Source organism: Prinia subflava, chromosome 2 (assembly GCF_021018805.1).
Source record: "Prinia subflava isolate CZ2003 ecotype Zambia chromosome 2, Cam_Psub_1.2, whole genome shotgun sequence".
In the NCBI taxonomy this organism is placed as follows: Eukaryota; Metazoa; Chordata; class Aves; order Passeriformes; family Cisticolidae; genus Prinia; species Prinia subflava.
The window spans coordinates 40,478,572-40,622,750 of NC_086248.1; the positions used below are offsets into that span (position 1 = coordinate 40,478,572).

General features: G+C 41.6%; 2 protein-coding genes across 2 annotated transcripts; one reads left to right on the top strand and one right to left on the bottom strand.

Annotated features, from left to right (window-relative positions):
- The first annotated feature begins 14,985 nt into the window (after positions 1–14,985).
- Positions 14,986–16,437, top strand: POU3F2 (POU class 3 homeobox 2). Its single transcript, XM_063389693.1, has one exon. The coding sequence runs from the start codon at positions 15,122–15,124 to the stop codon at positions 16,427–16,429; it is 1,308 nt and encodes a 435-aa protein (XP_063245763.1). The 5' UTR covers positions 14,986–15,121; the 3' UTR covers positions 16,430–16,437.
- Positions 16,438–31,617: 15,180 nt separating this feature from the next.
- On the bottom strand, positions 31,618–95,526 carry FBXL4 (F-box and leucine rich repeat protein 4). Its single transcript, XM_063389694.1, has 9 exons — positions 95,428–95,526; positions 89,070–89,233; positions 87,896–88,485; positions 78,632–78,977; positions 71,761–72,005; positions 63,161–63,374; positions 50,594–50,665; positions 49,550–49,862; positions 31,618–41,654 (listed from the first exon to the last, which is right to left on the bottom strand). The coding sequence occupies exons 3-9, from the start codon at positions 88,402–88,404 to the stop codon at positions 41,491–41,493; spliced, it is 1,863 nt and encodes a 620-aa protein (XP_063245764.1). The 5' UTR covers positions 88,405–88,485; positions 89,070–89,233; positions 95,428–95,526; the 3' UTR covers positions 31,618–41,490.
- Between the last annotated feature and the right edge of the window lie 48,653 nt (positions 95,527–144,179).

Consider the following 144,179-nt stretch of genomic DNA (forward strand, 5'->3'; position numbering starts at 1 on the left):
CCCAGGCTACAGTGGCAAGAAGAAACACACCCCTGTCTACTGCGCTGACAAGAAAGGATGCTGAAGAGCTTGCTGAAAAAGCTGCTTCCAGAGATGCCACATTTGGCTGCCCTGGGAAGCAGATTGAAACTCTGTAAGGAGGGACTCTGTAGAAGAGGAAAGAAGGGATGTCTCCTTGGTATGCCCCTCTACAGTCTCACCCCCATCACACTGGCTGCTGATCCTTTTCCCAGAAAGTGAACCTTTGCATAGCACTATATGTGCTGACTTGATACCCTGGGGATTTGTTGAGTGAAAAAACAGATATGAAAAGGGCAAGTAAGTGGATGCTTGTTCCTGTACTTCTATATTTCTGTAGCTTCCAGAACAGTTTCCACAACATGTACCTAACCCCTTTTTAATGGCACACTGCCTTTGGCCACTGTAATGCAACGATGATGCTAACATATCCAGAACTTCCTGGGACATATTTGTGTGGAAATGATAGCACTGTTAGCAAGATCTAAGACAACAGTCTGATATTAAACTGGGGTCTGTGGGCATAGAGACGGAAAAAAAAAGATGCAAAATGTAGAAGGCAAGAATCCCAAACCTTATTTTTAAAAATGGGAACATTTCAAAGTGAGTATCAGGCACCTGTTGTTATGTGCTAATAGGGAAATCTTTCCACCAGATCCACAGGGCAGGTCTGAGATAAGCAGCTGGAGAATGATAAGTTATCTCTGTTGCGATTCAGGAAATATAGATGCTTCAGATGCTAATGGTGTGTCAGCAGGGAACCAGACACACAGTGGACTGGGGTTAAGTAAGCCTAGGAAGGTGTTTATTCATGTATAACATTTGCAGAGAAGGTGACTCCCTGCCTCTCTCCTGGCTGCCCAGAGGAACTGCTTATAACCAGAAATATGCTCAGAGAAGTCAAGCAGAAAGGTCAGGCAGGGCGAGAGGTGAATCCCAGCCATGACAGCCCTCCGATGAGCACTGGCACTCCCCAGCTCCCCACACTTCCTGGGAAGGACGGGGTCTGTCCATCTGCACCTGCCAACCATGGCACCTCGGCACAGCCCAGCCGGGCTCTGGTGCCGGCAGAGCCCCACTGCCAGCACGGAGGGACTGCAAAGTGCTGCAGCTTGGAAGAATGAGAGGTCACTTGTGCATCCCTGGCACTGGGCTGGATCGACTGTAGCTAAACCATTCCTAGCAGACATTTGTCCAATCTATTTTCAAAATCCTCCCACTGTCACTCTAGGCAATCTATTCTTGTGCTTTCCAACTGAAAGTTGGAAAGCTGTTCTTAATGTCTAATCTAAATCATAAGTCAACTTTAAAAATGACAAGTATGGTTAAAAGTTTCAGGATTTTTCCTAATAATAAATGTGGTTTTCATTGTATTTCTCTGTTGGTTGCTGCACATTCAGGGTACTTTCAAATCACTTTTTAAAACATCCCTCTAGAATCATGATGTATAGAAACCCTATTTATTATTTTTCACAAGATCTGAGATTGTCATTTAATTACATAAATCCAAGAGTAGGAGATTTAAGGAGGAAAAAAAATTCAATAAAGTCCTGAGAGAGATGCCCGCACTTAATTTAGCTGTAGAAAGTTTTGGGGGGTTTTTTATCTGTATGCCTCACAGACCCATTGCCCAAAAATATTCTGACGTGACAGCAATGTCAAGTAGAAAAGACATCTCACCCATAACTAATAGAGAAAAATATCTCGGGTATGGGAAACATATATTCTTGTGTATATGCATACATATTCCTTCATTTACCACTCATCAAAATCCCTTCTAACTATCCCAATCATGTGAACACTGTCTTTCAGTAGATACTTTGCAAGATCCCATTCAAACCAGTTAATAGCAAGAGAAGTAGTTTCCTCCTGCCTCACCGAAGATGAACCTTTAGAAAACTGCCACTTTGCTCTGGTGCTTGAATTCAAAAACATCACTCACAAAATCCTGGACTCACTTTCTGATTCAAGCTTTTTGAAAGTGTAGCCTAAGGTTGTTACCAACCCTGACTCAAATGCAGAAACACAATAAAAACACAGATAGGAGCTGTGATCTTTTACATCATCAGCACCAGATATGAAGGAAAACGACACTGGCTCAACTTTCTAGATACACATGGCTGGGCACTGATTCATCCCTGGAGACAAACATGCTCAAAATTTACATCCTCAAAGCTTGTTATTTATCACTGGAAATGCCTAGCTTTTTAACTAGGTGTCATAGTAATTTTGCTTAACTTTAGCATCCATGGCACAGTCAGCTGTATCTGAGTGAGTTACCCCAGGCACTGCACTTCCTCCCAGAGCAGACACAGAAGCACAGCAGAGGAGCTGTGCCTCCCCTTGGCTGCCCATGGCCCCTGCACTGCAGATGTCTGAAGTTAGGCAATATTATCCTCCTTGCTGCCTGCATCCTTCTCTCCAGAAGTACCCGGGGAAGAGAAGAGAGTAGCTCCTGGTAAGACACAAGTGACTGTCCCTGCTTACCATTTCCTATCAGCAAGCTCAGGCCAGCCAGCATGCCCTTTTCAAGGTGCCTGCTTATCAGGATTGTAACAGTGATAACCTGGAGTGTACTTCCAGCTGAGAATTCCCTGGGAAAGCCAGGTATCTAAAAATTAGGTGTTGCAACCCTGAGTTTCAGTCTCCCTCTAGGTATCTAGCCTGAAGGGCATTGCCAGTCTCTTTCCTGCACCTTCAGCAAACACAAGGGAGGGAAGAGGGCTTGTGGGTGTCCTAAGCTGTTTAACTTTTGCTTTTATCACAGCACACCAGATCTATATGTAGGATATGCCTTTTTCTTTATGGATATAATACATTATCTACAAATTACTTTCAAATCAAAAAGCAGTGTCTATGGTCTTGTCTTTTGAAGACCAGCCTAAGACGATAAATACAGCCCAATGAAAGGTCCAGGACTGTACACTCCTAGAAAAGAGGAACCATTCATCCTCATTGTGTCAACTATGCACTTACTATGTGAAGGCATGTCATTTCCAAATGGGCCAAATTTCCACCTTCAGCATGCCTAGAGGACATATGGCATCAAGCTGGGTGGTCTCAGCCATGTCTGGAAGAGCTAGCTCTGTTATGCTATGTACTTCATCTAAGCCAGTCCCTTTCAATCTGTTCCCCACTCCCTAGACTTTCTTTGCCCCACTGTAGATTAAAATCTACAAGATGAAAATGTTTGTCCTCATTCCCGAATTGTTCTGTGACAATAAAAAATCTGGGCCTTGTTGATGCAATCTAGCAACATTATAACCAAAAAGTTTTAACTGTAAGAATCACACAACTGTAACAAGGGGCAGCTCTCCCATTCCCACCTGTAATGACCAGGATGTGTTCAGATAGGAGGCAAAGAAAAGAGTGAGGTCTTCATCTCCTACCCTTAAAACCAAAGCAGGCAGATTTTTTAATGAATGCATTTATTTTTTGTCAGCAGCCATGAATAGGGACCTCTTTCAAAATAATGTATGAGCACTGGATGTTGACCAAGCTTTTTTGGATAGTTACTGGATAAATACATTGGTATAGTATAAAAATGAGTATAAGAGAAATGAAGAAAGGAAATAATGGAGGAGGAGTACAAGAAGCCCTTCAAGAAATTTGTGAGAGCTGGTAGAAGCCACTACACCACCAAATTGCCCTTGAGTAATCCAGCCTAATCATGTTTCATCATCCCAAAAGGTTTGAACCAGCAATGCCAAAACTTTGGAGCAAAAGGACTAAATCAGAGACCCTTTTGGCTGCATGAAGATCTTTTATTTTGAGCAGAGAGCAAGTTGTTGTGAAGCCATGGCAGAGAAAACACACTGACACAGGGTCCCCCAGGATTACTGGTGCCAAACACAGAAGCTACTGTCAGCTCACAAAATGCTTTACTGACATGCCAAAGACAAAAATTCTGTATTGCCAACCATCCTTACCACACATCCCAAAATGTGCCATATGGCCGAACGTACGACAATGGATTTTGCCATTCCTTGGGTTTGGGTGTGAATTGACAATGAGTCTAACGTATAAATTACATCATCTTTTAACTTTTTGTGATATATAACATCAGACAGCTTTGTCTGGGACAATCCATCATGAACTAGTCTTGTTGACATTCTGGATTCTCTCTTCTGACCTTGTCCTTTCAGCACAGGCATAATTGTGCTTATGATAATTTTATTCCCAGTTAGGCGGTGATTTTGCACACCTTTGAGTTACAGAATAACTAAGAAGCCAGTTCTCTGTATGACTGCTGAAACAAGGCACCTTGAACCAATTTATGCTGAAGCGCAGTCCGGTAGTGTAGCAGTAAATAAAAGTGGATAAATTCACCTCTCTCAGTGTGCAGAAGTAGGTTAACTCTTTAGTCCTGTTTACTGTTGACTGTACTACAGGTGTGCTCTCAGCTGGGGACTCCCCACTGAGGAAACACCAACCATATGTTTGCACAGCAGAAAGTGGAGTGGGGGAAGAGGTACGACCCAGCCTTCACGGTATGAAGGGTCTAGCAGGCAAAGGGAAGGGATCCAGGATCATTTCTGCCTGAGAGACTCCCGTTTCAGCCATTGAGCTCTAGGCTCAGTTATCATCACTAATTTTTATGTACTTGCATATCGTCATGGAGGTTTAGGGGTTTTTTTTAGAAATGTAACACTTTAGCAATCATCTAGGGTGATGGGCAAATCTTTTTTGTTGAAGGATTGGCTGTTCAGTGTCACTTTAGTGGGAATATACAATTATTATGGCACATGAATTATTTGAGCTGTTCCCTGTGAAGAGTGATTGCCTTTCATGGGCTGTGTGTGGGAGCAGCAGAGAACTCCCTGCTGTTCCAAGTGGTGTCGGCACCCCCAGACAGTCAAGCATAGCTGCAGAAGTGCAACTGTCACGTCACCTGTAGCAGTGCCTGAGTCATGGTCCCTGCCCACCCTGCACTCAAAGCAAGGGAGTGATTTAGCTTGTTTCTAACCACTGCATTTACACAAATGGGAGAAAATAAGTTGGACTGCGAATACTTGAAATTAAACTTTGAGCTGTCATTTACAGCATTTCACAACAGAGTGAAAGGGGCACCCCACCACATCCATGTCTGCATTTTCAGGGGAGAAAAAGTTATGTCAGCTGTAGCCTCCTCTCAATATGAAACTTGTAGACCCATTATTAGATTGTTGTAACAAATAGGCTATTGCACTCCCACTGTGATAACTTGGTAACCAGAGGAGTGCCAGTGTGTTTTATTTGAAGGCCACTACCACCCTATCACTTCAGCCCTCTTCAACACTTTTTTCAGCTCTGCCACTGAAGCTGACAGGAGGATATGGAGGAACACACATCAGCTTGACCAGAGGCAGAAAGTTCCTACAGAATCAGTTGTTCTAAAGCTGGAAAGAGTGGTAAACAGTGGGAACTCTGCAAGCTGCTACTTTTTTAGCTGTTTGCCACAATATTCTTTTGTGTGGTTTCAGGATCTGCTTCTATGTGTTTTTCAACTGTTTCTGGTAGAGGTTCTTTTTACTGCAGTGTGGATATGTTGCTGAAGATGCTGTTCAAGTTTGCAGACTGCTTGTGTGCTACCAGATAACTTTTACCGTCCTCAGTGCCTCTGGTCCCCTCTATCCAACTTTACTTGCCATCAGATTTCAAATAAAAGGTATTTGTAATTTATTGGAAGATAAATTAACTCCCTGGGGAATAATTACGTGTTTTTAGCCTTGGTCTCACTGCATGGCCCAGGCTTCAGACCTGAAGGAGAGGTGCTTCTGGAGATCAGGGCTGAAGAACAAGACAATTTACTCTTATCTACTCCACAGCCTCCTCATCTACTCCATTTCTCGAAGTTGTTAGTTAATATAGCATTAAACATAAATGGTTATCAATCCAGTCCAAAAAGTGAGCAAGAGACATTAATAGACAAGAAATGGAAGTTTTTGACAAATGCTAAAGCTCAGGGAGGAGCAGTAACACTGCAATAAGAGAAACTGAGTTTCAATTGAGTTGAAAAAGCAATTATCTGGTACTATACAGTGAAGTGAGAACAAGGAAACGTTTTATGATGTTGCGATTTCTCTTCCTCACAGTTTTTCGAGGTGGGTAGGGTGTTGCTATGACTTTTGCATTTAGCCATGAGGGTACCAAAGGCCACCTCAGCTCTGCTGCACAGTTGGTCTCCCAAAACAGCCTCTGGGTAGTAACATTTGCCTTAGTCTGACTTTTCAGATTTTCTTCAGGAGCTTTCCTGGAGGTTCAGCACAAAAGCAGACACAGCGAAGAGCCATGGAGGCACAACCAGCATCTCACCACCAGGCCAGAGATGCTGCAGGGAGGGCGGAGCTGACAGGGTCGCCTGCCTTCGGCATCCTCCGCTCCACAAGTGAGTACCCATGCATCCCCGCCGCCACATGCTTCCGCCTCTTCTTCCTAATTTTTTTTTCCAATTTATTTTTCCCCTGCAGAAGTCGGGGTTAGGACCCTGAAACCCGAAGCCCTGAAACCGAGCTGCTTGGCCCCGCCGGTGGCACGGCCCCGCCACACACGGCCGTGTCTGCTGCTGGCCCGGGCGCCGCCGGGGTGGGCAGGGGAGGGGCTGCAGCCTGGGGTCACCGCCACCAGCGGGTGACAGCGGGGCTGGGGGTGAGGGAGCAGGGGAGAGCGGATTTCTCACGGGCAGGAAAAGGCAGGATCCCGCGTGCCTGCTTGGGGAAGGGAGGGAGAACCGCTGAGGTTTTTTTCTCGAGAGAAGCAATTAAACTCAAATTAGTTGCACTCACGAGGTGGGAAGATAGCCCCGTCTCTCTGTCCTTACTCCTTGGGGCGGCCCACGGGGGCAGTCCCTGTGGCAGCGTGGCTGCCCGGGCCGCTCCCCAGAGCATCCCCGGGCGGCGGGAGAGGCGCTCCCGCATCTCCCTCCGCACCCGCCCCGCCCGGCCGCGCCTCGCCACCACATCCGGGGCGGTGGGTGAGGGAAATTCAAGCTAAAGAAGGGCTGAGCCCAGGCTGCTCGCCGGCCCCGGGCCCGGCCCGCGGTGAGCCCCCGCGGTTCGGGAGGAGCGGGACGGGCCGGAGCTCTCTGTGAGGCCGCCGGGTGCCGGCGTCGGAACAAGTCCGGTCTCCCCAGCCTGCATTTTAATCCTGAAATCTGGAAATGGAAATTGTTTGATGTATGAGGAGACGTTATCTAATTAGGGCGTAAGAAATTTAATCTTTCCAGCAGGCAGGTCATATAATTAATGTTAATTTAACGCTCAAATTCTCAGTCATTAATTTTTATTCTCTTAAATGTAGTTTGGCAGGGCCCCCTGATCCATGGCAATGGATTTTACTGAATGTAAGAGCACACTTGGTCTTTGGAGTGAATTACTGCAGCCCTTCCTATCCCAATAACAAGATCACATCATGTATGCATTATTAAGCCATGTAATTGAATGGTCCATAGTTTGCATATCAGACTATTAAAGTAATGTGTTTTGCTTTTCTTCCAACACGTAATGTTAAAGCCTTTGCGAATATTTGGTGATTCTGATAATTATCACCAAATTACTACAAATGTTCTCTTCATTAGCGTGATTTCTCTCAAGCATTTTTAAAAAAATGTCAATAATGCATTAAGTGGTGGCTTGTAAAGTGTTTTTTTTTTTAAATAAAACTTGTCAACCACAATTGGAAAAGAAAAGAAAAGAAAAGAAAAGAAAAGAAAAGAAAAGAAAAGAAAAGAAAAGAAAAGAAAAGAAAAGAAAAGAAAAGAAAAGAAAAGAAAAGAAAAGAAAAGAAAAGAAAAGAAAAGAAAAGAAAAGAAAAGAAAAGAAAAGAAAAGAAAAGAAAAGAAAAGAAAAGAAAAGAAAAGAAAAGAAAAGAAAAGAAAAGAAAAGAAAAGAAAAGAAAAGAAAAGAAAAGAAAAGAAAAGAAAAGAAAAGAAAAGAAAAGAAAAGAAAAGAAAGAAAGAAAGAAAGAAAGAAAGAAAGAAAGAAAGAAAGAAAGAAAGAAAGAAAGAAAGAAAGAAAGAAAGAAAGAAAGAAAGAAAGAAAGAAAGAAAGAAAGAAAGAAAGAAAGAAAGAAAGAAAGAAAGAAAGAAAGAAAGAAAGAAAGAAAGAAAGAAAGAAAGAAAGAAAGAAAGAAAGAAAAAGGAGAGAGAATTAAAAGTTGCACGGAAAGGGAACAGTTGTCTTCTAAGATTGGAAAAGACGACTTCCCTTTTTCCCTATTTCAGATAAGTGGCTATACACCTTAAAAGTTTCACTTCATCGGGAGCAAAAGTGCATGCAATCTAAAGAACTGTCGATTGCAGATGATACAGAACAGATGGAGGAACAAAGTTGGAGCTTTTCCCTTTACAGGGAATAGATGGGGACATAGGCAGACAGATAGAGAGATTGATTTGAAAAGATACTGACCTCTCTCCTTCAGCTGCAATTTAACTTGTCCTGGGAGGAGAGGGAAAAAAAAAAGAAAGGGAAAAAAAAAAGAAAGGGGAAAAAACAAAAAACAAAAAAAACCACCAAAACAAAAAACCCTCTCAAGTGAGACCTGCCTCCTCCCCTGTCGGCCTCCTGCCTCCGCCCGCCCCAAGTTCGCACTGTCATCTGAACAAACTGCTGCGCCGATCTCAGAAGGTGAATAATTCTCAATTAACTAAGTAACTAACTTTCTTTGTGCAATCTTGAGTCACTCACTTAACTAAATCTTAAGCCTTCGAGACCCTTCATTATTGCCTTCCCCCTCCACACTATTTTCAAAGTTCAATAGCAAGGCAACAAAAAACACTGCTGCAAAATAAGAGTCTCTTTTAAAATTAAAGAGCTGCTCATTTGCATCGAAGAAGTTATTTTTTCCCCCTGTTTTCAATTATTTAGGCACAAAAAAAATAAAATAAAGGACACCCCACAAAGTCTCCCGCAGCCCGTGTCAGGATCAGTGTCACGGATGCTCTGCAGGGTGCGAAGCCAGTGTGACCAAGCGGGCCGGCTGGATCAGGTGCGCTGCCGGGCTGTGCGGCTCGGGGCATCCCGCCGCGCTGCGGGGCTGCTGCTCCGCGGCCGGCAGCGCTCGGAGCCCGCCGGGCCGGGCCGCGGGGGATGCGCGGCGCCGGCCGCGGGGCGCGGAGGGGCTGCCGCCCGAGGGGCCGGGGTCGGGGAGGCTCCTGGCCCCACCGGGAGCCCGGATCGGCCCGCGGCCCGCTCTTATTTTGGTTGGGAGCGGGAAGCGCTGCCGGCTGGAGCCGGGTGAGCGAAGGGAGGCGAACTGTGTTCCTCTGTTTGGTTTAGGGTCGCGTATTTTTTTCTTTCCCTCTCTCTCCTCTCTCTCTCCCCTTCCCTCCTCACTATAGCAACCAACGCCAGCCTGACAAAAATGCACCCTCTGTGGACAATGGCCCAGCCTTCCTGCTCGCCTCGCTCCTCTTCTTCCTCGCCAAGCGAAAGAAAGTTTCCAGCCCCCCCGGCCCGTTCTCGCCTCTCCTCCCGAGGCAGGCTCGCTGCAAATCCCGCTCGGCCCCGCCGGGATCGAGCCGACCCCCACGTGGAAGGCTGAGAGCGGGGGGGACACAGCAGTCGCCCCCCAGGAGGGGCCCCGTTCCCTAACCCGCCCTGACAGCGGGCTGGCAGAACGCCCCTGGGCCACCGCCAGCCCCGCGCTCGTGTGCGCGCCCCGGCCGGGCGGTGCTGCCCGCTGCCCGGCGGGACCCGGCTCCGGGCTTTCCTGGCGAAAAACACCATCCCCGCACCGGGGGACGGAGCGGGGCAGTGGCGACCGAGAGCCCTCTAAGAAGGCCCTTCCCAGAGTGAGGGCCGGGAGCCGTGCCCAAAAGTGCCCCGAAAGCTGTAAAGAGGAGAGGGAGGATAACGCCGCCCGGCGAAGCAGGGACATCATTTATCTGAGTTCTTCCCGGGGATGTCTGCTTGTCTCCGTCAGGCGCGAGCATTGACAAAACAAACAAAAAAGCAACCGTTAGATTTGCCAGAGAACGCTGGGCACTTTCTTTTTTTTTTTCCTTTTTTTTTTTTTTTTTTTTTATTAATCTAAAATCTGTTGCTGTGTTTCGTCCTGCACAACTCTCCGGACAGAGCAGGCTTTGGAAAGACCTTTTTGAGACCGCTTCCCCGAGCCAGAGAGGCAGAATTGCCTCCTCTCTCCTTCCAATTCACCTGCTTTTCACGCCAAGAGAAACGCCCTTCCAGCTCCAGCACGGGGCGGTCATTTCCCAGCCAGGCTTTTGAACACTAAATTGCAAACTCCTTTGCACCAATCGCATCTGGGTCTGTCTTCGAGAATTCAATAAACAAGCTGTGATAACTCCAACCAGAATTTATCTCGTAGACTGATGGAATTCGTCTTTTTTTTCCCTTTGCTTCTTCTGCTTCTTTTTCCCCCAAGGCCTCATATTCACCACTCAAAATTTAGCAGCCTGCCTTTGATAAATTACTCAAAGTAATCCCTGCAACAGCTAAGTCTGACTGGTTGACGTTGCGTTAGAAGTCTTCATAGCAGTATCTGTCTATAAAATATTCACTTGCGGACTACAAAGGGTGGATCATTTTTAATGACAAGATTCAGAACTGGAGGATGAAGGGAAAAGATTAATATCCGTGAATTCAAATAATTTAATTTCAAATACTGAACTTAGAACATTATATCCAACCAGTTTAAACACTGATGCAGATAAAATAGCAGATTCTCAGATGAATGGAGCGGCCGGAAGAATAGAGTTGTGGGAAATGTTGGAAATGAACATTAATACAAACTTTACAGGAACTTTTTTTTTTTTTTTTTTTTTTTTTTTTTTTTTTTTTTTTTTATTCCACACCTTTCTACGCTCTGTCTTCTGAGATAATCAGTATTCTAGCAGGGCAAAAATGTACGTGATATTACACGTACACATGTATATATCTATATATGCAGGGAGAGAGATACATTTTTTTTTCTCTAGAGATAGGTGGAGAAATCTATTTAGATGGCGTATTTTAATTTCAATGGGTAATGTCAGCTTGTGCAATCAAAGTTATCAATTTCTGTCCTTTTTGTTTAGATTCCTTAGTTAAATGTGTTTGTTATATCTACCCCGAGGAGAAGCAACTTGAAAGTGTAGCTTTTGAGTCATCTTATAAATACATCCCTGAGGCTGCGGTTCTTGCCGCTTTAAGCAGTTTTCATTAAAGCTGCCAGCTGCCTCTTTGTGTAGATTGGATTTTTTTAAAGCAATCACTTGTGAAGCCCCGGCCTTAGTTTTGTCTCTCCGCAGGCCCTTAAAGTTGAAGTTTCATTCATGTCTTGGGTCTCTCCGCCGAATCAGACTCCTCGGAGCAACACTGGAAAGAGCCACACGAAAGCACAGGCTTGAATACCTCATAGAGAAAGGTTAAAAAGGAAGCAGAGATCAAAACAATCCCATCTCACAAAAGGTGCATTAAATGCGCCCCAGCAATAAGCACAAATCTTCCAAGTTGGCCTTTAAAGCGAGCACCAGGAGTCTCACGTTTATTGCACCCAGCAATTCTCTGAGCGCCTCTCCGCGTCTTTGCACTCCTGGCGCATTTCCTCCTAAAACAACATCTAATGGGTAGATAATAGAGACGCGGAAAGGAGGCGCGGGGATTTCTCCCCCTCCTCCTTTCCTTTTAGCTGCGTGAGTCTATCTCAAGGTTTGGAGAGCAGAGTTAAAAAAAAAAAAGAAAGAAAGAAAAAGAAAGCTTTTCACCTCTAAACACAACAGGCATATGCAAATACACGTTCCCCACCCCACGGCCGCACGCCTCCAAACGCGCACAGGAGCGCGCGTTTGGGGAGCGCTCCCCCAGCCCCCCGAGCCGGGGAGGCTGACGAGCGGCGGCTGGAAGCCGAGGCTCGCTAGGAACGAGCCGTGCTCTTGTTTTGCTGCTGGAAATGCAGCTTTCTCTCCGGCACGCACGGAGTTGAAACACCAGGGAGCCCAACATCTCGTCAGCCGGAGCCCGCCGCGGCAGCTGGGGGCGGGTGGCGGGCAGGGGACCCCCAGGTGGGGAGCTGGGGGGGCCGGCGGGGGGCGGCCGGAGGACTCCCGCAGCCCACCCGCGTCCTTCTGGGTGCACCTGATGTGTATGCAGCACCTCGCCTCCCAGGCAGGACTCAGCTCCAGTTAAGTGGCGCTCTATGTATTTTATAGCGAATATTCTCGAGTAGCTGCACTGCAATGAAGGAGATATCAAGGAGGCCTGTCAGTTCAAAGCTTTTGGGGTTGTTTGAAAATCTTCTTCACGTCAAAGTAAGCAGCCCCAGTATTTGAACAGCTGCTTTGAACAGTGAAAAGGGCTGAGCTGAATCAAAACACTGCAGTGTCTGCCCAAGACACCGCATCACCTTCAACCTGCTTTTATGCGAGCAGAGAAAAGGAAAGAAAGGCTGGTGAGACCTCTAATCCCGCGGGGTCAGCTCCGCCAGAAAGGGGCCACATGACTGTCTCTTTTACATCCCGAGCGGCCCGGACCCGAGCGCCGACCGGAGCCGGAGCCCGCGGCGGGCAGCGGCGAGGCGACAAGACCGGCGGTCGGGCGCTCGCTCCCCGCTCCCCGGCGCTCCGCTCCACGGGGGGAGACGGGAGCGGAGGATGCTTAAGGAGCGGTATTAATGACACGGCTAACAATGATGGGGAGGACGAGGAGGTGGAGTCTGCGGCGGCTCTGAATGCACCGGCCGCGCTCCTCGCTGCTCCCAGCTGCGCCTCCATAGGCGTGCGCTCCGCCGGGGAGGGGGCAGGAGGGACGGCGGGGGGCTCTGCCGGAGAGACGGGGTTTTGTCCGCCTCCTAAGGCCGCGGTGCTACTTCGATAACTGTGATTACCGTCAGCCCGTGAGCTCTGCCGCTCTCAGGGGGGCGGTGGGGCTGAGAGGCACGCACGACGGTGACCGTAGCAGGCAGCACCTGCCAGAGGCCGGCCGGGACAGAGAGGGCCGGGGAGGGGGGACAGGAAATGCACGAGTGGGGCAGGCCCGGAAAGGTTTTTCCCCCCCAGAAAAGTGTCGGTTGAATGTCGCTGACCCCGTGTCCCGTGTCCCGGTCGCGGCGAGCCGCGGGGAGCGCGGTGCCGACGGCACTCCGCGGGGACCAGCCGTGCGTGGGGAGTGCCCTCGCCGTGGGGCCGGGGCACAAGGGAGGCCCCACGGACGACCACCGGGGTAGGTCTGTGCTCGGCGAGCACCGCACGCTGGAGGAGCCCGCGTGAGAACCTCGCTCTGAAAATGACGCGTGGCGTGGCCGCTCGTGTCTCGTCCACGCACGAACTTTTGGCAGCGGACCTGGAGGCGCGCTGGCGGGAAAGCCGCCCCCGGCAGAGCTTCGGCGGCCCCAGAGCGGGGCGGGAGGGCTGGCCCGGGCGCGGAGAGCAGGGCGGCTCTCCCAGGACGGTCCCCGCGATGCCTTGGCAGAAGCCTGCTGCGGACTTGCCCTGTTGTTTTGTTTCAACTCACTGGTCTACACCTAATTGGGAAGAGAGAGACGAGAAAATGAGCATCAAATTATAAAATTCCTGGGTGCCCAGTTGTTTACACACGGAAAACAAAAGGCACAGCTTCACTTCAGAGACACTGACTTCCCTCTCCGCAACCCTCGCAGAACAGGCAGCATTGTTCTTCGCCTGCACCTCCAAGAAAGGGAAAAAAAAAAAAAAACAAACCAAACCAAAAAACCCCACCAAACCTTAGGAAGAATCTCCACTCTTTCGTGGACAAAGTTTGCACCCCCCTCCTCCTCTCGTTCTCTTCCTCCCTCCCTCCCCTCCCCACCCTCCGGCAGAAGGAGCTCTTGATACGCCGCTAAACTAACGAAACGAGGTAACTCCTGCTGCGCCCCTTGTCTCAGGGCACTGGATATCCTGTTTATGCTGCTGCTGTGTATATGTTTATGTGCAGGAGCCCATCCCCCCTCTCCCCCATGCAGAGGAATATTTCCAGGCAAGGAGCCTTTCCAGCGCTCACGTTAAATACGATGATTTATAAACAACCCACAGAAGAAAGCTGTTTCTTGTTAGTAGTAATAAATTCCCCGGTCCGCCCTATTGTGTTATTTCGATGAAGATAGCGGGAGCCTGCGACGCGCACCTACCCCCGTGAGCAGTTTATTTTCGAGACAAAGCTATGGCTTTCGGCTCAAAAATGGGCAGCCAACTCTTTTCGCGTCGGCCAGCCTGGCGCTGCTTATTCCTAGGAAATCCGAATCCAGTTCCAGGGTCTCCTTCCTTCCTTCCTGTCCGGGCCGCAACTTCTTTTCTTTTCCCTATCCCCCTCTTTTTTCCGCTATTTTTTTTTCCACCACCCTCTCATGCCCATCTTCCGCATCCAAGCAGAGTCGCCAGCGCCGCTGAGGCGGTCCCGCAGGCATCCCGTCCCCACGGGACGGCACAAGCAGAACAAAACCACCTCCGCGGTGCCGAGGTGCGAAGCCCCGACGTCCCCGGAGGAGCGGTGCGCTCCGGCGACCACCGGGTGCCGGGAGCAGGGCAGAGCCGGCGGACGGGAAGGGGCCCGCCCGCTCCCCGCCCCCGGGGGCGCGGCGCTCCCCCGGCCGCTCCGGCGGGGCTGGGGAAGTTGAGGGCGGGCAGAGGGGCACCCCCGGGCCGCAGCACCCACTGCGGGGCGGCGCGGCCGCGCTGCGCGCAGAGACGCGCGTCGGGGCGCGAGCAACAGGAGCCGGCGGGCGGACCGGCGGACCGCCGGCAGCATCCCCCCGCCGGCAGCATCCCCCCGCCGGCGGTGCAGGGCGGACCGGGGCGGGGCCCGCGGCGGCGGCGGCGCGCCCCTGCCCTCCGCTCCCCCCGCCCCGCGGCCGCCGCTCCCCCGCGCCCCGTTCCCCCTCGGAGTTGGGTTCCAGCGGGGGCGGGCCGGGGCGGGCCCGGGGCGGGGCGCGGCGGGCGCGGAGCGCCAATGGCGGGCGGCGGCGGCGGCGGTCGCCGGGAGCGGCGGCGTCCGTCAGGGCGCGGGGAGCCAATGGCGCGCGGCGGCGGGGCGGGGCGGCCGCGCGTGCCTTCGCAGTGGGCCCCGCCGTGCGGGCCGGGGGGGCGCGGGCGCCGCGCGGCGCCCGAGGCGAAAAAGTAGCTGTCAAATGCGCGGCGCCTTTAACCGGCGCGATCAGTGCGGCTCGGCGAGTCATGGCGACCGCAGCCTCCAACCACTACAGCCTGCTCGCCTCCGGCTCCCCCATGGTGCACGCCGAGCCGCCCGGCGGCATGCAGCCCGGCGGCGGCTACCGCGACGCCGGCGCCCTGGTGCAGGCGGACTACGCGCTGCAGAGCAACGGGCACCCGCTGAGCCACGCTCACCAGTGGATCGCGGCGCTGTCCCACGGCGGCCCCGGCGGTGGCGGCGGCGGCGGCGGCGGCGGGGGCGGCGGCGGCGGCGGCGGCGGCGAGGCGCCCTGGTCGGCGGGCGCGCTGGGCCAGCCCGATATCAAGCCGGCGGTGGTGCAGGCGGGCGGGCGCGGCGACGAGCTGCCGCCGCCGCCGCAGCACCCGCCGCCGGGGCGGGCGCCGCACCTGGTGCACCACGGCGGCGGCGGCGGAGGGCACCACGCGGCGGCGGCGGCGGCGGCGGCGGCGGCGGCGTGGCGGGCGGGCGGCGCGGCGCACCTGCCGCCCGGCATGGCCGCGGCCAACGGCGCGCAGGCGGGGCTGCTCTACTCGCAGCCGCCCGGCTTCACCGTCAACGGGATGCTGGGCGCCGGACAGCCGGGGCTGCACCACCACGGCCTGCGCGACGCCCACGAGGAGCCGCCGCCGGGGCCGCCGCACCACGGCCCCGAGCACCCGCCGCCGCCCCATGGCCCCCACCCCGGGGCGGCCGGGCCGGCACCGTCCGCCGCCGCCGCCGCGCCCCCCGGGCCGCCGCCGCACCACGACCCGCACTCCGACGAGGACACGCCGACCTCGGACGACCTGGAGCAGTTCGCCAAGCAGTTCAAGCAGCGGCGCATCAAACTGGGATTTACCCAAGCGGACGTGGGGCTGGCGCTGGGCACCCTCTACGGCAACGTCTTCTCGCAGACCACCATCTGCCGCTTCGAGGCCCTGCAGCTCAGCTTCAAGAACATGTGCAAGCTGAAGCCTTTGTTGAACAAGTGGTTGGAGGAGGCGGACTCCTCCTCGGGCAGCCCCACCAGCATAGACAAGATCGCGGCGCAGGGCCGCAAGCGGAAAAAGCGCACCTCCATCGAGGTGAGCGTCAAGGGCGCGCTGGAGAGCCACTTCCTCAAGTGCCCCAAGCCCTCCGCCCAGGAGATCACCTCGCTCGCGGACAGCCTACAGCTGGAGAAGGAGGTGGTGAGAGTGTGGTTTTGTAACAGGAGACAGAAAGAGAAGCGCATGACTCCCCCGGGAGGGACGCTGCCGGGCGCCGAGGACGTGTACGGGGCCAGCAGGGACACGCCGCCGCACCACGGGGTGCAGACCCCCGTGCAGTGAACTCGCGGCGGGGGCGCCCGGCCCCTCCTCCTCCTCCTCTTCTCCTCCTCCTCCTCCTCCTCTCCTTCCCCCAACTTTTGATTGTCCTTTTTTTTTCTTTTTTTCTTTTTTTTTAAATTTTATTTTCTCCTATCTTAAAAAAAAAAGACAAAAAATCAAAAAAAGAAACAAACGCGGAAAAAAAAGAACACAAAACAAAAAGGGAGCGAGCGAGAGGGCGAGCGCGAATCACAGCGGACAGACAGATAGACAAAGCACCTGCACCACACTGTCCCTTAGACGGTAGGAGGTGTGATGCTGTATTTTGACCTTTCCAGGCGAGTGCCGGTGCACGGGAGTGGAGTGGGTACCGCGCACGGGCAGGCAGGCGGGCACCGGCAGGGCAGCGGCGGGCACCGGCAGGGCAGCGGCGGGCACCGGCAGGGCAGCGGCGGGCACCGACAGGGCAGGCGCAGGGCGAAGCGGTTCGCACAAAACTCCCTCCTCACTCGCTGGCCAAAACATACGGCGCTGCCCTGCCGGGGAGGGGGCGGAGGAGAAGGGGGGACACAGCCACCTCGAGTCCCCTCCGCAGCCCCCTCCCGCCACACAAAGGCAGATCGCATTGTGGAATGTCGCTCGGTGTTGGCACATGCTGCTGTGTTTATTTTCTGTGGATCCCCTGTATGAATATATGAAAAAAAAAAAAAAAAAAGAAAAGGAAGAGAACTGAAAAGCTATCCCTTTTGATGTAGACAGTATTTAAACGTACCAATTTGCACTGCAAGAAAATCGAAGTTTACATAAACAAAATGTTTATTTTTTTCTTTTTTTACCCCCTTCCTTTCCGACCTTAATTTTGCAAATGACTTGCATTTTCCACAGTGAGCGTTAGTCAACCAGTGACCGGTCCACAATATGTTACTGTGTTTTAGCCTTTGCTTTATGTGTATATGTGAACTTTTGTTATAAACAAGTATTCTTAAATACGTGTAACGCTTGTTTTCTCCTTTTACCATAGCAAAAAGATTTAGTATATGTGTGTGTATGTATTCATATGCATGCATGCATAGACATACATACATGCACATATATATAATCTCTATATATACACATATATATGCACCTCCAGCTTCCATTCTCCAGAGATGTGACTCTCATAATTGTCTAATATATGCCTTCAATGGCAAGAGTCGAGTTTGGAGAGGGGAGATAATGCAAATCAAGAAAGTAAACTTCATTTTCAGGCAGTGTGTCAGGGGGTCGAGGCGTAACCAAAGGGGGAGGCAAAAAAATATGTGCAACCCTTCCAGACTGTGTCAGTGTGGGCAAGCAAGGCCTGGTGTAGGGAAGGCGGAGAGGGAACAACACGTTTCCAGAGTTTTCCCAGAGAAAGCGGCATTTCCTTGAGAGGGAAAGGGGATTATTTAGCTCCCCCACCACCGCCCCCTCAGCGCCCTTTCCTTCCCCTCCTCCCCCCGCGGCTCCCCTGCGTGCCTTTGGCATCCCCGGTCTCGCCGCCCAGGCCGATATCAGCCTCCAAACTTTCTTTTATTGAGCAGTTTTACATCAAGGCAGAGCCAGGGAGAGCCTGAGGAGCTGCTGGGCCTGAGGTGGGGGTCGGGTGCTTACACCTGCCTGTAAACACACGCTGCCCCCTCCTCTCCACAGAGACCGTGTGCATTTCTTTTTCACTTTATTTTCCGTATTTATTTTATTTTCTATTTGTATCCAGCCCCTCTCCCTCCCCACCCTCCCCTTGTCCTTTGGTCAGATTGTGGTATAATTTATTGAAGGAAAGGACCAGTTTTAACTTGGGCAGCCTGTGTCTTTCACTGGGGAATGAAATGAAATGGGAAAAAATTGCCATTTTTCAATCTGTGTTCCCCCCCCCTTCGCTAATAGTTTTAAAGTGCATTTCGTGACATTATCTTGAAGAGAAATGGTTAACTTTCCAAAATAAAAAAAGAGAAAAACCCGTGGAGACAAAAAGGGAAAAAAAAAGAAAAAAAAAAAAGGAAAATAAAAAGCTCTGAAGGGAAGCAGAGGAGCGGGACCTCGGAGCAGCGCATGTATGTGCGTGTGTCTGCGTGCGTGTTTGTGTACTTATGCACACACACAGCTATGCATATACATTAGAGGAATTTTATGATAGTTATAAATTCATAAAGGGATCATTTAGTCAGCACAAACGGGTGCTATAGAGACAAAGCATTTTTATAATCTAAAAGTTTACTTAGTTGAGTGTTGGACAATTATGGAGAAAAAACAGTGAAGCATTCTCTTGCAGAACTCTCCTATAAATATTGCATTCAGTAGCTAAGGCTTTAGAATATGTTTCTCATTGTCTTTTAAAATGCCTGTGACACTGGGTTTTCTTTCCTTCTTTCTTTCTCCCTTTCTTTCTTTCTTTCTTTCTTTCTTTCTTTCTTTCTTTCTTTCTTTCTTTCTTTCTTTCTTTCTTTCTTTCTTTCTTTCTTCTTGGTAAGACGGATGATGATTTCTAAGAGGCACATGCAGTAGCCTTTTTTCTGGTTTTCCAACAATTGTTAAAAAGATACGGGCACCAAGCTTTTCTCTTTTTTTTTTTTCTTTTTTCTTTTTTTTTTTTTTTTTTTTTTTTTTGGGTTTTTGTTTGTTTGTTTGTTTATGTGTTGAGCTGCTTGTTATTTAAAGTGTTGAGGACTAGCGCCTAGCGAAGTGAATCAGATCAGGGCAGATCCGGTGGTAAAGGGAGGAAATGAACTTTCAGACACTTATTAATATGTGCGTAAGGTCAGACAACGGAGTCGAGAGGTTGTTTGAGAAAGCCTCAAACTCCAAATAGGTTTACTAAAAAAAAAAGTTACCACGCAAACCTTACCACTATGTATATATGTTTAATATTTGTCCTTTGAAATGCAGAAATAGTTTCAATGTTTTCTTTGTCTATTTTTCTTTTTTTTTTTTTTTTTTAAATGCTACCCAGGGAAATATTTTCATATCATTTTTAAGTGGCCTGCCTCAATGTATATTTATTTCTTTTAAAGCAAACAGGTTCTGGAAACTGTTTTTCTGTAGCTTTAAATGAGTAGGTGAACAAAATCTATATGGGATGTAATTTTTTTTTGTTCAGTCTCTTTAAAAATACTTTGTTTTGGTACATTTGGATGTGCTTGTGGGGAAAAATAAAAACGCAGAGATCCTTATATATTTATGTTAAAGTAATATTTTATTATCTACATAAAACAGAAATGCACAATACCTTCATAGTTTCTTCTAATTATTGAAATATCGTTATTTTATTTTTAAAGATAGCGCAGATTTGCATAGTTCTTAAAATCTGGAGGGAGAAGAGCCCAGTACTTATACTGAGCTGAGTTCTGTGTAAAAGCTCCGCCATTCCTTTCTATTTCGTGGAATTTTTGGAATAAATTTGATGCCTATACCGAGAGGTTCCACGCTTATAACTTTCAGGGTCTTGAAGGAGAGCCTCGGGAGCTGTGTTCATTCTGTCTCTGCGCAGATGAACCACAGCTGTGTGTTTTGGAGCATTGATTTCTGTGCGGGTAGGGCTATCCTGCCTTTGATGCTGCTGGGGAGATCTGCTCCTCAAGTTTGTTGCATGTTCTGGCGGAAGGTGTGGGGGAGAAGAGATTCGACTGTTCTCGGTCCCTTTTTATAATTTAACATCTGACTCCTTAAAAAAAAAAAAAAAAAAAAAAAAAAAAGAGAGAGAGAGAGAGAAGAGAGAGAAAGAAAAAAGCAAAACAAAAAGGCGGGGCTTAATGATGGGAGTACCGTTTGCAGGAGGAAGGAAGAGCGCGGCTGCCCAGCGGGGCTGGCACCCCGGGCCGGGCCGGGCCGGGCCCCGCGGCGGTGGCCCCGCTTTCGCGTTAGTGTCTGCGGCTCCGAGCGGTGACGAGCGGGTCGGTTTTCCCCAGGGGTCCCGGCTGGGGACCCGCGGGGCTGGCGCGTTGACAGGCGACGTCCAACCGCGCAGTGTTCGCTGGTGCGGCGGTGTGCTCAGGTCCGTCTTGGCTGGCTCGGTTTCCTGAGTGCGATATCCTGCTCTTCTCCCCACCCCCTCGCTCCACGATAGTTTCTAGGCTTATTAGATTTAATCATCTTTTCTAACTTCTAGTCAATATTACACTTATCCCGAACAGATTCAGCTAAATGATCTTATCAATAGTTTCGAAGAGAAGTGACAGAAAGAAGAAGTGTTTTGTGACCGCAGACGTGCTGACGGGTAAAATGTTGAAGCTGGGTATGGATTTAAAAGTCCTTGGTCAATAGCCCGCGGAACGGGCTGCGGAAAGCGAGCAGCCTCTGCCCTCTGCAGGACACTCGGGTGGGCGCCCAGGGAATATTCCCTCTTTGACGACAGGGCCCCGCTATTGGGGAGCGCTCCCGTGTCGGGGGCACAGAAGGTGGCTCGGACGGACGGTGCCTCGCTCGGCGGGGCAGGCCGGGCGCCGCGGGACGGCCGGCTCAGCCCGTGCCGCGGGTCGGGGCCCGGCCGTCCCTAGCGGAGGTCCCGGGGCCGCTCCTCCGGGACTCTTTGCCCAGCGAGAGGCTGACCCTACGGAAGAGACTTCGCTCGTCCTTCCGGACTGATTGTGGGGAGGTCGGCTGGTTCGGGGGTCGCTCTTTTTATCTCCTTCGATCTCTCGTTTAAGATAAAGGAGAGGGGGAAATGGATCAGCTATAGGATGCTGCTTCTGCAGGTGGATGTCAGGGTGCGCGGCAGCTCCTCGGGCTCCCTCGCTCTTATTTCCAGCAGGGACACTCTGTTGTAGGTCAGATGTCAACAACAAAAGCCCTGTTTCCTCGGTTCGCTCTCTCTCTGGTGGAGGCCAAAACTGGAAGGTGAGAGGAGACGCGATATCCTCAAGTCTGTCAGTCTTGTCATCCCCAGTGTCTCCAGCCCCGCAGGGGCCAGAGGCAGTAGTCGGTGCTGCCCGACCTCGGGAGCTCCCGCCGCCGCCCAGCTGCGCCGTCTCTCCTGAGAATGGGCAGTGGGGGGCCGGGGTTTGCAAAGAGAGAAGCAGAAGAAGGGGAAATAATCCTACAAATTCCCCAGGCTGCGGGGCAGGCCGGGATGGTGTGTGGCCAGGTGCTACTCTCGGGCTGGGCAGCTTGTGAGAGCCCCGGCGGGACAGAGGCCGCGGCTGGCCCGGCTCCGCCCCGCCGTGTCCCCTCTCCGTCGGGCTTTGTTGGCGGCAGGTCGGGGTTCCCCCGTGTCCCCTTCTCCAGTGCCCCGGTTTCCGAGCTCGCTTCTGGCCGTCGCCGGGCCGCGGGGGTAGGGCAGGACGGTCCCGGCCGCCTGCGCCTTCCCGGTCTCCTGCCCGCGGCCTGGGACCTGGCCCCAGCCTGCTCCCTGCCCTGCGGCTGATCCGATGGGAAAACCCTCTCCCCTGGCTGCCCATCCCTGTCTGCCGGGCGGCCCCAGGCCTCGGGGTTGTCCCAAGACGCGTTGTGGGAGATTTGGTGGCTCTTTGTTGCTGTGCCGTCGGTGAGAGGGATAGAGGGCGGGTGACACGGCCAGGGAAGGGAGGCGGCGGCCTCCGGTGGGAGATGAGTAGTGGGGGAGAGCGGGCGGGAGAGCTGGGCTTAGTCCGGCTTAGACCTCGGGCCTGAGACACAGCACTGGGGGAGGTGGCGGGCATGGGGGGCCCCCCAGCCCGAGCCTGGGCCGCGCCTTGTGGAGCAGGGAGGGGGTGTGAGGAAAGAAGGAAACTGCCCGCGGCTTTTTGGCGGTGGATGGGGCAGCGGAGACCTTCTGCTGCCTTAAGAACGGAGCCTGGGCGTTGGGCTCTGTCTTGGGAATCGTGGCTCTCCCGCCTCCCCTGCTCCTGCGGGCGGGTGTCTATTTATTGTGAGTTTCGGAAGGGACGCGGCCTGGGCTGCCTCCCTGGCTTGAAATCTCCCTGCCTTTAAATATCTGGAAAAAAAATTTAAAACCCAGATTTTCAGAGTTGCAGATGCTAAATTGGCACTCTGCTCGGAGAATGGCCGGGCTGCCATCGGGGATGTGGGAAGATGTTCCGCGGAAGAGAGTTCGCCCCCGGCTCGGACGGGGGATGCTGGGGGAGCGGGCACTTCTCCGGGGAAAATTAGAGCAAAGCCAAAGCGTGCTTTAGCAGAAATGGTAAAACCAAAAGCCAAGACTCGTCTGCAGACCCGAGTTCCCATCAAACTACAGACCGAACAAGTGGGCTTTCCGGCTGGCGAGTCCCAGCTGCAGCGCGTGGATTCTCACGCCGCAGTCGGCCTCAGCCCGTGGCCCGGCCCACGCTGTAGGTTTCTTCCTTCGAAGCGTTTATCTCTCCCAGCAAACTCCCTGTAAATACCTCCGAAACTCGGCCAAGCGTCCCGAGTATGCCAGGGTTTCCCGCAGAGCCCCCGGGGCCGGGAAAGCCGCCTGTGCCGGCGCTGTCCCCTTCCCCCGCAGCCAGCGCCGCCGGAGCCGGGCACTCCTGCGGGCCGCGGCCGTGGGATCCTGCCCGACCGCCGGCGGGCAAGGACAGAGAGGGACGAGGCAACGGAGCGGCCGAAACTGTGCCAGCGTTGCCGGGAGGAGCAGCGGGTCGGCGGGGGGAGCTGCTCCCCGGCGGGGGCCCGTGCGGCTGGGGAGGGGCGCCGGGACCCCTTCGCCCCAAGGAGACGGCGATTCGGGCCGGGGTTCGTGCCCCTGCCGGGCAGAGCCGCTGCTGGCCCGGAGCAGGAGCTGTGCTTCCCTCCGCGAGTGGGGGTGCAGGGCATGGGGGTCTCCCGGGGAGCCCCAAGGCTTCTGCGGCAGGGCCGGGGCCGTGACAGCGCTGGGCCCCAGCTCCCGCCCGGCTGCAGCTCTCCCGGCCGGCCGGGCTGGGCTGTACCGCTCCGTGTGTCCATGGGCCTGTCCGCACTGATGCCATTTTTAAGGATTAAAAACAGAGCAGGCCGGCAGGAAGTTGGCTGCTGCTGTTTCTCCCCCTCCTCCTCGGCGGTAAATCCTGGCAGGCAGAGGCAGCTTATAAAAGTGATGACGAGACCGCTCTCCCCCTCCTCTTCCCCGTCCCGTCTCCTCCCGTCCCGGGAGTTGTAAGAGGCGCTCGTCTAAAAGTTAGGACTTGTTTTTAGCCAGCCTGACTCATTCATTAATTCTCTTTCCCTCCTTGATTCATTCATGTCTACAGTCATTCATTGCCAAGTCCATGGAGGCATCAGCTCCTTGGTCAGTAGGGGAGACGTACAAACAAGGATGGTGCTATTTATTTCCCTCTGCCTGTGGATTTCTAAGACGTTCAAGCAGGCACAATCATTAAACTAATTTGTATTTGATTGTTTGGGCGGACGGGGGTGAATTTTATTGCACTAAGCATTCAAGCACGCACGCATCGCTGATTACCAGTATACATTAAATAAAGTTGTTTGTACACATTGTCTTACCACATATAGGCAGTCTTATTATTCTAATTACTCTAATTAGTGCATTGAAATGTTTTCTACTTGATTTGAGGAGACAGTGATTAGTTCTATTACTTCTTTTAACTCTTATTTCATGGAAAACTGTTGGTGCATGTTCCAATTACCTTGTTTTTCTCTTTAATATAGCTTGGGCCAAAATTATTATGAAATTATGTCGTTGGCGGGTAGAAACATCCATCTATTTTCCCTTCCTAAAAGAACTTCCATTTTTTTTGAACCCACCACCACCAGACAGAACACCCCCAAAGCGTTCCCAAGTAATGATTTCTAGCCAAAGCGGCACGTTTTTTCTTTACAATTTCTTCTCCTAGTGCTTTAGTACTTTGTGGTTGTAGTTTTAACCTTTATAATTTTTTTTTCTAAAAAGAAAAAAAAGAGTTTGACATATACTTCAGGCGAAGCTATTTCGTAAGTTTTATATTAAGGTTACTATTAATTGATAGGATCAGTTCATCAAACATGTTACTTCGATAGGGAATTGTAATTAAAACCTTAATCCCGTTTGAGACTTAGTTTTATCTTAAACACTTTCTTGCGGGATTTTCCCCCCTTTTCCTTGGCGGTTGCTGATGGAAGCACGGTGAGGGTGGAACAGAGTGGAACCCGGACAGCAGCAGAGCAGGGAGGTTATTTCGTTATCAAAATACCCATCTTCACTATTGAGCCAATTGAGGTTTTGTGTCGAGTTTTGGGATGTGTGTGTGCGTTGGCCTTTTGTGTCGAGGTGGCGGCCACTTAAACCCAGACGGTGACAAAGCGGGCGGCGGGGATGGAATCTCGCCTTCCTTTCACGTTACAGACAGGGAGACTGGATATTTTTCGGTCATAAAAATATTGCCTTTTTTGTTGGAGTTTCCCCCCTCCTTTTCGGGTTAGTTTGTTAAATAAATACGAAGGGATGGGGGGAAAATAAAGAAGGGATGGGAGAGGAAAAACAAACAAAAAAAAAAAAAAGGAAGAAACTCAAACCATCCCTTAAATTCTTAGAAGTCCAGGTCTGGAGGGAAATCTATGGAGTTACATAGGTAAATATTGGGCCTAGGCTGCTTATACTTTTAATATTTAAACTGGGATTATAGGGGATCTAAAGACGCCTTCCTAACCTTTGCCAATTGCCTGCGCGGGGAGAAATCCCGCAAGATGTACAAAGGGGCGAGACGGCTTCCCACTGCCTCTGACAGACAGCTCCGCCGCCGCTGGGGCTGGGCCCGGCTTCCCCCAGCGCCCAGGCTGGCGGGGGCCAGGCAGCGCCAGGGCTTGGAGGGTGTTTGAAGGGGGGGTCCTGTTCCTGCTTCCCACCGAGCAGCGTCTCTCCCCGCTCCGTGGGCCAGGCTCAGCGCCGGCAGCGCTACGGCCTGGGAAGGCGCCACGGGGCGGGCCGGGACTGGGGCCGGGATTGGGGCCGGGATTGGGGTCGGGATTGGAGCCGGGATTGGAGTCGGGATTGGGGCCGGGATTGGAGTCGGGACTGGGGCCGGGAGCGGAGCCGGGAACGGGGCCGAGAATGGGATCGGGATTGAAGTCGGGACTGGGGCCCGGAGCGGAGCCGGGATTGGGGCCGGGACTGGGGCCGGGATTGGGGCCGGGATTGGAGTCGGGATTGGGGCCGGGATTGGGGCCGGGATTGGAGTCGGGATTGGGGCCGGGAGCGGGGCCGGGAGCGGGGCCGGGCTGCGCGTGGAGCGCGGGCGCCCCCCAGCGGCGGCGGCGGCGGCGGGGATCCCCGGGAAGCGCAGGGGAGCATCCCCGCATCCCTCCCCGCATCCCTCCCCGCTCCTGAGCCCGCTCTCCCTGCGCGCAAGGACGGCGGGGCTGGCCTCGGGACACCCGTCGGAGAGGCCGCTGGAGCCCGTGGTGTCTCTGGGAGGGAGATGACAAAGTCGTGAGTACGCTTGTTGTCTTCCTTTTTTAAAATTTTTTTTGGTGGTTTGGTTTTGGTTTGTTTGCTTTGTTGGCTTTTTTGGTTGGGGTAGGGGGGGTTGATTTTTGTTTGTTTGTTTTTGTTGTTGTTGTTTTAAATATACACACAGAAACATCTAAATCCCATGTTAAGAGTGTTGCTTGTTCTACCGTCTGGATGGGATTAAAAAACAACAAAAAAACCCCCACCACCCAGCAAATTCATGGTTTATTTGCAAGCCCCTGAAAAGTGGGAGAGATGTTATTTGCCTCTCCTCCTCCTCCTGCTGGGGAGTTGTGCAGTCCCTCACACCGGCAATCTCTCTTCCAGCTCAGGCATGTCGGATAGCAGGACAAAACTCTGTCACTTCTCCATGGTGCAGAAGCAGACCCGCGTGGTCCATGGAGGGAGACACCCGTGGGGCTTGGCTGTTCTGAGCACGCTGCGGTGTGGCTCCTGCTCCTGCCCCCAAGCTTGCAGAGAGCTGTGAGCCCAGCGCCAGGCACCCCGCAGCCTCCCGGAGCTGTTCCCTGCCCGCCGCACATCCCCCGGCAAGCAAGGGCGCAGCCGGGGCGGCGGGAGTGGGACAGGTCCTGGGGCCCTGCAGGGCACACCTCTGCCAGGGCCTCCCCACAGGGCTCCCGTCCTCTGGGAAGGCAGGGGGCTCAAATCCCCCCATTTCACCAAATGGCTTCTGTTCCTGCTGAAGGCAGACCACCCCGTGTGCCACCCCGGTGTCACCAAATGCCTCCAAAAAACCCTCAACAACCCCAAAACTCTCCTCCATTGGATGAACCCCCATTTCCCAGAAACAGAGATCTGAGGACAGCCCTGGTCTCCTGCAGGGCCTTTATTGTGCTGGCTGGGTGCTCTCTTTTTATGCCCAGGCCCACGAGAGCCTCCCCAGGCTGTTTGAGAGGTGCCAGGGGTTCGGCTCTGTTGGGGCCCAGACCCCGCAGCAGCGCGGGCTGGTACGACCACACAGGTTTACATCTTGTGTTTATTTCAGTGCTGCCGGTTTGTAACTACCACTTGCCACGCTGTGTATGTAGGTGCAGAAAATGTTAAAATATTGTGAATATCAAGAACCCAAGACATTCAGACATTCTGCTACAGCAGACTTCATTGCACTGAAAACTGATAAGTGACATATCACGATCTCAGAGTCTTTTGCTAACTCAACAAGCAAATTGAGCTGAAACAAAACAAAACAAAACACCCAAGACAGATTAAGTTTTAGAAAGAAATAAGCATTCTGCACAGAGCTAATCACACTACAGGCAGCCAATACTGTAGCACTGAGCAGACATGGGAGAAAATAAACCTGTTTTCCAGCTGAACATCAATGCTGGACTTGTTCAGATAACAGAAATGAGATGCTGTGGGTACAGGAGGAATTGGAAAGGTAAGCCATGGCTACATTTTCAACTACAGACCAAGCCTGTGTCCATCCTACCTATGGAGATAGCTCTGTTCACAGTAGGCAAAAAAACGTAACAAAGGTTCAGCCTCTAAAGGGAAAAACTGGCTTTGTTCCAGGCACCCTTCCTAAACCAGCTGATAACTAAGGATTGATTTATTTGCTAATAGGTCTGAGGAGCTGTAGAACATTGGCCTTTTGCATACTAATTTTGCTTACATGCTCAGTATGTATATCATGTCCCAAACCAGAGGTTTTTAATTTTGGGTGGAATTGAGGCCTTTAGCTTAAAGCAGTCCCTCATTTAATTATGCATGTCTGGCTCTTCGAATGGGGCAAGAAAGAGGACAGACAACCCATCCTGCCCACATGTCTTGTGTAGCCAGGCAAGAGAGGTGAGTGTTTCAGAGGAGCTGCAGAGAAGCCTTCAGTCCACTGGGCTTTGGTCCTGCCTCCTCTCCAGCTGACCATTCAGAAACACAGGCCCAGTCACAGTAGGGGCCAGGCCACTTGAGGTTTGGTATCTGTAGGTTCAGTGTCACTCCACTCCACTTCCCACAGGCTCTACCCACAAGACTGAAATCAATCTCCCTCTCCTCTGTCTGGCCCAGCACCATGACTCTTGCCTTCCTGCCTCTACTTTTCAGTGAAAAGGCAGAAGGGGGCTCACCCTGAGAACACACACATAACCCAGCAGCTAAGCCTCAGCTGCACCTTCAGTTAATTCCCCTTGGCCTGAATCCAAGGCTTCCCACATTCCAGCGGTGCTCTGCTGCCAGACTTGGACCTAACCCTCACCAGAGGAAATAAGGCTCGCTGCAGTAGGCTCCCACTAGTCCAAAACATGCAGTCTGCATGGCCACAGGCTGTTAGAGGCAGGGGAAAGCCCCATCATTAACATGTGCTGAAAGACTCCTAGTTAAGGTAAAATTCAGCAGTGAGCAGAGAGTCTGGGGTAAGAAGGACACACTGTGGAGTTTGCAGGAGTCCTTGGAGGCAGCAGCTGCAGCAGCTGTGAGTGTTGTAAAACACGAATAACAGCCTCATTGAAATGTTACAATTCCAACCTGTTACCCAATACAGAAGAGCATCCCAAGGGAATATGGACCATTTTCTCATATCTGTTTTGAGACAAGATATAGCATTGCTATTTCTCGGCCAGAGGGAACAGCCTCTGCCTTCCCTGGATAGATCCTGCTGTTGTGTGTGAACAGAGCCACAACAGATATGAATCACTCAGCAGCAGACTGAAAGATGCAAGAAGCTGGAATTCCCTCAATCTTCCAAATTTAAGCTCATTATTTTAGGAGACTTCTGGGGAAAAGTGTTTTTTATAAGGAGACAGTGCTGTTCTGAGGAAAAAGATATGCTAAGGAGCAAGGCAGCACATGTACTTCCCTGCAAAGAGAGAGGAGACTGTGTGTGTTCACTTAATCCCTTACAATATTTAAGAGAACTGAAAGATGTAAAAACTGCGTAAGGATTGCGTATTTAGGAAAAGGCAAAAAGAGGGGTTTTAACCCCACCCCCTCACAACCTATCAAGTGACAGACAGCAGTCCATCATTAGCTGGAGATCCTTAATGCGTGCCTCCTTTATGAAGATCTGCCACTTTGAGCAAAAGACACACAGATGTCAAAGCCTCTATACCTTTTGGAGAGCAGCAGAACTCCCATCAATCAATATTTTAACTTGAAAGCTGCCATAATTCTCGGAAAAGACTGAATTATTTAAAAGTATAGATATTTAAAAAATCAGAGAAGTATTGTAGATCTCTTAGTTTGATCAGTGGCCACAATATTTTGATCTTACACAGCCTTTCTCTTAGCCAATTCAAAGATAGTGATTTACTCCTGAATAACATTTTTCTCCATAAGTCTCATTAGTAACAGATACAGTAAATACTACCCGGTGACACAAATGGAAGATGAATCAGAACTGTTTCAAAACTCCTCCCCAGGTCAAGCAACAGCCACAGCACTGATAAAAACACAATCCAGAGCACCTGAAGGCTATGTCCCACCATATTTTTTCCCTTCCATAATCACTTCCAAAAAAACCCAGGAGGATCTTATACTCAGCACTAAGTAGGGGTTCTAGAAAAGATATCTGCTGGGGGAATGAAAGTTACTGCAAGGCATCATATCAAGTCTATCAATGAATATTATGAAGAAAAAAAATAGACATATGTTGAAAATAGTATGTCATCACCTTCAATGAATACTCCCTGTGACAGCTGGATAATTTTGCAGACAAACCCTTTGCAATTACTAAGCAGAAGCAATAGCAAAACCATAATGAAGACTTCTCTAAACAGAGATACCACACAGTAAGTTCTCTGAAGTTTATCCCAAACACAGTAATTTTCTTCCATATTCTTCTATGATAGGCCTTCTGTGCCACAGTAATGTTAACACTTATTATTAGATACTAGAAAAGATAATCTAAGTAGACTGCCAGTCACATCTTTCTGTCACATTCAGTGCAGTTTTTAAATACAGACAATTTAATGCCTATTATCTGGGGGGTTGTTTTGTTTTGGTTTTTTTTAGCATCTTGCCTGTGGTGCACTTCGAGCCTTGAGCTTGTAGCCAGTTAAAAGGGCTGAATCTAAGCATGATTCATCCTTTTCACAAAGAAACGATGGAGCCTGCATCACTGGGCTGCAACTGCTTTTAGAGATCTATTGGCCTGAAGTTTGAACTGAAATAGTTTGTTCATTTGCATCCAGAAGGGTGGACATGAAAATGCTGCTGCATTTATTTTAACTTCTGAAGATACTTGTCAGTTCTAAACTGCCTGGTCACAGCATCAGGGCATTTTTACTCCTAGCTCTAAAAAACTGTGAGGGAAAGTATTATGTTAAAATCTGTTTGTAATAATAAATGCCTACGTTGTATATAATGACATTTGATTTTACCAGTGAATAAACAATTGCAGCATGCACAGTATCAGATCTACAGCATTCTGTTTAAATTTCAGTCAAGACTGCCAATTGCATTGAAAAGTAACAGACCTAAGTTTGCATTTTTTAATGTTCTCACAGAACACTAAGCTTTTTACCCTCCATCTGGACAAAGAGCAGGTGAAAGTATGGGCATGCAGAATACACAACTCCTTAAATTGCCCAAATAATAATGCACATCTGCCAAATAATAATGTAAATAAGTGTGTTACTGGCTCTCAGGCATTAAAGTCTGCAAGCTCTGAAATATTTTGAAATCTGGCTTTATCTGTGTAGGTTTTAAAACTGTTTGCATTACCAGAAGTGTCACACAGAGGAAAGACAGACACTGACACATTTCAGATTTTTGTGTGAATTTTCAGTACTGTCAAACAGGTATCATGAGAAACAGGGCCATCAGAAACGCTGCCTGAAACTGTACTTAAGCAGGTGAGGAAAGCCAGCTGTGTTTTGTCTGAAGGCACAGAACCCAGGTCCAGTCTTGTTCTTACACTTCTGGATAATCGTAAGCACCAGCAGCTCTAAGTTGATGCTAGAAGCCAGTTTTAGCACATTTGAAATTACACTGGCCTGAGGCAAAGCTGTGATACAAAAGCGGAACCCTTCAGGAGGTGCTGCAGATTAGAAGTCTTATTAGGAGTTTCTTTAGAGATGTTAGAAAACTCAAAGCTCTGTATCTGTTTAAGTTAATTGCCTTGAACAATTAACACTATCAGGAGAACCTAGCACTCAAAAAATTTGTCAAGAAGAAAATGGGCACTGATTAAATCAACATCAACTTTGGAACCCATAAAAGCACTTTAGATAACTCACCAAAAGGAGGGCAGATTCTTAGCAAATCAGTTCCTCGTTTTCAATTCAACATTTGGGTTGTTCTTGACAAGTAGAATCCAGCTGATCACATGTCCCCTTTGGTGCCCGTTTTCAAAACTTCAGAACTCTAAACATTTTTGCTAAATTCAGAGTTTATCATGTTACTCAAGTTCCACATTTAAAAGCCACTGTAGCAGTACATACATAATTAAAGGGATTAAGAAATACCTTATGGTAACATAATTCGCACTAGACTAGGAAATTATTCTTGAAAGAAATTCAACAATTATCTTTTTCTTGGAGGTCTCTCTTGGTACATTGTAATCTCCATATTCTGCTTTATATCCCATCTGTCTACATACATCTGTTGTCTCTTGCTATGTACCACAAACTGTTTCAGGCAGTGAAGCATCTATTTTGTGTAACACACCTAGTTCCATGTGCTTTCACAGGACTAGAGGAAGCTAACCATTAAGTAATAATACACTTTTATAATAATAATAATAATAATTTTTTTAAAAAGCTAGGTTACAAATTCATATTTAAAAGTGTCTTATTTCAAAATGAACAGTGATAAAAATATAACCAAACTGTTCCTCGGAATATATCATATTGTGTTGTATTTCATTGTTTTTTAAAAGGAATGCACAAAAGGTCAATGAATGTAGACAAATAATTTATTTTTTATTTATTCATTATTTTATGTACACTTGGCATTTTGCAACACAGTCAAAGGGAAACAAATTAAGTGCAAAGCAAGATAAAATATATTCCACCTGTAATATTTAACACATTTCTGTCATCTCTGAATTAGCAGACACTGACAACTCAGGGAGAACATTAATTTCTATTTCTTTATATTGGCAGTAATAGAGTAAACTGCACAACACAGTACTACGACATTTTAAATGATCCAACACAGAAGAAGAAAGCAGAAGAAAACAGGCTTAATTTCCTAAATAGAAACCATTGGTTAATTTTTAAAGATAAGATTTTATCTTTGAATTAGCAATATAAGGCATTAGATGATTTCTCAATAGGAAATGAAATCCCCCATGAATACAGGGCTAACATCTCTGTTTTGTGTGTATGTGTGTGTTCAAGTCAATCCATACTTCATACCCCAAAAGCATGAGTCAAAAGAGGAGGAGGCAGGTATCCATGTCCCAGCTGTGTCTGCAAATGCAAATGTAAACCTTTGGGTTTACACACAGAAAGAAGATACAACAGCCAAATCTGCAAAGAAGGAATACACCAGTAACATTATCTTCCACTTACTCTCGGTCAAGCAGAACACAGACCAGAGGAAAAATCTTGTTGTGAAATGTAATCTAGTACTTGCTGAAGTATAAAAGAAAAGCATGAGTGTCAGAGAGGAATATTAAAAACAAATATAGATGTTAAGATAAATATTGCTAGTATACTAAGAGGAGCACAAAACTAACAGTGGGGCTAATAGGAGCACAGAAAAGATTTGGGATCCAAGACTGCACACAGAGAAAGAGCTCTTGGAATACTGACTATATTTAGGATTGCAAAGGAGTGGATGTTAGTTTCACGGGCCAATGCAGCTTAAGATCAGGAAGACAGTCCTGAAAACCACATCTGAGAACTGCTGCCCCTCCCTCTGGCTTAGTTTTGCTAACCACTGCCTTCACCATACTTGAAATATGTTTATTAAAGAAACTCCTTTGTTTCTTTATTAGCCTTTCTAATCTAAAGCTTCCAACATTTGTTTGGAAGGAAGGACCTTTTTTGGGAAACTTATTGAAGCCCGCTAGGACCTGAATGTTCTCATATGTTCACAGTAGCATTTTATACTTTAGGGCTTGAGCCATCATCATGAGATGCAAATAAACAACCTCACTTTGGAAAGTTTTGTGGCACAGTACTGAGATGAACTATGTAAAAATTAAGCAGATCACAATCAAGAGTGACTATCCTCATTTAGGCTAATTTGAATTAAAACATTTGCACAACCAACATGCTCCCACCTGCTGCTTGTTATTCTTTTAACTGAAGCTAAATGCCCCCTTCCTTCTGCTGGCTTTAATAGCCAAATTGGGAAGGTAAAAAATCCCCAAACAACCAAAAGGACAACTACTAGAAAACAAGCTGTTTTCTAGTTTTAACCAAGATATTTTGTAGGGAGCAATCAGATCCAGTTCAACTAACAGAGCAAAGCGCAAGTGGTGGCCTTTGGTGGAAGCAAGTCAAGCTAGAGGACTAATACAGAGCACCAAGAGGTAAGCAACCTCTCACTCTGAATCCACTCGTGCTGGCTTCCAACAGAAATTTGATTTGGTCTACACAGACTTCTGCTTTTCCAAAGGTCAATTCAAGACCTCAATTGAAGACTAATCCGATCTGAATTACCCTATCGAAGAAGCAATCTACTCAGCGACAGGACCCTAGGAGAATAGTGTCCTAACTTTAGTATCTACTCTAGATATTTAAAACTCAATGATATAAATATCCTCCAGCTACAGAAAATGTGCTTAGAGGCAATTATCCCTTTTGTCCTTCTCAACTTGTTATTACAAAAAGGCATAACTTGCTTCTGGTGCTTACAGGCATAGCAGCACAAGTACTTAGAGATAGTGTCTGGAACTCTTCCCTCTATTGCTGCTCTTCCACCTTTACAGAAATTACTTTCTTTAAAAGGTAATGCAATAGGAGTTTCTTGTTACATTACTCAAACTCCTATCATGGCAGAAAATGGAGTGTACTATTAAATCATAAATACAGTGCAAGTATTTTGTTGCTGGTTATGTGATGGGGGCAGGGAGAGACCTATTATGTTTAAATGAATCCAGGAGCAAGGTTTAGGAATTTAAATGTGAAAGTCTGGAGATGCCTTTCCTTCTCATCTGCACACATGAGTAAATTTGAGTAGGAAATTTCCCCAGGCAATTCACACACCTCACTTCCAGAGATCAGGCCAATCTCCACAACTCCGCCATCTGCCTGGCAAGGACATAAATGCAAAATGCCACAAGATGCTGAAGAGCTGCAGTGCCTTTATGTTCACTAACAAAATCCAGAAAGATCACCATCACACAGATTTCACTATGACAGCCGAAGGGCACCTGTAACAGTCTGTATGCCAAAGTGAAATCAGAAAGCGCAAGGTCTCCCTGTGAACACATCAATTCCTGGTTATTTTGATTTACTTTTAGCAGCTATTCTGAAAAAATTTCAAGCACAGACTAGCCATTACTTTCCAAATCCTAACCAAGCCAGCTCCTTTCTCTATTAATTTCAGAACAGTGAGTGTGTGCAAAAATCTGTAGCACTGCCCTAAAGAAAAATCTAGAGACACCAAGGTCTGATAAAAGGGAACCCATTTTAATGGTAGAATAGTAAATATACAAAAGATAGGAACTCACAATTATACATGGTACCTCCCTAAAGCACTCAGACATCTCAGTGTTTTGTAAACTTGGTCCTCTTTTTCACCTGAATTCAAACATTCGTGTTTGACACTACAAACAGGTAACTGCTATACTCAGTTTCCAACAGAGTAAGCAGGGAGAACTGTCACCTGCACCATGGCAATCCCAATTCAGTGTAAGGTCTATGTAAACAAATATTAAAGATATACGAACTGAACTACTCCTAGTGTATTATAGACAACTCAGTTTCTAACTAGAAACTATTGCCAGTGCCCAAGAATAGGATTATTTTTCTTAGTCCTTGGTGTAATGTTCAGGCTTTGAAGTGACAATCATACTCCCATAGAACAGTTGTGTGTTCTCTATGTTACAGATCTGCAAGTTGAAAACATTACCAAAATTTTATTCCATTTAGATTTTCCTGCTAATTTAAACTGAGAGATACATTACTTCTCCTAAAAAAAAAAAAAAGTACAAGATTCTTGTGTCTGTTCTCGACATAACAAGTTTCTTATGACAGATAGTCTTTCTTTTCCCCTCTCCCTACCTTCTTCAGCAATTGTTGGAACTCTAATTTTCCAAATAACAGTATGGGACTGCCAGGAGATGTTCCTCAAGCTTTATTGCGACATCAGCCTCAGTACAGGGTGAGACAAGATGGCAACAGCTCACCTCTTGCCAACCGCAGCCAGAATTCTCTATGTTACAAGGCCTTTTAAAAGTTTTCTAACTAATCACAAATCGTTAAAAGCTTACAGGCATCTGCACAGACCAATCATTAAAATGACACGTATACCTTGTATCCAACAACTGGTGCTTGTTTCACATTTTTTTGCTATTCAGGAACTTTTTATACTCTCCTACAAACAAAGCAGAGTGCCCCATTATTAAACCTTCCTAGTATCTTGCTTAACATATTTTTCTACTTGCTAAGGCCTAACTCTACACAGCACAAAAACATAGTCTTATTGTTCTATGTCCTCATTCTTGTACCTTTTTAACTTTAGGCCTACATCTGCACTGCTGTGAAAGCTTTCTGCTTTTTCTATTCTCCATGAGCAATCAGTGCCACGAAGCAAAGCAACCAACCACAGGTGTATCTCAGATCATAGAACAAAGAACAGATGAGGCTGGAAAGGGACCACTGGAGCTCATCTAGTCCAGCCTCCACCAGCTCAAGTAGGGCCACCCAGCCAGTTGCCCAGGACTATGAGTATCTCCAAGGATGGAGAATCCACAAGCTCCCCAGGCAACCTGTGCCATAAAATATATCATCTTGAGTGCTTCAGTTTGTGCCCAATGCCTCTTGTTCTGTTCATGGGCATCTCTGGGAAGAATCTGGCTCCCTCTTCTTCCTTCTTCCCCTCCATCAGGTATTCCCTATACATTGATCAGATTTCCCTTGAACCTTCTCCAGAGACTTTACCATTTTTACCCCCATACTGCAGTTTGTCCTCAGAAAAGGACCAGTTGCAAAAAACCTGAGCAATTAAGTCTTACATACACCTGTGTGTACATGCATGAAATAGTTTCATCAAATAACAAAAAACATGATTTCACAATGAACATTTTTTGAAGCAAAGAAAAAAATTTTATGTAGTTGATAAAAATGACACAAAGAGACATCGTGACTTACTGCACAAACATGTACATGAAAGGCCAATATTAAGAGCATCTAAATGGTAAATCTTGATTTAGAAGTATGAGCATGTGGTACTATGTGGAAAGCTATGTTTCTGGGAAAGGTAGCAGCTGATCTAGAGCAAGGGACTGACTTTCCTCACATCTATAAATAGCTCTGGCTACCATTCCATGAGTTTCCAGATAAATCTAGATGTCTCCTTTTTTTTTTGTTTTCTCAACCTTCTTGACATTTGCATTTCTTCAAAATCTACAGAAAATGAGTTTTCAAATAGTTGAGGGTATTTTTATTCTTTTATTTTCATAAAAGGTGAAAAACACATGCAACAGAAAAACTTCATTCCTCACAATGGATGCCCTTCAGTTTAGGACGTCTGTCCTAACTGTGCCATTTACCATCCTCAAATGACAAGACAAAGTGAAACCAGAGCTATATAACTCAAACAAAAGTAACAGTATTTAGTCCATCAGCTGAAAAGGAAAATCTCACTACTGCCTTCTATTACAGAAGCTGAATCTTCTTAAAGACTCCTCCTGCTGATGCCCTTCTCTGAAGCTCATGAGGATCTGTAACATCCAACACTCATTTCTCAGCCCTTCCAAATGTCAATTACCAAAACTTGTCCTGTGCCTAGTAACATTTATTAAAGAGCACCTTCTTGCATTTCATTATCACGTCAGAAATCTAAAAATCACAGAAATCATCATCTCAGTGAAGAACTAATGCCTTCATTTGGGAAAAAACACTGAGTCTCACACAGCAGGTGCAGATGCTTTAAACCAGGGATTTCTAGTCCAGTAATTTGAAAAGCTACAGCTTACAGAATCATTGTCAAGGACCAATAATGAACATTGAAATCATATATATGAAGTCGCTCCCATAGTCCTTATAATAAAATGCTACATTTTATCTCAATTTTGTAAATTTAGTCCTGCCAATGTGACATGGGAAATATATCCCGTAAGATTCAATAAGTACACACAGTAAGAACCAGCATTCAGCACAAAATTTTTGCAAATGCACAGTGGGTGACATTTCTGATGACAGCAGAGCAGTTAAACTACTCAGTCTTAATTATAGCAATATGAAAGATTATCAAAATAGTGGCAATACATTAATTACGTTTGTCTGTTCACTTCATGCATTTACAGAACTATGCATACAGCCAGTTAGGTACATGAGATTTTGGAACAGGGAAAGGGGATGCATTTCCAAAAGAAACCCAAACCCAAAAGCCAAACAAACAAAATAAAACAAATTATATACCACAGGCACTGACAAGGGGAGAAGCAGATCCTGGCATTAAGAGGAGTCCTCAAGGTTGTCAGAATTTCTTTTTTTTTTTGCTTCTCTCTGGATGGAATTTGGAGGGTTTGAAGGTTTAAGGATGGATGTTGTTTCAGTCTTATTTTGCAAGACAGGTAGTACAGCACTGGATGGAATTAATCTCAGTTTAGTATCTAACCTGAGCTAAATCACAGCTTCCACAGTCTCCAGAGAGGCTCTCTAGAACATGATTCATTCTACTTTCCTTAAATGTCTGCCTTAGGAGATTAATAACTCTCTAGAGGTGCCCAGATTCCTCCCTTGAAGTAGATATCTAACTTTCAGAGAACTAACATTCAGTGAGATGAATTCTACTCACTGTGTACCATGATTACTGGACAACTTGTATCTGGAAAACTTAGCATAAGAGCTCTAAGGAAATACAAAGTTTTTGGTAGGTTTTGTTGTTTGTTTGTAGCTTTTTGTCTGAAACTTAGACCTCCAAGTACATGGGGGATTATAAGGTCAAAATTCCCACGCAAAACTGTTCTATATAAGTCATGCTCTCTAATGGACTTAATCAGATGTATAATTTAAAGAACAGAGACCCTATCCATTTCATAGAGTAATGTAGCCAGACAGCTCAAAATTATGAATATAAATAAGTACACTACTGACTTAAAGCCTTGAAGAGTTAAGAAGATGCTTTAAATGGTGAAGTTATCATACTAGTTTTTAAAATTATCCAAGGAATGACATCTTTTCCTATAGGCCATCCCACATTGACTTCATAGAGAGGATAGGGAAGTCTGCCTTTAGTTTAAAAACAGGAGAATTTCAGAGCAAACCCCCTTTTTTGGACGTTAGCCTTGTTTTTTTAACATTTGTTGCCAAAGCACATCTTTTACAAAGCTTCAGAAAGACTGATAATCAAACAAGAGGATTAAAAAAAGGAATATCCTTAACAGCAGAATTTAGATGACATGACTGATGGACAGTCTAGTGATTGAGATGACAACCCAACTCAAGAGTAATTAAATTCCTCCAATGGAGGAACTGACATCATTCATTTTGGACTAAATGAAACTAGAATAGAAGTTTCCCTCCACACGACTGCTTCACAAGGAGACAGTCCACAGTAGTTATCAGACTTTGCACTCACTCCTCACACCCTGTAACACCTCTCACGAGCAGACAAACCAAAAGGCACTTTGGCAAAGCAACACTGGAAATCCAGCACATCTGTCCACGCTTTTCCTGCTGCATGGGTGGAGATGAACTCAGTCTCCAGGTAGAGTAAAGCAACAGCTGAAAGCAGAACTGCTATGAAACATCTTTTGCTATTACACTCACTTTACAGAAGTAACTCCTACATGAAAAACTTTGAGACTCGTACATATATGTATATGTATGTACACACATCCAAAAAAAAATCATATATACACACGAACATATGTGTGTGTATATATATAATTTATGCATACATATGTATAAATAAATAGACAAACGTAAGTATAAGATAGCAGACGAAAGAGACAGCAACCTATTCTTGCTTTTTTGTGGCATATGAGGAAAGTCTAAAAGAAAGTTGTTGTCTTTATCCTACAAGTACAACAAATGCCATCTCTGGTCTAACTTTGTTTTGCTGGAAGACTTCTTGGACTTATAAGGCCATAGCTAAAAGAGCTTCTTACTCTCTAGCTGAAGGTTGAAGTCTACAACTATAGATGGAAGTCATTCCCAAAAGTTTCTCTGCTTTTTGAATTCATTAATTATATGTTGGCAATAGCTAAGTTTTAAACAATCCAAATAAATAGTCAACTTCAATTTATCTTCCAAGTGACAATACAGAACTCCCAAAAAAACCAATTTCAAACAAGACGCAACATAAGAAAGAAAAAATCCTTCAGTATGAACAAAATTTCAATTTAAACCTTTACCTAAAAAGCAACAGAGAATAAAAATCTTTACACGTACATGATTACAAAAACACATATTTGATTCACTGGTGAGAAGTTAAACTGTATTATCTACCAAGTTTACCAGTTTGAAGGCACAATGGCTATCACTTCATCCACATCTCATTCTATTTACAGTGAAAAACAAACAAAACAGATTTCTACAGAAGAAAAAGGAGTTAAACACCGAACAACCCCTGAGAAGTGAAATTTTACAACAAAAAAAATTTGTTTTGAAACTCTGTTCTTTGTAAACTCCCATTATCTGTACCTGTGTTCTCCTGCAACTAGAATAATAAAGTTTAATACTGAATTACAATGAAAAATATAGATTACAAAAGTTAGAAGTTCACAGAAAAACAAATGAACCCAAACATGACTGAGAGAAATAAGGTCTCACAGAGAATCATACCAAAGCTGACATCTTTCAGTGTGGAAAAGAAGTAAATCAATCTAAAGTTCTCTGACAATGCCCAGATTTCTAAAGAAGAAAAAAAATGGAATGGCATAAACTAGTTGGAAATCCCATAGTGCCATCTGTGTGGAGGAAAAAAATCAAAAAGCCAACTGTGCATGCCCTTCTTTGGATCTGGAATTCCCCAGAGATTCAGCAAAATTTAAAAATCTGAAGAACTAGGTCTTTCGATAAAATCAGATAAATGTTCGGTAGCTGTTTCATGACGCGGTTTATAAAGTATTGGCACCAGCACAAAGAGTTCAGAGCAGTCATTCAGAAGTCACAGGGATTGTCAGATTTTTAATGATTTGCAGCAGTCCTCTCGTAGCAGTTGGTTATTTACTGCATGAACTGAAGTGTTCCTTGTCACTGATCTTCAGTACAATACTGTACTTCTCTCAGACAAAGTATTTTTCTTCTTATTCCAGTAGGTAGTAAGTGCCATCAATACAAGAATGACAGAACCAGTATCTAACGACAGCCTACATTTTATGGTCCATAAGCATCAACAATGGCTAAAAAGGTAAAATTCTAAACCAAAGCTGTACATAGCAACATACTCTAGCAGAGGTATTCAAGGAAAAAAAAGGAGAAAAGCTTCATCCAAGAAAGTGCAAAAGGAAGAAACTCCCAGAAATCGTCCATCAACAGAGTTTTCCTTCTTCAGAGGTTAAGCAGTCTTAAAGAGAGAGTGCAATAGTACTTTGAGCTACTCTCCTCTTGGGAAAACAAAACAAAACAAAACCCAAACAAAACCCAAACAAAACAAATCCAGTACTAAGGTTTGATGATCATAAAATCATCAAATCATATTGCCCTTGTTTCATACCCATTATATGTTCATTGCTGTTTTACTGAACAAAGATGCTTGTTTTTACACCTGACAGTAGATTGGATGCCAGTGAAAGGACAGTTGTTCATGTATTATCCTAAATTCTACTTTTCATGGTACTCTGCACGATAACCAGATGTATCACAAATCAAGACTTGACCATGACAGAAACTTGAAAAAGAAAACTACTCTGGAGTTTTCTACATGTTACCAGTTACAACATTAAGTACCTGGCTTAAAATTTGTATCTCAATACCAAGAAGCAGCTGTCAATTTTATTTTTCATTTCTTCCCTATGTTCAGGCAGTCCAGGTTCTCATATTTATCTGTTGTGTTGCTTAGGCTGGACTGTAAAACATCACTACATCTATTTCAGGTGAAGGAAGGGAGAAAACTGTATCAGGTACAGTTCATTGCCAAAACTCAAAGAAGACAAAGTGCCTTTTCTATCTGTTCTTATACACACTTAAACTGGTTTTCAAATAACTAATTCTAGGCCAGATCATAAAATCTTATGCTGCAGGCCAAACTAGAATGCTACAATATCTGTGTATGTATATACAAATACAAATATATACCTTTATACATACACACACAAACACATGAAAAGGAAGCACCCATATTTTCCTTACTGATAAATATTGAACTTCTGCTTTCACCTGGATATTAACATAGTGTATTGTGTATAACACCCTGTGAAGGGATATTTAAGAAGACATTCATTTGCTTCTCATTAAAGCCAGACATATGGCTCGTATTTAAAAACATGCAGTGCCACCAAATAACAGAGTAAAATAATTCTTAGGTACAATATCAACTTTAAGAAACATAATATGTTTAAATGTATTTAGCCATTTGTGTAGATAATTAATAGATTCCACTATTTTACAGCAGATTTATATTCTCCTTAAAAAATAAATCAGCACAAATTTACAGGAAAACAATTCTGTCAAGCAAGTTCCACAGCAGCATATATAGGAAGTCACTGGGTGAAACTCTTTTTTATGAACACATTAGGAAAGTTGGCATTCAGTTCTAGCACAACTCTATTATCAATCTGTGAACAGAAGGACACATCGAGTAAAGAAAGATCTTTACAAGACTCCAGCAATTTTCTTAAAGATGCAGGGCTCACCATCCTCGTTCCTGTTCAAAAATAAAACAAAACAGAATTGTAAAGTTACCAAGAATAGTGAAGTTTTAAGTAGTTAATACAGTGTCATGAAAAATGCTACCACAACGCAATTTTTATTTAAATTATTTAAATTAGTTTTCAAATTAAAAAGTTCTCAGAAAGCATGTAGAACTTTTACCTTTAAAAAGCCTAGTGTATTTTCTTAACTGCTTAAGTTAAGAAAATCATTTCCTATTGGGGGCAACTTTACAACTTCAAGGGGAATCTTTCTACAGAAGCCAGGTACCCAGAGCCACAAAACCTCCCAGGGACCAGATGCTGGGCTTATGCAGCAGCCTGGAATGCTGCAGTCATGCTCTCATGACTCTCCTGTTGAGCACAGACCATCAGCACAGCTACTCCAATTCCAAAGGCATCTCCAAGGCTCCCGGGGCTCTAGAGCAAGTGTGGTACTACACACACACAGGGGCAGTTGTTCAAGAGACTGCTGATCATACACACATGTATGTATAAAACACACTAGTTAAACCCTGCTAAAAACAAGACCACAGTGGCTGAACTCCCAAGTGTCACACAGGATCAGATCAAAGATAGTATTCAGTCAGAAACCAAATAAATTGGTTTATAAGCACAAATCCTACACCCGTTAAAGCTGATGGACATCCAGACAGTCCAGTCCATGGTGCTTAGCACCTGATTCATCTGTCTGGGTGCTGGGGTGTGAGGCAGCTGTCTGAAGTACTCAGTGCCCCTTGGGAACACCCACACACAGCTGGCAGACAGGACACTGGCCCCAGAGGAGGAATTTCATGCCTTACAGCAAAGGCTGGAAGTCTGGCAGGTTACTCTAGGCAAGTGAACTGAGCCTGGGTGGCTGCAGTGGGCTAAACCGCTCATCAAGCTTTCCCTCTAGAGAGTTTAGATATCCAACACTACTGCGGAAAACTGCTGGCACACACTTCAACTCACTAGCACCCCAAAAAACCATCTAGTTCAGGATTTTGTCTAGGGCTAAGGCCAATTATGTTCCCTACACTCCTTGCCTCCCCTGCAAAAAAAGAAGCAGATTTTTTAAAGTAGCTTTTCACTGGTGAACCTTCTCAATTGCCAAAAATTGTAATTTTAGGGTTTCTAAAGCTATCTTTCATGAATTCTGCTACTTTTCTGAATTTCTTCATAATTACAGCCCCTTCACAAATTCTACAGTATAACTACATGTCAAAAAGCAAACAAACAAAAAAAAACACACCCAAAAAACCAAAACCCACCCAACAAAAATCTCCAGCCTATTAATTGCAATAATTAAGGTGCAATGAAAGAATCAGTGAGGTCATTCCAAGTTCACTATCTCTAAATCATTCATACACTCATGCACATCTCTTCTGTTCCCTCAAGGCCATCTGTTTTCCAGACTCCCTTGCATCTCAAAATGACCCCTGTTGTGTCGTTTCTGCAACTAACAGAAAACAACAACAACAACTTGTGTTGTTTCTGCACTAATTTAGTACTTTTGAAACAGGACGACCAGAACAATACAGTGCACTGAGCACACAGTCAGTAATTTTATAGTAAGTCTAATGGTGTTTTCTCCATTTCTTGTCTAAGAAACCCTAATCTTCTCTACTCCCATTAGAATGATGCTGGGCAATGAGCTGATGTTTTCCAAAAATTGTCCAGAGGATCCTTTTCCTACAAAAGAGTAGCTAATATAAATCCAGTCCCCTATATATTTAGTTGATGTTATTTTGCCTCATGCTATTACTTTGCACTTGATTCAATGTTTTCCTCCTGCTTTATCACCTGTTTAGTAAGTATCACAAAATCATTCTGCCATTTTTCAAAGTTCTTCAGTTTAAGGTTGTTCTACCCTGAATACCTGTGTGTTACTCTCTGGCACTATTCCCCCCTCTGCCTGGATTACTTATAAGCAGATGAGAACAGACCCTTGTGACCACAGTAGCGACATAACTTCACTGTGAAAAGCCATGATACATTCTTGTCCTCTGTTGCCTCTGAAACACTCACAATCCAGAAGAAGACTGCTAAGTTACATAAGCAGCACAATCTTGGCTAAAGCTTTTGAAAATCCAATCTTCTATGGACTGGAGTAGTGCTCACATTAACCAAGAACTCCAAGGAATTCAAAAGGACCAGAGAGGCAAAGTTAATACTACCCTTGCTGGGATGCAGCTCTTCTTCAAAATATGGTAATGTCCTCTGTATGTCCCACTGACTTCCTCCTGGCTGCCACTGGTTTACACAGAGGAAAAGATGATCCTCCTCTTTTGTAGCTCCGAACCCAAACCCTCTAGGGAAGGCTGTGCCATGTCTGAAACCCTGCATTACTCTAGCACCGAGGCTGATTTAAGAGACAGATCACACACCAGAAATAAGATTTCCAGAGCCCTGTATTTGAGCTCATTTAGAACCACTGCATAAATACCATTTAGTCCTAAAAATTTATTATTGTTCAGGGTATTGATTTGTTCAAAAGCTTTCTGTATTGGCATTCCAATTTAAAGCAGCTTTCCAGGCTAATGTCCTGGAAAGAATGGCTCTGATCTAGCAGCCTGCTTGATCCCCTCTGCCATGAACACAAATGGACACACAACAGTTCTCCTGCAACAGCCTTGTATTGGGGTGAGCCTTCACATCTGGACTGTCTACCGAGCTCAGTCACTCCTGTAAACTTCTAACACAGCTGAAATACAGTATCATTCACCTCTAGCCAGTGGTTCCTTCATACTTCAGAACATACTGCCTTATGTGATTTTGTTTCACTTTCCTAGAGTTCATCTTCCTATTTTCATTCTCTGAATGGGATTTATTTTCTGAAAGACTCCAGATGGTTTCAGTAGTCTCCAGTACTCTTCTGCATAAGCAAGGGGGTATCTAAATGTATCAATTATCCTATGTCAGGCTCTCAGATTAGTTGCCTTGAGACATTATTGAACAGCACCCAAGGACAGTCTTGGCCATCATGCCTCCAGATTTTATCTCCTCTAAAGAGACAAAGCCTGTCATTATCACTGTGATTTTTAACTCCCTTAACATTATATAATCACCATCATCAGAACTGTCTGGTGGTTCATGCAACAGTCCTCAAGGCTTTACACAGAAATTCTGTAACATGCTTTATTTATTCACTTCCTTTGACCATGAACTTTGCCACAGTATCACTGTTCTACCATAAGGACCCGCTCTACCATTCCAAATGCAACTCTAGGAACAACACATTATGTTACTTATCTTTTTCTTCACCAAGCCTTAAAATTGCTACTACATCAGCACCTTCATCTAAACCCAGCCTCATTTATGCATCACAGTTTTTATGCTTCAAGATCAGAACGTGTGTTTCTACAAAAATTCTAGATTTAGATGCCTAGTCACAGATTTTTTTTGTGTAGGATGTTCTTCATTCCTTCGTACCTGAACTTTGATACTTCTCCTACCACTTCATCCAAGACTTTTAATAGATTTGCAACTAAGCAGGTCATCTGAAATTGCATGTTTTATTGCACCTGGTTTTTTTCCTCCTCAGACTTAAAATTTTATGTTAGGAAATACCTTTTTCTAAAAGCAATCCAGTTGGGGTTTGGTTATGCACACCACAGGATAAGGGAACATCATCTGTAGTCTTACTTTTATTTATACAATGTACAGTTAGTGATGTATGTATCTTAAAAGCCCATTCAAGCATCCTAGAATATTAACACAACACATTTTCCTTTGCTTTTGAAAGACTGACAATGTAGCCTGCTAGTTTATTACTTATATAGTGCATTTTTCTTCTAGAGTTTGGAGGCTTTCGGATCTTTATTATTTACTGCGGGTTCTCCTCCATGGACTAATCAGCCATTTCTCAGAATACATACATAACCAAAACATTAAAATCTGCTATTTAATTTTGTTGTACAGTTAATTCTCTGGTATAACCCTTGTAAAAGGCACCTCTTTTTGCTAGAACAATTATGCTTATTAGCTGTAAATAATTTAATTTATATCCATCATATATCCAAGTCTTCAAATTCTACAGCTGTTAAGGAGACCTGCGCAGGACAGCTACAAAAACTGCAGAATTCAAATTTCTAGAGCAAGGGACACTACTACACACCAAATAATATTTCAGAGTACCAATTGTCAAAGTAACTAGCACTATTCCTTCTTACCTTATTCTTACTTTTCTTTCCCTTCTTCCCCTAGACCAGCCAAACTAGCCTTTTATTCTTTACATTTTATTCAATCTATTGCACACAACTCAAATTCAAAATTTAAATGTGCTACACATTTTCATGTTTGAATTGACTAACTACGTGTTGATGTTCTCAAGATAAAGCTGAAAACTTTGACAGCTGGCAAGGGGGCAGTTGGGTTTTCTGTTGCTCAGGAAGGTGTGGGAGGTGTTGGAATGTAGATAGGAATACATGAATTTTGTGGTAACGAGGGTGTCTACTTTCCATTACTCTTTTTGTGCGGGACAGAGGCTGTTGGAACTTTTGGGGAGCAAGGTTAATACGATTTACTCTTCACCCTTGACAGCAGCTGAGAACCCCACAGCAAGAGAACTAAGCAGCTGATGTGATGTGCAAGAAAAGCTTTTGGCACTGTCAATTCAGGTTGCCACCTGACTTGTCACATTGCTCAATGCTGATCACAGTTTGAAGACTAGTTTTTTAACTACTGGTCTAGAGGTGTCCACTTAACTTTTGATAGCACTGGCTGATGTACTGCGTCACTACAGAACTGTCAGATGATCATAGCTGGATCATTCTGACAGAGAGTGGAAACATGCCATGTCAGTCAGTGGAAAAGACGTGGGCTGAGAAGGAAATGATACTTGTAAGCAGGCAGTTCAGGATGTAGTGGGTAAAAGAAAGCTCAGAACTAAAAGTTTTAGAGAAGCACATCCTCGTGCATTCAGTGACACACACCACGCTTCCTCTTCCAAACTTATGATACAGCAGATATGGACCAGCCCATGATTTTTTTTGAACAGAAATTTACTTTCTATGCTTTACCCAGCACAAGCACAGCCTGACATTCAACAATGCTTTACATGGGCTACTAAGTATACAGAGTCCTTGAAAACCAGCAATTTTTATCCTCTACAGAGTCCTCTGACTCTCTAACAAGGAAATTGCCAAACAATTATGGTAAAGGACAGAGGGGTAGCAAGCTTCAGGACCTATCACCTTAAAACAGCATCCAGGCTATATATAATGTGCATTTTGAAACCCCTACAGTTTAACAAGACTTCTCTCAGAGGCTTAGACTCCTCCACTCCTGAAGCTACTATGATGATAAATAACCCATAACTGAAACAAGAAGTTTTCTCTGAAAAGTTTATAAGTTCTAACTGCAGAGAGACATCAGGATAATATCTTCAACACTGGTGACTACACTGAAGGGAAACATTCTGACCCTTACTTAGATAAATGCTTGTATACAGCAAACCCCCTTGCTTTTACACAGCTTTGTTGAAGCAAAAGCAGTTCCCTTACAGCACACAGTGCTAACCTAGCAGCAACACCTCTACACCCTTCACAATGCATACACAAGCCAGACATTTCTTTACTTGGGAGATGACAAAGGATATAATGAGAGCACCTCTCATTTATTCACATCACAGAGAAGACCTGCTGTTCAAGGTTACTCCTGCAAAGCTGAGCTCTGACCTCTTACAGCTTCAGACCTGTTGTCACACCTCTACTGAAGGACAAAAACATACCACGCATTTATGCAGCTTAAAGTAACAGGATGGCCCTGTATCACATACAGGATGCCCAAAGTAAGAGCACATTCAGAGATTTATGACTTCTTGGTACTCCTGCACAGTGAGAGACTCACTCCTTAGTTCAGACAACAGAGACTTCTGCACTTACATGGGAACACCTGGCAACTCTACCTCCGGATGACACGATGTGCTTCTACTTTACAGCTCCTCCTTGTAACTACAGACTGTAGTGGTTACTATATTCACAGAAAAAAATTAACACAGCTTCCTCACTGTTGCCAAAAAAGCAGGGTAGAGTCCTTCACCTAGACAGTATTACCTTGTGCTGACTTGTTTACAGCAGAGGATGACCTTTTCTTTCACCCTACCATGTATTTCTCTGAAGGAAGAAAGAAATAATTTTTTGCAGATTAAGGATTTTTCAGGTAATTCAACTGGATTTCCCCTAGAGGAGATTTATCTGAAACCAACATGCAGTCTCACTGGAAAAGTTTGACTACAAATCCACCTGACTCAGGAATATTGGTAAGCACGCAGGGAACAGAACAAACTCCTTTTCCACTTTCACGTTATTTAAAAAATCATTAAGATGTCAAACTGAACTGAAAATCTGAATTCAAACACTGAAGAAATGTGGCAGCAAGTCTTCACTGCTGTCAGAGAGGCAACAGAAGTAACAGACTATCCATAGGTTTAGCACAGCCAAATTCTTCTTTGGGGAGCCTCTGGTGCAGTAATGAGGTCTGACCATTTTGTGGGCAGACACAAGGCCATTGTAACAGAAACACGTGGAAGTGGGTGGTCAGGGGCACATAAGTGTTTCTGAAAGACTTAATTCCCTACACCATTTAAAAACTTTTTATGTCTGAACAGGAAAGTGCGACCCTCATAATTTTGCTGTAAAGCAGATTCTCTTAAAGATACACAAAACACAATACCCCAGGGAGGGACAAACATAACACATCTACAACTTGTACTAGGTGGAGTTAAGGTCTTTTCTATTCCTATGTCTTTCCCATGTTGGTCAGAAGGCAACTCTCTCAGTCAGAAGTGAGTAAAACTCTTTGTCATTACAGAAGGGTGTACTGGATGCCGATCTGAAGCCACATGGTAAATACTTTGAAACGACAAATGCTGGTAAGAATAAATGCTTAAACTTGCTTGGAACATTATCCATGTTGTTGGCTCTCAGTTCTTTGCAGTATCCCTTCTCAACCTAAACGTAGTATTTTCATTACAATTATTAAATGTTAGAAGTACACAGAGCAACTATTTATTCCCTTTCATTTAAATCTTCCTTTTTCAGCTAACCTGAGAAACTAAGTTAGTAAAATCATGAAGAATTTTCTCCCACACTGATGTCACAAACATCCCTGCTGTCCTACATTATTATAAAAAGAAAACCTCATATGCCACCATAAAAGAATAAATTCAGCATCACACAAAACTACACTTCTCAAAGACCTTACTCAAGAGTTCAAAGTATATTTACTTTAGATCTCTAAAAATATTTTCAACTATGGAAGCTGCAGAGGAATAAAAATTTCAGATTTGCTATGCTTTTTGACCCTCATCACTTCCTTCCTACCTTACTAGAAAGTCTATTTAGGTTTTGCTGTTAGTTACCCTTTCACCTTTAATAACTCAACTTCACATACTGATAAAAGTGATGAAGAAATTCAGTATTGCATAGTATATAATATATATAATAGGTAACAAATATTTATTGGACAAAAGCAAAATCTGTTTATTGATCACAGACTCATGCTATAAATATACTTTGTCACACTTCACAGACATAAAAACACAAACAAAGGCAGAAAGAATGATAAGAAACTGTATCTTCTAATAATCAAAACAGAAAGACTTCAGTTAAAAAAACCTGATGGTCATGAAAATAAAAGTGGAAAAAATCTTGCACTTAAATTTTAGTTTAAGCAATTCATACTCAGCAGTCAAATTACACAGCTGGTATAAATCCACTGGATTCTTAGTTAGAATTCATGAAGTGAGTAAAACGTCCCTCTTTTTTTCATGTGCTAAACCATAATTTTAAGAAATAATTATTTAAAAAATCTGTTTAGAAGACAATTTTGTCTTAAGGACTCCTTTTTAACTGAAAGGCATTTGAGACACCATAAACTGAGCACCAACATTCCCACCTTCTCTTACCCAGTATGTCCAGCTGCCGTAAGTGCGTGCAGTTGGCAGCGAGCTCCTCGATGTCTGTGTCACACACAGACCTGTTGGCCGTAAGAAAGAGCTTCTGCAGATTGGGGAGCTTGCGTGCAAGGTTTGTGAAGCAGCCTGTACTGCTCTGGAGCGTAGGACACCAACCAAGATCGAGTTCTTCCAACAGCTGGCAGCCTGAAGCCAACTCCGCGATCCCACTTTCAGTTATGTTTTTACATCTCCACAAATCCAGACTGCGAAGCTTTTTGCATTTTGCTCCCATCATGCTTGCTATAAGGTCATAATCTTCAATCTGCAAGGAAAGCAGATGCTCAGTCATATGCAGCATCGTTCCAGACATATACAGAGGTGTTTCAAGGTTTGCATCCTAACACACATAACACATCTGTCTCAAGCACTTGTCATTTCTAAAGAGCTCCGAAAATTCTTCATTGCATGGTACAGTGAGATCTACTTTTGTAAAAGACAAAATAAAAGAAATTTCCTATAAACCCCAGACACAGCTGTTTTTAAATTCACTTAATACTGAGGATCAAACTGCAGCAAAAGTTGTTTCTTTGAAGAAATTTTTCTTTTGCACAGTTGTTTTCCCCGTAAAAGATGATTACAACAGCTTTTACGACCACAGGAAGTGTAACTACTGAAGAATGTTTGAAGACTGTACTTATTTCCATTTAAAGTTGATCAGTTGCTGCATCTCCTTATGAAAGGCTTATTAATTACTTATTAAATGATTATGCATATAGAGAATGCCCAAAAACTCAGAAAAAGCCTGAAGAACTCTAAGAAAACCTACAAGACGTTTTAGGCCTACTAAACTAGTACATAACCCTTAAATATACAACCAAGCTGCATTCATCTTGGACTTTCCAAAGAGTAGAGTCTGGTATCAACCTCACATTTAACACACCTTTGTGAAACAAACTCAGGCTGGTTCCAAAGCGAGTGCGCGTGCACACACACACACACACACACACACACACACACACTAATCCCCACACCCTGGATGGTCCAAGCACTCACCATGACGCAGCTGCCCAGGCTGAGGTGCTGCAGCTCCGAGCAGAAGTTCAAAATACTGAGCAGGGCTGTTTGCTGCCACAGGGGAACACATCAGAAGGAAATAGGGAAAGTGAAACAAAGAGAAGAGGTCAATTAGACATTAAAGGCTGTCATCACATTTCTGAAATACAGCTCAAAACTCTTTCACAGGTGCCTTAAATGCCACCTAATGAGTCTCTGGGTACCTTACCCATTGATTGGCTTAAAGAAATGGTAATCGTTACAAACCTTTATGCAAGTCACTTTGGATGGGGCTCTGTGCTGCCCCGAAGACACCCGCACACCCCTGACCTATCCGCTCGTGTCCCCAGGAGAGCTGATGAATCAGTGCTGCGAGATCAAACCCAGGCAGCGCCAGCCTGCAAACACGGAGGGCTGGAGACACACCGGGAGAAGAGGGCAGGCTCTGACATTCGCCCATCAGCTGCAGCCTGATGGAACTGCCAATAGAGCTGCACAGCCTCGGGGCTGGGCTGGGGACTTCAATGTCAAAGGCGGCTCTGCTGACAAGGACGCTGACAGCCATTGAGCGCTTGTCACTGCTATCAAGCAGACTGAAACAGATACAATGTGTATTTTACACTCCCGCTCCTGCCATTTAACGCTGCCATTCTTTGCAGGGAGCACTGCACGCTGCTCAGTCTGAAATTAGACTGCGACATCAGATGCACCTTACAGAAGGGCACAGCTGGTCTGTCTCACAACAAAGGAAACTTTACAGATTTTTACCTGTGTTTCTAAGAGACAGGAAAGATCCTTCTGCATTGTCTGTAGACATATTTTATTTTGTAGTTGGAAACACACACAGTGTGAAATCAAGAATATAATATGGGATTCACATCACAAATACCTGTGCATCATACTTAAAACATCACTTTATTAGGACTTCGTGATCTATATGAACTTTAAAACAGGACTAGGCTTCACAACATATTAACAACAAAAATATGTGGATTTCTACAGGATATAAGTTTCTAAGAGAAAAAAACAAGCAATATACAAGTGACAAAGTAATCTACTGCTATTAAGTGTAATTACAACAAGAACGCTAGTCAACAATGTTTGTATGCAGGAATATACATATATTTTATGTAAAGTATAATTTCTAGTTTCTTTTGACATAAATGTACTTGTTTTCAGAAAGTTTATAGTTAAATGCTTTACTTAGTTTCCTCAGTTTGTTACATTCCAATGGAACTTGGCAGAAATATGATTCTTTGCCATATCTCCAAGAAGAAACATCTGATTCTTGGAAAGACTGGCAGACACAGAACAGGAATATAGCACAGAGCATTCACAGATATCATTTCAGACTTTTAATTTAGGTGTCTCCAAGGAGCAATTATAAACACCCAACACTTAACATGTAAGGAAGCTTGACTCCAGCTTGGCCTTCCAAGATTTGATTTCCCAAAGGCAGCCTAAAAGTAGATGTTAAGAGTAGAGCCTTCCTCACATGTATCTCGGTAGATGTCCTACAAAATTACTGTGCCTTGCTTGCTTGACTTTCATTCACTTTTTAATGGAAAAGGTAGGTAGGGAATGAAATGCAAGCATTAAAAAGTCGTAATTCCAGAGGTTATTAAGAATATTTTAAGGTTGGTAAATGTATAAATATCCAATTCAGTTTACACTGCACACTTAATAAGCAAATGGTTCATCTGGATCAATAAAGAGGAATAAATAAATAACTCAAAGAGAATGACACAGTCTTTCCTATTCAACTCAGTGAAAGCTATGAGCTTCAGAACCTACTCAGATGCATAAATTAAAAGCAAAATCCCTAACCCCATTTGCAAACCTTAAATATTGGAGTTAAACAAATCAGTCTCTGACTGCACACAGAACTCCAAACAAGGTTTCTGCAGGTTTTCAGATGTCTCCACAGGAAAGCTGAATATATTGAATATATTCTACCAAGTCTTTTAGTAATGGTTTCCAGACTGGAATTTAAACACTGGCCTGAGAGGATGGGGAACAGTTATCTCTTTCCATAACTGACACAAACAGTACAAAAGTGAACAGTCACTCTGAACAGCTTGTAGGATGTGAGATCAATTCCATACTTCTTCAGAGAGAGGTGAACTAGAGAGGAAGACTAGCATTCATAGCTATCTTGATAGGTAGTTTTGCTCCATGGGTCAACTTCAACAGAAATGTCATGGATCCTTGGAGTACCTTTTTAGTCCCTCTCTTTTTCAAGACAGTTCTTTCTGTACTGCCATGCATTGAGTCTACATTTTCAACGGCCTTTTCACAATCTATTGCTTTAAACCATTATCTAAAAAACCAAAACAACTTTAGAAAAACAATAGAAATCTGAGTAATAGAAGGGAGCTTGGTAGAACACCATGTCATACCATCACATATTGTGCCAAGTCAAGCCCAAGAGTAAACAACTACATACTCAACATTTATTTTACTGGCTATATTAATTCCTCTTCTGGGGTGCACATATGCCCACACACAGCAAACCAGATTTCCTTCAGACACAGTGTCTGTTCTTCTGTAACTGAGGTGGGCTTTGCATATGTCACGTAAGAAGAAAAAAACCCTTTGTGCATGCCTAGCTGTGTCTCAGTCAGTTGAGAATCCAGGTGGTAAAAGACATGAAAATAGCAGGAGAATGGCAGCTCACAGAATCCATATGCACTACATATAGAAGGACTATCATTGTAATAACCTGTCTGTGTCAAGCCATCTGTCAGTACAACAACATGAGCGACAACACTCCTACTTAAGCAAAGGAGAACAGCAAGGCAATCACCCGATCCTGGAGCTGTAACACAGGCCAACTTTCAAATGTTACAGTGCTCTGCAAGAAGAGCTAAGAGGCCACCTAAACTCTGGATAAGATAGCTTTATCCTGGAGTCTAACTGCACTTTCTTGGCCAAGCACAGACAGTCAAATCAAAGACTATCCATCTAACAATATTCTACAGCCTAGTAGCCAAGACGTGTATAGTTTGGAGATTTTTGAGTTTCCCCTGAACCAAAGGCAAAGTTTAGCTACATACCTGTAGCTAAATCCTTTTTAAAACCCATTTAAAGGGATTGAGAGAAGAGTGGATGATTATAAAAACCCCAAAATACACTAAAACAAAAAACCACTCTGGAAACTTACGTAAAGATTTACTTTTGCTTAGTGGAATCATGGCTTCAGTGGTCTGAATTTCTTTTGCCATCCAAGCAAAAACAAAATCTACCTAAATAATACATTTTTATAAGATGTCACATAAGTTCAAAGTGGGCAAATAAAATGGTCTGCCCTGTCCTCCATTCCCAGGAAAGATGTTTTTAGATGAGGAAAATATACAGTGAAGAGGTTGTTTTCAGAGAGAAGACTTCAACGTCAAACTGATCAGAGGAATATGAGAGTGTTGCTAAACACAACCTCACAGAGAAGATTTCAGAAATATTTTAAGGCATAGTAGTTAGTCATAAACCTCAGAAACAGGGAATGGGGCCTGAATCTTCTCTGAAATCTTTATATACGGGTACAACAAATGTCTGTCAGAAAGGACATCAACAGAGCTGATCCTGGCTTGAACAAGAGAAGACGTTACCACTTGAAATCCTACTTTACTCCACACAAGACAGGTCCCAGGTCTGTCCAAACATCCAAGTCCTCCACTCTGTAATACACACCTGGATACATACAATAATACTTACTGGAAGACAGTTATGTGCTGTGTATACTTCAGATAAACAGGTGGTACTGGACTAAATTGTATCCTACCTGTCTTGGTAAAGGCCTTGGCCATCACACAAGTTTTGACTTCAGTGTTGTAGAAGTACTGCTTTGAACAGACAACCCACCAGCAGAGGAAGCAAACACTGGTGCCAGAGCAATACACTTGGCAAGACTGAATCTTGCCTGAGTTTTTCCAGGACTTTTACATTCATGATCCAGCAGAAATCACAAATCATTTCTGATGTTAGTATGATAAAGAAAGCATCCAACAGATAGCCTGAGCTCAATGTTCAAACAGAAAACCCCTCTGTGTCAGATATGTGTCAGACTCACCTGTTAAAGATGCACTTAGAATATTTAACTATTTACTCATTGCAGTTTCATTGTAAAGTAGTCAGACACCAAAAACACATAAAAAGGGTTTTAAAAAATACAAATGATGCACTATAATACAGCTATCACATAACAGCTGCACTACCATACAAGGCATGAAAATAAATGCACCACAGTGTGACTCTGAAAGATTAAAGGAAGAGCTTAAGGAAAACAAAGTTTTGCTTTCGGGTTGGGTTAGGGAAGAAATAGTGCAGTTTTTAATTAGTTTTCTATAGATAAATCTTTAAAGATACTTTTAAATTTGTTACTTTTTTACTGGAGACAAAAACAAGTTGTTTTTTTTCCCCTTCTCAGAAGAACTGTCTCTGACATAAATTGGGAATTCTTCCAGCCCCTCAGTAAAACAAAAGCCTAAGTCTTTTAAAGGACTTTTATTTTTCTGCAATTGTTTCTTCAAATTTTTCAGTGAAGTTAATGCTAAGACAAAGGAATCTGAAAATTACCTTAAGATACTTAGAGACTGCTTCCTCCCTTTCCTTACTCACTATGTTTCTAATCAGGGTTACTAATTGTCCAGTTAACCTTTTTGTTGAAAAAAACCCTGAATTATGCAGGATTTAATTTTGTGTTTTAACATGAAATCCAAGTTACTAGTAGAAAATATTTCCTTCAATACGCATCCCCACAACCCTGCCTCAGAGAGGAGGGATAAATGTGGTAAAGAGGAGGCAACTCTGCAGGGTGCTCTAAGTATTCTGTCTTCCTAAAAACTATCAAAGCCAATGACTTTTGAATGAATTCTTTAAAATTCTTGGAACCTGAGATACTGAAAGAAAGAAGAACTGCAGAACTGCGGACGAAGGCCAGGCCAAAGAAATCTGTGTCTCTCAAGCCCACCAATCACATCCATTATTCTCAGAAGCTGATTCTTTAGCAGAAAAATCAACTGCACAGAAAGGCTCCTCTGCTCATGATCCGGGCAGAAGCTCCCCTTTTGTTCCCAAAAGGTTTAAATTTACAGCAAGGGATGTCAGAACTGGTTGACTCACCCAGAGAAACTCACCACTGTGAGAACAGATTAGCCCAAAACATCTCTAACTTCAGCAGCTGTGACTGCTATTTATTGTTGTTAAATTAGAATGTATTTTCAAGTAGTTAATCTATCAATCTATCTTACGCTAGTGAAATCGTATTTCATAAGTACCACACCAAAAAAAGTTTTGGCATACTAGAATTACCAGTAGTAAAAAATCCAGCCAACCAAACAAGGAAATCCTCAGAAGAAACCAATTCTATTTAAATCTGAGCACCACTATTGCTATAAATATTTGTAATTACAAGCACCCCATACAAATGTAAAAGATGAACTTGTTAAGACTGTCAAAAGTAATTAAAAATCTACAAAAATTCACAGTACTTATCTTTTGGCATTACACAGCACTAGAAGAAAGCCAAAAATCAACTGTTTGGGTGAGGGGATTTTCTTGGCACAGTTTGTAAAAGAACAAAGTTAGAAATTACTTGGCATCTGCTATTCTACCACAACGATTAAAAACCTCATTGGACTCAAAGCCAGAATTCTGTAAACTTCTATTGAATCATGCCTTTTGGAAGGTACAACAGGGCAAACCAATATTGCCTGTAAGTAAAAAAAAAGGTGTACTTCATGAATTTCAAGGGATCATACCTCCCCATTTAAAAACCTACAATCATGCTGCAGTAGTCCCCAAAAGCGATATATTTTTTTTAACAGAAAGGAGAATGTAATACGTTAATAATGCAGAAACCCAAATGGAGGGTAATGGTGAAATACAATTTTTGTTTAAATCTGCTCCAATAAATTGCAAAATATGATTCCAGGATTATTTTCCCTCCTATTCCCCCCTACACCCACAGTATTTCAAGGAATAACGATAATTTCAGTTACGGACTTCTTGGTCTATGATACTTCAAAACAATTATATTAAAGATACGAGGTACTGTGAGAGGTTTACACAGATGAGATGCATCTAATAAACATGTGAGTGTCAGTGGTTTAACCAGATAAAAAACCCACAAAATTAATTTTAGATACTTATGAAGTACTAGCCTTAGTTTTCAGAAAAAGTTTTCATACCTGCTGGTTGCCCAGAAAGCACTCATTTTTAGACTGCTTCTAAGATTTTGAGTTCTGAAGATAAATACCTATTCTCAGGGTTTTTTTAATTCTTTTTACAGAAAAAACCCACATCTGGGGATAGTACACAAATACTCAGTAACACACAAAATACATATACATTATTTCTTGAAACTATACTTGAGTGTAGAGGTCTACAGAGCTATTCAAGTTATTCACGTTCTTTTGGTTTATTTTTCACTACATGTTAATTTTCAGCTAAATAAAACATTACAGAAAATGTCTATTATAGAAACTGGCAGGGAATCATATGTCAAATTAGAACTAAATGGTGGCCAAATCTGTTTAACACTTAAGTCCTTCAGTTCCCCGAGCTATTTCATGAGGAAACAAATAGAAGACATCACCTCACCCTTTACAATGTAGTTTTTGTGTCCTTTTGGAAGAACAAGATGGCCATGCAGTCCCAGAGAGAGATATCCCCTGCAAGTCTTTGTGACCAGAAATGGTTATACCTCTTAAACAAGCTTGAACAATCTTTTTCTCAAATTTCCCAGACAAAAAAAGGTTGACCTGTGTAGCAAACTGAACTTCATGCAACTTAGAAAAGCGTGTAATGTTATTTACAGTATTTCAAGTCCTTACACACACCCCTATGAAGAGTATCCTATATCGAATTATATTTGTCAGAAAATCTCAGTCTTCTTTATATCTATTCTCATACCAGAGCTACAAAAAGTTGCTATTACACAAATTTTATTGATGGAAGAAGTGTAGGATACAGAAACCATGCACCTTGTAACTGGCCACGGTCAGAGATCAGGAAAACAAAGCTCCGAGGGTAAGTCCTCAATTAGTGGTAGCAGCACTAAGAGAATCACAGAAGAGCTAAGCATAGGAAGGAACTTCTGGAAACTGTTTAGCCCAGACCACCTGGCATCTCCAAACCAACTGAAAAATGCTGTCAAGAGATGTAGGACCCAGTCCTTTTCCAGGATGAGGCCCCCACCCTGTCCTTACATACCACAATCACAAGCACATTTGAATGATGCCTTCTGGCATTAATGCAGACAATTTTCATTTATAGATTCAAAATAAACATGGCAGCAAATCATTTTCCTCCACACTAGAAGCTGGCATTAGAACAGGAATTCTGTTCTCCCCCCCAGTATCCATCAACTATCACCCTGGAAGATACAATATGGAAAGAAACATGATGAAAAGGGAGACAATTAAAATGTATTCATTAAAAATGAGCTCCCCCATCTCCCCTAATGCACATGAACTACAGAACCATCTTTGAGATACCGTTTTAGAGACAGTGATAAAACATTTGTCTCCAAAACTTTACGACACACTTAAACACACTGATGCAAAATGAATACTCGTAAGCATGAGGTGAGAGAAGAACGAGGTGGAATGAGCCTTATTAACGAGTGCAGGTGTAGCCCTTCCAAAGTCAGAACAACTTGGCTCTTCAGAAACAGGCCCAGTATGATTTGCAAGCTGGGATTCACAATATACAGGGGCACCTTTTTGTTCTCTACAGCTATTTGGCAGTGCCAGGGGCACAGCAGGGACTGGGACACAGCAACACAGCAATTACTGAATTAATTCAATGAAAGTAATAGTCTCTGCAGTTAATTAAATTACTGTATTTTGATTTTGCTTTATTTGGTCAAATTATGTCCTCCCTTATGTCTGCAAATCTGTTTTACACCTTCATTCTTCCCCCTCACTTCACATTACAGGCTCAAACAACCAAATTCCATGCTGTGAGTCTGCCATGAAATCTAAAAGCACTGTCAAGGCCCACTACTGCACGATTAATTGTCATGGACTCAGCTTGATTCCAAGAATCCACATTCCAGCTAGAGACTTACGGTTTGGCTTTTTTTCCCCTATTTGCTTGCAACTCTTCATCCTAAAGATTCATACCCAAGCCAATGGAACTTTGCCCAAACTGAAAACCCTATAAACAGTAGCTCTCAGAAGTATGATGTGACCCACAACAGGTTATTCCTGAACACCCTGTAGAACATTTTAATGGCAGCATTAACTGTTATATTGTTTATGGCATAAGAATATAAGAATTTTTACATTTACTGCTACAATTCTTCTGCTTCTTTTTGCTAATTAAGATTTCCAGTGTCCTCTCTTGCAGCTGTCGAAGTTCCAAATTTGCTTTTGGTCAAAATTATCAGAGATAAAATCTATAAATACAACAGTTGCTATTAAATGTGTGAAAACCAAAATCTTTTGTTGATAGTAATTAGATTTGAATTTAGTTCATTCTTTATCTCAAATATAATTGCAAAACTTTAAAATCTTTTCTTTACACATGAGAAAGATTTCTGATTCTCATGCAACATGAAATATATAATTTTACATTAAAATTTATACCCATCCATAAGAAGGCAGACAAGTTGTCCTACTGTAATTGTGGCTTTGGTTTCTTTAAAATATCATTTTGGCTGCATTATTTATATGGACTAAATACTTCACAATACCCATAAATTAAGGTAATATTCATGCTCAAGTATAAAGATGTGCATTGCCAATTACTCTATACAATAATACTTCCACTGCTCATTGTATTCTTCAAATGTATCAATGCCAACAAGTGCTTAAGTTATGCTGCAAATAATCCCTCAATGAATAAACATTAAGGATTCGCGTATCAGTAAATACCAAAACCACCAGCACAAAAATCCCATAAGTATAATGGTGGCGTTGAGCACGAAGAAATTACGTTTATAAAAAGTTGAGATTAGTTTCTCAAAGCAAGATACAAATTATTCAAGCATATACATAATCAAACAACCTTTGACAACCTTTATTAATGAATTTATAAGCACTGGAAAAATGAGCCACATTTGATGGGGAGGAGGATAGCCATGCAGGATGCTTTTTTAGTAACTGGAAAATTACTGAAAGTCACTGGACTTTCCTTCTTCTAATAGAAAGGTTGAAATAATTCAAAGGCATTGGAAGTTTCAGTTCAGAGGTTAGAAAACAACCTTATACACAGAACCTCACACTCAATATGTCAAGGAAATAACATGATATATGGCCTTAAGAATCAGCAGGGTTAAGACCAAAGACTACAACATTCCCCAGATGGTTCCCCAATCTTTCAAGGCAGCAATGCGCTAAGTAGCAAAACACCAGCACTGCACATTTCACTAAAAACATACACTTAAATACTGGAGCTTTGAGTACAGAAACAATGGCAACATTTTTAAATGTAAAACCTATTCAAAGAAAATAGCTAAAATAAGAAACTGCAATTACAATTGCTCAGACAACATAACGTTATCAATTTTATTAAGTTTCCATTGTCCTCAAAATTTATGCACCTAAAAAAAAAAATCATTAATAGTGTCAATTTTTCAGCAGAGTGTTTCCTTAGAATTTATCTATTAGTGTCACAGTAATCACATACATAGAAAAAGTACAACAGATATTTTAAATTTAGATGTTGAGAGAACTGTTTTGCTCTTTTTTAGTATTAAAAGGCAAAAATGTAAGGGGAAAAGCTACAAGACTTAGGACTGCACTTTTTAAAGAAAATCCTGTATCTGAGCAGCTACTTGGGAGTATATATGGGAGAAATACCATTTCTTTTATTAAAATGTTAATTCTGTATTCTGTAAGCAAATGCAAAACCAGAAACAACATTATCACATACTGACAAATAGGATGGAGAATCTTCATTTCTTCCTATGCTATTTAATCACACGTCCAAACCCACAAGCAAAAGAAAAAATTGTACTATTTACCCAGATGTACATGTGAAAATTTTGTGGTTTATTTTGCTCATTGCTTGGTTTAAGAAAAAAAAGCAAGCCCCCAAATTATTTAGAAAAACAGGCTAAATTAAATTAACAGATTTTTTTTGTTGTTTCTTCTTCTTGGGTTTTGAGACAGAACTTTAACAGAACACCATATCAGCTCTGTTCTTCTTGCCTTCTTAGTTTCTCATAATAAACACATACTTGTAATTAGTTTGCATTTTTTTCTTAGCAGATTCACAGCCTCGGGTTCTTTTCACTGAGCAGATCCAGTTGGCAACAATACAATGTCAAGTTCTCGATTAATCATTAGCATTGTTCCTCTGCTCCTCAGAAGCTCCAACGATGAAGACAGCAGTAGAAATTTCACCAAAATCAAGAACACTAACAGCTCCCTGACAAGTTCTAGAGAAGTCTCAATCACTTCACAGCAAGCTCAATCAATCTACCCCTTTTTGCATGTAGCCAGCACTTAGTAACAAGCATTTCTGTAGCAGCTGAAAAGTAGAGAAGGAATCGCAGCCTATTTTGTACAGATAACCAAAGATTTGCACTAAGAGAAACTCATGTTGAGAAAGATAATGTTATTATGTAGTTCTAATGCTCTAATTCAAATCCTATGCCACATCTTCATTCTTTCCCCTTTTATTTTTCGACCTGTGATGCACAATGTATATTGTTAAGTGGATTTGTATTAACAAGTAACACCCAAGCATTGTCTCCAATTTATCTATTTAATTTTCCAGAATTTCTCTTACACTGTTTGTTAGGAGCAGTGCCTTTTCTTCATACTTAGGTATAAAATGGAAGCAGAATCTTAAATAAACTTGACTATAAATGAATGTTCTTGTCCGCTACAAGCAGAGGCATGCCCATTACATATGAAAGGCAGAAGTGAATCTTCACAATGTAAGGGCTTAAAAGTCAGGAAATATTTACCACCTACATTCAATCTAATTCCAAGCTCTGCTCAGCAAAGCGACAGCAGAGGAATGACAGTTACCAGTCACCTCAGAGTACATTTCATCTGCTCCACTATTACAAGCATGAAGTCTCAAACTTCAGAAGTTACCTGAGCAGAATCAAGAAGAATTCAAGAAGAATCAATCAACAGTAAAAAAAAAAAAAAAAATTATACAATCACTACCTCTGATACAATAATCTTTCCTGGATCCGAAAAACCTTTGTGAATTAGAGCCAATAGTCAAAATGAAATAAAGAGATTTACGCAAGATTAACAGAAAGACTAGTATGTAGAAATAGAACAGATAATCCAAGGCACCAATACAGCTGTATTCAACAAGAGGTGAGCAGGGCTCACAATTTGCTTTTTGACTTGAAAATAATAATTGCTTCAATACAGAGAGCAGCTACCACAAAGTAACCAAGTTAGTGAGGGGCACTGGCATCACGGTGACTGCACACTCCACAGCAAAGCCCACGGTAAGCACCACTCACACCAGGCAGATTACCCTTTAATCTATCTACCTTGTGTTACCCACTCACCATTACAGACACCTACTGGAACCTGGGCACAAACAAACTTAGGACTCACCAAATAAAGGACAAGAAGACCCAACTAACTCTAATGTGTGTTGAACTGCATACGAATGCAATATAGTACTCTCAATTCAGATGTCTCTTGCACATCTAGTTGACAGAACCTACTGTTCCAGCTTCATTCCCTTCATTACACTGCAGATTAAGAGCCCACACAAGCCAGTGGACAGTCTGACTTCTGTGTACCACAAGCACAAGTAACACACACACAACCAAGCTCTTCTTAAAATGCTTAAGCTAGGATAACAAGCTAGAAAAAACCTGCAGAGACGTGGGGTTTGCCTCTATTTTGATACACTTTTTGCAACAACAGAAGTAGGGCAGCTTCCAGGTAAACCAGAGTAGTAAGGTTGTAACACATGAGAAATGTAGTTACTGAGACAGAATGGCATTCTTCTGATTCAAACTGCTGAATTTATAAGGATACAACAATTTGTAAAATGTAGCAAACTACATCAGACATCTCAGCTGTAGCACACAAACCCATTCCACCTTCGAGAGGAAATGTGTTGCAGCAAGCAGAAACAACTCTGATTGGGCAATCAAGTAACTGTATAAAGAAGTAATTTTTACACTGTAAATGAGAAGTTTTATAAAAACTTGTGTTCTGGGTCTCAAATACTGCTAATATACAAACACTGTAGGAATCTACTAATTAGCAAGTCATTTTAAAGGAGAAAATGTTGAGAATTAAAGTTACTAAACATGATAATTTTACAATTATATTTGCCAATATAGTTTGTCTAGAATACACTTCAAAATTTGTAATTTTACCACATTGCTTAAAACTGCTGGTGGAAAATCACCAACTTACCATGGAAGTTAAAACATGCAGGCCACAAGCTATTTTGAAAATAAAAAACCATCCTAACGTTTTTGAAACTACCTTTGCATTTTCTGAATTTATCTCTTAATTTACATTCAAAATTCTAATTTACTTCTTTATTACTGAAAAAAACCCAAATCCCAAACCAACTTTATCAGGATTGAAAATTCTTATTGCGAAGATTAAAAAAAGCAGGTCCTACCTCCACTTTTGTCCTGTAGAGAATGAGACGCTTTAGGCTGCCCACTTTGGCTATGTGGTTGAAAGCCTGAGGTGGTATTTTATCACATGATGACAGATTTAATTCCTGAAGATTTGGACACATTTCAGTGATGACCTCCAAGCAAGTTTCATTGAGGAAATGGCCACAAGACAACTCAAGACGTACTAGCTCAGAGCCACAGACTTTCAGGAACCTGTAAAAGAACCCCACGTTTTAAGTGAATAATTAACATACTTTCAGGTGAGAGTCTGAATAGTGTTGAAACCCTAACCACATAAACCAGGAAATAACTGCTTCCAACAAAGAAAAGACACTAGTGTTGAAAATTCTGTTTTGGTTATGAACTTAGAACATGCTTTGTTCTTAATACTATCTCAGACAATGGAGCAAAGTAAAACACTGATCATGTCTGAAAAGCTTTTAAACAGTCAAAAGCCAATTTTGACAATGGCCTGCAAGTTTACACCAATAATTCCATATTTATCTCAGAAAAATCTGCAAATGTAAAAATTAGGTTAAACAAATACTTTTAAATGGATGATATATTTAGAAGTGTTTTAAGACTTTCAGGAAAAAAAAATTTGTTCTTTTCATTAACAAGTCAGAATCAACACTAGCTAGCTTTCTAGAACACAAATTCCTGAGAAATATTTGACTTTCACTGGAATTATAAAAAATTAATATATCATACGACAAAAGATGCAAAATTTAGAAACTTTGATGGTCTCTATATTTTGCTTTCCTGTCAGAGATCTCGTGTCAGAAACTCAAGCTCTTTTATCTCTAATCCAAGCTTTAACCAAAACACTTAAACTTAGTCCCTTTTCATTTCAAAGATAACCTTCAAACCATAAATTAACCACTAGGCTTGTAAGATAGCTTGATATTTAGTAAGATAAAAAAACCCACACATTTGCCATGCTTATATTATATTTTGATAGTTAGTTCCTCAAGTAGAAAAACTAGTTTCTTAAACTGCAGGTTGTAATGAGTTTCCCATGTTACTTCCTACAATAATGGAGCTACTTGTGAAAGAACGTGAACTAGTTTCTCTTAATAAATATTCTAATCTTCTCTCTTATCAGTTCTACCCTACAAAAACATTCATGAAGGCAAAGCTGTTTCAAGTTCTGACACTTCCACCATGAAGTCAGTGTTACTTCTTGGGTTTAACTGATGTAATAGAAATGCCAGACAGACACAAGCCTCCTGCTTGCCCAAAACCCCCTATTTCTACAATGAAAGAGCTATTAGCCTTCCCAAGCATTTGTTCCTGCTGAAGCTTAGGATGAAATTGCTGCTGGTCTTAGACGAAGATACATTCAGGGAGGTACTCCTCAAATGACACCAACAGTAGGCCAAGACTTGAAACCCATCTTTCAAGATCCAAGTTTTCAAGCTGCCTCCTTTCCTTATTTTTTCATTACTCACTCAAGTCATACTTGCCATTCATTATCCCATATCCTTATACCTTTCATTATTCCTTTCACCTTGCATATTACATGGCCTTAGTATGATTGTGCAGATCCTCTGTAATACAGAGGGAAAAGGAGATTCCAGGGTGGCACCTCCATCCCTGGATGTTTCCAAGAGTCACCTGAAACCTTGACTGACCTGATCTAGCGTTGGGGACACTGGCACTTCAAGTGGGAGCCTGGAGTAGACGACCTTCAGAGGTCCCTAACATCCAACATTTCTATGAGCCTAAGCAAACAGAAACAAAGAGAGGGTCTGAGACACAAAAGGGGAGACATAAGCCCCAGAGCCACAGGCGTTCTGCCATGTATGGTCTTCAAGTCTACTCCTCCACTGATTTTTTCTAACTCTGCAGTCTCTATTTAGAATCTATTTTAGCCTCTAAAGACAGAGTTTAATCAAGCACCAAGCAGTTTCCATACTGAATACGGTGAATTCACAGACTGGTAAGCCTTCCTATGGGAATATCAGAGCCAAAATGACACGACAATTCACAACAATTAACATCGGGTATTTAAACATTTAAGTGCTATTTTAGACTAGCAATAGAGTTCAACACTGTTATGGAGCAAGGCAGGATAGAAATCCCTTGGAAATCAGAGTAGAGATATATGGATACATTGCTGATTACCAATTAGCCAATTCCTCTACTTAATGAGTGCTTTAACAATACATTCATACAGCTTCTTTCATCAACAAATTATCAGGTTTGTTTGAATGATGGTATTTTCTATAAAACTTTGTCAGTCACCACTTATTATACCTCTAGCTTTTAATTTGTTAACAAATAAATATTTTATGAATTACTCCATTACAATAATGGATGTTAGTTTAACTGCCATATAATTTAACAGGGCTTGGCTGTTATAAATGTTAGCAGAGATCAATGCTTTTCTCTTTCTAGGACTATTAAAAGTTAACATTACCAGGTCAGCGAAACCCTCAGTTAACCCCCTAGACTTGGAGAGGAACTCCAGGCTCACCAGCTTGAGGAGTTATTATCCTCATAACGTTTTATTTAAACTCATTTCACTTCAAACACACAGGTAGAGACCAAACACAGAGACAGCAACAAGCATGGCCCTTCAAGGTTTTGCTGCCTTGTTGGAAAAGGCTAGTTAGGAGACATGAAACAGGGACAAAAGGGGGATAAGGTACATGCAGCAGCAGGGTGCAAGAAGGAGCAGACGTAGGAAAGAGAGGGAGGGAAACAGAAGGAGGAATCTGAGGAAGTCACCAACCAGCACAAGGCAGAGGACATTGGGCAGAAGTGCACAGTCCTGTGAATGATGGGGACATCCCGACCTTTGTTTGCATTGAACAGACTGCTCAGGATAGAGGTTTTTGCTGCTTTCTACATGAACCTCCATGTAGAGCCATGGCAAGGTAGAATATGAGTTCTTATGCTTTCAAAACAAACATGGCATGGTCTTCATACTTCTGAGAGTTAACAGCCTCTGAATGACTGGCTCAATTTAGCTCAACTGAAAACAAACAACACCCAAAAAAGCACCTTCTACTCAAATCAAAATTTCTTCACATTTCTTCACATACCTCTCCTTTCATCACTAAGGATTGACTGGTTCCTGTTCTCAGTCTCTCCTCTGTTCTGCCGTCATCCATCCCCTTAGTTTTGTTTTTATTATCAATATTTTATACATTTCTGAAGTGACTTCCCTTCATCCCACCATGTTTGCTATAAAATGACTGAACAACCTAGGATAATGTGAACATGTACATTTCTTTTGCCAGACATTGGATTAGGCCTTTCCCTTGAAGTTTATCCCCACTCTAGACAACAGTATTTCAGGATTTTTAGTTGCTCAGTTTTGGTTTTTTCTGGTTTTTGGTTTGGTTTTTGGAGGGGGCCCTGTTTTGTTTCTTTTTTTCCAGGGGTGAGGGGATTGTTTTTTATAAAAAAGGGAATCTCACTTTCTACCACCTTCTGCCTACTGCTGCTTACTTTCAACCCCTTCAGCTGTTGGGAAGTAAGTCCTAATAAAGTTATTTCGAAACATCAGATATTTCTATTAGCAGGCAAGATGACATTTGCTCATGGTGATGTTAAACCCATCATGATCACAGGGTCACTTAGCCCACTAACAATTTCCAATTTTGTAATTCATATATACAACATGAGCATATCTCATGATCCAAAATCAAATTCCAAGGTACAAGAGAGAGTACTCTTCATGTCAGAATGTAAGACCTCCCAAACAAAATTCTCAAAATATCTTTAGACATGTGCTTATACAGGCACTGAACACATCACATATGCTCCAATGGTTTCTGGTGGAACTGCATGGGCTACAGAATCTACACTTAGCTTAACAATCTTCACTTACTTTATATTCACCAGTTCAAAATCACTAAAGACCCTACAACAAGCAGGAATCACAGTTCTGTTCTCTTTCATCTACTCATCCTCCCTAAACCAAATTAACTACAGAGTTTTATATTCCTTTAATGCAATTAACACAACAGCTTTCTATTATGCTGATTTTACCAAATTAATTTTTTCAATTATAATCTTCAGTACTGATTTTATACTCATTGACATATATTTGAATTTGGTATCCAAAAAAGAGGGTGGAAAAGGGAAGCAATTTCCATTTGTGAACAACACAGGGTTGGACAGATTTTTTTTTTGCACCTTCCCTTGTGGTGTTACCTTACGTTAGCATCCACATTAGACATCAGCTCTGTTACTTGACAGATATAATATTGCCCCATTCTCCAGGCCTTCCTTACTAAAAGCTCCTAGAATCAGTATTTCATAGAAACAACCATTTCTGTCTGCTTCAAGCCAACTACACGCTCCCTGCAGCTACTCGGGTCTCCTGTTTCCAGAGCCTGCCACCAGACAAATAAAATGATAAAATCCACCTGGATTTTATTCTTCTTCATTTCACTTCCAAGATCTCGAGGTCCCCTCTTACTTACTTAGTTCTATCTATATGATTACTTGCATGAACTCACAGAGGACTTTCTGCCTTACAATTACAATCTGGCATTTAATAAAATGGTTTGTGGAATTCCATTTTAATATCCTTCTTAAAGACATGTTCATATATATTTAAATTCACAGTGATGCTTTTCCTTTCAAGACTGCCATGTTACACGACAGCAGCAGCATTTAGCACAGGTAATTTTAACATAAGTGTTAAGGTTTTGAGACTGGAGAACAACTGGGTACACAGAGGTGTAGAAGCACAAGAAAGAACAAATGGCACCACAGGGGCTGGAACAGAGATGTGTGTTGGTGGAAATCAGATTAGCAGGTCACTGACATCCTTGAACATTCATCCATGCAGTTTCTCAGAGTACACAGATTAGGAGATAAAGGACAGGAACAGCACAGGATGGTGAGACCACATGCCAGACAAATTGATTTGGACACACATCTTGGTTCTCTTGGCACATGCAAGTATTCATGCTTGAGAGTGAGACTTCATAAGGTAATTTGGTTTTAAAATTAAGTCAATTTCCCTTCTTCCAGCTATTCTAATTGGTACAATGTTATTTTCTACTCTAGCATGTATTACACCTCCTTTTTGGTAAGCACATCCTAAAACATGGCATGTAAGTAAGTAGAATATTAAGTACCTGATCTTGTGCTTTTCTCAACACAGATTAAACTATTTCAAGAAAAACACACAAAACAAACATTATAACTTACTTTCAGTTACAGCCAACCCTAGGTTTACTAAAAACCTCTGGAAATTAAAGCAAGAGACAGACCTGATTGTTAAATTGAGAATCCCTGTGAAGTCACATATTACTCCTCTTTTCTGTGACTATTTGGTGCATATTTCAATAATTTCTCAGCTCCTGCTAGCTTGACTTCTAGCAAAGCCTCACCAAATTAAATATTGTCAAAACACATTTCTAAAGGCAATGAAAGCTTTCAAACATGAGCAACAAAAAAAAAAAACCAGTTAAAGAAATATTCCTAGATGTGCCTGCCATGCAAATACTGCACCACTAACCTGAAAATAAAACACTATTAATTCATTTTCACAGTGTAAAATGTCAGATGTAAATAAAAATCCTAATTCCTCAGATATTTTAAAGCAAAAGAGTTTAAACAAGTTAATGACATTATCAGTGATCCAAGGAAATCTGCATGCAGAACTCCATTTTTAAACTGTCATTGTCCTTGAGCTGTTTAAACCTCAGAGCATTTATTCAGCATTTCAATATTTAGTACTGCTCCAATCAACTCCCCTCACTCTCCCTACATAGGTCCTCCCCTCCCACACTGATATTTCCCCCTGGCATGAAGAGATTCACCAGACCTCTAAAACCAAGAGAAAGGCAGGGCTGCTTATGTAATGCTTGCTGTGAAACCTTTGCTTATTCCCTGTCATTTTGCATTTCAGACTCCTGAGACTGCTCAGATACTCCTTCCACTTTTTTGTACACTTTTAGCTCAATCTAATATAAAGTTTAGTTAATTTATATTATATGCTGAAATGAAAAATTTATGATAGTAATTTTTAGCCCTAAGGAGTAGATGTTATCAATAAGTTAAAATACCTTCAGCTTTGCCTCAGGATGTTCATACGCCTGAAGCATTCTGTCTTCTCATGATAATACAGTATTTGCTCCAGTCACATTTCCTAAAATATCTTTTAACTTCTTTTCACTTTGATACATTTTGAAGAAAATATGTATTTCCAATAATTTCCTAGTATTTTCAATTGCATATACAAACATTTTAAAATCACAAATTTATACAAGCTACTACTTTTAAGACTGTCATAGGAAACAACAGATAAAAACATTTTTGAAAGGTATTTTCTAAAATAAAATTTAAGCAAGAGCAGCATTTAAACATACCCTGACTTGCAGAAATCATAACTTAAACTGTACAACAGTAAGAATGAAACCAATTCTACCGAAACCAACACTGGCAACTGCAACTCCAAATGCTGAGGAAAATGCAAAAATATTTGTGTTCTGGTTTTGGGCAAAAGGAAAAATTGTGTGAGTTCTTCATTTTGTGTGGTGGATGCTGTAATATTCCCCGGGTGGAGGTATTTTAATGACAACCAGCGCAACAAATCCAAAAAATCTGACAGATTTATCGGTCAAGGAACAGCATCACTTACCAGGAAGCTCCTTTTTCAACTAGAGCTAGATAATTCTTTTGAAAAGCAAATCTTGTTCTAATGAGTCTCCTATATTAGTAGATATTTTCATAGCAAATAAGCAGCAAATTTTCCTCTGCTGGAGGCCAGCAAATTTGACAAACATGCTGATGAAGACTGTTGAAATTAAAACTTGTGTTGGGGACTTTACTAGAAAAGACTTTTACAGGACAAGGGGTTGCAAAATTATTTCTGTAATAGAAAAAAGTTTAGAACCAGACCTAGTTACAGTGGAGATTATTTGTTTCAGAAGGGAAAATGATAAGCACAGTTTAGACATGCAGATTATTTAGTTTATAATTTTGCTTCTAAAATTTAAGATTGAACTGCATCTCCCATTCCCAGACTGCATCCATCTCTTCCAAGAAACACTTTTTCCTAAAATTAAGACAATTTCAGAATTGCAACAATGTCAAAAAAAATTCCCATTTGTTACAAATAAATATAATCCCTTATAAGAGATGCAAACTGAAAATGTTTACTCACAGATTATTAATAGACAAATAATGAATAGTTATTATTTAAAAACACTCTATACACATAAATGTCACTAATAGTTCAGCACTGAAGAAAAAAAAAAATTCGTAATAATAAAGTCTTTTTCAACTAAGTGGAAGTCAGAAATGCCAGAACTGTAAAGTTTATAATTGCCTCTGAATGTGGCAATAATTTCTTCCAAGCTTACAAAGACTTTTAGCAGTACTGGATGCTAAAAAATAAAGAGAATCATGGAAATGAAAAAAAGTTGCCAAAGATTCACATATGTTAAGTTTTCAAAAGACAGACAATAGCTAAGCATCACAAAGCATTCACTTCATGATTTCAGAATTGAATTCTCAATTAAAGCTTGCATATTTATCCTCTGTATAAAGTATCTAACATGAAATTCAAATTTAGGAGAATTTTTTGGACCCAATTCAACAACTAGCCGATGTCTGTTTTCTTTTCCTACCAATAAGCACAAAAAAAAGGCATAGAATTCTTGCATTATACTGGATAGTCTGGAAAAACAGAAGCAACATTCCCATCTTGACAAAGCATTTCTTCAAAATATTTTACTTCCTCAGGTAAGGAACTTAGGCACGAAAGGAAAGAAAATGTCTGCATACTTGAGTTAACCTTTTCATTCAAAAAACAAATGCGAGTTAAGACAACTTTCTCAGATATATTAAACATTTCTGGTTCTTATCAGTCAATTTCTGCTTTCACCTGCCATCGCTGATTATCCCTTAGTTCAAGCAACAACTTTTGCTTAAATGAAATGCATTGATAGAAGCTGTTTAAGTAATGCAAATAAGCAAAGAAGCAAGAAATAATATCTTAAAAAAGCAGAGAACATGGCTGTTATACAGAGAAGAATCCCTGCAAATTTGCTATTTTAATGACCTACACCACAGTCATATTTTCAGCTCATTGGAATATGCACATGCAACCCCCCTATTTTCCAACAGGGCTAATGTTTTAAATCATTTTTATGAAAATATTTGCATTTACATTGGACTCCAGTGATTACTTGGCTCATACCATGTGAGCAGGCAATCAGTTTATTACTGCAGCCATTCTAATACAGTTCTACTGATGACTCATCTGTACAAAGAACAACCACAAACATTTTCCTTGCGAGATGGATTTTTGATAGCTCCGTTCTAGCAGAGTGTTTTAGAAGCCCAGAAGAAAGCAAAACACTGCTCCCCCTGGAAGAAGCCTTTCAGTCACAAGCAGCTTGGAACATGCAGATTCTACTGACTGCTATGGACTTCTGCTGCTATATTTGGTATATCCTACTGCTTTAGCTGTTCCCTTTTTCTATGCCGTAACAATTACACCCTTTAGAGTAAATCTAAGACTTTTTTTGCCTTTTAATAAAGTTTCAAGTACTTAGTGAAACTACCGTACAGTAGCTCTGCAAAGCAGAGCTTGTCAAAACATTTCTGTACCTTTAACACTGACCTGCTAAATCCAGAAACAGAGATGGCTCCCCTGTTTCCTGTCCAAGATAAATTCAGCCACTGGACGAGAGTGCAGCGAGACTGTAGGTACTCCAGGGATGTGTCATTAATCCTCGCCCAGTAAGGTTGTAAACTGAGATGAATGTACTGTAGAGGATCACAGCAATGTTGATACAGTAGCTTACAAGTTTGTGCTAGTCTACACAGGTCTGGTACTGTGAGGTGACTCAAAATCAACTGGATGAGCTATATTAAAAACAGGAAAAAAAAAAGTCACAGATGGTCATATAGCACTTAAAACGCTAAGGGAAAACTGCAAAGGAATAAGAAATGTTCTAATTTCAAAGAAAGTAAAACCTTTTACTTAAAAGTAGCTTCTCAAATAAATCGATTAACTATTAAATAGAACTGCATCGCCTTCTCAATTTGACAATAGGCTAAACAAGAAAGGAAAAAAACAGATCAGCATATGAAGGTGACAGGAAGCTTTCAAATCAGAAGTTTCTTTACCCATGCTAATTTAAACAGTGATATATATGTAAACACTATGTTTATATATTTCCTTTCACCAAGTCTGCTCTTCCATTGAACAGAACACAGAACTGGCATCCTCCTTCTTGTCTGTATTTGGTTTTCAAGATGGGAGATATTTGCAAAGTACACGGAAAAACCATACCATGTTCCAGTTTCCCCACACCCTGAACCAATTTCAGATTTATTCATCTCCCTATTTTAAAAATCAGCGTTGTGTCTTCTATCTTATATCCTCTCCTCTGGAATATGCAAACAGTTAAAGAAATTCAACATAATCAGATCTCCTTTTACAATCTCTTCCTTGCCGTAATACTTTGAGAGCATTTTTGTTCTATACCAGAGCCAAGTCTGAAAGGCAGATTCCCTTTTTAACTGTATCAGTTGAATCATCTCAGCTTCAGAATAATCACCAGCCTTTCTGACTAGCATTACTGTAACAGTTTTTGTAATAAGTTATGTCACACTCAGAAACTAAGAAATATCCCTCCTCTCCTACCACACTCTGTCTTCCTTTCCAAGGAAAAATCAACATGCACACAGACATAAATGCTCGCTTTAGGAAATAACAAAAACGCCCCAAAAAATAAATAAATCTCCTTTAGCTTAGCAACTGAGAGCAAATGTACTTGAAAAATGAAATCTAAAAATTAATGTTTACCTTACCAGAGCTGTCTCTAGCTCATATAAGTACCTGCACTCAAGTTATATAACTTAAATTGACTGTTTTCAAGCAAAGTGGGAAAGTCACTTGAAATGAATCAGTGTAAATTAAAAAAAAACACAACTCACAAATCAATTTGAACAGAAGAGAATCCTGTGGTCCTTTCAAAATACCAACATATTTCATTTTAATGTCTTAGAAAGATTCATAAGGCAAATCCACCAAAAATCAGAATAAAATCTGTGACGTAAAATGAAAATGGAGCTTTCTGTGAGATTCAAACAGATTGTACTTCCAATGCATCACTTTATTATGCAGCTACTTTCCACCTCCCCTCCTCCCCCCTTCATTTTTGGAACAACAAAACAATTCAACTTCCTGCAAAATGGAAAATGTTACTTCCTACTCAGCTCTAGATTTAGTATTTAGATTTCCAACAAGATCTATGTATCTTAAAAAATTTTAGTTCAACTCCAATGCAAAAATAGTCTTTGATATACCCTGGTTTCCTTCATGCTTGGTTTCAAGCCTTTCATCTTCTCCTTGCTTGTCCTTTGCCCTAAAAACAGCCCAGGCTTTTCTTTCTGCAGGTGTCTGGAACTCAGATTGATGCAGAGGACCAGCACAGACATTTCAGTGTAACAGCATATATATATATGTATATATATATGTGTGTGTGTGTGCATATATAACATATTTATGCACATATAGTAACTGCAGTTATATAATAATCAGCAACGTTTGTACCCAACTGACATTTAGGAGCCTGTTGACATTTTGAAACCTAAAGGATCCAAAATAACTATGAGCTAACAAAGACATAATCCCAAGTTAATATCTTGATTTCTGCAAACTTTCAGCTAAACCACACTATGTAAGTCAGCTAAATATCTATTTTATTAATGCCTTTTCCCTCAGATTTATCTCTCATGGTTACTTACTACATTTTCTAGAGCTGAAAACTCAGCAGAGGCTGCACAATTAGCAGAATTTATGTCTACAATTAATGTGACATAGTGACTGATAAAAGCAAAGTAATACAAATTTCATTCAATGAGAATAAAGTTATTTTGTAACTTCTGAGCAACACAGACAATGGTGAATGAAACTATAACTGATTGAACAATGTCCAATCACACTAACTGATGACTTCAATGAGTATTTTGTAACATGCAGGATGTCTTTCCACACCTGAGATGAAATCTCCCATGACTCAATCAAAAAAGTCTGTCTTTACTTTTTACTGAAATTATGCTACTTCATGATATATAGAATGAAAACATACAATGAAATGTCACTCTCATGTTATTATGTTATAAAGTGCTTTTTTCCTGGCTTTTGATTAAATAAAGATAACAGGTTCAAAACGTACAGGCTCATAACCATTAATCACCATTAGCTTGGAGTCTGGTAACTGTCAGGAACACTTTTTTTGTGTCTGTGTACCCTAGCATAAAGTACAAATTGATATCATAATGAGTATGTGACATGATGTGCTGTACTGTGCTATGTTCGTGGTGATTCCAAGAATGCTACAGAACTGAGTATCTGCTTTGAAAGCTAATTTCATAATGCAGTTTCTCAGTCACAACCAACAGGTTTTTTCTGTGATTTTATGAAAAATTATGAAAATCATTATTATTTCACTTTCTTATAAATCAATCAGTAAAAACAGAGTTTATTGGAAAAAACAATAGAAAGAGGAAAAAATATAATGTATACAACACTGATTGCCTTTTTAGGCTATGATGAAATAAAAGTACTTCCCTTCCCATTTACAGGGTAAATATGGCATATGCCAGCTCTACACACGTGGTGAGATCAGATTGCAGCATTTCACATATAGGCATATTTTTTGAACCACCAAATAAAAATATAACACCTTAAAAAAAGAAAAAGAAGTTTTAAAAGACCGCTTCTCACCCACTGCAAAGTTTGCTTATAAGCCCAGACAGAATTTCCACTCCTCAGTACAGGGGGAAAAATTTACCAATGGTGCAGTTTCTAATACTTATTGAACCAAAAGCTTCTTTAGCTTTTTAGGCTTTTTTTTTCTGAAAAACAGCAAGCAACAACCATTTGTACCTAATAAAATACTTTCTGTGGTTAGACCCACCATAATGTACAACTTGGTTTCATCAGGAAAGAATGCCTAGATGTTGGTCAAACCTACAATATCCATACTTTCCACAAATTTCCTTTGTCAGTTCTTCCACATGACGATGAAATGGTTTTCCAATAAAAAAAAATACACCGGCCTATGCAAACCACTCAATCAGAAACAGACAAATGAACAGCTTGCAATTTTTTGACTCTTGCAGCTAGAGCTGCTACAGCTTAGAATCCATTTAATTAGAACTGACATTAAAACATGCTCAGGTAAAGGACAAAGAGGCAAAGAGAGGAGGCAAGAAGAAGGTGGTATTCTAGGGCTTTTCCTCAGCGTATTTTAAGAAAACATACATCCCTGGTTCCACAACAGTACAACCTGCACCAGCAAATGCACACACATTTAATAGTGCATGTGAACACCAGCAGACATGAACATAAAGCTTGTAAGCAGTTTTTGGAAAAATCAGCTTCAAGGAATGACAAAGATGTAATTTTTATCTTTCTACACCAAAATTTTTAGAAAAAAATATATTTTGGACCGGAGCACATAGAGTCTTCTGACTCTCCTCTCTGGAGAAAAATAAGCTAGGTTTTCAGTAGCCAGCACATCTTGGTGAGTCTCAAACTGCACAACATGTATGCTGTGGCAGGTATTCCTCAGCTTTCCCAAAAGCTTTGAATTCGCTCAGGCCTTCAGGCCTCAAGTATTCCTGCAAAGCCAACTAAGACTAAGGGCTTACTCCTTCCACTTTACAAGCAGCACAAGCTACTTAATGAACTGGGAAGGAAGACAAGGACATGAAGTCTCTTCTCTAAAATGCTTCCTCAATTTTAAAGTAGTCCTGGAGAAGAGATCATAGATACTACAAGTACTTCACAGCTAATAAGTGCTGGTTAACAGCATCCAAGATTAGGGAAGGAAAATTCTCTCACTAAGTAATAAACAAATTTACAGTTTCTTCTACAGAAGTCTGTGTCCCAGGAAGCTGAACATTTTTCTCCTTTTTAGACAGGTGCAATCTTTAAATTTCTTTAGAGTTCACACTGCAGCAAACCATTCCTAATGCCATTCTGAGAAACAACATACTCTATGAAAGAATAGTCTGTGGAAGTTTCAGAAATACAACAAAGGCAAAAAAAAAAAAAAAAAAAAAAAAAAAAAAGGCTGGAGGAACTGCTGCCTACTTAGCAAAACCCACTCAGCTTGTATATTTTGTGAATTACAGAGGGTAGTATGAAAAAGCTTAAAACAGCTCAAATAAGGAACAGGCATGTTCATAAAAACTTAGGACAATTACGCATTGACTATCAAAATACACCTACAATTTTTCATGTAATGCATCAATCAAAACTGGAAGGAGTCAGCAATTGCCCTACTTTATCCATAGTCTGAACACTTCCCATAAAAATCTGACAGTTGTCAGTCCTAAATACAGCATGCAGAGTACTGCTTCCATATCCAATGTCATAAAAAACGTCACACTACCAAGTAAACACTTTTGTTGTTTTGATGCCCAACCCCTCCAGCTGGACTAGAAAGTAGGAAACTGGGATTTCTGCTGTCACAAAACCAGTACAGAAATAGTCTTCTATGGTTTTCTGATGAATATTCCACTCATATTTTCAGTTTCTTTAAATCAAAGCAGAAGAAAAAAAATGTTCTTGGTATTGATAGACCATCTAAATTTATTCATGAAACCAAACACGTTAAAAATGGATAAAAAAGGAAGCTGGTAGACAAACAGGAGTGAAGAAAAACACAATAAAGTACATGGAGATAGAAGTTCATAGGAGTAACAAAGCTACACAAATACTTCCTAAATTAAAATTTTAGTATGTGTAATCAACCATTTACAGTTTGATTCAATGATTTTGGAGGTCTTCTCCAACCTTCATGATTCTATGATCATGTGGAACAGAAAAGAGATTAATCAATCTCTCTAATATTCTAGTATACTACAAATGAATTTATCTAGCCTTTTCAAACAAGAAAAAATCCTACATTTAAATGAAGTTTTATCTACAATTAATTTCCTTGAATTACTGAAACCAACATGTTTTCAAACTTTCAAACAATTATGCAAAGTATTTTCTTTACTTCGGTACTGCTATGTAAGTATCAACAGTAAAATATTTTAAACACCCTGTGTATTAAGGGGAGAAAACAAACAAACAAGCAAACACCACTAGAGCTAACTCATTATGAAGTTAGTATCCTCATTTATTATTCCACTGTATGAACAACAAAAAAAAAACCCCAAACCAAACTCAAGAGGTTTGGTTTCAAGAGAAGACAGCGAGAGGTATTACATTCTCTTCCTTTTTCTTTCCTCTTTACAAGCACAGCAAACTTTTGCAGGCTACTAGGACACATGGTCACCCAACCATGGCCTTCATGTGTTAAATTGGGGTACTTAGAGTCAAAAGATGTGGTAAGACCAAAATCCTATTTGATTAGATCAGGTATTTCCGCAAGCACCCTTCAATTCGTGGCAGCGCCTCACCACACTCCCCTTTGAAAAGCGAGTCTGGTTCAAGCCACAAGCACTCTGAACATTAGCTGAGTTATCACAGTGAATGAACTCCGCCTCTGCCAGACTGCAGCACACTGAAAAGCAGGAATAATCTTGTCTCTGCCCAAGTCTGAAGGTCTGACCACCAAGTAAAGGCTCCTTTCCATGATGTGCCAACAGTTTATTTCAGGAGAGGAAGATAATTGTTTCTTTTCTCAATTCTTACTCCAGTCAGGGTACCAGCCTTCATAAGCAGCTGCACACCACTGAGAACTGCCTGGCCTGCACATGGTATTCAGCAATGACACTCCATAATTTCATTACACTGGAAATTAGAAGAAAGAAAATACTCATCTACAGACTCTGAGCACACTTGCAACCATCATGTTGCCAGGGGATCTGAAAGGAGTTTATTCACAACTGTTTCTGTGCTAATGAAAGAATAAAAAGTAGCAAGCATAAGAAGAAGACAGTGTGCAGAAGTCCAGCTATAATATATTTTACCTGCACCACAATTCAAAACTTAGATGGATGGAAAAGGCTCATTTAATAATAATATAAAAATATTATGGCACTTTCAAGAACAAAGCTCTCTAAGTCTTGTAAGAGAGAAAACATGAAAACAAACTTTTAGCCTATTGCAAACTCTTTCCACTTCCAGATGTGGCCTGAATATTTTCGTATCTGCTCTGTATCTTTTCTTTGTCAAGCATAAGAACTAAAAACCGACTGGAAAACTGCTAAAAGCTTCTAAGTTCAAGAGCTGGAAATGCAAGGCTAGAATAACTGGTATAAAAACTGTGTGTGAATGCATAGATTCTTTAAAAGTACCTATGCAATCTACTGCAATAACCATGCAAATATCTAACATCCACCCATAGAAGCAGACAGACTTACAAAATTCAGGCACACCTCTACAGTAAATGCAGGACATTCACAAAGAATGCAAGGAGCTAACAGAAAAAACAACAATCCCAACCATTACCCTGTAAAGGACCTTTGCACTCTTAATGATCAAGACAATGATTGAGCATAAAAAATGCTTTCCTTACCTCATAAGGCAGTTTATCAAAATATCCATTAGTTGGCCATTCCCTGAGGGTAACAATGCTGAACTGTTTATTAAGGGTGTCCATTCCACAGGCAAATTTCTCTTCATCCTCATCTTCATCTATATCATTCATATCAATCATTGAAGTCTTAAGTGAAAGCACAGGCCTCTCTTTCACACCATGTAGTACTACTGCATCCAATTCAGTGTAATAGTCCAGAAGAGAGCTGTTCACTTCCAGTCGGATTAAGTTTGTGGGAAAGTTTATCTGCTTGATACAAGGTGTGAACTGCCGAGCCTGAGGACCATTCACCTTGGTAGGTGCCTCTGACCAAAGTATTTCCCATCTGTGAAAAAAAAAAAGACACACATACAGGAATTAAAATCAAAGTTACTAAAGCAACTCCTGAGCACAGTAAGAGAGCAACATAGAAATATTTAACAAGCAAGAAAAATGGCTGAAAAAATGATTTATGAAACTTACATTTTCCCTAGGTTTGATAAACATCCTATGGATGAATTTAACAGGACACTCTAACTCATGAGCTTTATATTTTCTCTGCATCACTGAATAACAAAACAAGCTGTAGACTCACTAACACTAACTGTGTTAGTGTTATCTGGGCCCAAGTTTTCTAACATCTCACAGGTAAGGCAATCAAAACAAGTGGAGTGCTGATGTCTTCACAGTGATGGCATTTTAGTGTAAGTAAACAAGGAAAAGTCTTGCCATGTAACCCAAAGAGTATCATCTGACCTCTCATTTCCTCCAAAACAAATGAAAAAATCCCACCACTCAGACTCTTTAATATCAAGCCTGTCCAAATTACAGTACTACAAATTACTAAAAAAAAAAAATAAAAAAAAATTACTTCGTTTATCTGCCTAGGCAAGCAAAATGTTCCTTTTAGAAGTAATTCACAGACAAATTAGCAAAGAATGTAGAAACTTCAAGTCATTTTTGAAAGGGTCCTTCGCAAAAGACATCAGAATTTCCAAACTGCTGAACTGAAAAGCCTTTCTCTTCTTTGATCCAGTGACAGACAGAAGTCCAGAGCATGCAGAGAACCATACATATACCCTTACTTTCACACACAGACCCAAAATCTCCTCCAGTAAGTGACAGGGAAACCTGCTGCCAATTGAATAATCTGGAGGAACCAAGTCTTATATTCCTTAGATCTTCAGCACTCCCAAACTTGCCTAAAGGCCTGAAAACTGAAACATGCTCTTTTTTATCTGCATAGGTCCTCACTCAGTGAATGGAGAACCCTTCAGTTACTTATGTCCATGTCTTTCCTCCCTCAAGTCTCATTAATTCCTGAAGAAGAAAGCCTCCAGCAGTTACTACTGCCATTCCCTTTGACAATATGCTTACCTTACTAATCAGACACTTCCACATGTATGCCATCTATTGCTGATCAGCCTATCCCCAGCTTCAGACTTCTTGTCCTGTCACATGAATCTCAGAAGCTCTCTGTCTGCTCCCCAGTACCTCAGCATCCTGGCTTTCCCTACCAGACCCCACTTCTTGGAACTTGCAAGTATTGCTTAACACTGGTACTTACCACAGGACACTTGTGGGGATAAGAGGAGAAATATTAATTAGAAAATAAAACCAATCATGTTTTACTTTCAGAACCAAATGCTTAAATTCTTTCCACCATAACAGAAAGCAAAACAAACGTAGAGATTTTCATTAAAACATTGCATGCAGCAAAAGGTTTAGAAGTTCGATATTTACTAGTAGGAAAATGAAGAAAATTAATCCATACTGGCTGAAACTTCCATTTCACAATGGACATTTTCAGGTATGCACAGATATATTTTCCAATCCTACATCATGCTGCTCTCCAAGTACCTTATAGTAGAATGGGAGACTTGCAGAACTCTCATACCCAAAGGAAAAAAAAACAGCAAAAACATCATGAACTAAAAACAAACATACAAGAGTAGAGAGCATATGGCACATCGAAGTACATACACAGGAGAGTGGACGGCTCTACCCTAAAACTAACAGTTTTCATAAGAGAGACATAGTATTAAGAAAAGATTTCATTAATTTACAAAATGAATGTCAACTCATGGCAAAGTAACAGCTGTAGTCCCACTGTCACATCCTCTCACAGAGGTCGATTCTCTAAGCAAATACTTAAGTGCTGGCAAGGCACATGACCTTCCCTGAACACATCCAGATCAACATCTGACATTTTGCTTAGACACTTCCATGTACCCACTCCAAGTACCCTTAGGGAAACTCAAGGCTATTTTTTCACTAATCTGACACACATTGGACCATCAACTTCTAGCAGAATGTGTCTGTTATTGACTTCTCCTTTTGGACCCTGGAGAGAGGATTATCTAGCAGCAGCAGAGCTCTGGAAAAAAATAATGCATCTGGAGATCTGGGCTCATCAAACTGCAGTGCAATAAGCAGCTCCAGCAAGCAGTAGCCTGTTCCCAGTCTTTGTAATAAACTAGAGAAAATGGAAGACATGTAGCATGACCTCACAATCTCATGAAGCTCCACACTGCATACCAAATGCTGATGAACAACAAAACCAGTGACAATTTTCCACTGTCCTTGTCATACTGTTTACTTTTCATCAACAGCCCACCAATCTAACTTCAAAGGAGTTAGCTCTTGGTTTATCTGGAAAACCTCAAGTCTATCAGGTTGATCTGATGACGTCCTCTGCCTTGGTGGCACCATACACAAGAGCAGGCAATAGCAGCCTCTGAGTTAGGGCTGGCAAATCCTTCCCATGCATAGGCACAGTAAATCCTTCCCAAGCTCTTAACCCACTACTAAAAGTGGAAGTGATCCCTTCCTCTAGGATCACCACTGTAATATTTAAACAGGCTGCATGTAATCAGAATGGGAGTGAAGAATTCACATCAGGATCAAAAAAAGTCTAAATTTCCAAGAGGCTTCAGCAAGAATTTAATTCTTCTATTCTGGAACATTCTTTTGTTATGAGAATCCATTTAAAAATCTTTCACAAGAAAGGCATTTTTAGAGTCAATCCTGATTTGAGGATATGTATCAAAATCAGTTTCCCTAAGACGGTTGCCTGCATCTGTTTCAAGCTTACAATGCTCAATAAACTATTTAACTCAAAACAAAGAGAAACTGAATCCCAATAAATACCCTTAAAGAAGTCAAAGGATTTCTGCCTGCCCCACACCCTGAGTTAATTAGGTAGCTCTCAAAAAAACAAGTAGAATCAAATGAATTCCAGTAGTACATTATTTGTCGTCCAGTCTTGCAGATATATAGTAACAGCTGATCAAAGATGTCACAAGGAAAATGTCTTGATGAGAAGGTTTCATCAGCAATGTGCTAGAAAGCCTCAGTCTTTCCAGCAAAGAGTACCAGGCAAAGCCTAAATAAGAGTCAGCAACATCTGTATTATTTTCTCTAGTGATTGAAATAAAGGAGGACACTAAGTGAGTTTCTCCATTCAGCCATTCAGTCATGGACTCAGTTTTCCCATTAAATTTCTCTCTGTCTCATGAAGACAGACAGCAACTCAATTTTCTCTGATACTAAAGACTCTATATACCTATGTGGTAAAAAATAATTTTTAAAAAATTCCCATACCTCTTTCTTCACCATGAAGGAAAACACAGTCTGGTGATTTCTAGGCTGAGAATGATACTTGTAAGGTCCGTGTCAAATGATAGCACATATTTAAAGCTTGACTAATATTTTGTTGCCCTAATGCTGTTGGAAAGGTTTTTAATGGTTAAGATGATGCCTGAGCAGACCTGGTTACTTCTGAAGAAATATATGTAATAAGAGAGAGTCTTTGGAAAAGGGGTTTCTAGGAAAAGTAATCAGATTTCTCTCCAGCAATACAAGATTAAACTTTGCTTGCAATTGCTGAGGTTTCTTGTATTGTCAAATTGAGATAGGTGTAGAAAGTAAAAAAAGCACTACAAGCAATCCAAATAAATGCCTTGCCTCAAGAAACTAATAGCTGAGTAACAAGCCAAGAGAAGGGAAGGTTCCAGATAGACCAACAAGGAGAACATAAGCAATCTCAGAGAATATAACCACACCTTTGATGAAAATGCAACTTCTGCAACAATTATAATCACATGATGCTCTTAGCCAAGCAACTGCACAGCATAAATCTGTAGATTACCTACAAAAAAAATCTCCTGCCTGCAAACATGCCAGGGATGCTTCAGCAGACTAGTTCAAATCAACCTGAAAACTGTACCCCTGACCTAAGCAGTGAGCTCATAAACACAAAAGGCAGGGAAGACTGGGACAATCATTAGCACAATTTAAGAATCATTCAGATGAAGATGATAAGCAGAGTTCACAGCAGTTAAATTATTATGGGAAAATTTGAAGCAAATTTTCATTTCTACCAAGAGTTCAATTCTGAAATACCAGAGACAGCAGACAGGACTCCAAGAATGCTCAGGACATGTAAAATAGCAAAAGGTAATTCAAGTAACTGCTCATCTACATGAGCTTTTTAGGAGTTTCTCAAAATTACTCTATTCCACGAACCCAGAGTTCATTTCTCTATGACAGGCATCTGAACAAGAAAAAGCTGTTTGCCTGAAGATGTCAAAACAAGTTTTAAGTAAGGATGCAAATGTCTAGAACTTGTGTGTTACACATAGGTGAGATACAGGCCCGAAGGTTCCTTATCACACTCTAATGTGTTGATGGTATCAGCAGTGTTTTGGGTGTTTTCATCTGAAATTCTCAGGGAATAAAAGGAAGAGTGAAAGAACCATCTGAATGCCACTCTTTACAAGTAAGAACTCATGATATTTTACATTCAGTACACTGCCTTTCTGGTTTCACTCCCGTTTTTTAAAAGGAAGGGGGAGGAGGGGAAGTGGAGGTTCCATCGAATATTTTGATCCCTGTCCAGGCTGCTTAAATACAATAAATTTCCCACTGGAAGAAGAGGGGGGGTTTTATATTGTTCATCTTCATTAGCCCGCTCCTCTAGTTTGTAGCAGCTTCTATCTCTACAGGCTTTAAGACTTTCAGAAACAGGATGAAAATTTGCATACAGCAAACACAATTAAGCTTGGAAATACTGAGCCATGCTCGATTTTCTAGCAAAATTCTAAACAACATGAAATTAAACAAATTAAATTGAAATAAACAACAGGAATACACAAGGCAGAATGGAAGTGGTCCCAGACAAATGATCACAGTATCTCACCTGTGCAAAAAAAAATCTAGTATGTGTCAGACCTTATCAGAAAACAAGAAAAAAATTAATCACAAGATAATTTCTAATTATTGAAGAAGTAATCACTGCATAGCAGGAAGGACATATGCCATGAAATATCACCCCAAGTACAGCCACAGATTCCAGACTTCCAGCTTTTATAAAAGCACATGAATATATAGTATCAGTATAATATATATGATATAAAAACAACAGTCAAATTAAATTTAAAAAGACCACAACAGGAAAATAGGGGCCTATTTTTTGTTTGATATTCCAAACTTAAAAACCAAAGTTATTTTTATAAAAGGAAAAGTTGAAAAACTTCTGAAAAAAAAAATTTTGCATTTTTGGCTTGATAACTCCCATTTAAACAAAAACTAACAACATCAAACTATTAAGAATATGCAAATGTATCAAAAGGGCTGACACTGAAGAAGCCATTAGGAAATCATCCAGAATAAGCCTTCTGGGTAAAAAAGGAGGAAAAAGTACAGGAAAAGAACCATTTTTCTCATCACAGAAGCTAGCTGTATCTTACCCATCCATCTAATACACCATGAAAAAGAAAGAAAACTCTCTTGGTTGGGTTCAGCTCATGCTGCATTTGTCCCCATCACATGTCCATAGAGCTCTGCCTCTTTCACTGGCTGAAGCTTGGTGGCAATTCAGCATTGTCACCAAACCTTACTAACACAGAACACGCAGTACGGTACAAAGTCCCAGGGCCACACTAGTATAAGAATCATAACACAACACAATCAAAAATAGGGATTGATTTCTTCACCACAGAAAAACTGAGACCTTATGTTACATTTCCCTAATCTCAGAGTAATTTTTTTCTTGGGTTTTCTGCACTCAGGTAGTTCATGTAACAAATCTGAACATGGAATGTTGGTATAGTTTAAGGAATTATCTACACCTCTCACCAGTCAAGTTATGAGACACACAAATGAAAAGCACAATAGGTTTCCACGTGTTAGAACAGCAGTTTCTCTGACATTTATGATTTTTAAAATTATTTTATGTGGAGAAAAGTGATGTAACGCCTTCTGTGTTTAAAGCAGCAAAAGACGTGAGAGGACAGAGAATCCTCCTGTTGCTGGATGCCAGTTAAACCATAATGAAAAAACTTCAAACTAGCTGTCATGTTCGAAGCATGAGGATTACTTAGAAACAACCACACACCCTCTGAGAAGTAAATGCTTATTCCCATTCCATGAGGATCTGACCCCACGTCTAAAGACACTGAATAAAGCTCACCTGAGACAGCAGCATACAAAGCCACAATAGGAGTACTCAGTGCACCAGCAACAAAGGAACATGACCAAAAACCATTTTCTGAACACCTGCATGAGCTGTTCTTTCATGCAACTGAAGCATAAAGTGAGTAATACACTGACCAAGTATGAGGGTGCTAGCCATTGTTTAACAAAAATATAGTGTATCACAGTGATAGACTAGCTCCTCATAAAGACCTTTGTAGCCTAGAAGTTTTTGTATACAGAAAAGTTTTGAATGCGCTGATGTTTTAAATACTAACCAAAAAGAAAAACTATTACCTAGTTGGAGCAGTATAATCCACTAAACATAACATTTAAGCAAGTCTGAACAGATAGTTTGGCCTTCTTTGTATATCAAAAGTAGGAACTGGTGAAAAAGAACTTTCCTAATGACCTGCCCTTTCTACACTGGTTCAGAAACAGATGCAGCATCAGCTGATAAAACAAAGCAGCATTGAAAGGTTTCATTGGTAATAAACCAAGTATCAAAAAAAACAAGTATCAAAATAGTCAGAAGAGGAAAACAAGGTTCTAAGCACCTTTTGAGTAAGTAGGTCATGGCCTTTTTTAACAGAAGAAAATGGTATGGCAGTGCTTCAAGACCAAAACATCAGTTAAAGAAGGAACCACCTGAGATTACAGCAGCATTCCATCTTCAAAAAAAGACTTCTTAGCTGATATGTCAGAGAATTTTTGAAAGTAAAAACAAGAGACCAAAAACAGAAGCAGAAAAGAGACGGTGCTCTTGCAACACTTCAGATTCCCCTCATAAAGGTGAGCAAATGAACAGAGAAAAAACCATTGCGTCCCTCATGCAGAGAAAGGGTTTCTTCATCTTCCCTTCAAGACACCATACCTAAGTCATTTGCCTCCTTTAGAAGAAAAGAGACAAACCAAACGTGCAGCTCTGAACAGACAAGTCCTGCTGAGGAAAGGTAAGCAAACACAAAACAGGGAGGGCCTAACACTCTTCTAGGATGAAGGCTAACAAATATTGAAGAGGCACGACAGACAACTTCTTCCATGGATGCCTGAGGCAACTTTTTCAAACCAGAAATCTTAACCTATGCAGGCAGGATGGGGTATCCTTGCCTACAAATTAAAAAGCAAGATCCTATAGAAACTTCACCTTTTATTATGAAGAAGGGCACCTGAGCTCTCACTCTGACCACACTTCAAGAGAAGTCATAAAGCACACACCCCAAAGTGTTATATTAGTATTTTCACTTTTTCTCCTTTTAGATCTCTGTACAATTTTCTTTTTATTTTCTGGTGTACCTAATTAAACAGGTCCTTCAGTTTACTATTTTTGAGCTTTCCTCCATTCTGTGCTCCACCATAAAGAAAAAAAATCTACATCATAAAATAAAAAAGTAAAATCACAGAGTAATTGCCCTGAAGTCATTTCACATTAGGTTTTGAATTTGAAAGTCTTAAATTTGTCTTCATCACAAACCATTCTGTAAATAAGTTCTGTATTACAATGCCAAAAGCACTGATACTTCTAAAGTTAGGTGGCTTATTATTACTTTGACCTATACAACATATTCCCACCAGACCTGTAAAAACTGCAACTGCACTTAACCACAGTAGATGACAGAATCATACAAAATATATTAACTGGGAATTTTGAATATAAACCATGACACCTGATTTTCCAAGGGTTTTTGAATTAACATCGATGGCCTACTATTAGGAAGCAAGGGATAAGAAGTTAGATCTAAAAATACACTTTTTAGCAGCATCTGTAAAAGGCAAGTCAGTAAAAAAACACCCAACATCCATGCTAGCACTGTTTATATCACCAAAGTGTGTAGATCATTGCAATATAGGATTTGTTGGCCTACTAATCTTTACAGGACACATTTTGTTAAGCATTTCTTCTACCAGCTCTCCCTTCCTTTATATCTTCAGTATAATTTAATCTCTTTTTGATATGGAATACTTCACTTGCATATACTGATGGCTTTTCCCAAATGTTATTCCCCACTACATGCTTTGTCCTGTTCACTTTCTCCGTCCATTCCTATTTCCTCACCTCCTCACTAAGAGATTCTCACCTCACACACACTGCTTTTCTTTACTATCTTACCATTCCCCAGGTTACCACACTCCTGATCCTGCAACTGGAATTTCATCAAGACTTTCTAATATAAGGAAAACCAACAGGATCAAATTTGCTTCTTTTAGCTGAAGCGAGTGTAAAAAGAAGTGCAGCTCACACCATTTGACCAGACCAAAAATAAAGGTCAGACAAATGTCATCACCTTTTTTCTGACTGTTCCGTGCTTCTGGTTTCAGCTTCATTTCCATATGAATAGTTACAGTGCCTGATTGTACTATACATGCAATCTAACACATGCAGAGAAGAAAGAGTCCATGGCTACTTGAAGAAGGATGATATAGCAGCCATGAATCCTCAACCTCTCTTACACAATTTCCTCTTCCTACTGAAGGAAGAGCTCCTACCATTTCAAAAGTAGTATTCTATGGTTTTATAGACATAGCAATTTCGGCCCATAAAAATTCCAACACCAAAACTATCATTGCACAAACTAAATTTGATATTAGCAGATGCATTAATTCCTACAAAACATCTACACCTCTGAAATTGCTATCAGAACAAGTCACCACAGTTTTAAAAACATGAAGAAATAAAGTTGTAGTGGCTCAGATACAAAACCTATAAATACTAGGAAGTAAAGTTCACTAAACAGCCCTACTTGTAGCATTTAACATCTTACAGGAAAGCATAAAGAAGAAAAAAATTACCTTACTTCAGCTGGTGGATTTTGGGAGTAAGGATTTGCAGAGCATGCCAAAATCCTGACTACAGCTCCAGGATGATAGGTCTCCAGAATGTGCACTGCAGTGGGATAAACTGGCTCTTCAAAAGCAAGTTCCACATAGTCTTGGCTACAGAAGGTGGATGGTGTCCTCGTGAAAGGCAGCCGAGCGCTCGGGCAGCGATCCCACCAGGTCCCGTAAGTCCGAAAGACAGCAGTCTGGGTAAAGTCACCAGAACTGGGGTACACGTTGGGAATACCCGCCAAATTCCACATGGTATACGACATGCTGTTTTCACTGCCGTAGTGAGAGCTGAAATCCAACACTTCTTTGGCATACTGAACTATTTCAACATTGATAGGTAAGGCTCGGGTGTTCGACTCAATAGCCCTCCGACTGTTCATCTCTCCTCTCGTCGCTGTCCTAGCTCGGCGCCGAAGGCACATGTAGTAAAACATGCTCAGAACTGTTAACATGGGAAACACTGGTGACATCTAGATAGGACTTAGGAAGATGCAAAAAGTCAGGAGTCCTTTATAAGTTGCATTAACTGCCTGTGGTGTTTTGAAAAAGAGCTGATAAAACAGAATGAATAAATATAGTGAGCAAATGCATCATTCTTAGAAAGAAATTGTGTTGTTTTGAATATCGTCTTAAAAAAAGTACTGCTACTAAAAGATTAATAAATTATTGTATTTTATCGTAAGACAATTATTTAGTTGGATGCTATTAAGTGTGACTTCCCATTTACTTTTTACCTTACTTCCCATTTTTTCTCTGTTTAAAAAAAGAGAAGACTATGAAGAAACATTAGCCAAAGCCAGCCCTCATGCAACAAAAAAACTAGTGGTCAAAATAAGCACTATCTTTAGGGATTTATTACAAGAAAAAAAATTGCACTGACTTAAGGAAATTAATTCAAGTATGAAATGAAATTTGGCCCACACTGTAATCAACTGAGAAGGCATATCTGAAGATACACCTTCCCATTGTGAAGATACAGGTTCTTAAAATCATTGTGAATGGTTTTACTTTCTTAAAAACTGTACAAAGTTTTAAGAGTGAAAAGAATGAACCTTTGGGCTGTTAATCTAAACTTAACCCACTGCTTCCTCTATCAGAGCCCTAATCTGAAACGTCGCAAAAACACCGTCTTTACCGTTTGAAGCTGTCCATGACACACCCATGACACAAGGGTCACCAGCCTCCTGAAGGATGCTCAGAATCCACTAACATCATCTTCCCTTAAACCATACAACAAACGAGGTCTTCAGAAGAGTGCTGGCATCAGAAGCAGAAGTCCCCATAGAAAGCATTTTAATTCTGACAAGAGAAAATATTTTCATTAAAGTAACAATTCAGTAAAAAACAAAATGTACTAGATCTGCATACTTAAAAAACCCAGGACAAAAGATACTATTAATTAAGGGTACCAATGTGTTTTACACCATCTACACCAACACAAGTGAAATAATCAAATAAGCAGGTTTAACAACCAGAAAAGGCTAAACTGAAGGTAAGTTACTTTCCTAAAGTTTTCTGTTTACAATTAGTGGAGAAACATTTATAGCTGAATGTTCTCTACAGGACACAGGAAGGCTGTATCATATTCCCTACTAATAAAGATCCTCTTACATACGCTTGTCCCATATTGAGCAGCTGCTCCATACCTGCGTGATGTAAACTGTGAGTTTTAGCAACGCACAACGAAATGTGCAGTGTATTCTCCTATTTCTGCAGGCACTACACATCCTCCAGCACCACAGACTGTTTCTCACAAAGTGGCCTTCTCATTAACTTGTCCATCAGCTTTACTAAGAGAGAGTAAGGAGTGATGCCTGTAACCCGTTAGAGGCCAAAACAGGGATGACTAAGCATGTCTCAAAATAGAATAAATGCTTCTTTAACAGCCAGTGGTGGAGTTGCGGCTTAGTTTACCACAGGATACACTCTGTGGTAATCTCTGAACCAACAGATGTGACCCTTCTATTGCAGAAGACACCTCAAGTAACAACTAACACCATGCTTCACACTGCCAGGCAGACAAACCACGTATTTAATGTTTGCAGTGGGTACAAGTGAGACCCTACTATAGCATTTTTGGAAGCATAAGTTTAAAGCAGGGTAAATAATTAAACAAACAAACTTTTAAAAGTCTCTACACAGATCCACAATGTATGTTTATTGGGTCAGTTGCGTGCTGCCAAACTTACAAACACACAGAGATGTACAAACAGCTCTCTCTCGCATGAATGTTTCCAGCAAGAAGGCACTTGTGGTAACAGATAAGGACAGGCTGCACTGTTTGCCCGTTGTACTCATGACAGAAAGGAAGTTCACTAATGAAGTGCTCAACTCTCACTTTCTTGCCTCTTCTATTATGGGCTTTTTGTTTCGTTTCACATGTTGATGTAGCTGTCAACAACATGAATTACTCCTGATACTCAGTGCAGAAGGGAATGCATCAGACAATACACCAAATTTATTTCAAGCTCCCATTTCCCCCAAACAATCTGAGCTACCTTTCAGAAAAAACACTGGAAAAAAAAAAAAAAGTAGCACAACCCTGAACCTCTCCTCCTTAAAAGAAAAAAAGAAAAGAAACAACTCCAAACTGAAAATTGTTGTTTTATTTTTTCAAAGCAGAAATGCTTTGATGTAAGATGTAAGTAAAGATTACAAATACATTCTCCTGGATTTTTCTCCCCTTAAAAAGAAAGATCTATTTAAAGAATATGCCAACAGACATTAAACTTCAACAAAAATTCTGCTATCGAGGCCTGGAATCATGGCTAGATCAGTATATACACCACCTTCAAACTCAAAGTTTTACTGATTACCATGATTTGAAGGCTGCTCCACGGATATTATGGCTTTACAGATCTCAATTTTAAGAATCATTCAGCTGTGGTGCTTCAAGATCAGGTGGGAATCACTTTATCCCACATACACAACCTACACAACTTCACATCAGCACTGCAAACTCCAGGCTCCCTCTGCCACAGCTCTTGTGGCGCTGCTGTAAAACCCAGCTGTGCTCCCTGTCGAAGCTTGGCCAAGAGCGGCAAAGCCATCCAATGCTTCAGAGCTGTACATCAGCTGTCTGGCCAGTTTAAGCCAGGCCTAACAGAGAAAACAACCCAAAACCATGCTGCAGATTTTCCATTAGCAGTGATGTTTACTTGGGTCATTTGCCGTCTAGCAACTTGATGATTTCATAAAACCTGTAAAAATTTGAAATCCTTGACACTGACACAACTTGGTCAATTTTGGGTGGCATTGGTCAAAAGTAAGTAAGTAGGAACAGAAAGCTTTCATGAAAACTTATTAGTCTAAACAACAGAAGTGAAGGCAAATTAGTTTTAAAGAGTTAACAACAATATCAGATACAGTAGTTTATAACAAGTAAGACAAAACTGTTTTAAAAGAAGGATTAAATAGCTGTTAGGACTACAATACAAATAGGAATTCTTCTTCTGACATTTTAAAACAAGTATTAAGAATTGTGTGGAGTTAAAAGACAAATGGAAAATTGCTTCAGAGGTTAAACGATAAAAAGCTAGTGAAAGAATGACATTAAATGTAGATCCTTAGGGCTAGATGATACAAAGAGATTTTTTCAGGAACTACCAGAAGTCAAGCTGATTTCTAATTAAAAGGATTTAACTTTGCAAAAAAAGATAAAAATGCAGACCCAGATCTATGCAAAGCATCAAGACGAACAACTCTGGAGCTCATGTAGATGCAAAGTTTATGTCAAAAGCTCCCCCTTCCCTCAAGTTGCTTGATTAAAGAGATCCACTTGGGCCCATGCAACTATGCCTTCCAATCTCTGGCTGGGTCTTTGGCCTGTTGTATATTATTTTTTTTTTGTACAGGCATAATTATACCAAACTAAAGCCTAAGAAAGGTTTCTTGTGTGTTTTTATATCCTCCTCCCAAGCAGCAGCCTTCTACATCTTTTGTTTCTTTTATATCATGATTTTTTTTCTGTCAGTTCCATTAAATGGACTGAAATAGTGCTATTAAATACCAGAACCTTCAGCGGCCACCAGAGACCAGCACAGACGGTGTCAACAATTTGGTTAAAAACAAAAACCAATATGCTATGAACACACAATGACATTGTGAGCTGCTGTCCTACAACTCCGTGCCCATTTTGCACTTTGAGGCTGGATCCAGTTCCCAACTGCACCCTGGGGCTGCATGAGCCCTGTCCTCCCATCTCATACACCATGCAGCCCATCCCTCTCTGCTTCACGCCTTTCCAGCAGCATTGCTGGGGAGCCAAACCAGTCCTGAGGCTTGCCCAGCCACACAGCAAACACTCTTGCAAGCACCTGTAGTTTTCAGTCTCTTCTTCTCCCCAAACTATCTTGTGTCAGTGTTGGCTTGAGGGGGGTCTAAGACTGCACAAGGCCCAAGTGAGACCAGCTCAAAAGGCTACAAAAATGTTACTTCTACTTTTACAAGACAGACAGGCCTCCAGAAAACCACTTTACACTAGACCTGGAATAAAACTTCTTTAAGAGATACTTTCTTTCAAAATACATTAGAGTCCATCACACTATTTACAATATCTCCCACCCAGACTATTATTTAATTGATAACAATTTCAATTATATGGGCAAACTCCCTTTCTCTAATCTGAATAACTCTTCTTTGTGCTATATATACAGAAAGGCTTCTAAGACTGTAATTCACTATTTCCTTCTTCCAAGCACAGCAAACCTTGATAAAGTAAAATGTCTTACAGCTTCTGCAGATTTCATGGGAAAAGGCACTAATTAAGTTAAAGCATTCAAAAGCACTCTTTTTTAGAGGGAGTTTTTGTATACCAATCTATGTTTCAGCTTTGAAGCAACCCATCCTATTAATGAGTACCGTACTTGCAAAAACAGCATGAAACTGAGTCAGGGCAGGTTTAGGCTGCATATGAGGAAAATGTTTTTCACCCAGAGTTTGGTTGGGCACTGGAGCAGGCTCTCCAGGGAAGTGGTGACAGCACCAATCCTGTCCTCGCTCAAGAAGCATTTGGACAATGCTCTCAGGCACACACTGTGACACTTGGAGTGTCCTGTGCAGGACCAGAAGTTGGAATCAATGACCCTGATGGTTCCCTTCCAGCTCAGGATATTCTGTGATTCTGCCTATTCATTTTGGTTAGTTTGGAAAATGCAACTCCTCAATAACCACAATTTTAACCCATACAAGGAGAAACAGGACAGAGTTATTCACCAACCAGACTGTTGAGAAAAGGTGGGAAGTACACAGAAAAATACTTGAGATTTCAAGGGGCTGTGAAATGAAGGATGTGTGTGAAAACATAACAAGTAACAGATACTAGATTTAGGGGAAAAGAAAAAAAAAGAAATATGGCACATTTCATCCCTGAGCCATCCCTGGGAAAGCACATGATAGGCAAGAGTTTGTACTATTTCAAGAGAAGCAAATGTTGTACATGCAAGTCATGCATACACCAGGTTTTTAAAGCCAGTGAAGTAATAATTCCTGTTTACACCAGCTTTGCTAATCTCACATTTGGGAGCAGTGAGCAGGGTTTTTTTCATTTGACTATAAAAGAAACAGCAACACTGACAAATTACAAAGAATGTATAAATGACAAAAACAATGGATTGTATGATCTCTGAAGAAAGATTAATGCAATTTAATATGTGTCTTAGATAAAAGACAGAAAATAGGAAATCTCTTAATTATCCTTGTACATTAATGCACAGAGGGAATACTCGATCCTTATATCACAGTCTAAAACAGTACTTTTACCACAGGTTAGCATCTCTTACTGTTAATTACCTAGATTATACCAACATCTACACTCAACTTGTTGAAAACTAGAAGCTATTATTAATTAAAAATGAATAAGCTCTTACAGTATACTTTAAACTCAGGCCCCATTTGTTGTGTTTCTTCCCATCATATATTCTAGCACTAAAATGAGCCATTTTACACATTTCTAACTAACAATTTTACTGTTTGAAAAAAAAATGGAATACGTGGCAATTTTATCAGTTTAAAATCTTTGTTGCCTTCATCGAAACATGCAAAATCCAAGAATTTCAGATTACTTCACTGACTGCATTCCTTCTAGGACTAGACTCATCATGGTTTAGCACTGAGATACAATGGAGACAAAGTTCCTTCGGCACCTATTACACATCCAAAGTGGCCACCCTGGCTTATGGAGGCGGCTTTTCCAAGTAACAGAAACTGTTCCTCAACATAAGTAAATCATCAGGTAGTCCTTTCTATTAACAGCCTAAAGTTATCAGTATTATACCACTTCATTCTGACCAACTGTCCTTCCAGCTGTGGTGAAACTCTCCTCTTCATGTAAAAAAAAAAATAATTAAAGATTCTGCACCCTACTTTTAAAAAGGAATTTGTGAACATTTGTCTTGTCTTTTCACTTTTCTCTTGAGATAACATACTGCCTCTCCATGCAGGCATACTCTGTATAGCATTTACTTGCTGGTCAGCTGGTTCCTCACTGCAGGGGTCTCAGCTATTAGGCTGTGTAGTTGTTATCTCCCACTGTCACAGAATTACTGAATCAATTGGGTTGGAAAAGGCCTCCGAGATCATCAAGCTCAACCTGTGACCTAAAACCATCCTTTCATCTAGACCATGGCACTAGGTGCCAGGTTTCCTTGAACACCTCCAAGGACAGTGACTCCATCACCTCCCTGGCAGCCCATTCCAGTGTCTAGTCACTCCTTCTAAGAAATTCTTTCTCACGGCCAACCTAAATCTCCCCTGGCACAACTTTTAAGACTGTGTTCTCTAGTCCTACTCATGCCCCTTCACATCCAATTGATGGCCATTTGTCAGCCTGCACTGGTAGCAAATAACAATCCACAAGAAGTGAAGCACCCCGAAGTACACATCTAAAAAACAAAATGAAATAATATCGCTAGCTCAGCTCCTATCCTGCTTTCTGTTGTGTTGCAATCGGGCAACTGAGTGAAGCCAGGTAAGTGTGTGACACCGCAGGGACCGAGCAGGGAGGGGAGCAGGGGAGAGGAGCACAACCCGTGCCCAGCCCTGCCCGCTTTGTCTGGTCCCAGCACCGTTCCTGCCCCACTCCCTGCTCCAGCCCATCCCTACCCCTTCCCACCCCTTGGGCACCCGCGCTCTCCACCGACAGGGGTAGCTCCCTTCCCCGGGGGGCAGTTCCCCTCCCCAGGGGTGCAGTTCCCTTCCCGGGGGTGCAGCTCCCGCCCAGGCCCAGGGACAGCGGCGGGCAGATGCGGGCAGGACTGCCCGGTGCCGCCGCTGCCTTCCGCGTCCCCTTCCCGACAGCAGCAGCACCGGCCCGGCCCGGCCCGGCCCGGCCCGTCCAGCCTCCCCTGGGCGGGCGGACGGGAGCGCGCACCCGCGGCCGCCCGCACCCGCCGCGCAGGGCCGGGCCCGCACCCGCCGCGCAGGGCCGGGCCCGCACCGGAGCTGCTGCAGGGCCCGGCGCCGCGGCCCCCCCGCCACCGCCGCCGCCAGCCTACCCCGTCCGGAGGGCGGAGCCGCCCGGGCCGCCGGAGCCGCCGCCGCGCCGGGCGCCGCCGGAAGCGCCGCGCACGGAGGGCGGCGGGGGCGGGAACCGGGGGAAGCGGCGCGGCGGGGGCGGGGCCGCCGGCTGCGCCTGCCCGAGCCCCGCGCGGGGCGGGCCCGAGCGGCCCGGCGGGCAGTGGAGGGTTGTTGTGGGGTAGGAGAAGCCTGGGCCCGTACGGATCATCGAGCCCCAACCCCAGTGCCGTGGGTAGGGACCCGAGCACTAGAGCAGGTTGCTCAAAGCTCCATCCAGCCTGGCCTTGAACAATGCCAGGGATCGGGCATGCACAGTTTCTCTGAGCAACCTTTTCCAGTGTCTCATCGTCCTCACAGTTAAGAATTTCCTCCTAATGTCTAACATAAGTTTCCCCTCTTTCAGTTTGTACCGGTTAGACCTTGTCCTGTCATAACAGTGACAGATGCAGAGTCTCTTCAGCTTCCCTGTCGGAAACTTCAGATACTGGAAGGTTGCCATGAAGTCTCCATGAAACCAGCTCTTCTCCAGGTTGAACAGCCCCAACTTGTCCACCATTCGTAGGGGAGATGCTCTAGTCTGGACTTGCTTGGAAACTTTCATGTCCTCCTGACACCAGGACTGTACAGAGTACTGCAGGTGGGATCTCACCAGAGCAGCGCTGAGGGGAAAATCACCTCCCTTACACTGCCACACTGCTTTTGATGCACCCAGGACTCTGTTGGTTTTCTGGACCATGAGTGCACACTGCCAGCTCATGCTGAGTTTTTCATCAGCCTTCATACCTAAATCTTTCTCCACAGTGTGGCTCTCAGTCACTTCTCCCCCCAGCATGCAGGTGTGTCTGGGATTGCCACAATCCAGGTGCAGGACCTCACACTTGGCTTTGTTGAACTTCATGAGATTCACACCAGCCCACCTCTCAAGTGTGTCAGGGTCCCTCTGGAGGGCATCCCTTCCCTCCAGGGTGTCGAATTATTGCGGTGTCGCGGTTTGTGACTCAGGCCAACTGTGTTTTGTGTCTTGTTGCCTCTGCAGACATGAAGGCCGTGGTGAGGTGGGTGCCATGAACTCACACGCTCATGATGAGCCCCAGCTTGGTTTCTCACAGACCTTCTTACCAGGCAGTGTGTCTTGCCCGAGCCCCAGGCCAGTTGGGTTATGCTTTCAGTGTCATGTTTGAGTTCCTAGCATGTCACAAGGTCAGCCCTGTTTTTAACTGATCTTAATGAGTACTTTCTCCAGCACAGTGTGGTGCCTCTTGGGTTGCTACCAGGCGTATTGCAAAGGAAGTGTCATATAATTTAATTTGGTACAGGTGTCCAAGCACAGGTGCTCTCTCTCCCCACCACCCATTCCAGTCAGAGCTTCTGCAATGATCACCAAAATTGCTGTGCTCCATATGGTCTCCTCAAGTCTCCAGCAAGGCTCCATGTTAGATGGTACCCGGGATTGTTCAGTTACAGTAGAAAATAGAGTTGCTGACTTGTACTAGGAGGTCAAATATAATTCTAAAACTCCAGAAAATATGCAAATAATTGCTATGTAAGGTATGTTTTTTATAATTGCTATGTAAGGTATGTTTTTTATAATTCTTTAATATAAATTCTATGCATTTATAATAAATTTCAAATATAGAAACCTGTAAGTTTAGTATAAAATACATCTTGGTTGCTAACTGCAGTGGCAGACAAGCCACCACACAACCCTGATTTCCACAAGAGACATGCCAGGATGGCCAGCTTGTAGGTGATTTGTACATCTGCATGCACCTCTGTGCACACATACAGAAATGCACATAGATACACACTTATTTTATGTGCCTCAGACACCACTGTACTATTTTAAAATAACAATTTAAGCCCCAAATTTTAAGGCACTGCTTCCATGGAAGAGGAAGCTAGACTCTTCAGGTTTCAGTGACAGCAATGTAGAGTGCCTTTTGGCATCATTTAGCCTCACCTCAATCCTACAGTCAGATGCAAGCTACAAGAGTATTTATAAAAGTGTTTCCTACAGTCAGATGCAAGCTACAAGAGTATTTATAAAAGTGTTTTCAATAACCACCTTGCCAGGAAGTGTCCAACTCAAAGTTTGAATTTTTAGTCCAAAATACAACTGGAAACAAGACTATGAATAAGTTTGGTGAGTCAGAAAATAGGTTAGTCATGAAAATGAATTTTTGTGGTTTATTTTATTTATGTTATTGTTTTCATTTTAGGTTTTGTACCTCTCACACTATCCTCCCTTTTGAAATTAAATGAAGAGATAGGGGATACTTGGAAGGCATTTAACTGGCTAATTTAACAAATTGTCTAACCCCTTCTATAAGAGCATTCAATCTATCACCTAGGAATAGAACACAAAAGTTTCTATCCCTGTCTATTGTTGGCTATAAAGAGAAAGCAAGCAAGAAACATCTGTACAGAATTCTGTGTTTGGCCAAATCATTCCTATCCTTTTTTTTTATTTTAATACTGTATGGAGGTTGAAATCTGTATCAGTGCAAAAGGTGATGGATATGAAAAGTTTTTCTCTCAATCCACTCATCTGCCAGCTCACAGAGCCTGGAACAGATTGCTCTTAAATTTAGCCTTGTCAAAGTTCTGTGTTTGGTCTAGTCTGCTGGGCTTATTCTGTAAATCACAGGGAGACATGGATACCTCCAGGTGATCGCCTTCACTCCTATGATAGGTGCCTAAGGGGCATGGAAGTTGTCACTGTTTGGAGCTACATCTCTCTTCACATAGACCATCCTCAAGCTTTCAGACAGAAAATAGGATGTGCTATGTGTGAACACATCCTTAACAAGCCAAAGAAATTACAAAACCAACTCCATCATTATTCTCAGAGGCTGCCCAATGGCGTATAGAATTTTAAACCTGCAAAGAGACTAGTATTTATTGAAAGGGATAGAGGACATTGGGTGATATTGTCCTTTTTGTCTAGGCTGCTGTCTTGAAGTCATGCTATGTGCATTCAAGATGTGCTCCAAATTACTGTCAAATTGTCATTCCACAGCCTTTGCAAAAATCCATTGATGATCTGTTTTTATTCAAGTTATCCACATCTAGAGCTGACAGATAACTTCCAGTGAGCTATGGAACATGAAAAATTTATACATATTTCTATATCCACATCAGCAGTAAAACTAGGCATAGAATATGTCCCAGAAATAGTCCACTGTGTTGAATGGAAATACACTGGTAGAGCAGTACAGAAAACCTTCTGTTTTGTAACATAAGAGTGAGACTTGGCTTTTGTGTGTTAATCAAACTTTGTAATCACCAAATTCATGTCTTAACAGCATCCTGCTTCTCCTTCAGGTTTTTCTCATTATTATAAGCAGTGGTATGTCTCACTCATGAGGGGAAATCTTAACTGAAGTCAGTAGGAATATTGTTATTTCAAAAATATATATAGGTATATATAGGTATAGAGCATGGGAAGGCCATGTAAGTGGCATGGTTAAATGCAACTAAGTTATATCTGTGTCTATACCAAAGGCACATAAGGGAGTGATATGACTGGTGACATTTCAATTACTTTTGGCTCCCAAGACGGGTGACTAGGCCTTGAGTCCACAGTCGGGTACTTTAACTCATCCCAAGGCACCATTGTGATGACCGATTAAAATGTCCCGAGGGAAACTTTCCACAGGAGGAGGTAAAGATCCCACACACCAGCTATTAGTCATTGGAGGTCAAAGGCTCATTTATATTCTGCTCTCACAAAAGATGCCCAGATCCACTTTTCCAGGCAAAGCAGTTGTTGGAAAAGCATATGTAGCAGAGGGATTTATAGTGAGAACAAAGAAACCTGCTGATGAAGCAGTGAGGCTTTACCTGAGCCTTGTGTAAAGACTTAGAAAACAGCTCCTGCTGGAAACAGGGTAACATTTTAGTTAAGTTTGCAAACAGAGGAGGCCTGTGTTGCTATTTCTAACATATTGTTTGAGAAAACATTTTGCAAGTAAACAATTCATGCAGGAAACTAGCTGACATTTAAGTCACCAAGTCCTGCTCTCAGCAGGAAACTGATCTGAATTTTGCTATCACTTTGCAAAGCTTTGTATGTTAAAGTGTTAAACTGAACCCTAAAAAGAATGAAATCATTTTAATCAGTGAGTTATTTTTAATACAACAAGCTTAGCCAAGTGCTAACTGCAAAGCAGCACTGAGCGCGTATGCGTAACACCATTGCCACTGGTGTGAGTTGTTCTTTCTGGCTTCCTCTGCATCCCAGGATATTAACCCAGCATGGAAAACATCTCACTGCCTTTTGGACCATCATTACTGCTTTTTGATATGTGAAATTACATATATTCTTTGAAATGGAAGAGAAAATATACTAAGTCAATGAGACTGAGTAAGTTTGTAGGTGTTTCCATGAGCCAGGCTTAGCAATTCTTCGGCTGTTATGTTAGCTGGAACTCTTTTTTCGAAAGGAAATGTTTTATCCCCTGTGGGTTTTTTTCCCATGTAACAATATTTTGTGTAGCATTCTCTCTTTCTCTGCTATATTTTATGAAAATGCTGTATTATGTAGTTGACCATACTTAGTGCGTTTTATCTTTATTTTCGTGTATTTTATCAAAAGATAAAAGATAAGAATGTGCCACAGTACAAGTATGTGCTTAAATTTTATATGCTATTAAACAACTGCTGTGTTTCATCTGTGTCTCTGCTGTTTGTTACTAGTTCTTGGTAGATCACATAGAATTTAGGCTATAAATTCATTGAGCAAGGGTGATGTCTTATTCTGTCTCCTGTAAAGTCACTAGTATACATGATTTTATATATTTATAAATTATATGACAGTAACAGATTCAGCATTTGAATTGCTAAGCACTGCCCTTAATGTGTAAATACTCCACATGATATGTAATCAACCTTTAAGAAAAAGGCATAAAGAGTGAGAAAATCCTGATTTATCAAAATACAGTATGACCATGATTAAACATATTTCTTCTTTCCTTTTTGTCTTTCTACAGAAATATGAGCAGTAATCCTAAAGCCTGAAAAGGATGTGCTGACTGAAGTCTTTATGAGATTTTTAATGAGGATTAGGGAATATGAGATAGCAAAATCTACTGTATACAAGGACGTTGTTGTGCAAGAATCTTCAGACAAGTTTTAGACCAGAATCCTTTGTCAGCAACAGTAGGATCCAGGTAGGATAATATGCTAATTTTAACCAGCAATAGGCTTCATATAGGGATCTAAAGAGACAGAGATAGATACAATCTTATTAAGCTTTTGTGTTGACACTGCACAGCTTGTTACTGCATTCAATTGAAATTTAAGAGCAGGACTGTAAAACCTATATAACATTTTAGGAAGATATACAGTAACATTGAAATCTGAATAACAATTGAAAGAGTAAGTAGGAAATTCCCTTAGCCCTTGGGCTACCACCATTTTTCTAGTCCAGCAGACAAGTAAATGCTCTAGGTGTCTACGCCATAAAAAATTTTCCCAGAGGCAATTCTAGCAAAGCACCTACTTTCCTCAAACCAGACCTGCTGCTTTAACCTTCTGAATGTCAGATTTCTAAAACTAAGTGGTCCTGGTGCACTGCTGGCTGTTTCGAGTCTAGGCTTTCCTTGCAGCCTGCTAGGAGTGCAGAGAGGTATCACAGGCAGGTGCACTCGAGGAACAGCGACAATTGATTCCATCCTTATAACAAGAGAGCTGTAAGGTACCTTTAAACAATGTCTCATTGTAATTTCATGATGAAAAGAAAGTTCTAACAATTAGAAGGACAATTAGGGTTTTATCAGACTTAAAATATCGATTGATAGTAATTGTTAATTGGCTCAAGTATCATTTATCATGCCATTAATTTTTCTTTAGAAATTTATCAGTGATTTAATATTTTAATGCGTAATGACTGTATGAACTGTCTGGCAGCAAGGAGCAGAGGATGGGTGGTTTAGAGACAGATGTGTGTAATGTCCACACTGCATATTTTAGCACCAAAAACCGAGGAATAGATACAGCTGCAGTGCAGTACTTCAGTGTTTGCACATCTGAGTCATATTGATCTCAATTGAGATATGTCATTTAGCCTCACAAAAAGACATTGTCATCCTCTCTTCAAGCATCACATAACTATTTTAATACTTTCATATGACCGGAGATATTTTTATAGGTCAGCTGTGTTCCATGGCTACAGAATGATCTGTGGCTCATCCACTGCTGCCACATTTCACAATGGTATGATCAGTCAAATCAGAACTCAGCAGAGCTGAAGAGTTACAGATGCTAAACAGTGAGAGGATTCCATCAAGGGCTTACAAACCTGGAAAGTGTTGAAAAGTACCGTGCGGTTCCTATTGCTGTTCAAATTGGATCAATGTCAGCATTGTTATCAGCAGCACTGAGTGCAGAAGCTGGAGGTGTTTCTTTGCAACTGATGTCTTAGGCTTCTGATATGATAGATCAGATGGGCCCGAGTTTTCCTTCAGAAAGAGCATGTGCATCCACAGATGCAGAAAAGCTGCTTTCAGCCATGTATATATGCCAACAGTAGAACCATATGCTTATATAGTATCTTTCTCCATTGCTAGGGATGTCACATGTATGAAAGGCAAAATTGATGGATCAAAAGACAACATAAGAAAAGGTATCTGTAAAATAGTTATAGTGCTTGCTGTGTTTTATTTAAAAAAAAAAAGGAGAAGAGGAAAAAGATGAAGTGCTTTAAAAAGCTTATTTTATGATGGAACAGTTCAGAATATGTATTAGAATTCAGCACCCTATTTTGTCACCTTCTTTTAAAACAAAATTGTTCCTGAATTTTAGTGAAGGAAAGTCTGGAAGGTCTAAACATAGGCAAGCTTTAAAAAGTCATGGGAAACCTACCACAACTTGGGCAGTTAATGACCTAATGACCTCTTGGTTAACCTAATGAGTCCTCTTCAGCAAGCAAGGGCACAAAAAAGGAAGCTATCTTCTCGAACAGATAAGGTCAATTTGCCAGCAGAAATTATCCTCCTCTCCGAGTTGAGGATAAATGGTTTCCGGTTGTCCATCTGAGGTTGTCATGCAAGCATTTTTCCAGACTGTAGCGCAAACTAGGAAAATGGATTGAGAAAGAGGGCTCATCATGCAAGGGCAGGTCTGTAAAGCTGGCAAGAAGTCCCTTTGTCCTTTTTGTTTTGAGCAGATAATGTGTAAGTAAAGAAACTGACACTTCCCTAAATACATAAGCTTTTAGCAGCCAATTTCAGGAAAGACTTAATGAGCTTCAGCTTCTAACTAGAAGCTTGTATCCACCTTTTTTTCCCTGCTATACCAACAGCTAAAACATATGCTGTATATGTGTGCTTGTGCATTCCATATGTGTAGACAACGCACTCAGGAAACACTTCTGATCTCAATTTGTGAAAGTCCCTTAAGTGTGGATATGATACAAATACAAAATAGTACAGCCAAATGTCTGACCCCAGCATTCTCTGCTTAGTAATGAACTTGCTACAGCAATAGAAACAACTGGATTAAGTCACTTCTGAGGTATGCATGTTGGCATTCAAATGACCAGAATATAAAAGTCATGGGTGGATCTGGGGTTTTTCCATTCTTGGCTAATAATTATACTGGAATTTTCTACCTCAGTGGGCTGGATGCTCTATTTCCATCTTACAGCTGGTTAGAAACAAGCAAGCTGTTATTTACAAGTAAATTTAGCTATCTCCTTCTATTTTGCAACCTTTTAACTTTTGAAATTGTCATATTTCTTGCAAGAATTTATCTGGTTTCCCTAATTGATAAAGTAGGTTCATGGTCTAGGTAATATTTATAAAGAGAGGGTTAATGGGAGGCAATATCAAGCACATGGTATCTATCATATTAGTGTACAGAGGAATCGTATACTAATATGGACAGAACATCTATATGTAAGTTCTCCATTCAGGATGGCCAGGAAGAAATACAGGAAAGTGGGAGTAAATGCTAGTCAATCCCAAACAAGCAAAACTAGGCATCATTTTAAAATAATTCCTTTTCTACATCCACACGTCCTGATTGCTTTGGAGAGGTCTTTTATAGCATAATGGGAGGTGATGGTTCCTAGCTATAAAATTACCAGCACTGAGAAACTTAAGACCACAGGTATGTTCAGGCTGAGTCAAACACAGCAGAGTCATACACTGTTAAACCTGCATGGTCTCTCATTTTATCAGCTGTGAGTTGGTTCCTGGTGTGTTAATGAAGACCTAGGTACAGTTTTCTTGATCAACGTAAGGCTTATAACTTGGTACTTAAGCACTAAACAAGATTTAGCTTTTTGAGCTGGTGCATCTGATACCTCAATTATTCATCCTGGGAATTAATGTACAATTAGCATGAATTCATGCTCTCATGGAAATCGATGGTTATGTTAATTTAGATGGAATTATTGAAAGAATTCTGAATAATGAAAAGGCTGATAATAATATCTCTGTATAGGACACAGCTCAGACTGTGTAGGGAACTTTTTTTTTTTTTAATGTAGAAATATCTTCACAGTTTGTTTTAGTTGTTCCATTGTCCCTTCAGTTTTAGGTCATTAGGCACATGTGCCCATGACTTCCCCTAATTATGACCATTCAACAGGTTTTGACTACAAGTATATATAAAAGGATTGGCCTGCTTCTCTACTGATTTTTACACTTTGAAGTGACTGGAATTAACCCATTATAAAGCAGCATAAGGAAGATCTTAGGTAGGTCAGTTCTTCCTGGAGGTTTTTCCTGAAGCATATCATGAGATTTGTCAGTGAGTTACAGGTAATGAAATTAATTAGCTTATCCAAAAACAAGGTAACTGTGCAGTTGCTAAGAACAATGGAATATGTTTTTCAGGGCAGAGTGATTTTATTCTTAGTTTTTAAATAGAGCAGTTTCACAACAAGAGTGGTGTTTAGTTTGGGGTTTTTTTTAATCTGTTGATTTCTCTATTCCTGCATCAAAAGCTTTCCTTACTGTTTGGAGGACACAGCTAGGGACCAGTCCAAGCATGAAGCTGCAATGACATCTGCAGCTCCTGCATGGGTTTGGCACACACAGAAAACTGCTTATGTGCAAGCAGCCCACTCACCTCCACACTGGGGATATCAAGTTAATTGGAATAACCAACAAAATTAAATAGGGTTGGGGTTTTTTGCTGCCTGCTGTTAGCTTCCAGTACTCATTAATGAAAGATATTTAGTATTGTTCATGAAATTTTTCCCTATTCTATTATTAGGACCCTTTAGACTGAGTGTTGTCCTGTCTCTGGTTTCCTTATGGTCATTTATTCTGGGCACACAGTTCTGAAGGTGCCATTGTTATTGACTGAACCTACTAACTGCTTGAGAAAATGTTGATTATTTCACATTCCTGAAAATTAATCCTGAAACCTTCCTGAACTATTTTAATCAGCTCCTTTAACAACTTCTCCAGTGGAGAAGGTGGAGTCCAGCGATGTCATCAAAGATCAGGTGCGCCTCCCTGCCTCATTAGCACCTTGCCTTCTTCAGCTGCAAAATCCTCAAACCAAGGAGGCTGTTTATAGCTTTTACAAGGCTCCCTTGGCCTCTCCTGTGTCTGCTGCAAACCATTTGTCTGCCTCTTCCACTGTGTTAAATCAGCCCCTTGTGACAGCACCCTCAAGAGGCGCAGGAGCAACGACTCTGGGATGTCGTGGCAGGTCTGAAGGAGATGGATGGCAGCTGGAATGGGCGCCAATGGGAGCATTTAAACACACCGGCTTCTGAGAGACCGAGTCAGAAATCAGGAAAATGAGGATGATCAAAGGGGAACATGAAAGCATAGGAGGGGGGAGGAGCAGGGACTCCCTTGAATCAGAGGTGGATGTATCCCAAAACAGGAACATAGTGTCAAAATGCCTACAAAGCAGATGCTGGTAACAAATTACTTTTAATTTTTTAATATGTGTATCCGGACTGTATTATGATCAGAGAGAGGGCACTTAGCCCTAATGATAGAAGCTATGCTAGAAAAAAAAAAAAAAAAAGGATTGTAATGATGATCTTCTGACAGTTATCCTTGCACAGTGTCTCAAAATCAAACACTACTGTTGGACTGTGATGAGTGAGGATCCTTGTAGTCCTCTATTTGCAAGGTATATCTCAACAGATGTCCTTGTGGTTTCAGGATATCTGTGGATGATTTTTCCTTCCTTAAGCAAGGCAGCACAGCCTGACTAGCCAAGGGTATTACTCTCAAGCACCAGGCCAACCTACCTCCATACACATTGGATACTGGGAATAAGAATCGGTATTTCATGCTGAAATGAAAAATTCTGTGTTTCTAATGACAGTAGTGATAACCATGATGACAAGTGTTTTTTATGACATTAAAAAAGCAGGAACCTTTAAATGTTGATACAGTGCAAGCTAATTTTCAGCACGTAGGAAATGTCTCTGTACATACCCCTGCTTACAGTAATAGCTATGCACACACGTGGAAATCAAATGCTCTAGGTAATAACACCCAGGTTGGCTGCAGCCAGCTGAGTGACCTTAAATATCTATCACTTATCTATGGATGCAGATGCTCCCCCATCACAAAGGAGGATTAATGATGTTACTTCACAGAGCTAATGAGAGAATGAACCACTTAATGTTTGAGTCACAAGAGCTGTAAAGCATTATATAGGCACTGTTTGTTTTTAATTTCCCCCCTCTATCATTCTTGCTAATAGGTAGTATTTTTCATATTCGTATCATTATTAAAATTGCATTATATTTCCTAGATAATCCAAAGCATCTTTCTGATACCCTTTTTCTTGCTTCTTTTCCACTTAGCATTTCTCTTTCAGGCTACCTGGGTTGCAGAATCTCAGTTCAACAATATGCATTTGTTAGAAGATACAGGCAGTATCCCCTCTTCCCCCAAGAGTCACAATCAAAGGGCTTTATTCTCCTCTTACAATACCTGATGATCTCTGATTTTTCTTCAGTTTCAGGATCTCATTCCTGAGATCCAGTTTACTCTTCTGGATGAAAAAGTGTTTAAAGAATCTGGCTCAGAATTTTTCCTCCCACTTCTATAAAGCTGAAAGAGGTCGTTCTCAAACAGTGTATGTCCACATTTGGATAGAGCATAAATGCTTTTCCATCTGGTTCTTGCACCAGCTAACAAACTTGAAAAGACATGATCTGCAAATGATATGAAGCATCGTGTGTCATTTCTTTCTTATTTAATACCAGGGGACTTAGGATTTTGTAAATATTTTACAGGGTCTTAGAATCACCTGCATAAAAACAGGTTCATATTCAAAAATGACAGATCACCTGTGCAAGCTTGTTAAAATAAAATGTAGCAGCGATTACATATTTGTGATACATATAAGAATTCTGATCTATGTTCTTCTGCTTTTCATTTCTTTCTTTTTTTTTTCTTTCCTTTTTTTTCTTTTTTTTCCCCAATAAAAATTCTGGTTGACAAACTCATACATTTCTCAACCAAATCAGGCTATGTCCTGTCCTATTACAACCATAAATGTTCTAGGAACATAGTTTAAGGATGAGGCAGGTCCTGTTTAGAACTCCCAAATGGCTCTTGTATTTCCTTTAAGGAAAAAAAAAACAACAGTAAATCACTCTTTTATTTCCTTCTGTTACATGCTATTAGCCTTGCCAATGTGAGATGCTTTCTTGAAGCAACTGAGACAACAGTTCATTTGAAGCCTGCATTAAAAATATCTTTCCACACTACTCTTTTCCAGTCCACTCAGCTGGAGAGTTTCTTTCTATGTCTAACTTCCCATCTGGATTTAGAGCATTCTGAAAAATCAGTTCTCACTCTTCCAGGGGTTAAATTTCTGCTAACAAATACGGACTATTTGATATGAAAACCATTATCGTTTGATATGTCAAATAAAACATTTGTCAATCAAAAGTCTTTAAGCACTGGGCTATGTGACATTTACTCTTTTATAAACCGACAAAGTCCCTGGTGGCGTGCCTTTCTTCCTCTCATTTAAATAGTGGTAGGAGAACAAATCACACTTCAGGGCAAGTTGATAACTGCCAGTCACGATTTCTGCCTTGTTTACTATAATGAGCAGGGTAATAAATGCATCTGACCATTTCAGCTGGCATTTGCATAGATGAATGATTTGTCCAGTCAGTCGCTCTCCAGCGATTTGGGCCTTTTTGTCAGCACAAAGAGCATTCAGTCTCCCTGGAATTTACAGCAGCCAAGCTCTCATTAGCAAACATCCTTTACCATGAATGATTCAAATAATTACCACTGAAATAATAAACTGTTTCACAAAAACATTTTATTTGATGGCTCCAAACATCAACTTTTCTGAATTGTTGACATTCAAATAAGCCAGAGAGCTTTATTGTTGAGCAACAATGATCCCCTTGTAAAAGGGTGGGCATTGTTTTACCTCCAGCAGACCTTTAAACTTGGCCAGATATCAAATGTGTCCCTCAAACAGCCAGCCAACGTGCTGGGTAATTAGAGGGCACGTACCAGATGGAGCTATAGTAAAACTGTATGTTCAGGCTCCCAACTAATTTTCACTAGATTTACTGAGGATATTGTGAGCATGAAATTCCAGACTAATTAGCAGCAAGTTATCTCTTTTCTTCTACAGGAGTTTTGTAATTATTAAATGCTTCTGCTTGCACTGAGTGCTCAGTTCTGAGTTCTCTTCTGTATCGGTATTCTAGTGTATAATTAAGTGTTATTTGATATAGTTTTGGAGTTCAATCAAATGAGCAAGCAACAATTATATCCCATTAGGATCTCCTCTAGTGCCTGGCAGTAGGAATGATGTCACTGTATTTCCAAACCCATAGCATGAGGCAAAAGGAATTTCCTGCTATCATTCTCCTTTACCCTTTTAGCTTGCATAATTAGGAAAGTTTTATTAGTTAATTTAGAGTAAGGCCATTTACTACAGGTTTTCATAGGCTGCAGGAATGTATTCAGTTTTCATTGCAGCATTGTTTGTATGGGTATGTGCATGAAATTATTATCTTAATATCAAGCAAACGGGATTCAATTGCACATTTTATGCTTCTCTTAACTGTAAGGAAACAAAATAGAACTACAGAAGGGGGAAATATTTTACTCATTCTAGCACATTCTTCATTGCATGATTTCACTTTCACATTATGGTCAGGTAGGTAACAGTAATCTAAAACAGCCTAATACCTGAGACCTTGATATTCAGAAATAGAATAACTGAGCCCCGATTTTCATTTACAGGCCCTTTATATTCCTCTGGCAAGATAAATTTCTTCTGCTGCCAAGGAGAGGTAGAGAGCTCTTAAAATATGTGAAAGTCAGGCCAGTAAAATTCAATACATTAGAACACATGACTGTTATTTGCAAGCCATAAAACATACTACCTAAGATATAATGTCTAATAATTGTCCTGAGTCAGGGAGGCAAATATTTAGAACTCAACTTTTTATACTGAGGTATTTGCAATAGGATGAACAAAATCTGCCTCATTTTTATTCACCCTAGGGTAATTGACCATTAAAACATCCAAATTTGGGACTCTATATTCTATTTAAGCAACAAGCTTTGCAAGCTGAATCCAAGTGAACAAAGTTACTTAGATAAATTGAACACCATCTTTGAGCTTTCCAAATTTCTCCATGGGCATTTCTTCTTCATCCAGCCAAGACCATTCAAGTTCAGTCTAGTTCAGTTATTTATTATTTCCTCCTTCTGTTTCTTTAATCTGTAGTCAGTATCTAGTTTAAGTAGACTATTTCTCATCTTCCTTTTTGACTTTTCAGGTGCAACATCAGAAGGAAATTAAGAAATCCCTTAATAATTCACTTTTGACAGATATATGGGGGGTTTTGCCTAAATTTCTATTCCATTTTGGTGTTGATAGAGCTGAGGAACAAACAGAATTGGCTGGAGCCATTTACAGATGACCAAGTGTGAAGAATATTTTCTACACCTTCTGGTAGTCCCATGTTCTTTTAGACTGAGAGGAGCTTGCTCTCTTGCAATGAAGAAGAGTAAACACCCAGTTAAAAGCAATGCTGCTTTCCAGAACAGTCCACTGAACACGTCAGCAGGAAGAGAACCTGTATGCTCATATTTAACTCACAGTTTCCTCTCTGTTGTCTTCTGTAGTAAATTGTTCACGCTGTCACTATCCTGCCAGTGTGGCACAGGTAAATATTCTGCTTCTGTTACCACCAAGCTAGACTTCAAAGCTGAGTTAATTAATGACTTATTCAGTCTCAAACTGCAGATATTTTAGACATCACTACAATTTAAACAGCAGTAAAAATGTCCCATTTCAATTAGAAAAAAAAAAAAACCACCAGAATTTAGAGTGGGATTCAGCTCCAAATATAGGTGTATAGGAAGCAGGTATGTAAGCTCTCGTCTGACTATGTTGAGACCTTGTCAATACTGTCAGAGGACCACAGAGAACAAAGTCAAGTCTCTGTTGACTGTAAAGTATAGAACTCCACAGGTTACAAAGTAAGATGAGATATCTTGTTCATGTGTAAAGATCTCCATGTGGACACCTAAGTCTCAGTTTAGCTACCTAAATATAGGCACTTTGTGTTATTTGAAATATTCTGCGGAATCTAAGTCATCTGCACAGGGCTATGAGCAATTTCCACACCTATGGAATAGCTGCTGGAGGTTTAATGCAAACAAAATACCACTAAAACTCATGTCTGCCACTCCAAAAAAAGTATCGTAACCCTTCCTCATGTCTGCAAATCCATAAATGCTGAAAATTCTAGCTGTAACAAAACTGGAGCACCCTAGTGCTCCTAGTGGAGTTGATTTTAGACAGAGGCAGAATAGGTGCCTGCCTAATGCTGCACACTGCTGCTGGCAGGAAAATAGCATGCAAAGGACTATTTACATATTCCTCAGCTTCTTGGCACCGTGGAGCCTTCCTCACATCTCCCCAGTCAACCTCCACTGCTGGTCCCATTTCTACCTAGTAGTGGAGTACAAGGTATGGTCCCAGTACAAAGACTATTTACAGAAAGAGATTGTATTTTATTTTTCCAGCTCATCTTGTTGTGCTTAGATTAGCAACATGATTTATCTCATCAAGGCATTGCAGTTCCTTGTAATTGTAAAATGAAGCTGGAGTTTATTAGTCAAATATTTTTAAAATTTCTTACATATGTTTTTCTTTCTAATCAGGAGACTTCATACACTATGTCTGACTTGTTTGCTTTTACAACAGAGAAACACAGTAATATTGAGCAAGCCTAGCAAAATTAGTAAATCAGGCCAGTATTAGTAGTGGAAGTGCCATCTATAAGCACTGGTATGTGTATTTCAAGAAGTTTCTTCAGATCACTTTCTGTATAACCCTTCATTGTGACAAGAAAACCTCAATTAACATTCATGTAACAGAAAAATATCACTTTTTTTTTTTTTTTTTTAATTCACTGCTCTGGCAAGGTTTTATCTGGTAAATTTAAAACTCTAAACATAGAAAGCTTTCTGTAAATGTGTTTTGTTTGCAGTTCTATGATCTGTAGAAAAATTGGCTAATTAAAAATAGACTTGCAAAGTACCCAAAACTGTCTGTCTGGAACTGCTGGTTTTTGAGTTTAATTCCAAGATCATTTCAAGTCATATTTTATTGAAGGAGACCCTAAAATTTATCATGAACAGGTATAAAATAATTTTCTATGCCAAGGGAAAGAGATTGTTCTGAATATGGAAATGTTATATAATAAAATGCCTACCAAAATTTGTATTTGACTTCTGAAATGGAAATAAATACCAGATTATTTTTAAGCCATTTCCTATCCTTTTAATTTACTGGTGAGGTTGTTCTTGAGAAGAACCAGTTATATGGCAAAAGTAAACTTTTCATTAGAACATAATATTCCCAGTTTCAGACAGGCAAACAAACATAATTAACAAAATTAGTTTTCAGTGATATCCAGGGTAAATTAGGAGTTTAATGTGGCATACATAGTTCACACTGCAGTAAATGCTAGAATGACTTAAGGTATAAAGTATTGCACAGCATGTGAAGAATTTCAAGGTAATGCAACTTTAGAGTTATGCTCCAGTTGCCCCATTGTATTACACCTTAGTCTGTGTCTGGCTGTTTGTACTGGATGTTCGTACTTTTATCAGCATGGTCTTTTTCTGAGCAGCCTGGCCCTTCTTTGGCAGTATATTTAGAACCTGTCAGAGTTAGGAATACACTAAAGTACATTAGGTGACTCAGTTTTGTGAGACCGTTCTCTACTTGAACTCTTTGGCAAAGCTTCAATGAGACCTGAGGGGAAAAAAAGAGACAGTTCTCGTGAGAAGCCAACTTCTGTCTTTCAGGATGGATGCTTTCACAAATGATGTGTTTATAACCACAGGTAAATGCTCAACTTGCTGTCCTTGCATAAACAAGCACCAGGGTCTTATGATGTGGGCAACAATAAGATGCTTTTTAAAAACCTGCTTTCTTTTCCTTTGTGGATAAGTCACAGCAAGTGGCCATTTATGAAGTCTGTCCTCAAACCTCATGACTCTGAAGTCTGTGTTCTTTGTGTATGCAGATTTACTGATTAAGAACTAAAAAAAGCTCAACAGGCCCTGAACAATAAATAAATCCCAGCTACTGAATTTCCTTGTAAGTCATGTCCTCTGAAAAACTGTCTTGACTCCTCCAGAGGTGAGTCATTTGGCCTGAAATCTCTTTGTCAGTGAGCCAGATCCTGCCTTCTTTTATGTCCCTCCTGTAATGATCTCTGGCAATTCCCCAGTGCAGAAAGAGTAAATCAGCCCCATGGCTGTGCCTTTGCCACAGGGCAAGTGTTCTCAGAGGCCCTGCTAGAGAGCATTATAGCTTCCTTGCTTCTGTGCAGTCCAGGCCTTGGTGGGATGCTAAGCCAGTTTTCTAGTGCTGCAGAATCTGCATTTCCTGCATTTGTACTGTTCTTATGCCTGTGCCATGTAGTCTCAGGTGAACAAATGTAGTGAAGAGAGGGAGCTGGTGGCTACTGAGGGGGGAGAAATGTATTTAATGTGCAAACTTTCCATAGTGGCACAGACCATAGCCAGTACACAAGGTTGTCAAAGCAGAACAGCTACAGATGGCAGGGAGTGGAGGAGCCCCTGTGGCATCCAGACCAACCAAAATTAAGAAGGTAACAAAATCACAATATTGTTTATTTTCATTCTAGTCCAAATACCCAATACTTTCACATCAGCTTCTGCAGCCTTTAACCTGACCCTAGAGTCAGAGAAGTACTGGGAAATAAAAGAGGGGACGTGCAAAAACCTTCACATAGAGATATTATTCCTTGTCCTTTAGATCTATAACAACTGAAAATGCAGCCTGTTAAGCCTGCAAAGCCATCCAACCTCAGAAAGCCAAGTGCTTCCAGGGAACCCTCCCTATCCAGCACCAAAATTATAGCTGCTGTACAGCTGTTTTGCAGTGGTAAAAGTGGCACTGCCCTTCTGGGACACAGCACTGTAAGCACAAATAGAGCTTCTTCCCTTTCCCTCTCATCTGCCCTCTTTTCTGGAAAGCAGCAGCTGCTGGGCTTTCCCTGGAAACCTTCCCCCTGCACTGAGCATCTACACTACAAAGCTTGACTTAATTTTGCTGGAGACAGCAAGGAGTTAAACTCCCACTGTACTAAAAGAAACGGTACAAAAAGGATGTAACTCCCACATATTCCAAACTTTCAGATGCCAAGCATATTTTCTTGAATGAAAGCTCTTTTGGTATTTTTCATGGGAGGGGAAAAATGCATTTCAAAAGAATCAAAACCAACAAAGAGATTACAGATAGCAAATATAACACTGCACATATTATGATGGATAAGTACAGTAAACATGGATGGCTAATTAAAGGAATTCTTGAGAATCTCTTGAAACAGGATTGCTGTATACATTTCTGATGAGCCATCCTTTAAAAGCATCACATTCAGGAAGTATAATGGAAAGTCTTGTTCCTTCCTAGCAGAACTACTTTATCAAAAAGCTAGCCTCATTTTTATTCTTTACTGAGCTTACAGTAGTGCTTAGAGTTTCCAGGTGTTAATCCAGCTGCTTAACAAATCTTATTAAAGACAGCTGCTGACTCAGGTTTCTCAGGGAGAAAAGTAGAAGGAGATACTTCTCACCTCTTTCCAGACCATCCACCTGCGTGTCTTCAGGGCCAAGTAGCATCTCTGCAGATCTTAGATATAGTTATGACTTCCTCCATGTAATTCTTCAGTTTGAACTACAGATTAATATGAAACTGGTGCTAGAGCTGACTAGAGCAATGTTTTTACAAAACTGAGTCCAAAATCTTCCATGCTGCCTCTCAGGAGCAGACCTGATGGTGAATCCAACCAGGAAGTGCCTTATCTGTGAATGATTTGTCTGCAGTGACCCCAAGCGAAGCCAACAGTGAGAGGACAATTTAAAGAGTGCATAACTAGGGCCCATAGTGCCCTTCTTTGCTCTTAATTCCTTTAGTAGTACAGTTTGACTCCTATAGAAATGAGAGAAGTTGCTGGGACAGAGCAGAAACTGAAGCTGTATGTCCTGAATCTCAGCCCTGTTAACACATCCACTGGAGAATCTCTTCCTCACTCCATCTAAAAAGCCACCATCCATTATATATACTTAAAAAAACCAACCAAACAAAAAGTTCTAGTTTCTTATTTAGTATTTAGGTTTTTTTTTATCCTTAGCTCTCAAAGGAATAAAACTCTTTCCCCTTTGCTGCTGTCACCACTTTCAGCTCCCCACCTCTGTCTTCCAGAGTTACAGCAGAAAATCTGTGCACGGAATGGATTCACTAAAGGTAAATTATGCTTGACCAACCTGATTGTTAGAGACGTGCAGAATGTCATTATCAGAATCTAAAGCACTCTGAGAATCAGCAAACATTCCTACTTACAGAACAACTTTTAGAATTTTAGCTGGTCTACTTCTAGCTTCTTTGAGTCTAATGAATATAAGGGCCATCTAGCCCAAGACAATTTTTTCAGCAGATTGGAGGGCAGATGGCTACAGAAAAATAGGAGAATATGGAAAACACATAGTGATATTTCCCAAAAATACTCTCCTAGCAACCACAAATTGTCATCTCAGAGGCTTTCTGAACCAGAGAGAGTGTTTGTTTTTTAACAGCCATTGGTGGATTTCTCTTCCATGAATGGCTCTGAACTAGAAGCAAGGAACAAGCCAGAGACTACTACATTTACCTATCTAAATGCAGGGGTCAATGGAATAAAAATGTCACTAGACAAAATTCAGGGCTTTTGTCGTAATGCAAAATGCACTGGGTTTCATGCTGATGGTACCATGGTGCATAGTCAGCTGAAAATTTAAGTATGTTTTGTTGATCTCCATAATGTGGATACACCATAGGAGTCATGCTCTAGTAGTATAAATTACAAAAGTCTTCATGAGGTCACTGAGTTTCCCTGCATAAACCACAGGAAAATTGTCTTACCATCATTTCCCCTGCTTGAGATGATCTTGATAAACAAGGCTGTAAAGAAATATTGCATGTATTCCTGAGCTGCAGGTAAAAAATGATGGAGGTTTTTGAAGAGAAATTGCTCAAAAAATGTAAAATAAAAAGATTTGCATGCTGTATGTTGTAATTAAAGGGCTTAGAGTATCTTGGATAGCCTTGTATGATGTTAAATAGTACAATTTTATTCTGTTTAGGAAAGTTTGCTGTCCAACTTTATCAGGCTCCACAAAATTTCAGCATGATGTTTTAAAATCTATCTAAAACAGCAAGAACACAGATATGTGCAACACCATGAATATAAATGCAAGCCATTTAAAATATATCTAAGTGAGCAATCCAGTCTGATCATGCAGGAGAAAAACAGATAATCTGAATTTGTCTATATCCATGTCTCTCTCTGTAAATATCTATCTGTGCATACTCATAAATATTTCATCTGGATCTAGTCTGAATTTGGATTCAGCTCCTAACTTAGATGGGCAGAGTTCACAAATTACCTGTTCAGTGATCCTGCTTTGTTTTGTAAGTGTGTAAGGATGTGATTCTCACAACTGATAGAGACTCAAAAATCCTCAGAGAAGAAAAACTCCTGAAGGACAATGCCTTTGGTTCTGATTAGTCAAATACCCTAGATTCTTTCTGCAAGGTACCTTATGGAAGGTAGTCAATTCACTGCTCAATTTCATATTAGAGGGACTGAAGTGAGGGCCTGGTTTCTAAATGGCTTTTTCTATTGACCTTTGCAGTTGACCACCCAGGGCACTCAGTAGTAACACTGTTAAATCAGGAGCAGTATGAATAAGATATTTTTATCCCCAGAGTGGTTTGAGAGGTTCTTCTAATACCTAAAACTTAAGCACACTGGTGACTTTTTTATTTGCTTACGTAAAATTAGTTTTCGTTGGTAAGAAATACAGAAAAAAAGAACCACATTTCTTTAGATCATCTTTTCTATAAATTTTTTCTTTTAAAAAATTATCCGCTGCAACATGCATGTTCTCATACCTGGATCCAGGAAAGACCATGGTTTTGCCCATGAAAAAATTTTAGGGTGAAAATCACTGGTTTTCTATATTCTGTCCATTCTAAACTGGTTTGGCTGAAAAGAAATGCTTGAATTTCTTTCTAAGAGGTAAATTTTTAGGTAGATGTTAGATCTTGAAATCAAGAACTTGGCAATAACTGTCTGCTCAAGCATAGTTAAAGCATTGCTACTGTGATGTCCAACAAAACCTTTCAGCTCTACATGGCCAGCCTGACTTGAACTGCCAGCACCTGCAGTGCTGCCCCCCAACACATTGCTTTGGCTGAGCTAACAGTTTTTCCTGAAGACTTCCACCAAATCTATTTTCACACATCACCTAGATGTGTAGCACTAAGCAAAAGCATAAATATCTGGAAAAATCAACTCGCATTTTAATTGTGTCCTCATAAAGCTTCACAGAGAAAAGCACTTGAAAAAAATTGCCCAGTTGTCTTTTTATAGAGCAATTTTTAATGAACTTTTTCTCTTCTTACACTTTAAATCAGTTGAAAACAGACTGTGTGAAATGTACCTCCTGTTCCATAGTACTATCAAGCTCTAGAGTAGCTGAAATGACAGCATGTCACAGGCAAACGTGCACACAACACAAATTTCACAAACTCAGGTCCCGATTCAGCAAAGTCCCTAAAACATGAGCATAATATTAAGGGTACGAATAGTCCCAGTGAAGCCAGTGGAATTATGTTCCTTCTAGCTCAGCGCTGTATTCTGAGGCACATGTGCACAAACAAAGCCATATAAACCCCCATCTATCTTTCAAATAGCTGCTGCTGACAGCTGCTGAATGCGGACAAGTATGCCCAGTGCCACTCTGGCTTCTGCCGGCGTTATTGCTCGTGTCACCCCGGCGTGAGGCCAAGGGAGCACTGGCAGCTGCTCTCGAGGGCCAAAGGAGACTGTAATGAACAGGAGGGAAGCAGGCAGAAGGGCCACATGGAGCTGTAAGAAGCAAGGGAGGGAGATGTGTTGGCTGCAATAAATCCCCTCGCTGGAGCCATAAAACTTGGATTTTTCTGTTAATAGGGCTCTGACTTCCTCTGTAATGTCATCAGAAAAAAATTACAGCAATGAGATGAAGAAGAGGAAGCATCTTGAAGGTCTAGGCTGATTCAAACTAATTTGACCAGACTGTTTCTTCATTAACACAATATACTCTTAAATACATTAGACAATACTGATTTCAGTATTCTGTTCCCTTAAAAGCATACAGTCTCTTCCTAAGCTCATCTACATACACTAAGAGAGGAGGACTGGAACAAAAATCTATCACAGTAATCTCTGAAGGGCTACCTGATGTAGGGTTGTAATTCACCACAGCATGGAGCATATGAGTCTGCCTCTAGCATCCCTGTCCCATTAGGGAAGAATTAGATAAGGCTGGCAGGGCCTCTACAGTCAGACTCAATCTAATCTGAAGATTGTAGATATATGTCTTGAATGTACAGTGTGAAGAAAATCTACCCCTGCTGTATTACCCTTGTTTTCAAAGGAAATGAGGTTAATATTGTCACATTTTGTAATTGCATGTGCATCCGCACCCTCTCTCCACACCCCAGCACCATCAGAACCTCAACCTTTGGCTAGTTCTGACAAAATTTGACAGAAGGTCACTAGGCCCAAAACACAAGCTCCTGCGGTTCTGTGAAGGAAGGCAGCTGCCCAAGGAAGGGAGACTCACCTGAAAGAAAGGCAGGAGTGTGTGTTCAGCCCTTCTTCAGCAGGGAGAGTCCATGTGACAGAGGGAGGCTCAGAGTGCTCAGCTGTGACAGAGGCTTGCTCAGAGCAAATCTCTCAGTAGGCACCTGAGAATCCAGCCAGGGACACCCACCAGTCCATAGAAAACCAAGCTCCTGTAGTCCTGACCAGGAAGCCACCCTGCTTCCAAAAAGGAGAGCAAGGCACTGGCTGGAAGATAATGATAGTTATCAACTGGTATAATTTATTTTTACTGGTAAAAGAAAGTGTCCTCGGCACTTGTCACAGTTTTAACTTTCTAAGGTAGGTCCTGGGCTCTACCTGACAGTGTTGTTCAGCCTGCCCCCTGTACAGCTGGGGGAAGATAAAAGCAAGCATATTCTGCACATCAAGCTGGTTCAGTTCCAGTGCCGAGCATGGACCTGCCTGAGTGCAAGTGGAGCTGTCAGCTCATACAGGCTTCACTGTCAAGGGCTGTGTCATCTGTCAGTGTCGGTTCCAGCTCACTGTACCACATAGAGGCGATGCACTGGTGCCTCCCAATTGATAACACGCTGCCAGAAGCATGTTACTTTCTCATCTGTCTTCTTGTAGCTGTCAAAACTGGAATCCATTAATTAGTTTGTTGTTGTGAATTTTATTTGTTCTGAAGACATGTAAATTTCAAAGTAAGACACGGAAAAAAAAGCAAAAAAAAAAAAAAAGCAACCAACAAACCACGAGGAAGGTGCCAATGGGGGGTTCACAAACCCTAAGTGGCAGCTATTATGAACAGTAAGTGCTGGCTACAAGAGCCCGTCTAAGTGAATATAATGATGTGGCTAGTTTCACCACATTGCTTTTAATGAGACTGAGCTGCTTACAGGGGGTGAGATGTAGTGACAGCTAAGAAAAGGCAAGAAAACAAGGCGCAAGCTAGGAAAGCCAGCTGGGTTAAGAAGACTCTGCTTATTGTTTGTGTGAGGGGTTTTTCATAATTTACGTTGTTACTTAGAGGAGAGAAGGTTTGACTGATCTTCATTTCCCCATATTTTGCATCTCATGAAAGATGTACTGTGATTTCAGAATGAGATTTTTTCCAACTCTGTGTGTTAAAAATTAGGTACTAGCACTTGAGTGAACAATGCCATCTCTAAGCAGAAAAGCAGTTCCATTGAAATTTAAAATATTGCATAAGTTTATTGCATATGTTTGTTGTTACATAGGTGCTTTTGTCCATTCTCCCACTTTTTCATGGTGTCAGCAAAGAGACTTGAGGTAGAAGTTTCAGAAGCTCCCTAAGTGAGTCTTCAAAAGTGAGTAGGGGACTGGAGAGCGTGCATGACTGGAGAATCAATGGGACCTTAGTGCAGCTAAGTGTGGTGTAGCAATCCATGAAATGGCAGCACATGAGCACAGCCTTGGAACCAGCCTCACCAGAGGCATCAGGAGAACTTGCTAGTTCCATCCCAGGCACACAGACACCACCAGGCAGAGGCAGACTCAGGCGGATGCTGCTGCAGCCTGAGCCAAAGCAGCCATCAGGATTTTCCAAGCCAATGCTGTCACATGCTCTCTTGTTTCTAAGCTCACTCACTTTCAAATTTGTAATTAAGCTCATGCACTACTTAGTATTTCTGAACTTTCCATCATAAGGAACATCACACACAAGCTAACTTGGCTGTCTCTCCTTCTACAGAACCCTATAAGCTAAACTACCTATAGGAAACCATGTGCTAAAAGTTCTGGTACTCTAATTCCCTCTACTGGAAGGGCAATTTGCTAATGCTGTGACTAGATATGATTTGTTTTAACATTTTCTTTAAAGAATTGACAAAATATTTTCCTAGATTCTGTCCTCAAAATAGCTGCTTCTCTCTGAAAAATCAAGATATCTCCTTCTTTTTGTCCCAAATTATGCCAACCAAGGGCATATAAATATATTGGCCCAATACAAAAGGTGGGGCTATATATTAACAGATAAGACAAACCTGCTTCCAGGAAATCAGATCCTTTCTTTGCTTTTGCACTGGTTACAGAAAAGGAAATGAAGCCCAAATTTGCAATTCAACAAGGTTACTTCAGTGTCAATAAAATACCTTTCATCAACGCTTTATGGCCATTGTACTTGGATATCTTCATTTGCATGCATTTGCCTTGTGTGGCAATGCTCACTTTCCTAGGTATGTGTTCATCTTTTTTAATATCCATTGAAAATTTGGCTCAGAATCAGCTCTTTAGTGGTTTAAGTTCATCCACTCACACAGGTAATCCATGAAAGAACAGGTGTTTTAAATGCTCCTCAGAGAAATAAATAGCTGCTTTATGTGTGGTTTGGTTGTTTTAGGTACTCACATAAAGAAAAATAAATACTGTTTATGATCACTGGTTATATACTTGTAGTAATCCGTATCTGAAGTCCCGAAATCTCACAGCCTGGATGATGGTCTCAATGTTATATGTAGGAATGGAGATCTGTGTTGTTTAGCAGTGCTTGAACTTTGTCAGAGCTGTTGCTGTTGCCTGTGCCTTCAAAGGCACCCAAATCTGGCCAGAGTAGCAGATTGCACACAGGCAGACCTGGGGCTGGAAGAAAAAGGCTAAAAACCAAATCTTTGCACTGTGCCAGGAGGAAAGGGACTGCAAAATGCAGCCTCCTTGGCTCTGCTCTTTGCTTCTGCACTTGGGGGTATCAAGGCTCCCCTTCTCCTCACCTGCACACTTGGACAACAAGGAAAGTGCCCACCTGCCCTTCTCTGCCAGCTCAGCTCCAGCAGGCTGGCAGGCAGGGTCCTTCCCAGGCTATTCATCTGCTTGGAAAAGGGACTTAGAAAAAGCAGCAAGCTGCGTCCTCCTGGCTGGGGACAAGGGTTACCCCTCTAGGTGGGAAGAAGGACAGCTATGAGGAAATGAGCACCAAAACGCCTCTGTGCAGGGCTGCCTAGACTTGGCCTCTTATAAGCATCTACATTTTTATGCACTGCAGTGATGATGTGGGGCCCTCGTGTTGCAGGTGCTCGTAAAAATAAGCAACAGCTACTGTGGATATTTATTGCCTTATTTTGGGAATCTTATCTCTCAAGTAGCAGCAGAGTCATTTGAATACAGTTGCTGGCTGAGATGCACATGAAATCAGAAGTATTTGTTGGACAGAGTCTTTTTAATGTTCATAGCACTACAGGACTTTTTGGAGAGGGGTGGGACAGAGGTGCACTTGAGGAGTGGCTGGTGAGCAGCAGCCACCTGGCAGGGTGCTTTGATGGGAGCCCCTAGTGCTGGCAGACAACACCCAGAGCTGTGAGGCTGCTTCTTCATCCCTCATGCCCTGTAGGCACAAGGGCAGGGCATCTTACCTGTGGGTCTTGTAGGGATTCTGAAGTCCCTGACCATCTTTTCCAGAGTCAGTGTCAAGCTTTGCCTCTGTGTGCAATGGAAGATTTTAAAGAGAATCCTCTTCAGTGGGAATGTCCTGGGACATTCTGCAACATGGAAGTGATAACATTTACAGCAAGATTAGAGATAATCTCTTCATGGTCAAATCGTATTGCATAGGTCAGCTATCAATGCTATAACCGATTGTTTTATTGCAGAAGGTGGAAACTGGATTGCCCTAAAACAGCCACCCCTCGCTTCCCCCAGGAATAGAGAGGTGTATGCACCCAGATGGTAGTTTATAAGAAAGTCCTTCAGGAGTACATTTGCCTATGAATACTTAAAGAAAGCTTCTGCTTTCTACAGTAGATAGAAATTCATACTTTTATTCACACTTTTTTCTTAATGACCTTCTGCCATAAGAGCAATTTGCTTAGTCCACTCCAGGTGATTTTGCATGATTTGCAAATCTAATTTTTATCTCCATGTCTCACATTTGAAAATTTTTTGCCACCATATTAATTTAACATTTTTATCTTTTACCTACCCAGACAGCTCATCGTGACCTTTAAATTCACTTACAAAGGATAACCCATTGGTTAATCTGGACCAATTGGCCTCAGTTACACACTTGGTGACAAACCATTATTCCTACTCCAGTTCTTTAATTGGCCAGAATGCTCTTTTTTATCAGATATATTAGCTGTCAGAAGTGTCTGCTAGCCTTTGCGTACTTCCTGGATGGTGTCCAGGTCATTAAAGCAACATCTTCTGTTCAAGTCTGGAATATTTATCCTGTGCCAAAATCCTAACTTTCTCCCTGCTTTTAATTAATTAAAGCCTGAAGAATGCTGGATGGGTCATTCTACAGGCAAGCCTTTTGAAATGGGAAAACTGATACGAAATGTTTCATGCTCCTTTTTCTTTTACTCGTTCAGCAGTTTTGCTTCACAAATCACAATTTTATACTATTTAAATTTCATCTGGTTGAAGTATTTTACTTTTATTTCTGCTGAATTATTTTGCATGACAATAAGGCAGGCACAGTTTCATGGGCAAAGAGGGAACAGCAGGAGCCGAAGGGGCTGTAACCCCCAGCATAGGATGGGAGAGCAGCATCCCTCTCCACAGACATTCCCACCATGCATAAAGGGATGAAGTCTCATCAGCAATGAATCTTCTGAGAACGAGCTTTTGAGGGAAGAGAACACCCCACAACTCTGGCCAGTTCTCACAAACCTCTGCACACCTGCCTGCAGGGAGCAGCCAGACGGCTGAATCCCACCTCCCTTGTGGTGCAGCACCTGATACACCTCTGCAAGGTGCTCAGGCACTACTTGCATAATCAGAATACATGACCCACTACCTTTCTGTATTTAATGTCTAACAGAGGTGCTGGTACCATTAATAGTCCTTCATCCCATGCACTCCCAGAGCAGTAACATCAAGATTTTGATTGCCTTAGTACCATAAATACTGTATTCACCAGCCAAGGAGACCTGGTTAAAATAAACTTTTACAATGAAAGTTTATTTATTATTTTATACTACTTTGCTTATTGCCATTCATAGTCTGTATTCTCTGTCAGTGACTCACAACAGAACAAAGGACTTCTTGAAAGGAGATGTGGTTAAGTGTGGTGATTTCTTCCTTTCTATGTAGTAAAATATTGTTCTTTGAAGACACGTCTTGTAATATCTCTTGATATTTCCTTTATGCCAGTCTTCAACATAAAATTCCAAAATTATCCTATGATAGAAATGGATTGGCAGTCTTCAAAATGTCAAAAGTTTATTCCAGTTTTGTCACTGTTGTGTGAATTTGAAAACATATCTACCTCGGTGAAAATCTGTTTTGTTACAAATATTTCTTGCAGCTTCATGTTCTTCCAGCTGTAATATTAACACTCTGTGAAGTGTAAGCCTGGCGTCTAAAGGTATGCCAAATGGAGATGTTATTTGAATAGCAAATGATGAAAAATTAATGTAATACTTCTATTTTTACTTCATGTTTTTGGCTTATGGAGCAAAATCACTGTATTTTAAAAGTCGTGGGGTTTTTTGCTGGTTCTCTGCTTCCTGTGTATGTTCCTTTTCATATTTATTTCTTATTTGGATTTGGATAATCTTTGAATAGTTGAAGAACACTTCTGGGAGAGCAATGCTCCTGCTTTACTGTTTGATCAGGGATCAGACTTCACTATTGTTTGGATTTTTTTCCACAAAAAGAAATGTTTTTCAGGCAAGCCAACAACCCTTAAGTAAAGTCACAGGGGCCACATGACCTGCATGAGGCAGAAAGGTTCTGCTAGACGCGCTCCCTATTGAAACCTGCAGTGTCATCTATCAGCAAGCTCTTCAGTCCCCGGCACACAGTATGTTTAAATGCTGTGTAAATACAGCTCCTGCACTTCCATTTATCTTTGTCTCGCTCCTGCCGAACAATGCTGGGAGCAGCGGGCGGGGCGGCAGGAGGCTGGAGCGGGAGCGCATTGCCGGGGGCTGATGGAGGCGCTGGGAGTGAGCCCGGCCCCGCGGCGGGGAGCGAGCCCCGCGGGTCTCAGAGCCTGCCGCGCCCCGCCCGCCAGCCCTGCGAGCGTCTGCAGGCACACTGTGCTCCTCGGAAGGCGAGGGCTCGTGTTTGCAAAGGGTCACAAGGTGCGGGTGCATAGAGCCCGTCCAGGAGGAGGCCCTTGAAGTGCATTTATTCTTAAGGAATGATTTTGCTGGAGCTCAAAAGGAACTGTATCTTGGCCGCGGTTTTGATTTTTCCCATACATTATAGCAAATGCAAGTCCCTCGGAACTACCTTTCATTTTGGCATCTAAACCTGATACAGACTTTTTTTTTTTTAAACCTTGAGTTCTATGTCTGTTCTCTGATTTTTTAAATGGATAAACAGTTTACTTAATGAGACTATTTCAAAGGTGGCAAGATCAGACTTTAAAAATTAATATTGCAAAAATTAAGCTTGTGTTTGAAATAGGAAGATGCACCCCTGAGGAGCATCTCGCAAGTGAGGAAAAAGTCCAAAAATTTGCCTTTGGACCAAAATACCAATGTGAACAACACTTAGAAAATACAATAATATATAGAAAATAAAGCATGCCAAACCCAGGGAGAAAATCAAAATGCACATAGTTGCTGAGTTACTTGGTTTGCTTCAGGCAGTTATTTTCGTACATTGGATGGGTAAGGAGAAATTAAACTTGGGTTATTGTGTAAGTTTTGAATTCGTAGCTTAATAATCCTTCATGTAGTCTCTTTGGAAGTAAAATAGGTATAACATGAATACTCTAGCTCAGTGGTACCCAAAATCCAAAAGAAAATTAAGAAATCTCAAGGAAAATCCTCCTGTCAACGTACTTACCAATTCAGTTTCTTAAACCAGACTTGGATATTAGAGGGCATGTATTAATTACACTTTTAAAAGGCTTTGCGTGAGAATATTCAGAATAACTGCAAAAAGCAAATCTTGTGCAGAAAAGTCACTCATCCTGCCAAATATGAAGGCACCACTCCAGAGCATTTGCATTACAGAGTTCCACAAATAAATTATTTTTTTAGCATCGGAAGACAGTCGTTCTACTAACCTGTCCTCAGAATCAGCTGAGTCATTTTTGATTGAATTCTTTCAGATCAGCCATCCTGAAATAAGCCACTGAATGAAAAAATTTCCACTCACATGGTTTGTCAGCTGAAAACAGAACGCCCATAGGGAGGATCAGTGTACCCTAAGTGTAGCAGGAGCTTATCCTGTTCTGTTCCTACAGGTGGTGAGCATGTGGGACACAACACCATTCAGGTATCATCTCCAAAAAGGCTTTCTTCCAGAAGCTGAGGAACAGTACTTCCAATGGCAGCACCTTTGCTTTCTAAGGAGCTGAACACAATGCTATACCTCTGAAACAAGACAGGTGGAGGACTCTAATTCAAAATGTCAATTTTAGCACCAAATCTAGGAGTCACCTTTTGGCTCAAACTGAGTTATTCATTATTTTCACCACACAAGCTAATCAGTAATTGAATTGAGGAGACTCTCGTAGGCCATGATGAACTATCTTCTAATTTATCTGCAAAGAAGGGGAATAAACTTTCAATAAAAGCAACATAGATGCATTGTGCTGGGTATTCAGCTCTGTGTTTGGTATAAAACAATCTCTGGATAAAACCAGCACTAAAAGTAGGAATGGCAGCAGCATTTGTCAGAGCCAAGCTCAGTGTCTACGGCCTCCTCAGCATTGTTAGCTGTTGAGCTCTTGGCTTGTTTGGCTGCTTTTTAAACATGTTCAACCTATGAACTCCTCTGGATGTCAAACTGCAGCCGATGATCTGTTGCTTGGAATTGGAAACATTTGGTGGGATTTTACAGAGACCTGGTGTAAGTAAAGTACTATGGAAATCAGGTGCAAGGCACTGCCTTTGCCAAGAAAGCTGCTTTAAGGTTTACTGTAAGGTAGAAGCAGGGGATGTAATCTGGGGGAAATCTTTGTCCATTTCTCTGTTTGTCATTTCTGGTCTGTATTAATATTCATCCTAACCCGACCCCAGAGGGAAATTACTATGCATTTGTTCTAAATCGGTCAAAACTCCTGAACCAGCCATATGGTGTGAATCCCTGTTTGTCTGGTAGCGCAGAGTCTATCTTTCACAGCCCTGATGCACACAGAAAACTGTCTGCTTTCACTGATTCATAGCAGTGTTGTAAATATAGCTGAACTTGTGAAAGAAACAAGGTGTTAATTGATGGTGTACATATTCGTCCTCATAAACGTCTGCTCCCAAACTACTTTTCACTGTTTCTAAGGAAACCCTTACTCCTTAAAATGGTCAAGGTTCTTGCTCATAATACAGTTTAAAATCTTAATTATCTAAAGCAGTTTTTGCTGCAAGGGGAAAGGTGTGGATATGGCCCATCTGTATATTCAACAGTTACTTTGAACTTGGAGGAAGGGAAGATTTTTGTCAGCAGTGACTGTAGGAAACCATCAATTCGCACATTATGGGAAATGTCATACCATAATTTCAACTCCAGCTCCTGACTTTCTCAATTAAGACTGTGTGAGACATGCCAGAAGAAGGGGATTCTGTGTCTGATCATGTGCAAGCAGTTGGAAACAATTGCCTGTGGTTGCTTCACTCATCCTACCTGTTCATTTTATCTGGTTATGCCGAGATGGATTGGCATCCCGTGAAGGAAAGGTCACTGCCAATAACCACAGTGCCTTCCCTTCCATCATGGTTCTCATTGATTTTCTTCCCCACTGCATCCCAGCAGCCACTTTGGGGCACAGTATCAAATCCCAGTGACCAAAGCTGGAGACCAGCTATCTGTTGGTGCATTCCTGGGCAATGGATCCTCATGGATCTTTAACCCAGCTGACAGCACACTAACTTATTAAATTTCCTGGGATCGTGTTCTTTTTCTACAAGAGAAACTGCTGTGTTGGTCAAAACAAGATTAAGGTTTCTAAATCAGAGCACAAGTCTATTATGCTATTTGATTTACATTTAAAATGTGTAGGGATACCTCTGTACCTCTGTAACTCACAGAATGTAACCACTGTAGCAAAAGCCGCATAAGAAAATCCCCAGATCTGAACAGACCTGGTAGGATACCCGAGCACCAGGTGTGAGTCGTGTGCCTGCTGACTTACATTCTGCAGTGCAGCTGTCTGCCCCTCCCAAAACACTGCATATCCTCCAGCTGCTCAGACATGTGCTGATCCCTTGCCTTAACAGAGGCAAAGAAGGGATGCTCAGGAAAGCTCAAAAGTGACCATTCCTCTCATATCAATCCTTTTCACAAAGCTGTATGACATAACCTAAGAATCAGCTCTTTATTTGCTTTTAAGCAAGCAAAGCTTTAGGGAAAAAAAATGAGGACTTGTGATTTTGTATTTCCAAGTCATTACTGAAAAAACACACTTCTAGGTCTGCCAAATCTTTGGCTCTGCTAATACCCTAAAGCTTCCCAGGGCCATACAAGGATGAGCAGAGTTTAAGAGTTCTCTGGCCCTTAAAATCCTCACCATTTCAAGATATAAAATCAATGTCCTGTATTTCTGAGGCACAGAATCCAGCTGGCATTGTTTTATTACGCCATGCACTGCTAGTCCTTCCCAATTCACTTTCAGATGGGATTGTATTTTCCCCCAGAAAGAAAAGGGAATTGTCCAGACTGCATTGTAACATCTGAATCACTGCCAGTGAAGATCACTAAACCATGTGGATAAAGTTGCCCAATTGCAGGTGGACAACTTGTTGTTGTTATCAAATAACTCTCCATCAGTCCTTTCAGCCACTCAACAACTGCCTTGGTAGAAATTACTGAACACATTTTCGCTGCCATAAAAATTGGCCAGGGCTATATTTCTGGATTCCAAGAAAGCTTCTGACAGCCAACCATGATACTTTATGTAATAAGTTGTCAGCACACTGTGTATCACCTAACACTGTCACTTGGCTTAGGTCAAAGCTGTCAGATTGCCAACAAAATATTGTTACTAGAAGCACTAAATCTTCTTTTCAGCTTAGTCCTGTTGGGGTCCATCAGACATAGTCCTTGGCCTGTTATTGTTTATGCTGTGTTTAAATGACCTAGCACATGAATATGCATGAAAAACAAAGCTTACATATATGTAGACGACATTGCCAGCAGATGCTGCAGTCACATTTCGGAAAGATCTGTGAACCACCAGGGAAGGACCACTTATGGTCTGCTTATGGTTTTAAAAGCACACATATAAAATGTTCCAGATCACCATCATCATCAAAGCTTAGACTCAGAGCTTCTCTGTTATATGTGCAGTTTACATTTATGTTGTACACTAAATTGACATCTGAGTTGTAGGTGACCCTTTGACTATAAAACAAGATGAATTTTGGAAAACTCGTGCAGCCCTGGGGTGAGAGGCCAAGAGACAAGAGAGGCACCTGAGAAGGGGTTTGGGAGCTGTCCTGGCTGGGATGCAGATGTGAACTGTCCCAGTGCAGCTGATCTCTGAAAGATCAGCTGATCTCTGATCTTCTTCTCCTTTCCTTTCTTTTGTGTTGTGGTGTAACAACTGCTCACCTGATCCTAGAGGTGGAGAAAGGATGGAATGAGAAGAAAGAGCCTACATTCAGGACAAGATCTCTGTTGAGAGTGTGAGACCATAAAGACTGGACTGCGGATGTGATGCTCACACTGCAAGGATGGCTTTGGAGAACAGAAACAATTTTGTCTCTCTTATATAAAAACAATACTTGAAGCGACCAAAGCAGTGCATTGTCTTCTGTTTTCTCAAATATCTTTATTCAGTCTTGTAAAAACACAGCCTTCCTGAAGCATTGCACACAAACAAGTAGTTTCAAAAGCGTGGAGGTGTTTTAAGGTTGTGCACATGTCCATATGTCCATCATGGCCAATACATGCTGCAGAGTGCAAAACAATATTGGGCTGTCTTGTCTGTTTGGCAGCAAGTAGAGGGAGGTCAGCACCAGTGTCACTGTGGTTCCTTCTGACCTCTGAAACATCTGTGAAACCCCTTTACCATTAGTGGGAGTAATTCTCCATATATTGGAATGAGCAAGAACCGAGTCAGGCCCTTGTAGAAAATACAGCAGTGAGACATTCTTACAGATCATAGAGAGGTATCATATAGACAGAGAAGAGAAGACTGAGGAGACTTCAATGAGGCATTACAGTACTTAAAGGGAACTTATAAAAAAGAGAGAGTGACTTTGTGCGTGGGCATATAGTGATAGGACAACAGGGAAAGGTTAAAGCAAAAGAGCAGAGATTTAGACTAAATGTTGTAAAGAAATTCTTCTGGTGGGGCATTTGAAAAGGTTGTCCAGACAAGTTTTAAATGCTCCGTCACTGGAAGGGTTCAAGGCCATGCTGAATGGGGTTTTGTGCAACCTGGTCTAGTGAGTGGCAGGGGTTGGAAATTTTAAGGTCTCTTCAAACCCAAGCCATTCTGTGATTTGGTGAACCAGAGATTCAGACCAGGAATTTCAAAAGTAACCTATGAGTTGAGGCTCCTCAGTTCCTAGATTCCTGGTGTAAGTCTTAGTTTTAATAATACTTGGAATTAACAATGTCTGAAACTTAAGACATCAACATTCCACGAAGAAAGGCTGCTCTAGCCTGAAAAAAACTTTGCAAATGGGATGAGAGGGCTCAGTGCATCACCTTACTCCAGCTCTTGCAGAAAGTATCTCCACCTGAGATGTTTGCACTCCTTGTCACAGCAGCTGTATCTGTACTGCTAAATTAATTGGAGGACCTGTTCTCTGGCTCTCTGGCTCAGCCAGGCACAGCCTTTCCAGATGCAAATGCCTAGGCTCTGGCTCTCCCATGATCCCTGCAGGATGCTCCCACAGGCCTGGGATGTGAATGTGGCATTCTGGCTTTGTCATTGCTGTATTTGGAACTGAATCACAAGTGTTGCAGACCATGACGGTGATGTTTTCCTAGCAGGAGCTTCAGGCACTTTGCTGCAACTGCATGGCAGTGGAGAGAGCATCCTGGATGCCTGCAGGACAGAAGCAGCAGAACCTGGTGTGCCCTCACTGACTGCACCAGCTGCATCCCGGTGTTCCCTGAGGGAGGGCAGTGGGCACATCTCAACACCACTCTACTGTGTGAGCTCACTGCTAATCACCAAGCAGCCCCGGGGGCCAGCAGCCAGGCCTGCTTCCTAGCCCTGTGTAACTTAGCAGCACAGACACAGCCTGTGACAACTTGATTTTTGCATTGAGAGCAAGTGCCAGGTTCATCCGTGGGGTGTAATGTGTGACTGTGGCTCCTGGATCACTCTGCCAGTGCAAGCCAAGCATGACACAGCCTGCAGTCCCCTCCACTGCTGCCCTTCGCTTTCTGGGAGCCCAACCTGATACTTGTGGTAATTTGTGCCTCGTCCTGTGCTGCTCAAGAGATGAACAAAAGGATGAAATCATTTTATTTGGCAGCTTAATGTAGGGCTGGGAAGAAAAAACCCCAAACCTGAGTCCCTTTTTTCCCTTTAATATAAAGCAACTGTTAGGAACATTTACAGATCTACACATTTAGGTTCTTATTGCTTCGGTTAATGATTTGATTTAAACGGCAGCAAAGGTTCTACCAACTCTGCACTATTGATTATGTGGTCAATAACTGGATACAATTATTATGCCAAAATGCATTCTTATATTAATGCTGATTTGAAGACATTTCAAAATATAAAGCAGCAGTGGATATGTTGTGACTCAGAGCAAAGAATCAAAGTCACAGCATGGGATGGCAATAAAGAAAAGAACACAGTAATGAGGAGAAAAGTCTAAGAGAGAAAAAAAGGCGGCACTTGACAGACTCTTTGCAAGTTAGAAAACAAGCAGTTCTGAGAGCTGCATCGTTAATGAAGCCTAGTTTACTATGAAACCGTGTCCTATATTCCTGTTCCTCTCCTCCTCCCCACCAACCATCCCAAATCCTCACCACGTTCCCTATGGCTTTGATGGCCTCCCACAGCACAGCATCCTCCCCCCATCCCCTTGTCCTCCCCCAGGACTGTCACCTCTCTGCCATCCCCTACATCTCCCGAGCGATAGCACGTGCCCTGGCCTATCCCAAGGGATGAGGTGCCGGTTGTCTGGCCAGTGATCACCTCCTGCTTGGCCAGCTGGCAACCAAACCCCGCAGACAACTGCTGGGCTCAGGCTCCTGCCACTGAGCTCCTCCCGGAGGAAATCTTCAGCACAGCATTGCCTTGGATCCTTCTTCCTTTTGCAGATGTTGTTTTTCACAGTTTCTGATAAAATCACATATCTAAGAGCTACAGTCTGTAAAACTTGTTTACATCAATCATCAGTGGATTAAAGAAGTTATGAGGAATGAGATGGGATAAAATAAGGGATCAAGTCTTAAGAAGTAAAAGTTTATGTCTTTTTTTTCCTTGCAAAACAGGGAAACTTTGTCAGAATTCCTCTCCTGTATCTACTTTTCCAAATGAGAGCTACAACAAACAACTCTGATCAAAAGTCTCAGTTACAGCCTCTTTCGAGAGCTCATTTTCCCTTTAAAGAGAAAGTCAGGTTAGCAACATTTTGGCATTAAATAAAGTCCACGTAAATAAGATGAACAGCTAAAACAGCCTCAGTTCTCCTCAGCCATTGGGATGCCATGGAAAAGTAATGCTGACCTCTAAAAACACTGAGCATGTTCAGCTCAGCCTGAGCTTTGGCTCGTAACCATACTCCTCATTTTAACTGTGACTTGTGGAGTCATGAGGCTTCCACCCTTTCACCCCCGGGTGTCTGGGGATAACTGAGGCAGATATTACGCGAGAAGCAATCAAGAGGTTTCAGCGTTCGCAGCAACCCAGGATTCTGCACAGGACTGCTTGATGGCATAATTAAAAGTCTAATTCAGAGACCAGAATTAAAGTTCATCTGCCACTTTTAAGCTTTTCCTCTGCTTTTGGACCTCTATTTTTTCTTCATTAGTAATATTTAAAGAGAATGCCTAGGGATATTTTTTTATTTCTTTAAAATGACTGGGATAGGTCTGGTCTGCCACATACATAGGTCTGTTAGTGCCAGGAGGTACAACCTGGGATCGAACTTTCTGTCTCATTTATTGTAAAATTTCCTGAGTTATATGGATAAGTTTCCTGAGTTGTATGGATAAAACTTGGACACTAGCAGTGACAAACATCTCTCTGGCAGCTTATCGGAAAGATTTCCATACAACTCCAATAGCCATTGAGAAAAGCAAAGTGTGATTTATATACTCCTACACTAGGTATTCCCAAAGAACCACTAGGCTGTGATCACCGCACATTATTAAATACAGAGAACATGACAAAAACATGACATTTTATAAAAACCTTTACCATTTTTTCAAATCACAGCTAATTTCCACCAGCTGACAGGAAGCCCATTTTGCTCTTCCACACATCCTCTTTCTCAAAAATGTCCAGTTTATGTTTGTTTTGACAAGTTTGGTCTCATTTTTAGAAAGTGATAGGTTTTTTAAAGTTTAAAATATGCCTAAGCCAAACATCTTTCCAAATAAATTGATAAATGAATAATTACAGAAGGGAGAAAATGCTAACAGTTGCAAAGAAAGAGGTAAAGAGTAACAAATCAGGAGAAGGTGAAATGGCTATATGGTCCTAACTGCAGGCGTTGAACAGAGTTGTGTTTATGAACAAGTTCAACATACAAATGTGTGACACTTTTAGGGTAATGGCCATATGGCAAAGCGTGGAACTGCCAGGAGTGACAGTATGACTAAATCAGGCCTGTGTATTTGACCACCTCATTGACTCCCTGACCATCCATCCATCTCTGCTGAAGCTCTTGAGATGTTCCAAAGCTCTAAAGAGATAAAAGCTTTTCTGCTAAACTAATTTGCTAGATCTTTTTTGTATTTCCTGCTCAAGCGTTAGGACAGATGCTTTATATCACTGGGAAGGGAACCTCTCCTTCCCAAAGACATAGAGGTTACCAGAGTCACAGAGGAGGTTGAGGCTCCCCTTGAGCCTGGGAAGAATGTGAGAGAATGGACTTTCAATGCAGTACAATTCTATGGGTTAAAATCTATTGTAGGCTATTTCAAGAAGCTTTTATGGCATTTTCTGGATTGTGGATCCATGTTCCTTCCTTCCTGGCAAAAATATGGTTCAAGGTTATGGATCCACATTGAAGATTAATAGTTACCTCAACATCAGAAATATTTGTTTCGCTTGTATCTCCCAATGTCATAGAAGTTCAAATACTGCTGCAGCAATATTTTAAGGGAGAAAACGGAGTTTAAAATTTGAGGCCAACAGGTCAAATATTCTATCATTAAAAAAAAAAAAGGAAGGAAGCTGGGCATCTATTTCTTAAAAGATATTCAGAAGACCACCAGACCTTACACAGAAATTTGCTTTTTAGAAGATGTATGTTTTAAAAATGCAAAGAAGAATCTTAATCAAAAAAGTTCACTTTATTCTCTTCCCCCCCTCTTTGAAAGAAAATAAAATATGAAAATTGAAATAGAAGAGTGTATCTGTGAGACACTGGAAGATGCTACCCAAGGGTGTTCACTGCAGAGAGGAGGATAGCTGTATTAAAATGAATAATTTTGTGGGGAAAGGATAGAGAGTTGTTGCTGTAAGAAAAAAATCTTTTTGATTGACATGAGAAATTGCTGCCACATGAAACAGTTCACCTTCTTTGAAGGGCTCTTTTGTCAGTGAGGTCAGGTCAAAGAGGTTTGAAAGGTCCTCATCAAAGGAAGTTGCCCTTCTAGGCCCAGTGCATTCCCTTGCTGGAGTAGTCTTGGCTTCAGGAACTGTATGGAGATGTGGGAAGCCGGGGGATGGCAGCTGCATAGCTAAGCAACCGGGGCTGGCTGAGCCATGAATCAACACTGTCACCTGCTGTGGGCAGGATAATCTCCTTGTCATCCAGGCTGGTGGAGAGCTGCTGCACACGGCGAGTGCTCCACAGCCACGGTCTGACCACAGCACTGTCCTGCTCAGGTGGTGTTTGTAAATACAGAGCAGGAGGTGGTCCCTGTGCTCACCACCCTGTGCCCCAGAGCCAGAGATGGGGTTTGCAGCTAAAATTGCAGTGTGAGCCCCTTCCCACCTTTCCTGTCTCAGTGCTTTTCCCTGGATACCCTCCCTAATCTGGAGAGGGAGAGTTCAGATTTTTCCACTCAGTGGAGGAGCACTGTCCTTGGGGAAGGCACAACACCTTTTTGCAATAAGAAGGAGCAACAAACATTAAATTCTAGCCCTAACCCTCTAGTCCAACATGCCTCTGTCACGTCTCTGCCCTGACGTCACTTAGCCACTAGTCTATAGTTTTGTAGGTGTCCCCCACCACCCCACTCGATGACAGAGATGCTGAATATCCAAACCCAGGACCAGAGTGTGGGGTCTCAGACCCAACCTAGCCAGTCACTGCACTGCACTGGGCTCAGCCAAACTCACCCAGTGCTGCAGCCTGAGGATCCCATTCCTCACTTTCACCCTGCTCCCACAGCCTCCCTCTCCAATGGGACCTGGAGTTTCCCTGCAGAAAGAGAATACAGGAATTAGCATCTCATTGAGATGAGAGATGCAGCTCCCAGCTCTGCCAGCGATGTGCAGAGTCCAGCCCTGGTAAAGGTCAGTTCATTTTTAATTTTTTTTTTCAGAGTAATTTTTAGGAAGGCTCAAAAATTGGGGTTTCTGTTCTCTGAAAGGAAGTTGCCCTTCTGATATAATTGTGGGACTCCAGGCTCTGCTTCCTTGAGTAGGAATTTTAGATGCTCAGTGCCTTAAAGCCTCACTCAGCTGATTGCAGGCAGTTTTCCCTGCTGCTCGCTCCGCTTACGTCTCAAGCTATGTGAAAAATCACCTCTGTTGATTAGGACAGGGCTTTCCTTCCTGATTGCATTGCCCTGTTTACTGTCATTGAATTCCTGAATCAGGAGGATGTTTTGTTTGTTTCTCAAATTTTAATTGCTGTATGACTTTCCTCTTCTTCGCTAACCTGCTCTTATGTTTCAGCAAACAGTTCCAGAGGTAATTGCCAGATTTATATATTCATGGAAATCCAGCAGATCTGTACGATAATAGCACAATTTGATATTTATGAAGTGCCACTTTTCTATAAAGGTAGAATTTCAGTTAATTATCACCAGCCTGTTTATTAACACTTGGAAATGGAAAAATAATGAATGGGCACATCGTTTATTCATTAAAATGCTACTGATGAGTTGCCCCATTCATAAATTAGTCTTGCATTTCACTCCAGCATAGCACTGCCTGTGCTGGTGGGTTTTGAAGGTCAATTGTACTTTAACCCGTGGCTTCCTGCAAAGGGGGAATCTGTCACCTTGGATTGTGATCACAGTGACTCTTGTCAACCAAACACAGTCATTCTGTTAGCAGTTTGACTGGCAGGGTGTGGAAGCAAAAGGGAAGAGCTGCAGCAAGCAGCACTGCTCGGGACATAATTCTCTTTCACTTGGAAGCAGTTCATCTGTCTCTATCAGTCAGCAAGGATTGATACACTGAGCTGGGAAGGCACTCCTGTGGACATTCTGATATGTCTTCTGAAATCACTGCCCTTCCCTCCCACAGACACAATCCAAGCTGTTCTTGGGGAAGGAAAGTGCCACTTAGCTGTTGTCCCTCTGATGAGAAATCCAACCCCTCTGACTGGCAGAGCTATGTGGACAGTGAATTTTTATACAGGTGCAGGTGAAATTCAGAGCAAATATCTGAACATTTTGGGCCAACTCTTACCCTTTTTATTTGGGAGACCCCTCTTCCATCCCTGGGAGGATGTGTGTGAAGGCATGCGGAGCTCTGTGGGAGAAGGGGGACAGCAGGAGCAGAGCTGAGACAGAGAGGCTGAGCAGAGGACACCTCCTCACTGCTGTTTGTTATTCAGGGTAACCTTGAGAAGATGCTACACTAAAATGAGATCTAGTGGAGAGACTTTTCGTGAATTTCCTACAGTCATTAAAATTATCAAAAACTTCTTTCCAGTATAATGTTAAGCCTGGGGTCAATATAAAATTGTGTATTTCATTCTGCCCATCCTCAGGCTGGATGTTGCCTGGTGCAGTTGAGGAACTACAGATAACTGCTGCCCTGGGGGCAGCTGGACACTTTCTGCAAAGTTTGCTGGCTGCCTTTGTGCAAGAGTGCCACTGAAATGTCAGCTGTTATGAGTGCAACCACTCTGCCAGATGTGCTAAACATGACAAAGATGAGAAAGTAGGTGCCGAAATATTCTATGATGGTTAAATGGAGAAAATGTCTTTGAAGCCATCTTGAGCTGATGCCCATTTCCAATAGGTTTGGAGTAATCCACAACACAGCTGGAGTTTGAGAGAGACCTGAGGTGTGAAATGACACAATGAATAGCTAATAGTGGCTGCTTCCTGGACAAAATATCTGCCAATATCAAAAGCGAAGCAAGCACTGGCTGCAGGCTCTGCTACTGGCAGTAAGCAGCTCTCTCTTCAGAGAAAAAAACCTGCATTGCTAAGAGAAGGAAAGTAATGCAGTTTAGCACAGTAGCTCCAGGTCTGGAGATGAGCCTCCCTCCCACATGTCTGGGTCAAGCTCTGCTAGCAGGCCCAAGGTGTCCAGTTCCTCAGAGTGTGGTCAGCAGTGATGTTAGCTGGGTGCTCCTGTGCCACTAAGGCTTTTTTACAGGATTCTATTCCTTTCTGATAGCCTGATCACTGCTTGCTCAGGTCAGGAGGAGTAAAAGACTTGTTTTAGGAATGGCAGCAAGGCAAAAGAAGGATCCCAAAGGGCACAGAAGGACAGATGAAGCCACCTATAAGCAAGGTGGGTTTTCTGAAAAACAGGTCTATGGTGACCTTGAGTGGGACCAGCGTCTCTCAAGTGTTCTTGCTGCACAGAGCTGCTCAGAGGAAAGTCCAGGCTGCTAATGCTGGTTGTTAAGACTATATATTGGCTTACTTTTCCAGTGGCATGTTTGAAAACAAGAATGCAAGAATCGAGTTGAGGGTGGGGGTTTTTTTTTTAGCTATCTTTAAAAATGCATAAAGTTTTGCTTCAAGTGTCACTGTTGGAGTTTTACTATTATGCTAACAATCCAGGCTACCCGCTGGATGCAACGGGCTACAGGCTTCATATGGGGATTTTGCCTACTGTGAGCATTTTTTCGTTTCTTTTAAAATAAAATACCATTCTCAGGTGTCCACCTTTCAGAGTTTCTTTCTTTTTTTTTTTAATAAAAGAAAGTTTAGAGAAATTATCTCTGCATTCATGCATATTGCTTATGAAGTCAAAAAAGTATTTCTCCATTGTTTTTTCCCTCATCAGCTACAACTAAAATGCAAAAACTGCCCAATCTTTTACCCAGTTCAAGGTACACTGCATCCTTTTTAGTACTGTGTTTCTTCATGAAATAGCCAACTTAATTTTAAAATGCATGTCAAATAAAATGACGAGCAAGGACAAACTAAAGTTAACATTTGACTTTTTCTTTTGAAGTACAACTAATTTTCTTGCAAAAGTACAGCATCAGTTCCTGCAAAGCAGTTCTTTTGTTATTGATTGGAGAGATATAATATATAAAGCTGCTGCCTGTACCACTCTACAATAATTAAAAGTACTTAATCATGCAGCTTGGAGATTTATTTTAAAAGCACAAAATATGTTCCTTATTGTGATTCACAGGAATTTACTGGTCTAATTTCTTTAGAGACCAGCAGGAATATATATTGACTCTGGTTTATTTATAAACCAGCTATTTAAATTACCAAGTTATTTACATTGTTATTGTCTCCATCATTTAGTCACCATTTGCGAAGATTTCACATTGCTCTTAATTTGGCACTCCCTGGTGCTAGTAGTACTTATGGGAGAGGGTTATTTAGGAGGTAGTCAAGCAAGCCTTCTTGGTGTGGGTGATCTCCTTCGTGCCCCAGACAGGTTTGTTGTCTTGGCGACCTCCTTTGAAAGGAGACAACATGCAGAACTGCACCCTGGAGGGTGTTGCAGCTACTTATCATCACAGTACCAGAAGGAAATAAGGCAAATTGCGAGGATGCATAGATCCAGGAGGTTCAGTTGCCCTCAAGATCTGGATTAAAAAACCTCTGGCCAGATGTTTATAACATTACCCCCCTGTAAATTGTTCTGTTGAGGAGGACAGGGAGCACCAGGGGAGGAGCATGGTGACTGAAGTCCCCTGAGATCCTGGTTTGATTCTGGGATTAACGTGAAGGAGAGAACAGACTTAGTCCACCAAAAAGATATGTAAAACATCAAGACCACAAGGCTCTGAAGTTGTTGCAAGACTACCCGAGGAAAACAGTTATTAAAGGAATATTTCATTCCTGATGGTGAGGACATTACCTGCTCTTTATTTTCATACCTAGCAGCATTTCTTTGTCAAAGTCTAAAGCACACAAAACACTACTTATTTTCACAGCACTTACTCTCATTTTCTTTTTTTCTTTTCCCCCTTAAATTCTGTGTGTGGAGGACTGAGGATAACAGTTATTATTTAACATGTGGCTTTTGTCCCATGGCTGGGTCCCGCACTGAAGGACCTCCCTGAATGTCTCCAGTCGAGAGACAACTGTTGAGCAGACCGTGTTGAGGAGCAACCCCAGTGGCGCGTGTGGGGAGGAGGGCAGCCGGTGCCTCCCTCTTTCAGAGGCTGTAGGGGGAGAGGGTGAAGTGCCCTGGTGAGCCAGCCAGCCCCTGCATGACGGCAGAGCTGCCAGGCGCTGGCGGGGCCGGGAGGTGCCATCTGACATCGCGCCAAAAGCCTTTCAGAGCAGATGAAAGGGACTGCAACTCAAGTGTTTGCACTGGGCTCTGTTTTCAGTCAGCTTTAGGATGATTGTCTCCAGGGTGAGTTTCGAGAGGCAACTCATGTTTTAGCTTGGGTTGACCTCAGCACTGCAGGGACTGGGAGCTGTGTACAATTATACAACTCAGTTTTCATTTTCAACAGCAAAGAAATGAATTCAAAACACCCAAGTAGAAAAAAAGGGTTTGCAAGCACTGAGGTTTATTTCCTTGTAGATGCTTCAAGAAGGAGTCTCAGACAGAGGGAAAAACACCATGAGCACTACTCCATCCAGATGCGAGGGCAGCTTCAGGACAAGTTGTCCAAATGTGACCTTAAAAACATGGCTTAGTGTGGTGCCCCACCAAGTGCTCACCAGTCGTAGTACCCGCTGCCCCATGTTTTGTTGTGGCTGCTGCTGTGTGGAAAAAGCCAGCAACAACAAATAAACTCTCTGAGATAATGGGTCCCTTCCACAAGGAGATGATTGCTTCTTTCTTAAAGAAGAAATTGCTGAAGTGTGTGCTGCTTTGTTGCCTTGTGTTTATAAACAGCCCATTCCACATAGGGGAGGAATCCCTTCCCTTACACAATGCAGGCAGATTCAGAGCACAGTTTGGAATAAGGAGAATTTTGATTTTTTTTCTGTGGTCTTTGGATCATAGCATTGGAGTTTTTATATCCGGAACAGTTTTAAAGGAGCTGAAGGAGTTTCAGAGGTATGGGTCTATTCTCAAGCCAAGAGATGCTGATCCAGAAATTTTACAACACTGTACTTTCTCTTAAGATATCCAAAATGCCATGAATTATGTATCCAACCTTGAAATGTTGTTAAAAATATAATAGAAAGTCACACATTGTGCATATTTAATTTTTTCAATACTTACACTTCATAGTTTTGAGCCAGATTTCTTCCCCTCTGTGACATTTGTCCACACTGAGAACTGAGTCCAAAATATGCTTAAGGGCAATTGAAAGTTGTTTGGAATTTTTCTGATTCAAAGCATTTACTTACTGTGCAAGCTGCCAAAAATCCAAACCGTTTAAAAACACTGGGCACCTCATTTTCAGTTTTTCTCAGCAGTCATCCTATTTATTTCTTTGGAGCTTTAATATTCTTGCAGGTTTTATTTAATTTTCACATCGTGCATTTCAAGTTCATTTCTGTGGAGTGCCTTTAATAGATATTGTTTTAATTCCCAGCATACAGGTCTTCCTTGTTATTTATTGTTAATGTTTCCTCTTGGACTAAACCCAAGAAACTGAAGAACTTGGCTCCAGAATATGGCAGACACATAGAGGGAATGCTCTGACAAGTGAATTTGGGATTTAATTGGCTTGTACCACTAGATGCTGCATTTGAAATGTATTGACAGAAAAGGACTGAAAGAGAAGCCTTGAACAGTACAAGCATTATTATTCTGATAAAATGGACACCAAAACGAGTAGTGACATTCCTTTTCCTGGTTGTTATTGGCCATCCAGGCTTACCCAAACCAACAGAGAAAGGAACTGCTATTCAGAAAATCTTCAGCTGGTGTAAAGCAACTTCCTTTTCAAGTCAGGGCAGGTATGTCCTTTTATAGCACCCATGCATGTTCACTGCCACCTCTGCAAGGGAAAAACACTAAGATGAATATTAGAACTACATCTGGCAACAAAAGAGAGTCTCCAGACCAGAATCTGACTGATCTGAAAAAGAAGTACATAATAGCTTCATTTCAACCACATGGACAGTGGATACAGTCATTCACTTACAGATAAGACAGAGGATAATATCTCTCCATTCTCTGAACTCCATAATCTGAACTGTGTGGAGAGATAAAAAATGTAAACCTGCCCCCACCCCTCCAAAACGAAAAAAATTCCTCAACATGTTAGGAGAAATTCCAGAAGAATCTCTGCTTAGAGCACCAGTTGCAGTCAAGAATTCTGGTATTCATCCATCTTTCCTCTTAAAACCTTTCATTATCAATAACAAAGATAATTCAAATATGGCTAGATCCTATTTTACACTGAGAAGGGCTAGCTATAGTCAAGGGCAAGTCACGAAAAAATCTATTCTGAATTTTCAAATCGTGAGAAAAGGAGACCTTGTATCACACTAAAAAGAAACCTTCATTCGCATAGGTATTGAAATCCTGACCTTTCCTGCTCTGAACCACATTACTCAGATGGGAGGATGGAGGGAGCGAGAGAGGGGCAGAAAATGAGAGGTACAGATTGCCTTATGTCATCAATTTGTGCATTGTAAATGAAATTAGAATACATGCTTTTATGACACTAAGTGCTAATTCTTCAGATCTTAATTGATGCAGGGAGTGGATTTACTTGATTAAAGACAGTAAAACCCAAACCAGCAGAGATTTCTGCTTAAAAGGAGCATGCATGTTATGGTCTGTGAAGGACCCTGAGAACTGGAAAATTAAATACACTACTATATTTCTTAGAAGAGGTAAGTTTATTCCTACATGGAATGTATTTAATTATTACCAAATCCATTTTATCTGAATCTAAGAGTTTCAAAACCCTTTCACAGTGAAACAATACCTACATTAAGGAGTCTTAATGCAATGTGCGTTCTGGCGCAGCAAAAGGAAGTGCTACAAACATCTCTGAGATTTAGGAAATTACTTGTTTATTCTCCCCCTTCCAAGTGTGCAGCATTTCTGAGAAAGATATTTCTTGTCACTTGGATTAGTATGGGTGTACGCAGCAGATTGCCTTTGTCAAATATCAGGTAGCTTAGAAAGCAGCCTTTACTTTTACAGGGAGTATTTGTCAGTCTGCTTTGCAAGAGAATTCTGATTCACTTACACATGTTGCTAGAAGCATCACCTGCTTCTGCTGTTTATTATTGGAGGGGTTTTTTAGCCTTCTGGCTCTCCATATAGGTCACACAGTACGTATGCAATTCAGCTGTGATTGCACAACAGAAAGGGCTAAAACTTTGCAGATTTGGAGATATTTTGATGGCTAGTGAGGCAAGAGAGCAGGGTACTGGTTTGTAGTTCTTTGTCCTGCAGGCATCAGCACTGCAGCAGATGGACCAGTCCTTAAGCAGAGACCCTTGATAAATCCTAGTGCTTGTCTAAGTATCAGTGGGGACATAACAGTGTCCTGTAATGCTCAGAGTTTAGGATTGTATTAGAGAGGAACATAATAAATTTTTTCATCTGTTTGAAATTGCATATCCATAACTCTATATGTGAGCGCAATAAATGCAGATCTGGTCCTGCACAGGCTTTAACATATGTGCAATTTTTGCACAAGCCTAGTTCCATAAAATCACGCTCACTAATCACTGTTTCACTGATTGCCTGCTCATTGTATCACAAATAAGGTCCTGACTCTCACGAAGGACAAGGTGGATGTGCAAGTGCACAGGGGTAGTGCAAGTCTCCCTCTGCTTCCCACACCAACAAACCTCACCCACTTTCACAGCCCTGGGAAGGGGCTGTGTGTGCCAGTCACGGCTCTGTTGAGTCAACAAGCAGCAGTGCTGGATCAGCCTTCAGCCTTTGTAATGAAGACATTTTCTCCTGAAACAGGAGAATATTTATTTCAAGCAGAATTCTAAATAGTCTTTAACTTATAAAGTCATGTCATGCCAGGGACAGATTTGAACCAGTAACCTACATAGGAAAAGGCTTTATATCATGTGCTTTTCTCCCTTAGCAAATAAGTCACCTACAGCCCAAACATTGGTCCTTGGATTTAAAAATACTTTGCTGCATATTTATAATCTGCTTTTTGTATATTTATGCCTCTAATATTTGTAAATTCTTATTATGCATCCCTCTCCCACTCTTAATCATCACCTAGCAAAGATAACTAGCTATCTTTCCCCTTGTAAATGAATTCACTCCATGCCCCTAATTATTTTTGTAGGTCTTGTTTCTCCTGTAAGACAGAATCTTATGATTAAGGAAGTGCCTCAAATGAATTCATTTTTCCTGAGTTATGTCTGCAACAAAAACCTTCTGAAAGGGTCTGAGACTTTACTTCAGGTGTTGGTCTACTGTATATTCAATTTCAGCTTCTAGAGACATTTCTATTCTCATTTTCATAGCTAAGTTGCATTTGCCATTCCTAATAGTTCTGTTGCATTGTCATTTCTTCCTACTTTATCTGTTTTTCAGAATATATATTATGGATAATTTTTCATAACAAGTTTTTCTTGTTGTTGTTGTTGTGGGATTTTTTGGTTTTTTTTAATCCAAATTAAATATATATTTTTCACAATTAGAGAAATGTGTGTTTGGGCTGCTTACAGATTATTAAATTGGGAGGGTTTTGAGCAGCCTGGTGTGGTAAAAGGTGCCCCTGCCTATGGCAAGGAGTTGGAACCAAATGATCTTTAGGGTCCCATCCTACCCAAATTATTCTATAGTTCTGTGATTTTTTTGTGTATTTGTGTCAGACAGAGAAAACCCTCTAGAAGAAAAAATTTGTTCACCTTCTCAGCTGCCTTTTACATCTTGATGGTTAAAAACTTGCACAGGTGACAAGAATCACTCATGGACCTGACTCAACTTTGGCCCCTCTTACAGCTGAAGTTCTGCGAAGGGTTTACTGTCCCAGGCAGGCTAAATATTGTTTTCCCTAAAACAAGGGCTTCACTTTCCCACTCACTGTTATTCATCCCAGTCTTCTTCCACAGAGCAACATGACATGTATTCCAATTCATTTATAGATCCAGTAGCTCCAGTCCCATTTCCATCTGTTGCACTCCATTTGTTGCTTAAATGAAAGGCTCGACAGAGACTGCAGGCCTGAGGAACAACTGGCATTCAAAACCAAACATGTTTAGACAAAGATTGAAGGAAAAGTGATGAAGGAAACACAGACAGGGGTAGGAAAGAACAAAAGATAAAAGATTACGACGAGTGAGAAACATAGAGATAGCACCTGATTTCATTATTTAAATTTATTTTAAAGGCATTCAATTGTCATTTACACAGATAATTACTGGCAACTGCAAGAGAAATATTTACAGGAATTTTAATGCTCATCTGTTACAGTAATATGAAAGAGCATTGATCCAAACCTGCTATCCTGCTTCAACAGATTCGATCCAAACCTTTTATATGACATCAGCCAAGAAATTTAAATGGCAATAGGGTCAATTATATTCACCAGCTCTTGCTTTGGCTCCTCAGAGGGACTTGGGGTTTATGAGATACTGGGAACCCACATGAAAGGCAACAGCAATCCTATGGTACCTTCTCCCTTATATGTTTGTTCAGAGTCATCTTTATTTCACTGTGCATTGTACTCTCCCATTCAAGTCTGTATTATTTTTTCTTGTAAAACCATCAGAAAAGGTACGACTTTGTCAAAACATTTGGCCCATCAAACAGTCATATTGTTGATTCTCTCCTTGGTACAGCATCTTCTGGAAAAGACTAATAGCATCCCATCAACATTTTTAGATAAGTAAAAATGAAAACATATTAAGCTTTCAGAAGGCTTATTGTAACTCTGCTTGTTCTTTGGTGCCACAGTAACAGCAAAAAATACTGACATCTGAACTGCAAATGGTGTGCTTCCTAATGCTTACCAAGCAGCCTGTTCTTTCATACACTTAAAAATATACTATTCAATGAATTTAAGCCATTTGAATACATGCCAGATTGATTCTTCCAAAAGTAATGTGCTACCCTTGTGAACGTATGTCCAAAACTAGTTAAAAAGTTCACCGAAAGACAACCTTTTATTTCAATTTCCTCATAGCTATGGATCAGAAAAAAAGTAAGAGAAACATTACCACCCATGCAATCTTCAAATAAAAGATATTTCATAATAAAATATTGTTACAAATTAACTTTTTATTTCAATTTTTTTCACTCAGCCTGTGAGTGGGGTGCATGCACAGCTACAGGATGTGTACAGT

Excerpts from the sequence above, each read along its gene's own strand:
- FBXL4 (XM_063389694.1), bottom strand. The coding sequence starts at position 88,404 with ATGTCACCAGTGTTTCCCATGTTAACAGTTCTGAGCATGTTTTACTAC. Across the intron at positions 78,978-87,895 it reads AATCCACCAGCTGAAGTAAG|ATGGGAAATACTTTGGTCAG; the intron begins GTAATTTTTTTC and ends TTTTTTTCACAG. Across the intron at positions 72,006-78,631 it reads TTGATAAACTGCCTTATGAG|CTCATCCAGTTGATTTTGAG; the intron begins GTAAGGAAAGCA and ends TTTTTAATATAG.
- POU3F2 (XM_063389693.1), top strand. The coding sequence starts at position 15,122 with ATGGCGACCGCAGCCTCCAACCACTACAGCCTGCTCGCCTCCGGCTCC.